A 144,179-nucleotide genomic window follows, 5' to 3' on the forward strand; every position below is an offset into this window, starting at 1 on the left:
CTGAAGGGGTTTAAATACGCACTTTTTAGCGTTCATAAACATTCTCTTAGCGATGGATTCTATACCTAAATGGATAGAGGCTGAGGCAACCATAACTAATGACCACAATGCAGTGGTCAAGTTCATTCAAACTAATATATTCAGTCGGTTTGGTACACATAGAGCACTTTTAAGTGACGGATGATCTCATTTCTGTAATTGTTATCTTCGATTTGTCCTCCTTAAGTACTTTGTCACTCACAAGATTGCCATGCCTTACCATCCTCAATTGAGTGGTCATGTGGAAGTCTCAAATCAGGAAATCAAAAATATCCTTGAAAAGACGGTTAGGCCGGACCGTAAAGATTGGTCATTATAACTAAACGACGTGCTTTGGGCTTACCGAACTGCGTTTAAGACGTCCGGACGCATATTTTTAAGTCCTCTCACATTTGGACGCCACTACATGCGTCTGAAAGCCAACATCTGGGCACTCCCATATCCGGATGCTAATACCCACGTCTAGACACCCTGTTCAAATTGGCCCACCAGCTACGCGTATGACTCCTTGCACGCCCCATATGGCATCCCATGTCCGGATGCCAGCTTTCGCGTCCGAACGCCACGGTCCAGCTAAGAACCTGAGCCCATTTACATTGCTATAACTTGCTCCTTTTTCTCTTTACTTTTTATTCTTTTCCTTCGATTTTTTCTCTCTACCCTTCCCACCTCCTCACCCTACCTTCCTCACCTTCTAAATCTTGCCTTTCACCCTTTCCATATCTGTTATCTCTTTTTTTTTTCACCACCCATCATCATTATTCCATCAAAGAGGGCAAAGTTTGGAATTCTAAATTGAGGTAAGTATCTTTTCTCTTCCATCCTTTCAATTCTTGGGTATTTCATGGAGGTTGGGGTAAGATATTATGGAGAATTTCTATATTGTTTAGGGGATTGTTGTGCTTCACTTACAGATTTATGAATATTTGGATTTCCTCATTCTAATATTCATAATTGTTCTTTACTTTTCATTTTTGCACACCACGTGTTTGACAAAAGTCCTAAACCAAATTTCTTCACTCAAATGGCTTCTACTATTGTTTCCAAGCATCCTTGTACTTCCAAATGGTATTCTAAGAAGGCTCTTACTACGGATTGGTCTGACTGGCCAATTGAATTTGAGTCCAAATTCATTATTGAGCATGCATTCCAAGACCACACGAAAATGGTTTGGTCGGTTATGGAGTTGAAAAATCATGGCCTCGAAGCTTTATTTAAGCCTTGTGCTCATGTTTTCCTTTCGCGTATCGTCCGGCAATTTTACTCCAACATGTCTTACTCATGCGTTGAGCCAAATATGATAAGGACAACAATTGATGGCATGCCTTTTACATTCACCATCAATAACATTGCCAGAGCTTGAAATTATCCTTTGACTTCCACTTTGAATGACAAAAATGAGCCTATCTATGGTGTTTTCCCGGACACTATTACCTTACTGGACATTGTTCATGAAATTTGTCATAACAATTTCATAATTCGTCGCACAACTAGCACTAACAAGTCCTACATTCTGTACTGGCTTTGGTTTTTGGACTCTATCCTTGCTAAGAATGTTTTTCTAGTTGCTAAACATTCTGAAAGAAAGGATGCTTTTCTGAATACCCTCTATGTAGCGGAAAGAGGTTATTGCTTTTGTGTCCCGCAACTTATTTAGGACCAGATTCTAAAGCTCTATCGTGATCATTGTTAGTCAATTGAATAATACCATGACATGGTCGTTCCGCTTTCCCTATTTGGTTACGAAGATGCTAAAGAACAAGGGGCACAAGGTGCACCGTAAGGAGGCTGAGCATGGTGACCTTGCACCCATTGGCCCACAGCTACCTGATGTGACTAGAGCAGAGTACGACTCTCTCAGCACTCAGCTTGACACTCTTCAGCAACAGGTTAGTACCATGGACGGTGATGAGCGTTGAATACATGCATATTCGAGCCCCTAACTACGTATATGTTAATGCTTAAAATGATACATCTATCCATAGTTAGACTAATTTATGTTTAATGTGTGTTTGTAGGTACTTTCCCAGAAAAATGGTTAAAACCGAGACTTTATGATGATATCGAAGCTTACAGAGTTGTTGCCGGTCATTCAGAGCAAGCCGAGAGCTTAAATGGTGAAGTTTGAAGCAATTAAAGCCTTAAAGCTCGAGCCTAAGTATTGAGGCTCGAGCATCACAACAAAGAAGAGAAGTAAAATCAACAAGGCCTAAATGCTCGAGCTTTGTACCTTGATACTTGAGCCTTTACACATGGTGCTCGAGCCTTATACCTTGACGCTCGAGCCTTGACCCTCAAGCTCGAGCATGAGGCGTCGAAAATTAAAGAGATGATTTTAATTGAAAGACAATGCTCCCAGGTCTCGTGCCTTATCTTTAAGATCGAGCATCATCCATTGATGCTCGAGCCTTAAGTCCCAAATGCTTGAGCATGGTACCTAATGCTCGAGCTTATAAAGCTTGGATCGAGCAATGTTAAAAGAGTTCAACCCCAAAAATATTCTAAGTGTTGAAGAAAAAGACGCTTCAGAAAATAGTTGAAAAAAATTGGCCTTCAGAAAATAGTTGAAAAAAATTGGCTAAGTGTCAAAGTGAAGATCGAGCATCATTTATTGAAGCTCGAGCATCCATCCAGAAATGCTCGAGCATTGTTCCTAAAGCTTGAGCCTGAATCTTAAGGCTCGAGCATCTGTTCCTGAAGCTCGAGCATTCCATGACATATCAGATTAAAGTTACGGGATTACTCTTTTTATCAGCCGTATATCTTCCCAGATGGGCCAGAAGACCTAAAAGCCCACCAATACTTATTTTCTTCTATAAAAAAAGGTGTAAGCCTTGATAGAGGAGGTCTGAAATTTCAATCTTTTTTACGGTGTTATTCAGAAAGCTGAAGGTGTGATGGCTTTTAGGGTTCTTACAATCTTGAAAGTGAAGATCCTGAGAAGAGAGGTGCCGTAAGTGACAATAGAGATGAACTCAGCACAGATGATATCGAACCTTGTCATGAGTAGCTAAGTCCTTTCTTAGGGCACTGATGTAACCCAATCTGATACTATAGTTTGATTGTTTTGACTCTGGAATTTATTTTAATATATGATGTTTTCTTGATTATATGATTATGAGCACTTGAGACAACTTAAGTGGTTTTTCATGCTTTAGTAGAATATAAATTGTTATTCCCTTGTCTTAGATATAATAGTTTATGTTTTATTCTCAACCTACCTTGTTGTACGGTATCTGGCGGAGCCCTGCCGGACATGAGAATAGAGGTCATATAATGGTATTTTAATGTTTTTTACCAAAGAATGTTTTCATAGTCTATGCTTAAGAAAGATGGCTTATTTGCAAAGTAGTTAAAGTAGGTAGACTAGGTAGGTGGACAGCCCATACAAACCACAGATAGGTTATAGTTAATTGAATTTGGTAAAACATCTTTCTTTAAACTCTGAATTGAACGAATGTTATTGAGTTCGGTTCATTTGAAAACAGAATTGATTAAAGTCCCAGAGTTGATTCAATTGACCATAGTATAACGATTATGGTGAAGTCAAAGCCCTAAGGTTTCCCTCTCTGATCATTTAAATTAGTTTAATTTATTCTAGTTAATTATTTTATTATAATTTTAGTTTGTTAAATTGTGACAACCAACAAACTTTCCAACCAAGTTACTTATAAACCATAGAACAAAGTTAAAAATTGAAATATAAATTTCTTCTCCCTGTGGGTTCGACATCCTCTGTGCATAGAGCTATCCAACACGATATCGTCCGATTGCGAGAGAAAAACAACATCAATTTTTGGTGCCGTTGCTAGGGAGATTAGTGTTTGTTTTAGCTTTTAATTAGTTATTTTAGTTTAGCAGTCTTCGGACTTTATGATATCTGGCCTAATTCTTTTTCTTTTCAGGTACAAATTAGCAGTGAGGATAAAGACACTTAAGGGAGAAAAGCTTCGGTTTATTAAACCTTTTGTGAGTTCTTATTGTTTTTCTGTTTCTTGGAATATTTTTCTTTTTACTACTATTAGGATTAGTGGAACCAGTGCATGTTAACTTGTCAAACTCAGTCAAATCCTTTAGTGCATGATCCTGAAATAGAGAGAACTTTGAGTCAGTTAAGAAAGCTTAAAAAGCATTTGAATTGTATAGATAGTTCCTCTGAAAACATGGCTGAACAACGTAATGCACCGGGTAATAATGGTAATGGAGAATAGGGTCCACCTATTCCTCCACAACAATAATTGAGGGACCATTTCATTCCTACCACATACACTTCCCCTTCGTGCTTTGTTTTTCCAGATGCTGATGTAACCCATTTTGAGATCAAGCCTGCTATGATCCAAATGCTTCCTACTTTCCATGAGTATGCAATAGAGGATCCTTATAAGCACTTGGATGTGTTTTTGGAATTGTGTTCAATTACCAAGTTGAATATTCTATCCAACAATTCATTCAGAATGCATCTTTTCCAATTCTCTCTTAAGGATAAAACAAGAACCTGGTTGCATTCCCTTCTTCCAAATTCCATATCTACATGGGACATGTTATAAGAGGAGTTCTTGAAAAAATACTACACTGTGGGTAAAACCACACAAATGAGAAGAGAAATCATGGCATTTTCCCAAATCCCGGGAGAACAGTTTCATGATACTTGGGAAAGATACAATGATCTTCTAAGAAAGTGTCAACACCATGATATTGCTCAATGGCACTTAATATAGATTTTCTATGATTGTGACGACCCTGGTTTTTAGGCCAGCGTGTCCTGTGATGAACCGAAGATTGACCCGATAACGGATCCGATACGAGGAAGCAAAAACAGAAAACAAGACTCTAAGAAGTCAAAGTGACCTTCCATGAGGTCGTAGAACTCAATGAGAACTGATGCGGGAGCAAAAGATCAAAAACATGACAAATAAGCCCCCAGGGGCAAAATAGTCATTTCTAAAAAATGTGGATTCAGGTGCCACTGAGCACACCGCTGGAAAGACAACAAAAAAATAATCAGGATGGACTCAAGAATCGCATGATTCGGAGTCCGGACGAAGGAGAAATGGCCTGACGAAGAAAAACGAGCATTTAAGGCTAAAGGGGTAAATTGGTAATTATCCAGGAAGATTCGGGTGCAACCGAGCACACTGTTGGAAAGACAGCAAAAAATTAGTCAAGTTAAAAAAAAAATTCACTCGATTTGGAGTCTGGACGAGGGAGAAACGAGGGTTTGAAGTTGAGACATCGCGGCGGCCCGACGAAGGCCATGGCGCACACGGCACCCATGCATGAGCCCACCGGCGCCCATGCCGGTGCCTAATGGCATGCACCAGCTAACAACAAGAAAAAAAAAGTGAGGTTCCAGAACTGAGGCTTGAAACGGAGGCCGAAATGAATTTTTCTGGAAAAACACGAAGAAGAAACCCCCCTTAAAATCGAGTTTTCTACCCGAGATCGCGAACAGAATCGAAAAAAACTCACTGTGAAATCCCCAAAATGCCCCTAGATCAGAATTGAACAAGAGGGTTAAAAGTTGCTACAGTGACTGTCTGCAACTGAGAGCAAAAACGGGCTAGAAGATGAATTTTTCTGGAAAAACACAACGAAGAAACCCCTCTCAAAATTGAATTTTCTACGTGACTTGTGAGAGAATTAAAAAAAAATGCAATGTAGAATGCCCAAAATGCCCCTCCATGAAATCTGGTCATGGAGGTCCAAAAAGCTGCAAAAAAGAAAACATAAAGCTGAACTTTTCGATCGATTTCCGGCACCAAGACGACATTTTCTGGAAAAACACAAAAAATAAACCCCCCCTAAAATCACGTTTTCTAAGTGACCATGAGGAGACCGGAATTTATTTCCCGAAGGAAAACCCCAAAGTGCCCCTAAACTAGATTATGCAAAAAAAAATGCATAATGAATCCCTCGGAGGCTCAAATTGCCAAGGAAGAGGTTTTTCCCGGAAACAATCATGCACGCAGACGTAAATGGTGATTTTGATCGTGCGAGAATGGTCCGCGGCTCCCGAAAATGGCCGAGTCAAAATCCGACCCCCCAACGGCCAAAAAGGCGAAAATGAACTTGAAATGGAAAATTTGGAAACCAAAATTAGGAAATTATTTTAAATGACCATTTGGCCCTTGGCCACACTTCATACAAGATAAATGAGACCTAGTGGAGGTGCAGGAACACACTTTGCACCACTCGATTTGAAAATAAACCCTTAAAGGCTCGGATTCTACTATTTTAGCCCAAAATGCAATATGTGAACTAAAATGCAAAAATGAACACTAAATGGTGTTTGGCCCTTGGCCACACCTCATGCATGATTATAGAATCCCTATGAAAAAGAGAGAGTGGAATTCCCATTCCCAATGCAAAAGTTATGAAGAAAAGACTTGTGAATTTTCAATGTTTTCATAATAACTTTGAAAGTAAAGTGTATAGAATACATAATATATGTTATTGGCCACCGGTCTCATCTTATACATGTTGAATATAATGAAAAGAGTGTACTTATGCACACTTTACATACATAGAATCAAAGAATACAAGTTCTGTCATGAGAAGCTACAAATCATCCAAGGCAATGAAGCCTTCAAGTCTTGAGTCCTGTACCTGAAATATGCCCCAGTAATGTAGGGGTGAGCAACATAAAGCTACTCGTAGGAGATGAGCATGCATTAACCTAGTATTTTACAATTTTATCACCTTATGGTAAAACATGTCAGAGGGGCTCATGCCACCTAACATCTATGTCACAATGAGACTCAGGGAGCATCCTAAGCTACCCTAGAGTAATGATCAACAAGAATCATGATACTTAAACACGTATAAAATGAATCAAGATTTGGATAATTCAAAGAATATGACAAGAAGGATGCTTGAATACAAGTTAACAAGAATTACATTATCAATGCAATTAGGCAAAGTTTGGAATAATCCATACAACACGACAAGGAGTTACTAGAATACAAGTTCACATTGTCAAGGCACTTTACATGATTGGAACATACTATTTAACACGACAAGAAGTATATTCGGATATAAGTTAGCAAGAATTACATTATAAATGCAATTGGCATGATTGGAGCATTTCACATACACGAAAAGTTTAAATCTTCAAAGAATAGCAACTTGAAATTTAAAGAGTGAAATCAAACAATGTGGAAACTTGGATATCGCCCAGATTAAAACCGTACTCTTGGGATCACTTTAGGGATTATCAACCCAAGGGTACCTTCTCCTATTCTTGGGATCACTTTAGGGATTATCAACCCAAGGGTACCTTCCCCTATTCTTGATTGATATCCCAAGTTCCAAAATTAACAAGTTGTGCAAGTCAAGATTGTATGAAATACAATAAATACATTAACCACGTTTCATGCACAACCAAGATTTTGGAACACGCAAGTCATGCCCCTAGTTCATCAACTATCATGGCATGTGAGATGACAAGAAATCATAGTATGCACTATATAGACAACATCTAAGATATATAGCACATGGAGTTCATTGAAGTAAATATACCATAAGTATAAGATACATAATTCAATTACTTTCTAAGCAACATATGAGTAATTAAATCATTCCAAGACAACTGTGCATGTTCATTAAGTACATTAATGAAACCTAGATACAAGGGGTCATGATTAAACTAATGGAAGCACAAAAAGCAAAATTTAATCAACCCATAGTTGTCAAAGGCGCCGGAGGCGCGCGCCTGAGGCGCAAGGCGCCTCCAGGCGCCATCTCAGCGCCTCTAGAACCTTAAGGCGCATGGGTTGCAGAAGGCGAGCACCTTTTCTCTACAGGCGCAAGGCTAAAGGCGATATAAAGGCGCGCCTGATGGAAGTTGTAATATTTTAACTATTTTCTTTTGTAACTTTTGTTTGTTTATTGACTATTTGACTTTATTGATTTGTTTTATTATTTTATTGTTTCTATTTTATTACTTTTGTAACACATTGTTACCACATTAAAAAAACAAAAGGAGAACAAACACCAAAACAAAGAAGAGTCGGAGACAGAGGTCACAGAGGCGACGACTTGGACAACAGTTACTCTCGGTCTCGGTCCTCACTCCTCTCGGATCTTTCATCTGTGTCGGATCTGCCGGATCTGCCGGATCTACGCAGTCGGCGACTCTGCCGGTACGTTCTCCAACTTCTCCTTCTCTCTCTTCTTCTTCTTCTCTCCTCTTCCTTCTCTTCTTCTTCTCTCCTTCTCTTCTCGGATCTGTGATCTGTCTGAGTTTTTTTTTTTTTTTTTTTTTTTTTTCTTTTCTTCTTCTTTTCTTCTCTCGGCCGACTGTCGAGTCAAGTTTGGCAGTTTTTTTTTATTATTATTCTTCTTTTTTTTCTCTATTTTTTTATTTTATTTTTTTTCTTGAGTCTGGACTCTGTTCAAAGAAACTTTTTACTTTTTGATGCTCTCCTCATTTTTATAGATTAATTCATATATTAAGTTTTCTTTTATTTAGGAATTGATGACCAATTAAGATCACATGTTTTTTTTTTTTTTTTTATGAAAAGAAATTGTTATATATGGATGGAATTGATGAAGGGGCCGGGGAGAGGAGAGTGGAGACTCTGGACTGTGACAAATTTATTATGTTGCTATTTTAATCTTAAAATAACAGTTACTAAACTTGCTATTTTATTTTTTTTTGGATTGTTGTAGCCTGTATGTGACAGATAGAATGTAATTCTTTTTCTTGGTTACGGGTTACCCAAAAAAAAAAAATTTATTGAAATCAGAAGGTATTTAATTGATTTTCTTGTAAATTTTGCAGAGGAATACAAAGCTTCTAATATATACAGAATTTACATAACACCAAAATACCAAATACAGAGAGATAGACTGATAGAGAGAAGAAGTTGTCCAGTTAACAACTAACACCAAATTGAAGTCAAATTTATTAACATCAAACTTAAGTTACTTAACACTGAAATACTGAATCCATAAAAATTAGCTCCAAACCGATCTATCAGCTCTCTCCACGTAGAGAGTGACTGTGAGTCTGTGACGGATCTATTTCCCAATTTGAGCCAACACATTCTGGCATTCTGCAGTTACTTTGCTTAATCACAATTGCAGCCAAATTGTATGCCTGTATTTGTTCCATTGAATCATTCTAACATGTTAAAATGAAATAATTAGTGAAGTGTACTCTAAAGTCTAAATTATAAAAGACAATCGCAAATTGTAAATAGCAACTGTTTACTGTTATATTATTTTCATATAATATAATTAGGTTCTATTATTGAAAGTATGTTTAGTTGTTATAGTTATAGAATGAATCATGGTGCTTATAGTTATAGAAAATTAGATTGATTTGCAGCTTACATAATTTCTATTGAACTTGATTGTAGTTTGAACTTTAAAAGATGCCTAGTGAAGGTTCAAGAAAGGATCCGGCATGGAATTACTCACATTTGGAGAATCCGAAAGATACAAATGCCGTCACTTGTAACTTCTGTGCAAAAGTTACAAAAGGAGGTATTTATCGGGCTAAGCAACACTTAGCTGGAGGATATAGAAATGTGAGTGCATGCACAAGATGCCCATCTAGTGTTAGAGAAGAAATCAAAGAGTACATGAGTAAGAAAAAGGAAGAAAAAGAACAAATGAATTTGTTACCTAGTGATGAGATTAATTTCATTGATGGAGAGGATGAGGATGATGTCATGGAAGTTAGCAATCGGGGAAAAAGGGTAGCTAGTGCAGGCAGTGCTAGTGTCAATTCCTCAAAGATGCAAAAGCAAAAGGGACCGATTGATTTATATTTCACTCCCAGACCGGAAATTGTGGTACAAAAAAGAAAGGAGGGGGGAAAACAAACAGCCATTGATGATGCATGCAAGAAAGAGTTGAGAGGAAGAGCGTGTGCTGCTTTTGCAAGGTGGATGTATGATGCAGGAATTGCATTCAATGCTGTTAAGTATGATAGCTTTGCCGAGGTTGTTGAAGCAATTGGACAATATGGTCCTGGCATGAAACCACCTAGTTATCATGAGGTGAGAGTTCCTTTGCTTAGGAAGGAATTGGATATTACCAATGCTTTGATGAATGACCATAGGGAGGAGTGGTCAAAATTTGGATGCTCATTAATGGCAAATGGGTGGACAGACAAGAGAGGGAGAACATTGCTTAATTTCCTAGTAAATAGTCCAAGGGGAACCATGTTTATTGAGTCGATAGATACATCTTCTTTTTCAAAGGATGGTGACAAGATGTTTGACTTACTTAATAAATTTGTGAACCGCATTGGAGTAGCAAATGTCGTCCAAGTCGTCACAGATAGTGAGTCAAGCAATAAGTATGCCGGTAAGAATGTTCAATGTTTATAACTTTTAGAGTTTACATTCTTTACAAATATATAATTTAAATCAATTTTGATTTAATCATTCTCTTTATATCATTTTTCTTTTTTCCGTTTGGTTTCAAATAGGGAGGATGTTAGAGAAAGAACACCCACATTTGTATTGGACCCCATGTGCTGCTCATTGCTTAGACTTGATGTTGGAAGACATTGGGAAAATACCGTCCATCTCTAGAACAATGCAGAGGGCAGTGGAGTTGAATAGTTATATTTATATGCAACCAAAGTTGTTGAACATTATGAGGAACTTTACTCACAAAAAGGAGTTGCTTAGGCCTGCTAAGACTCGATTTGCTACATGTTTCATCACATTATCAAGTATTCACAAGCAAAAGAATAACTTGAGAAAGATGTTTACTTCAGAAGAATGGAATCGTAGTAAATGGGCGAAAGAGGAAGCCGGTAAAAGAGTTGCTTCTTATGTTTTGATGCCTTCCTTTTGGAACAACATTGTCTTTAGCCTTAAGGTTTCCGGTCCTCTTATTCCGGTTTTGAGATTAGTTGATGGCGAGAGAATGCCTCCCATGGGATACATTTATGCGGCTATGGATAGGGCTAAAGAAGCCATTGCAAAATCATTTGGGGGAGTAGAAGATAAATACTTAGATATTTTTGAAATAATTGATAAGAGGTGGAATGTTCAACTTCATCGCCCTTTGCATGCAGCAGGTTATTATTTGAACCCAGAATACTTTTATTCAAATTCGAAAATTGAAGAAGATGAAGAGATTGCAAAGGGTTTGTATGCATGCATTGCAAGGTTAGTCCCGGATGTCAAAGACCAAGACAAAATTACTGAGGAGCTGTCCTTATATTCTAAAGCTGAGGGCCTCTTTGGTAATCCTTTTGCTATTAGACAAAGAAGTACACGAGGACCAGGTAAAGTGGTAAAGTATATTAAGTTAGTATAGCTAAGTGTTAAAATTATTTTGACAATAGAGTCGATAGAAAGATGAAGCTAAAGTTGCTAAACATCATTATTAATTTTTTTTTAATAGCTAATTGGTGGGAAGCTTATGGCAAGTCAACAAAACTTCTCCAAAAGTTTGCTATAAAGATTTTAAGCCTTACTTGCAGCTCTTCTGCTTGTGAACGAAATTGGAGCGTGTTTGAGCATGTAAGTATATACTATTTACTAACTAGGTTTGTAATTTAATTGTTGAAAATTAAAATTTTATTTTTTTATACTTACTAGTTAAAGTTAAATTTATTGCAGCTTCATAACAAGAAAAGAAATAGGCTCGCTCAAACAACGTTGAATGATTTAGTGTTCATCAAATATAATAGAGCATTGAGGCGTCGATATAATATGTGTGACACTCTTGATCCCATTTTACTCGATGACATTGATGAGAGCAACGAGTGGTTGACGGGGAGGATGGATGATTCTGATGTAGAACATGATTTAGTCTATGAAGATGATTCCCTGACATGGGGTGATGTTGCTAATTTTGCTGGTATTGGAGAGGCAAGCAGGCTGCAATGGTCTACTAGATCAAAATCTAGTTCTAGTTCACGGTTACCAACAAAGGGAGCAGGAAGTTCTTCAGTTCGACTTGTGGATGAGGATGAGGATGATTCAGATGAGATAGAAGAGGATCCTGAGAATTATGAATCATTTAGTGACGATCAAAATGATGTTATGCTTATTGATGACGAGGATGATATTTAGATTCATTGGTGTTGTCTTCTTAGGAAGAATGATGTTTATGTTTGTTTTAGTTTTATCTTATACTTCTCCTTAGTTGACTTTTGCATCTTTATGTTAATATGTTTGATTATTCACTGTTTTGAACTCAAGTACTTGATTTACTTGGTTTTGGCATCTTTATGTTGAATATTTAACTTAAGTAATTCATTTAGTTGACTTTTACATCTTTCTATATACTATTGCATGATTTGCATCTTTAATACTTTATTGGGTGGGTTTTGTTTTTTTTTTTTTTCCAACGTGCGCCTTGCTTCAGTCGGGCGCGCGCCTCGCCTTGCGCCTTGCGCCTCAGGCTCCAGGAGGCATTTGCGCTTTTGTGCGCCTTGAGCCTTTAACAACTATGAATCAACCTAAAGGATTAAATTATCACGATTACGAGGCAAGTCCAAATGTTCTATGAACAAGGTGTGTCAAGGATCATATCAAGGTCAAGTTCAATGTCAAGTTACAAGTCCATTTCATGCAAGACATAACCATGTGAATTAAGTTCCATACAAAGGAAGTAAATGAAAATAAGTTTCAAACTTATCCGATTATTCTCAATTTGATACATGTGAAGGAATTTGTCACGAAAAGCATGAATTCCAAGTTAGAAACTTAATCAAGACCAATGAGTTATTGAATGGATTTTAATTATTACACTTAATTAAAATCTCTAAGTTTTGAAATTCATCTAAATGATCTCAAATTTAAATATGTTATACAACATACCATGACATGATTTAAAAACACGATACAAATGAATTCCATGCAATGAATGGCCATGAGCATTAAACTTTAATACTAGAAAAATAATAAATGATAGATTTCAAAACCTAACCAAATATTCTAGATTTAATATATATGAAACCATATAGCATGCATATTAAGAATGTCAAGTCGGAATTCCAATGGGGTGAATAGTACACCTGGAATAAATAAATTAATCTAATTAATTAAATATTACTAGATTTCAAAACTTCTCCGATTACTCTCAATTTAATCTATGTTGAAGAGCATGCTAGGGCCTAATATAATATGCTAACACACATCGATTTCAAGCTAGTTAAGGCCACATGAATTAATATTTTATTCTAGTAAAATATTAAATAAAATCTTTGTTACTTGTCCAATTTCTCTCAATTTAATATATGTTAATCAACATATCAAGGGGTAATATTCTATCATGCCACATGATTAAACAAAGCTATGGGCAACCGGGAAAATTAAATCCTTCACAAGAAAATTAAATAATAAAATCTCTAGATTTCATATTTAAGCATGTAAACAAGTTGTATAAGAATCAATAGCATGTTATATAACAATAATTAAACCTATAACACCCCCTACCTCAATTTGAAATGAAAACCTCAAAGGCCCACCGAAAAAAAAGTTTTTCGAAATCGCCAAAACCGAAGGGTTTTGTCGGGGACAACACGATCTACATGAATCCGAAGGAAGCCCAATGAAAATCACAACTTGACCTCAAACCCAAACTCAAGAAATGGTCAAAAATGAATTCTAATAAGGGGGAATGGTAGAACACGTCGAGGGGAATAAAAACCGTGAAGGCCGAAGACTTTTTACTTAGGAAAAGTAAATCAAAGGAGGAGAGAGAAAGTGGCAGCTCCATGGGAATCCATGGCTGCTTCAGGTCGTGCAAGGACAGTGGGGAAGATGAAAAATAAAATATTTCACCCTCCTTTTATAGAAATCTCAAAAAGTGCCCCGAACGGACCCCGCCGGGTCAGGAAAAGTGGAATTTGAGCAAACGCACTCAAATGGCAAAAGTCCGTGAACGAAAAAGATTTAAAATGAGAAAATATGAATAAAGAAAGAAATGGCATCGAAAATCGAGTCCCGAGCATAAAGTTATGCCCCGAACAAGTTCGGCGGCAACCGGGTCCAAAAACTTTGAAACTGGAGAAAAACGACCAGAATGAAATTCTATGAATTTATGAGTCAACGAAAAGTGAAAATAAATCCTGTACGAGGATTCAGGCTCCAGACGAGATATTTTGTAATAACTTTCGTTAATTGCACAATGGCCCCTACAAAAAGAGTTAACTACTAAACTGCCCAGAATGAAAATATCTTCCAAAAGATATTTTCTTAGATACCCCTGAAATAAAATATCTTCAAAAGATATTTACGAAAAACACCCCAAGAAAAAGAAAAGATTCTGAAGAATTGTGCATCCACGCCCCTATGGACACCGGGAGCAACTAGAGTACTTTCTTGCAAAAGTGAAGATACGTATTCAAGGAAGCCACTCAAGATGAAGGCACGTGAAGTCAAGAACCAACTCTGAGCATGAGAAGTGAGGCTGTGCCAACAATGTGACAAACGGGGAAAAGACAGAATAGGGAAAAAGACAAAACAGGGAAAATGACGAAAGGCGCATAGTGTCTGAAAAGTGAAAATACGAAAATGACTGGGTCTTCAAAGGAAGTTGTCAATTCACATGAAAGAGTCTTAGAAACCAATTCTGAGCACTCGAGATGACACTAAGCGACACGAAACAGAGCTCAGAAAAGAAAATTAAACGAAAAAAATTCATTCGTAAAATTTCAAGAAAAAGGAAAGGAAGGCAAATGACCGGGTCGTTACAATGATGGTCTTTCTGATTCTCATAAGAACATGGCTGATGCATCCAGTAATGGAGCTTTTCTGCGTAAAAGTCCAGTTGATGCTTGGGAACTGTTTAAGGCCCTAAGTGAAAATTCATTGCAACATGTATCTTCCTCTAAGTCTAGGTCTACACCTGGAATCCATAAGGTCAAAAATCTTTAGGAAGTTGAGAAATTTAGAGAGCTGTCCACTCACAAAGAGGTGTTAAATCAAAAGTTTGACAAAGTCTTATCAGCTGTCAGTGCTCTTATTTCTATTCAGCACTCCTCTTTGCTAAAGGAAATGTGTTCAATCTATGCAAATCCATCACACCGTGCTAATACTTGTCCTTTCAGGGGACGACTTTCTAAAAATCACCAAGAGCAAGCCAACGCAGCATTATCTAATCAAGGGTACAATCCATATTTCAATACCTATAACCTTGGTTGGAGAGATAATCCCAATCTATCATGGTGGAATTAGAGCCAAGGCAATACTGCTCCACAATCTCAGGGACAGTACCAAAATTCATCCAACCTTTTGCCCCAAAATAATCTTTTCAATCAATCTTCTATATATCTTCCACCACAACTTCGGAATCAAGCTAATCCAGCTCCTTTTCCTACTCCTCCTAAGTATTCATTTGTTTTTGAAGAATAAGTAATTAGTACTCTTGCTAAAGTTAAAGCAAACACCCAACTTCTTCATACTCATTCTCAAGCCATAGCCAAGCTAGAGGCTCAAGTTGGGCAAATTGCGAGTACTCTATCTCGTAGAGAGGAAGGAAAACTTCCTAGTCATCTAGTGGTTAACCCGAAAGGGCAAACTTACATGATTAATGCTATTAATCCTTCAAGTAGTCAATATGAGCAAGTTCAGGCCATCACCACTTTGAGGAGTGGAAGAATCATTGATAATCAAGTTGAAAAAGAACAGGAAGAAAAAGAGAGACTTAGGGTCCCCATTATTCCCATCATTCCACATCCATATTCTACAAATGTTCCCCCAAATTCTATTCCGCAATCGAGTTCCAAAGGAGTTGAAGGTGGAGTCACTTCTTTATCTGCTCCTAACCTTGAGACCGCTTATAAGCCAAGAGCGCCTTATCCTGAACGTCTTAAGGAACCCTCCCACTTTGGTAAGTTAGGGGAGAAAATTCAAGAAATGATGGAAGTCTTTAAACAAGTCAAAGTTAATATTCCTCTCCTTGAAGCCATCAAACAAATCCCAGCCTATGCCAAATTTCTAAAAGATTTGTGCACCCAAAAGAGAAAATCAAAAAGCCAAGTCTCTAAAAAAATCTATCTCACTGAGCAAGTCAGTGCACTCATTCAGCACAGCACTCCTCCTAAGTTCAAAGATCCTGGTGCTCCTACCATTTCGTGCACCATTGGAAATAATGTGATAGATAGAACAGTTCTTGATCTTGGAGCGGGTGTTAATCTTCTTCTTTACTCTGTGCTTGAGCAATTAGGCTTGGGAGAGCTTAAACCCACGTCAATGGTGTTGCAACTTGCTGATCAATCTATAAAGCAACCACGTGGGTTCATTGAAGATGTTCTCATTAAAGTGGATAAGTTCTATTTTCCAGTTGACTTTCTTGTCCTGGATACAGAACCTATCCATGATACCAATCGATGTACTCCTGTGATCCTTGGTCATCCATTCTTAGCTACAACAAATGTCAACATTAACTGTAGGACTGGGGCTATGGATATTTCTTTTGGGAACATGAAGCTCAAATTAAACATCTTCAATGCCACTCCATATTCCTCAGAGAAAGATAAGTGTTTCTTTTTTGATGTCATTGATAATGATTTAGTCACCATCTTTCCAAAAAAAGATAAGTTCTCTCACATTCTTGATCCTAAGCCACCACCGGATAAGCTCGAGTATACTGTCTTGGGTCTGGATGGAACTACATTGGTTCCTCCTATTTCAAATTTTGTAATCACCCATAAGAATGGTTTTGGGATGAGGGAGACAATTGAGTTATTGGATACAAGCTAAGGTGTAATACCCCTAAGTTTAAAAGGATAGTCTTGGTATTTTTAATTTTTGTTTTAGTGCATTTTTACTTGATTATCTGATTATTTGCCTAAATTGCTTTAATTGGTTTTATTTAATTGTATTATTTATTTTAATGGTTTAATGATTTATATTAATTATTTGTTTTCTTTGGTATATGCTTATGTGGAATAATGAATTAATTGTTTGATATTCCCTCGGGTTTGGGTTTGGGCCTGATCAACCCATGTCTTGGAGTCAAAGGGTATCACAGCTGGTATCAGAGCACTCTAGGTTCAGTGTCTCTAGGATTCTATCATATAAGACTTCCGTGTTGCGTATTCTTTTGTTTAGAGCTTAAGTGTAGGATTCGTTGTATTCCTTTACAAAATGGTTAACGCTAGAAGAGGACAGAACATGCAAGGAACCAAAAAGGAAAGGAGAGCGGCATGTAGCCAACAATATCTCCTACGGTGTCAGCAAATGGAGGAAGAGCAGCAAGTGCCAGGGTTTCAGGATGATCATAGTCAATTATAAGAAGAGCAGGAGGAAGTTCAGTAGACTCAGGATCAAGTCAGGGATTCAGTAAGCACCTATACCAGCACCAGTGGTTCAGACTGATACATAGGAAAAGGCTAGGAGTTCTTTCACAAAGGGGAGCCCACCTGAGTTCTCAGGCTCCACCGATGTGAAAGTAGCTCACTAGTGGAAACAGGACATTGAGTTATATCTTCGCTTGGTTTAGTGCACGGAGGTTCAGAAACAGATGCTTGCTACTTTCAAGTTAGTTGGAGATGTACTACAGTGGTGGGAGTTAGTTACCACCGTAGAGAAGAGGATATCATTGACTTATGATCAGTTCAGTGCTCGTTTTGATGAGAAATACTTTCCTTATGCAGTCAGGGAAGCTATGAAGACAGAGTTTCTCAATCTAGATCAGGGGAACATGACCATGGCAGAGTATGAGCAGTAGTTCACGCGTTTATCTTTTTTTGCTCCAGAAGAGGTGGATAGAGAGGAGAAGAAGTGCAATAGTTTCATTAAGGGACTTATGTGGTCTATTAAGCGAGTTATTACAGGTAGTCCAGCCTACACTACTTATGCTCAGGTGGTAGATGCCACTTTGCAGTAGTATCAGTTGACCGTGGATTTCAGACAGGCTATGGGTGAGAAGCGGGGTAACAAAGACTCTGCTAATCAGTCAGCTGAGAAAGGGAATGGCAATGGACACCAACAGATGATAAGGGCAAATTCTAGGGACAACAGCCTTGGAAGAAGTACTAGGGTGGTTCAGATGCTCACAGGAATGGGGCACCTGTTCAGAGGCAGCAGAATGGGGGACCACAGGCAGGACAGGGTCAGCCATAAGCTAATCGACAGAGGAGGCCATTTGGTACTTTCCAGGGTAGTTGCTACACTTATGGAGAGTATGGTCATACTTCTAAGCAATGTCCTAAAGCAGGACAGGAACAAGGACAGTAGGGACAGAGGGCACCAATACCTTTACCCGCTCCGCAGATTCCACGGATTCAGGGACAAACATATCCAGCTTTACCAGCACCGCCACAGCCTCAGGGATAGGCACCACAATAGTTGCATTATGGCAGGGTGTACAACCCCATGCCACAGGATGTTCAGGCACCTTAAGTTGTTGAGGGTATGTTTCTTATTCATGGTTCACAGGTCGTGTTTTATTTGATATGAGTGCTACACACTCATTTGTGTCTCAGTCTTTTGTTGCATTATCTGGGATGATGACGTGAGTATGTAATAGACCTCAGGGTATTTCTACACCTTTAGGTGATACCGCCATTCTATATGAGAGTGATGGGCCTGTGACACTAGATATTGGTAGACTCAGATTTCTAACCAATCTATTGTACAGGAATTTTCAGATGTATTTCAAGAGATTCCAGGGTTGCTACCTAGTCGAGAGATAGATTTTGTGATTGATTTAGCTCCAGGCACTACGCCTATTGCTAGAGCACCATACAGGATGGCACAAGTGAAGATGCGAAAGCTGAGGGATTAGATTCAACAATTACTCAGCCAGGGTTTTATTCGTAGGAGTACTTCACCCTGGGGAGCACCAATTCTGTTTGTAAAGAAGAAGGATAGTTCACTTCACCTGTGTATAGATTACAGGGAGTTGAATAAGGTTACTATTCGCAATAAGTACCCTTTGCCCAGGATTGATGATCTTTCTGATCAATTGAAGGGAGCTACGTACTTCTCTAAGATTGATCTGTGTTCTGGATATCATCAACTTAGGGTTAAGGAGCAAGATGTTCCTAAGACAGCGTTTCTCACTAGATATGGTTCTTATGAGTTTTGTGTCATGCCTTCTGGATTGACTAATGCACCAGCAGTCTTTATGGACTTAATGAACAGAGTCTTCAGGGCTTACTTAGATCAATTTTTTATTGTCTTCATTGATGATATTTTGATTTATTCTAAGTTAGAGGATGATCATACAAGACATCTTTGCATAGTATTGCAAACACTTCATGAACACTAGTTATATGCCAAGTTCGAGAAGTGTGAATTTTGGCAACGGGAAGTGAAGTTTCTGGGACATGTAGTGTCAAAAAAGGAATAGTGATGTGTTTATTTCTCTCGCAATCGTACGATATCGTGTAAAATATAGTTTTTATGCAAGAGGATGTTGAACCCACAGGGAGAAAAGATTTGGATTTCAGTTTTTAACTTTGTTTATGGTTTACAAGTAACTTGATTGGAAAGTTTGTTGGTTGTTACGATTTAACAAACTTAAAATGAGACAAAATATTAAACTATTAAAATAAATAAAATAATCAGAAAGAGAGAAATCTTAGGGCTTTGACTTCACCATAATCGTTATACTATGGTCAATTGAATTAACGCTGGGCTTTTAACCAATTTTTGTTTTCAAATGAACTGAACTCAATAACATTCGTTCAGTTCGGAGTTTAAAGAAAGATGTTTTACAAGATTAGCTAACTATAACCTATTTACGGTTAGCGTGGACTATTCACCTACCTACTCTACCTACTTTAACTACTTTGTGAATGAACCACCTTTCCTAAGCATAGATTATGAAAACGTTCCTTTGTAAAATACGTTATAATACCATTATATGACCTCTATTTTTGTGTCCGGCAGGGCTCTGCCAAATACTGTACAACAAGGTAGGTTGAGAATAAAACATAAATTATTACATCTAAGACAAGGTAATAACAATTTATATTCTACTAAAACATGAAAAACCACTTGAGTTGTCTCAAGTGCTCATAGTCATATAATCAAGAAAACATAATATATATTAAAATAAACCCAGAGTTAAAACAATCAAACTGTAGTACAACGTTGGGTTACATCAGTGCCCTAAGAAAAGATTTAGCTACTCATGACAAGGTTGGATATCATCTGTGTTGAGTTCATCTCTCTTGTCATGGACGGCACCCTTCTTCTCAGGATCTTCACTTTCAAGGTTGTGGGAACCCTAAAAGCCACCACACCTTTAGCCTTCTGAATAACACTGCTAAAGAGATAAAAATATCGAACCCCTTCTATCAAGGCTTGCACCTTCTTTTATAGAAGAAAATAAGTAATTGGTGGGCTTTTAGGTCTTCGAGCCCAATTGGGATGAGATACCCTGATAAAAAGAGTAATCCCACAGCTTTTAATTTGACCTATCATGAAAGGCTTGAGCTTCAGGAACGGATGCTCGAGCTTCAAGATGTATGCTCAAGCATTTCTGCATGGATGCTCGAGCTTTAGTAGAAGGTGCTCAAGCATCATTTTGACACTTAGCCAATTTTCTTGAAATATTTTCTAAAGCGTCTTTTTCTTCCACACTTATAATATATTTGGGATTGAACTCTGTTAACATTGCTCGATCCAAGCTTCAAAGGCTCGAGCACTAGGTACCATGCTCGAGCATCTGGGAATTGAGACTCGAGCATCAAGACACCATGCTTGAGCATCTATTGTTAGTGCTCGATCCTCAGTGAATGCTGCTTGATCCTGGATGTAATGCACGAGGTCTGGGAGCATAGCCTTCTAATTAAATCAACTATACAAATTTCTGACGCCTCATGCTCGAGCCTGAGGGTCAATGCTCGAGCACCCTTGGTTAAAGCTCAAGCACCATGTGGTAATGCTCAAGCATCAAGGTGTAATGCTCGAGCATATGGGCCTTGTTAACTTTTCTTCACTTTATTGTTGTAATGCTCGAGCCTCAACACTTAGGCTCGAGATTTAAGGCTTGAATTGCTTCAAACATCACCATTTACACTCTCGGCTTGCTCTGAATGATCGACAACGGCTCTGTAAGCTTCGATATCAGCATAAAGTCCTGATTTTAACCATTTTTCTGGGAAGTACCTACAAACACACATTAAACATAAATTATTCTAATTATGGATAGAAGTATCACTTTAGACCTTAACATATACATAGTTTGGGGCTCAAATATGCATATATTCAGCGCTCATCACACCCCTAAACATACATATTGCTAGTCCCTTAACAATACAGAACTAAAAAGCCACTTTTGTAGGAATCACGGTTGCATTTAGCTTATACAACAAGCCTTTAAACCCCTAGGTTACCCTTAGTAGACGAGTTGTAGTCTTCGAAGGTTTCCAGTGAAGATACCCCCAAACTTCAAATCAATGCCTTAATTACACACCAAGCTTATTTAAGTCTATTTTCTTGTACCTAAAAAATGTCCCCACTACATGGGTGAGTAACATAAAGCTACTCGTAGGAAATGAGCATGCATCGACCTACGTTTTACAATTTTATCACCTTAAGGTGAAACATGTTAAAAGGGCTCATGCCACCTAACGTCTATGTCAAGATGAGACTCAGGGAGCATCCTAAGCTACCCTAGATCATTTCTAGCATAAATCACATTATTCATACAATTCAATAACATAAGGACATGTTATACAAAGCAACAAGATATAGATTCTCGAAGTTATCAACTTGAAATCTAAAATGCTAGAATAACTAAAGTGGGTCATGCCACCTAATGTCTTTGTTCCAAATGAATCTAAAGGATCATTCCTAAACCACATTTGAATATATAAGGCATAATGTACTTGACAATATCAAAGTTCACAATGATTCTCTAAAATCATAAAACATAGATGTCCTTAACAACATCAAAATCACCAATAGGCAAAACCACAAGTTACAATATAAACATAATTGTTAACTTGGATTGCATGCGAAAACAAATAGTGGAAGACTTGGAAATCACGCTCGGAATTCTGCCGAGACCGCAATGGTTATTCCGGGCACTAACCTGCAGGGAAGACCACCCTAAGTGCGCACTATCTCAATTCGGGAGAACTCATACCTCCCGCACTAGAGCCAAACTCTAGCCATGTCACATGTAACAACAATGTCCCAAGAGAATCCAAAATATACCAAATAAGTTAACAACTTATACTTAATTTATATAACGCACGAAATCATCTTCCATGCACAAGTAGGTTGAAACCACACAATCCATGTCTTAGGATTCAAATTCTAAAGTGGCATCATAATGTCAACACAAAGTGTACAATTCATTACACAAGTCAATCATATATTCAATATTGGAAACAAGTTCTCATGACTATAAATTTAACAACAATGTACTTAATGCTCAAACGGCCCCGCCGGGTCCGGAAAAGTCAAATTCACACAGACGCGCTCAAACGGCAAAACTCTATAAACAAAAAAGGTTTAAAATGAGAAAATAAGAACAACGGAAGAAACAATATCAAAAATTGAGTCCCGGGCAGAAAGTTATGTCCCAAACAAGTTTGGCGTTAACAAGGGTCAGAAACCCTGAAATTGGAAAACATCGACCAGAAGGGAATTCCAAGAGTACAAGACTCGACGAAAAGTGAAAATGGATCCCGTACAAGGATCCAAGCTCAAAACAAGACATTTAGCAATTACTTTTATTAATTGCACAATGGCCCCTCCAAAAAGTGAAAACTGCACTAATGGCCCAGAATGAAAATATCTTCCAAAAATATTTTCTTAAAAACTGCTGAAATAAAATATCTTTAAAAGATATTTACGAAAAACACACCAAGGAAAGAAAAAGTTCCCAAAGAACTTTTCATCCATGCCCCTATGGACACCGGGAGCAATTAGAGTACTTTCTCGCAAAAGTAGAGATACGTATTTCATGGAAACCACTGAGAATGAAGATACATGAAGTCAAAACCAACTCCAAACACAAGAAGTATGGTTATGCCAAAAAAGTGACAAACGGGGAAAAGACAAAATAGGGAAAAAGACAAAATGGGGAAAAGGACAAAAAGTGAATAATGTCGAAAAACGAAAAATGTGGAAATGACTCGGTCCTGAAAGCAAGTTGTCATTCCAAAGAAAAGAGTCTCGAAAATCACTCCAGAGCACTTGAGACGACACTAAGCAACGAGGAACTGAACTCAGAAAGGAAAAGATCAACAGAAAAAAAATATCCGTGAAAATCTGAGAAAGGAAAAGGAATGAAAATGATCGGGTCATTACAGGTGTTATGTGAAGGGTCTTACCCGTCGAAAATTGCTTCTATTTGTTTTGATAATTCTCAGGACTTGCGATGGTTTTCCTCTACTAAGTTGACTCATGTGTGCCGTCAGGGTAATCGGGTGGCTCATGCTTTGGCTGCTCTTTCACAGTCGGGCCTTGTGTCGGATCTGTGGTTGTCTTCTGTTCCTCCTTCTGTCATCCCTTTTGTGGTGGCAAATGGTGGGTCTTAGTGGTTTGTGGTTGTTTTGGTTCCTTGGGTTGTGGTTGTTTTTGCCATGAAAAAAAATAAAATAAAATAAAATAACAAACATGTAACTTAAATTTGTACATTCTATTTTTAGAAAAAAGTAATGTTTTAATGTATTTTAAATTGGAATGCAAATGAAGCAAACAACATAGAGATGGCTTGAATGTAAAGGACTGGGAGCATGAATGAAATTATGAAGCTAACTACACAGACATGACTGAAATTGAAGTGAAGTGCCAATAAATAGAGTTGGTCTGGTTAATTAATGATAGGAATGTCCAACTCCAACTCATTCTCATTCTCATTGTACGTCTAACAGGGATGAAATTTGGGAAATTCTCTCTTCGTGTCTCTCTAGGAAGAATAAAAATGGCTTAGAAAAGTTAAACCGCGGCATAAGAGGCTGGTTATTTTTATTTTTTTTTTTTCTACTGCTGCTAATGTGTAAAGTATTTTATTGAAAAATATTACTATTGGTTGGGACCATAAATTAGGTGGTGGGTATGGGACCTTCTAATGATTCCTCCATTAATTCGTACATGTAGCTACTTCGAGTTCTAACACGCTGATATTATCGACCTCATTAAAAATTAGATTAAGGTAGCTTTATTTGTAAAGTGTCATATTATAACTTGTATTGAGAACTCTCAAGTAAAATGGATCAGAATTATTATTATTTTTTATTTTTTGCGGATACACAAAGCATGTTTTGTGAATGAAACTTAGCAATATAATAAAGTAGTTCATGTGACTCTATTTCTAGATTGAAGAAAGTGTTAAGTGAAATAATAAATTCTTTTGTGAATGATTTGCATATACAATTACTTGTTATTTCTATATTTTATTATTGGACTTTGATGATATATTGGAGGAAATCAAATAGGTGAAATGGAAAGGTGGACATGTATAGAACTCTAATATATTTCGGCATTTATTTAGTAAAGAGATTTCTAGACGTATTGGGAGGGGGAAATGACACACGTCATAACTTAATTGGGTCATATCGCTTAGTAGCCAAAGGTGACGTAAGTCCATCATACATCATATTTGTTACCTTTTTTTCTTCGTAATTAAGAAAACAGCCAAAAGGCAAAAGATACAGCCCTTTTTTTTTTGGAATTTTAAACAAATATTATAAATATAAGAAATAATTACAGATATGGGCCAGTTGGCCAAACAGCCCCTTTGGGGAGAACAGGCCCAAATTAGGACTGAAACAAGGAAACAAAAAGGGCCAGGCCCATGTCTCGCTTATCCTAGCATTAAGCTAAAACAAATAACCATAATTAACCGTTATTAATTACCGTTAATGGTGGTTATTTGCCGCAACAATCCGGTGATTCTAGGGCAATGATTCCGACGACTGCGCCAGCAATTCCTTCAATCTGGTGGACGCGGCGGAGGATGACAGCATGGGGGGGATAGGTTCCATTCCGGAAGAATTCTTCTGGCTGCGGTACAATCTTAAAGAAAACCAAGCTTTATAATTGCAATGATGGTGGAACAAATCCAAGCAAGCACGGCCCTCTGAGAAGCTTTCTTCTTCTTAAAGATTATTTCATTCCTTTCTTCCTAAATATGGTACACAGTGGAAGAAAAGCATACCTTCCTAAACAGGTTTGCGACTGATTTTGCTTTCCATCTATCAAAAGATACAACTTTCATAACACAAACAGATGACTTCCACATATTCCACTTCCACACTTGGACAACCTAACCAAAACAAAACATCAGACATAACAATTTCACAAACACTGAAACAACCTAAACTATGTGTACCATAACTACAAGCAACAGAACTCCATGCACTATACAGACCATCACTAAATCCAGAAAAAAGGAGATAAGGAGACATTGAAGTCAAACATTCATGGATTACAACTTCCACCCCATTCACGGATGACCAAGAGATGATGATCAAACAGCGATGGACAACCATCAAGGATCGTTGCCGGATAAAGTGCTCTAGAAGGATCAACTGGAAAACATTAGCCCCAACTTGATAAACCTCAAATCTTTTTGGCGTGATTTCCATCTGACGCGCTTTAGGCCACAACTTAGTAAATAGTAATTTTCCAAAATATATTTAGCCCCGTGGTATGCATTTAGGAGTGATCAAAGGTCGTCACTCAGTTTATATTTAAGATATGGTTTTAGAGTTTGTAATCAATTTTAAATTTTAAAAACCACTACTACACAATATAAAGAAGTAGGGATCATCCACAAGGATCATCAGCTTGATCAATTCAAAGCTAATGAACAATTGATGCAATGTAGAGAGGTTGTTTTGGATCCTAATTATCAACTAACATTAATACTAATGATAATTTAAGTAAAGAAAGGTGATTAAGAGCAACATAAAGTAATGGAGAGAGAGACTTAAGGCATGGAATCCATTTTAAGCCCCATAATTATATCATTGCAATCAAAATGGGGAAATCAATGTGTATGTATGTGTTGACCTCAAGGACTTCACCTAAAGGAAATCTAAGACTTTTGATGATTACAATTCATTAATGATGTTCAATGCATACTAATGTCTACCTTAAGTTAAGTTATAGGTCTCAGTATTCATCAAGACGGACATTACATGGAAGCATGGATGAACAAAGGCATCATAACACAGAGAGATACATAAAGGAAAACCTGAGAAGCTAAAAAGGAATCAAATCTCAAACAGAAGCTATCAAGATCATCCTTGCGCTCAAACGATCATGCCAGTACAAATGTAAAATTGGTAGCTAAGGTGGTGAGTAATTAGGAACCTTTGTCAAAGTATTTATGAATCTCTTGATGTTCATATACTTAGGTTCATGCATATCAACACTTGTACTAAATGATCAAAGCACTTAAATTGAAATACTATATCATTTGTTAACTTAGAAAATTTCTGAAGCAGCAATTTCATTTCGACAGACTGAAATGCATAGGCAAATTAAACCAGATGACCGGTTACTAGTTAATTTTGGGCAATAGTGAACGTTGGAATATTCTATAAAACACGAAAAGGTTATTAAATCTTCAAGGAATAACACTTGAAATTTAAGGAGTGAAATTGAAGATAAAGCATAATATCTATGCAATTAAACAAGATTGGAACATTCTACATAACACGATAAGTTTTAAATCTTCAACGAATTGCAACTTAAAATTTAAAGAGTGAAATCAAGCAATGTGGACACTCGAATATCGCCCGGATTAAAACCGTACTCTGGGGATCACTTTAAGGCAACTAACCCATGGGTACCTTCCCCTAGTACACACTATAATGTAGGGAGCTCTCTATCTCTCGTACTATAACCAAGTCATAGCCATGTCAATTCTTGATTGATATCCAAAGTTCCAAAATCAACAAGTTGTGTAAGTCAAGATAGTATCAAGATACAAGTAATGCATTAAATCACATTCCATACACAACCAAGATTTTGGAACACACTAGTCATGCCCTAAGTCATCAACTATCATGGCATGTGAAATGTCAAGTAATCATAGTGTGCATCTATATAGACTACAAACTAGAATTAATCACACATAGAATTCAATTATGTAAATATACCACTAGTATAAGATTAATAATTTAATTATTTGTTTAACAACACTTGAACAATTAAATCATTCCAATGTAAGGGTGCAAGTTCATTAACTACATTAATGAAGCTAAGTTGTAACAAGTCATGATACATGATAAAAAGGTAAAAGCCCCATGAAATACAAGTCCAATTCATATGATTGACAAAGGTTCAATATCAAAGCATAATTAACTCGATGGAAGCCTAAAAAAGGATTTAATCAACTTAAAGGATTTAATTCTCAAGACTACAAGGCAACTCTAAATATTCTACGAACAAGATATGTTAAGAATCATATAAAGGACAAGTTTAATATCAAGTTACAAGTTCATTCCATGCAAGATGCAACCATATGAATTAAATTTCTATATAAAAGAAATAATTAAATATAAGTCTCAAAACTTATCTGATTATTCTCTATTTGATACACTTGAAAGAACTTGTCAAGGAAATCATGAATACTAAGTTAGAAACTTAATCAAGCCCATGAATCCATTGAATAGATTTTAATTAATTCATTTAATTAAAATCTCTAGATTTTAAAAGTCATCCAAATGCTCTCAAATTAAAGTATGTTATAAAATATGTCAAGACTTGATTTTATAGCATAATATAAGAAATTTCCATGCAAGATACAACCATAATGATTAAATCTTCATACAAGAAAATAATAAAATGAAAGGTATCAAAACCTAATCAAATATTCCTGATTTAATATATGTGAAAGTATATGGCATGCTCATCAACAATATGAAGTAGGAAATCCAATGTAATACACTTGGAATAAATTAATTAATCTAATTAATTAATTATCTCTAGATTTTAAAACATCTCCGAATACTCTCAAATTCACATATGTTAAAGAGTATGCTAAGACCTAATATAATATGACATCACATACTGATTTCAAGCTAGATACGGCCACATGAATTAAATTTTCATTCAAGAAAATAATTAAATAAAAGTTTCAATACTTGTCCAAATGCTCTCAATTTAATATATGTCAATGAACATATCAAGGTTTAATTTAATCACATATCATAAGTTTAAACCAAGCTATAACCAACTGGGAGAATTAAATCTCATACAAGAAAATAAATGAATAAAGTTTCTAGATTTAATACAAAGGCATGTGATTAAGTTGTGTAAGCATGGACTACACTCAATATAACCAAGATATAAACCTAAGACATCCCCTACCTCAATCTCAAATCCCCAGTGAAAGAAAAGTACTCCGAATCCGACGATACTCCTAGGTTATGTCAGGGACAACAAGAGGAACAACTTTAACCTTTGAGGTAGCATGAAAATCCAAACCCGAACTCAAAATTTGAACTCAAAAATGGCCAAAAATGGATTCTAATAAGGGGGAAAGGAAGAGAACGTCAAAGACAACGATAAACCTTAAGGCACAAGACAAATAACAAAGGAAATCAAGTGGAGAAGAAGAAAGAGTGGGGGTAGCCCAAGGGGCTGCCATTGCTGCCGGCCAAAGAGGGGAAGAAGATGGTGAAAATCTGATTTTTCAATTTAAGTCATTCTATTTATAGTAAAACCCTAAAAGTGCCCCGAACTGGCTCCGCCGGGTCTAGAAAAGTGGAATTTGCATAGACGCTCTCAAACGGTAAAACACCATGAACAAAAAAGAATCAAAATGAATAAAAATGAACAATAGAAGAAACGGCATCAAAAATTGAGTCCCGAACAGAAAGATATGCCCCGAACAAGTTCGGCGCTAACCGGGGCCGAAAACCCTAAAACGGGGGAAAACGACCGGAAAGAAATTCTAAGAGTACCCGACTCGACGAAATGTGAAAATGAATCCCATATGAGGATTCAGGCTCAAAATGAGACATTATGTAATAACTTTAATTAATTGCACAATGGCCCCTCCAAGAAATGATAACTGCAAAAATGACATAAAAAGAAAATATATTCTAGAAATATTTTCTTAAAAACCCCTGAAATAAAATATCTTCAAAAGATATTTACAAAAAACACTTCAAGAAAAGAAAATGTTTCCGAAGAAACTATGCATCTATGCCCTATGGACACGAGGAGCAACTAGAATATTTTTCTACAAAAAATAAAGATACGTATTTCATGGAAACCACTTAGAATGAAGGTAAGTGAAGTCAGAAATCAACTCCGAGCATGAAAAGTGAGGTTGCTCCAAAAAGTGACAAACGGGAAAAAAAAAAAAAAAAAAAAAAAAAAAAAAAAAAAGACGAAAAGTGAATAGTGTCCAAAAAGTGAAAATATGGAAATGACTCGGTCCTTAAAGGAATTTGTCAATCTAAAGGAAAGAGTCTCAGAAACTATTCCTGAGCACTTGAGATGGCACTAAGTGATGAGAAACCGAACTCGTAACAGAAAATTCAACGGAAAAAAAAAAAAAAAAATTATTTGTAAAATTTAAGAAAAAGGAAAGGAAGGAAAATGGCCGGGTCATTATAACCTACCCTCCTTAAAAGAATTTCGTCTCCGAAATTAAGAACATCCCGAGGGGAACCAAACTGAGACTAAACGCATGGTCAAACCAAAGGACAGATCATAAAGCACTAAAGGACAACTCTAAAAGTCTCTAGATCAAACAGAGGAACGCAAAACCACGAACCAAAAGACAACTCCTCAAATGTATGTCAACTCATTGTCAACCACCGAGAGAATCCCAAGATAATGAAACGTCAAAACACAACAAAAGAAGAGAGCGACAAGGCAGCACGAACAGCGACCAGAACTCGCCCACGATATACTCAAATGTGTGGTAGCAACGACAATGCCTAGTGCTCGCCCACACTTGCTCGTCAATAAGGTAGCATCGATCGCAACTAGCACCTACCTACAACACACAACTTGGTACGGTAGCATAACAGGAAAAGGCGCTAGTTCATAACCTAACCCCACCTAGGTCAGCCCGGAGAAACCTATCGATACGGATGACATCAATGTCGAAAATAATCATTACTAAAAACACTACGGAAACTAGGCATTTTGTGAGAGTGGGGTATGGTCCAATGATGTCCGGCCGAACCATCTTGGCAAATCCCAAAACTTTGACAAATATGTCATAGGCATCGCTACGCTTAAGGCCTTAAATCCTCGATGCAAGTAGAACTAGCAACTCCTACATTGCAAAACACCTTTGACACTCCCCGACCATGCTATGAAGCCGCGAAGGAAAAAGGAAATGAAACGGTGCCTTCCTGGCACGCGTCTCATTCCACCAGACAAAGACTACGATTCTACTCTCACATGAGCCTTACTCACATCAACCGTCAGATTAAGGTCTCGAAACACCTAACCAACAAAATAGACAAGAAGGTTCCCGACATGGGTCCTTACAGAATGAATTTCTCCTATCCAAGGAAGAAACTTCGTAAAACAAAAATGCATCCAATGTCAAAACCAGACATAAGAGTAAACAGTTAGCATACAACATAGCAACAGACTACCTACTCACATAAGTAGTAGGATCACATAAAACATGTTAGTGTATACAGGAGAAAAACGTAAAGCATTACGATATGCAACATATAATCATGTCAAGATGAACAAGCACATACAATGTACTCAAGTATACAAACATATACCACATGCTAAAATAACAACCAGGTACCATGTGCTAAGGTAAACAAGCATATATCATATGCTAAGACAGTCAGGGTAAGCTTTTAAACAAGTTACCACATAAGCAAACAGACATGTTATCAAATCAAAACATGTTATCAAGAAGCATTTAAACACATAGAGCATGGCAACACAAGCATAATATATACGAAAAACCCGTCGTCCAAGGTATTCGAACCCGGACGCTCTGATACCACCTGTGACGGCCCGGTTTTTCAAGTTAGTACATTCTGTGATGAACCAAAGGTTGACTCGATAACGGATCCAGATGCAAAAGTAAGAAACAAGACAACGGTCTCCCAAGGCACAACACACCTCTAAGACCCAAAGATGACCTTGCATGAGGTTATGGAACCCAAAAGAATAAAGTACGAAAGCAAGAGATCGAAAAAAATAACAATTAAGCCCCCAGGGACAAAATAGTCATTTCTAAAAATATAGATTCAGGTGCCACCGAGCACACCGCTAAAAAGACAACAAAAAACTAATCAAGATGGACTCAAGAATCACATGATTTGAAGTCCAGACGAAGGAAAAATGGTAAAACGAAAAAAAACGAGCACTTAAGGCTAAAAGGGTAAACTGGTAATTATCCAGGAATATCTGGGAGCAACCGAGTACACCGTTGGATATGACAAAAAATTAGTCAAGTTAAAAAAAAAAAAAAATTTCATCTCATTTGGAGTTCGGTCGAAAGAGAACGAGCGAAAACAAAAATCGACGTCAGGACGTCGAAACGTGACACCATGGGCGCCCACGAGTAACCCCATGAGCATCCTGACAAGCTCCCGGACATGCTAGAAAAAAAAAAAAAAAAAAAAAAAAAAAAAAAAAAAGGAAGGTTTTCTAGAACTAAGGCTTGAAACAGAGGCCAAAATGAAATTTTCTCGAAAAACATGAAGAAGAAACCCCCCCTAAAATCGAGTTTTCTTCTTGAATTTATAGAAGAAAATAAAAAAAAAATACGCTGTGAAATCCTCAAAATGCCCCTAGATCAGAATAGGTCAAGAGGATCAAAAAGTTGCTATATGGGCTATTTTGAAATATGTCAAAACAGAGAGCAAAAATGGGGCCCTTAACGACAATTTTTGGAAAAATACGAAGAAGAAAACCCCCCTAAAATCGAGATTTCTACCAGGCCATGTGGAAGAAAACAAAAAAAAAAAATATGTTGTGAAATCCCCAAAATGCCCCTTGATCAGAATAGGTCAAAAGGGTCAAAAAGCTGCTACATGGACTTTTCTGAAATATGCCAGAACAGAGAGAAAAAACGGGGCCCTTAGCGACATTTTCTAGAAAAATATGAAGAAGAAACCCCCCTTAAAATTGAGTTTTATATCCGGCCAAGTAGAAGAAAACAAAAAAAAAAAAACATACACTGTGAAATACCCAGAATGACCCTAGATCAGAAAAACGGCAAAAACTCAAAAAATACAACTTTGCACCAAGTATGTATTTGACCCTAAATACATTTCTAGGTTAAAACAATTGTACACGCCAGCATAATAAATGATGTCAAGTGCACAGGAATGGTCCGCGGCTCCCAATAAGACCCGATGCAAAATTCGACCTCCTGACGGCCAAAAAAGGCAAAAATGCACATGAAAAAGGGGATTTTGAAACTTAAAATTATAAAATGGATTCAAATTACCTTTTAGCCTTTGGCCACACTCCATTCATGATTAATGAGACCATATGGAAGAATAAAAATGGAATTCCCACACCCGATGTAAACATGGTGAAGCAATGACTTGGCATTTTTCAATATTTTCATAATATTTCATGAAGTCAAAAGTTACATAGGATACAAAATAATGGTTATTGGCATCTGGCCTCATCTCATACATGTCAATTACATTGTAAAAGATGTACTTACATACACGTTACATATATGGAATCAAAGATACAAGTTTTGACATATAAAGCTACAAAATGACATTTCATGCTAACATTTGCATGAAATGTAAACTTAAAAGCTACAAGCCATCCAAGGAATGATATGCATCTCAAACCAAGGTATCCGTTAACCCAAAAACTTCGGGGTAAGTAAACAAGTTACTCGTAAGGAATAAGCATGCATAGACCTAGCATTTTACAATATTATCACTTTAAGGTGAAACAATTCATAGAGGTCATGCCACCTAACGTCTATGTCAAGAATGAGACTCAGGGATCATCCTAAGTTACTTTAAAATATTTCTAACTTAAACCACAATATTTATGCAAGTAAACAACACAAGAGCATATAGTGTAACGCAATAGAACATAGGTATCCAAGATTGTCAAATTATAACGTAGAATACGTTAATAACCGAAACGGTTCGTACCACCTAGAATCTAAATCAAGATGCTTACATAGGATCATTCCTAAGTCATATCAACATGAAGCAACATGAATCAAGATATCTATGAAATTAAACAATGTTGTACATTCCACGCAACACGACAAGATTAAAATCCTCAAGAAACACTACTTGAAATTTAAAGAGTGAAATCAAGGATAAAGCATGATGTCTATGTAATTTAAATAAGGTTAGATCATTCTGTATAACACGAAAAAGTTTTAAATCTTCAAGAAATGCAACACTTGAAATTTAGAGAGTGAAATCAAGGCAAAACACAATATCTATGCAATTAAACAAGGTTGGAACATTTCATATAACACGAAAAGTTTTAAATCTTTAAGGAATACAATACTTGACATTTAAGGAGTAAAATCAAATATGAAGCATTAAATCTATGCAATGAAACTAGGTTGGAATACTCCATAAAACACGAAAAGGTTCTTAAATCTTTAAGGAATAACACTTGGAATTTAAGGAGTGAAATTGAAGATAAAACATAATATCTATGCAATCAAATAAGATTAGAACATTCCACAAAACACGACATGTTTTAAATCTTCAACGAATAGCAACTTGAAATTTAAAGAGTGAAATCAACCAATGTGGATACTCGGATATGGATACTGATGTGTCTAATTTTACCGCTCGCAATAGAATGATTCCGTATAGGATAGCTCTACATAAAGAGGATGTCGAACCCACAGATAAGATTTTGTGCTTAGCTTCAATTAATTCTTTTCGGTTCACAGGTAACTAGTTGAATTGTTGGATTTGTTGTCACGATTATAAACTACTGAGAGTAAACTAAATTAAGCTAAATTAAACTAGATCAGAGAAAGAGATCTTAGGGCTTTGACTTCACCACAATCATCGTACTATGGTCAATTGTATCAACTTTGAGAATTTAATCAATTATGTTTTTAAATGAATTGAACTCAATAACATTCGTTTAATTCAGGTTTTAAAGAAAGATATTTTTATAAAATAGTTAACTATAACCTATCTACGGTTAGCATGGATTATCCACCTACATACTTTAACTACTTTAACTAATCTAACTACTTTGCAAATAATCCATCTTTCCTAAGCATAGACTATGAAAACATTCTTTTATAAAAAAACGTTGGAACACCATTATATGACCTCTATTCTCATGTCTGGCAGGGTTCCGCCAGATATCGTACAGTAAGATAGGTTAACCTCTATTTTCTTTGTTGTAATGCTCGAGCCTCAACACTTGGGCTCGAGCTCTAGGGCTTGAATTTCTTTAAACTTTACCATTTAAGCTCTCACCTTGCTCTGAATGACCGATAACGACTCTGTAAGCTTCGATATCATCATAAAGTCCTAATTTTAACCATTTATCTAGGAAAGTACCTATAAACACATATTAAACATAAATCAGTTTAACTATGGATAGAAGTATCACTTTAGTCCTTAACATATGTATAATTAGAAGCTCGAATATGCATATATTCAGCGCTCATCACACCCACAAACTTACATATTGCTAGTCCCTTAGCAATACAGAACTAAAAAGCCACTTTCGTGGGAATCACGGTTGCATTTAGCCCATGCAACAAGCCTTTAAACCCTTAGGTTAACCCTAGGGGACGAGTTGCAGTCTCATGAGGGTTTCCAGTGAAGATACCCATAAACTTCTCAAATCAGTGCCTTAATTGCACGGTAAGCCTATTTAAGCATGTTTTCAATTCATATTATCCATGTAGTTCATTAATCAGTTAATACAGCAAGTATACCAATCATGTAATTAGAAAAACTTTCAACTTCCAATTTCAATTAAGCAACCATGGTCCCCACATATCAGTTTAATCATTCATTTAACAATCTTAATATCTAAAACACTTTTTGGAAGTGACCCTACAATTCAACGTGTGGCATACTGTCCATACTTGCATTCATTCCTTACTATTGCTCAATTCACAAACAAACTTTTCAAATTCCAACTCCCAAGGCATTATTATTTTTTTCTATAGGTATGCATTTTTTTCAAAAAGGATACTGTGCAATGTTTAGGTCTATTAAGCTTTCTAGATCACCCATGTAACAAACTTTCAGCCAATGACTCCCAGACTAGACGGTCTTAGGGCGTTAAGTGTTGAAGCACCCCTCAGGACTTAATTATTCAAGTAATCTAGGCAACGTAAACCCCTTATGTAACAAGCTTTCAGCCAATGACTCACAAACCAGATGATTTTAGGGCATAAGGTGTCAGAACACACCCCTAAAGACTTAATCACTCAAGCAATCTAAGTACAAACCACAACTTGATCCTTTTCTACTTCTTTTTCAAAAAAAATTTCATTCACTTTAGTGAAGAATTTTTTCTTTTATTGCATTGTATACATAACACATTTCTTTATATATATATATATATATATATATATATATATATATATATATGCCATGGTCATCAAAATTATCAACTTTATCTACTCATCTCAGTCTAACTCAAAACAAAACAAGACTTCTAATTTACCCTACAGAATTCATGCAAGTGTGAATATGTACAAGTGTAGCATCTCAGATATCAACATTCTTAAACAATAACTATCCTAACAATATGGACCACAGGTCACCAACTGATCTAAAAAAATTTCAAGGAATCCCTTTCACAATATTTTAGCATACAAACCATTTTTAGCTAACATCAGACTACAAAACAGATTACGCATGTCTTTGTGTGAGCAAAAATTTAAAAATTAAAAAAAATTATTCCCAACACCTTACCCCCAAACTTAAAGTTCACATTGTCCCCAATATGTGAGAATAAAAGAGAGTTAGAAAGATAATACCATACAAGCAGACCAGTAAAGATATGACAAAATAATGCACAGACAGGTAAAAATGAGTTTCCAGCATCGTCTCTTCAACATAGTGGTTCCTCTCAAGATCACCCAATGGTGTTGTCAGTCAAATCACCCCCAAACTTAATCTGTAGTATCTGGCAAAATCAATAAACTCCAACACACATCAGAGTATCAAGTATATAGAGTACTCATGAAAAAATATCAACACAAGGAGAAAATAAGCAAAAAAAATATATGTATATATATATATATATATATATATATCAGAAATATTATAACAATGCTTTTGAAAGAAAGACTTAGGGCAGATATACAGCATATGGAAATAAATACATCAAAAATACTGCCCTAGTCAACAAAAATACAGAAAAGCCCTAGAAAGCTAATCCATAGAAGGTGGTGGTAGATCGGAAGAAGTAGATGGAGCAGATGGAGTGCGGCGTAGTAACTCCTTTAATATGCTCTGCTGCGTAGTCAGCATCTGCCGCAACACCGTCTGGCCATCTTGCGGCTCGACCACCCTGGCCTGTAAAGCTCTAATCTCAGCCTGAGAAGAACTCTCAGGCTGGGCTACAGGAGCGGGCCTCCTCCTTAGTGAGTGCTGGCTACCGGAGAGATCCATCTTCTCCTCCGTAGCCTCATCATCAAACTCCTCATCATTGTCCGTCGCTACCAGCACTACATCAGTAGGGTCGGTAGACAGAATAGTAGGCGGGGGTGGTGTGAGGACTTGTATTTTTATCATTTTTCTGGACATGGTGGCATTTATTCATTTTATTTTCTTGTTGGCGATTATTTTGCAAAGGTGTGTTAATTTAATTTAATGTCATTATTTGTTTCTTAAATGGTGTTATAGTCTTTTGTGGTGAGCATGGCATAGTTGGAAATTAGTAAATAAGGAAGGGTGTTTTAGTCATTTCACTAGGTCTTGCTTTTTAACTTCATGAGAGCTTGACACCTAGATGCATGATGATGCTTTGTTTTACATCTGTAATATGTAATGTAATTAAAATGAATAAATCAAAAATAGCACAATCTGCTAAAATGATTTTCGTGCCTCTGTTTTCTCCTTTATATTCATTCTTTTTACATGCAAATTTGATGCCTTTTGGTTGGGATTTTGAGGAGGGTTTGTGAATGAAAAGTGTGGTTGATGTTATGGGTTTCATTTTGGTATCAAATTTGTGCTAAGTTCTTCATTTCTAGGGTTTAACAATCTGTTTGAAAGAAGGGAGTCTTTTGTTGCAAAAGAAGGATAGTGTTCTTCATTTCTTACAAGTTTTGGAGCTTTGATTTGATCTTTAGATTGCTTTTGGATTGTTCTTGCAAGGGATTTTATCTTCTTTGAGGTAGGATTACTTAACACTCACACCCTTTACCTTTAAGGAATCAATTCTATATGTTTTATGCTTAAAATAGTGCTGAAAAACGAATCTAGGCTCTTCATGCTCGAGCATTAAGCTTCAGGCTCAAGCCTTAATCTGCAGAATTTCTTGCACAGCGACCTGAACTTCAAATGACCATAACTTCCTCATTTTAAATCCAAATTGAGCGATTTTTGAGTCTAAATTAACTAGCTAGAAACAAGGTTTCCAATTATACTAATTTCACCCTTAGATTCCAACTGTACAAAAAGTTATGTTCCTTCAAACATAGGCTACTACTTGTGCTTCAACATTATGGAATTTCGCGTCCAGAGCTCGAGCCAGACTTTTGAGGGTCGAGCCTTATGCTCCGAGCTCGAGCTCAACTCCCAGATGCTTGAGCCTTCACTGTAGAAAACATAAATTTAACACTGTAATGGGTATAACATGAAATGGGAAGTTGGGTACTTGGTTTCTAAATGTTATTGGACACTATTTATGTTGTTATGTGGTAAATGTGGAACAGAAAGCATGTTTCCTGTATTATACAACCATGGATTAGTTAGCCTATTAATTTAACATGCTTGTACGTGGATTAAAATGCAATACCATGAAATTGTATATGAGTTGAGATTTTCATATTTATTTCATTACCTGTATGTCATGTTATATAAATGTACATGCATCTCACATGAGCATGGGGATGATGTTGGAATGAAAAGGAAAGTGAAACTATTACATTAAATGGTTTTGAAAATTGGATAATAAGGAGGTGCCTTGTATCCGTGAGTTTAGAAAAGAGAATTGAATCAATGATTTTAAAACCGGACAAGGAGTTACCTTGTTTGTGCAGTTAATGTGAATCTAGAGGAGACATAAGGAGTGGCTCTATGCGTAGTTATGTCACTAGAGCCCCAAATGATAACAAGGAGTGGCCTTGTATTAGGGATAGATGACCAACTCTCTTCTCGTGGTACTGGGGAGCAGCCCTGGACGGATTACATTAACTTTTTGTGATGGAAATAGGATTTTTGGGAACTGAGAAGTGTCAGTGGCATTAGCATTGGCATTGGCATTGCATAACACTTCATTTTATTATCTCATATGATATTCTATTTTCCCGAGCTTGTATGATCCCATTATCCTTTATTTGTTCTTTGTTTAGATTCACGGAGGTATTAAGGAGTGCGCTTTAAGTAATTCCCACTAAGTTGTGGTTGCCCATTCCTATTTTATACATATCTGTTCAGGTCATAGCATGGATGGTGTGGAAGGTATTCTTCCTCAGGTGTAGACAGAGTTGGGGCTGGTGTTGTCGTGTTTTTATTCCGCATATTAGATTATGTTTTGTATTATATTTCTTTAGAATATCCCAGGCATGTAATAAATGTTATTTCAGACTTTAAAACTTTAAAGTTGTAATATGTGCATCTTATCTATTTATTTTCGGTCTTGATTTTGTAAAGGGAAATAGATAGGTGGATGTGTGGTTGAGACAGGTTACAGGGTTATTTGGTGATTTTAAGACTGTGATTGTTTGTGTGTTGTGTTCACAATCCAAACTACAGTCTAGGGACGTGATAGAAATAGTATCAGAGCCTGGTTCCTATAACCTAGGGACGATGGGTAGAGGTCTGTCTACATCTGTGTGTGTAGGGGTTTGCATTGTCTTTTATGCTTCCATGGTTATCTATTATTTACCTTGCAAGCAGGCTTATGTGTATACGTAATTACGTGTTTATCTGATTACGGTAAAGCATGCTATATGTTTACAGGCTTTTATTCATATGAGTCAATTTTGGAACTGTGGATAGTGTCATTGTTATTAACTTGCATCTCATTATGTGTTATGAGTTGTATTTTGATTGGTATCTATCCATTTCCCAGTTTTATTATGTTGTGCACTATATGCATACATGGTTTCATGACTAGTGCATTGGTTTGTCTAGGAAGTGAATGTGACGACCCTGGATTTTTCAACCCAGTATCTCCTGTGATGACCCGAACTGGATCCATAATGTCGAAGCAAAAGATGAAACAGTGGTCTCAAGAGACACAATACGTCCCTAAGACACAAATGTGACCCTCAATGAGGTCACGGAACCCAAAGAAAACAAATGCGGAAGCGACATTTCAAAAAGGGACAAGAACGAACCTAGGGGTAAAATGGTAATTTCTAACCTAAAAGTGGGTTCTATTGACCACATCATTAGAAAGACAACGAAAAATCAAGTAAGATGGACTCAAGAATCGCATGATTCGGAGTCCAGATGAAGAAGATATGGTCAATGGAAGAAACAACGGTAAAATGGTCAAAATAGTCGACCCTAGAACATCTAACCGGTTAGGAGATCTTTCTAACCGATTAGAAAGCAAAAATCAGTGACCAACTCACTGCCCACACTCATCTAACCGGTTACGAGATTCATCACCCGTACACTTGTACTACAACTCAGCAAAAACCTGGCAGTATGGGTTTTTTCGGAAAAAATGGGATTTTGAGGCTCTAGATGACATTTTCTGGAAAAACACAAAGAAAAAACCCCCCTCAAAATTGAGTTTTCTACGTGAGTCGTGAGAGAAATAAATTTAAAAAAAAAAACGTCATGTAAAATGCCCCTCCATGAAATCTGGTCATGGAGATCCAAAAAGCTGCTAAATTAAAAAACTGAGAGCTGAACTTCGTAAGCGATTTCCGATACCAAGACGACATTTTCTGAAAAAAAACACGAAAAAAAAAAAATCCCCCTAAAATCATGTTTTCTATTCAACCATGTTGAAAGAAGAAAATAAAACTACAGTGAAAAGTCTAAAATGCCCATAGATCAGAATATGCAACAAAAGTGTAAAATGAGTTCGTAGAAGGCTCAAAACACAAACGATGAGGTTTTGCCTGGAAACGACCATGCACACAAACGTAACTTACCTATTTAGACGCGTTACAATGGTCTATGGCTTAAAAATACCGCCAATGCAAAATCCGACCCCCCAACGGCCGAAAAGGCAAAAATGGACTTGGAATGGAAAACATGGAATCCAAAAATATAAAATGGAGTCAAATGACCGTTTGGCCCTTGGCCACACTTCATACAAGATTAATAAGACCCTATGAAAGAATGAGAATGGAATTCCCACACCCGATGCAACCATGGTGAAGCAATGATTTGCGATTTTTCAAGATTTTCATAATATTTCATGAAGTTAAAAAGTACATAGAATACAATATAATGGTCATTGGCCTCCGGCCTCATCTCATACATGTCAAATACATTGTAAAGAGTGTACTTAAGTACACATTACATACATGGAATCAAAGAATACAAGTTTTACATGTAAGGCTAAAAAATGATATTTCATGCTAACATTTGTATGAAATGGAAACTTGAAAGCTACATGACATCCAAGGAATGCTAAGCATCACGAACCAAGTCTTCGTACCTGAAATATGCCCCAATAACTTTGGGGTGAGCAACATAAAGCTACTCGTAGGAAATGAGCATGCATCGACCTACCATTTTACAAATTTATCACCTTAAGGTGAAACATGTTAAAGGGGCTCATGCTACCTAACGTCTATGTCAAAGTGAAACTCAGGGAGCATCCTAAGCTACCTTAGAGTCTAAGCGACAAGAATCATGATATATATACGTATATGAGACGAATCATGGTTAGGATAATCCAAAGAACACGACAAAAAGAATGCTTGAACATAGATTAACATGAATTGCATTTTCAATACAATTAAGCAAGATTTGGAATAATCCATACAACACGACAAGAAGATACTAGAATACATGGATCACATAAAGCAATACAATTTACAGGATTGGAATATACCAATTAACACGATAGGGATAATACACGATATCAAGAACATAGCACAATATCTATGCAATTAACAAGATTAGTACATTCTGATTAACACAATAAGAGTTATACAAGGATTCAAGAACAAGGCATAATGTCTATGCAAGTTAAACACGGATTCAAGAACAAGGCATAATATCTATGCAAGTTAAACACAGATTCAAGTACAAGGCATAATATCTATGCAAGTTAAACACAGATTCAAGAACAAGGCATAATGTCTATGCAATTAACAAGGATGGGACATTCCATGAAACACGAAAAGAGTCATACATGAAATTAAGAATAAGGCGTAATATCTATGCAACTAAACAAGAATGGGACGTTACATGAAACACGAAAAGAGTTATACATGGAATCAAGAACAAGGCATAATATTTATGAAACTAAACAAGAATAGGATGTTACATGAAACACAAAAAGAGTCATACATGGAATCAAGAACAAGGCATAATATCTATGCAAATGAACAAGATTGGAACATTCTGATTGACACGATAAGAGTTATACATGGATTCAAGAACAAAGCATAATATCTATGCATTTAAACATGGGTAGAACCTACCACATAACACGAAAAGAGTCTTAAATCTTCAAGGAATACAACACTTGAAATTTAAAGAGTTAAATCACGAATGAAGCATAAAATCTATGCAATGAGACAAGATTGGTGCATTTCACATACACGACAAGTTTAAATCTTCAAGGAATAGCAACTTGAAATTTAAAGAGTGAAATCAACCAATGTGGAAACTTGGATATCCCCTGGATTAAAACCGTACTCTTGAGATCACTTTAGGGCTACTAACCCATGGGTACCTTTCCCCTAGTGCGCACTATAGTTGTAGAGGGACATTCCCCCGTACTAGAACCGAGTCCTAGCCATGTCAATTCTTGATTGATATCCCAAATTCCAAAATCAACAAGTTATGCAAGTCAAGATAGTATCAAGATACAAGAAATGCATTAAACCACATTCCATGCACAACCAAGATTTTGGAACATACAAGTCATGCCCTAGATTCTCAACTATGATGACATGTGAAATGTCAAGAAATCATCAAGTGCATCTATATAAACTACAAATTAGGATTTAAAACACAAGGAATCCATTGATGTGAATATACCTCAAGTATAAAATTAATGATTTAATTATTGGTTTAACAACTCTTGAACAATTAAATCATTCCAATGTAAGGGTGCAAGTTCATTAACCACATTAATAGAGCGAAGTTGTAACAAGTCATGATACATGATAATTAGGCAAAAGCCCCATGAAATACAAGTCTAACTCATTAGAATACTAAGTAGAAATTAATTAAGCTAATTAATTAATTTCTCTAGAAATCAAAGTTGTCTAAAAATTCTCAAAATAATATATGTGAATGTCCATTTCATGGTGGTTGCAAATATCACATCAATTTCACAAAATGAGCAAGATATCATCATGTATAATTTAATTAATTTAAAATTAACTAAATCTCTAGATTTCAAAGGTTGTCCAAATGATCCAAAATTAATATATAACAAGGACTAAGTCATGGCCATGAAATATATCAAGTCAAAATTGGAAAACAAGCATGGTACAATTAAGTAGAATTTAAATCACATTTAAATCAAGTTCTAAATCTTGAACCAAAAGTGAGCATATGAGTTGTATAAACATCAATAGCATGCAAAATAGCAAGAACATAACCTAAAACACCCCCTACCTCAATTTGAGATGAAGACCTCAAATCAAAAAGTGCTCTGAATCCGCCAAAATCAAAGGGTTATGTCGGGGACAACACGATCTACATGAATCCGAAGGAAGCCCCATGAAAATCACAACTTGACCTCAAACCCAAACTCAAGAAATGGTCGGAAATGAATTCTAATAAGGGGGAATGATAGAACACGTCGAAAGGAACAATAAATGTAAAGGTCGAAGGATTTCTACCAAGGCAATCAAGTGGAGGAGAAGGAGAAAGGGTGGCAGCCAAGGAACTCTCATGGCTGCAGGCCAAGAGGTGGAGAAGATGAGTGAAAATCTGATTTTTCACTTTAGGGCATCCTATTTATAGTAAGTCTCAAAAACTGCCCCGAAAGGGCCCCGCCGGGTCCGAAAAAGTGGATTTTGAGCAAACGCACTCAAACGGAAAAACTTCGTGAATGAAAAAGATTCAAAATGAGAAAATATGAACAACAGAAGAAACGGCATCAAAAACCGAGTTCTGAGCAGAGAGTTATGCTCCGAACAAGTTCAGCGGCAACCGGGTTCAGAAACTCTGAAACTGGAGAAAAATGACCAGAACGGAATTCCAAGAGTCCATGACTTGACAAAATGTGAAAATGAGTCCTGTACGATGATCTAGGCTCCAGACGAGGTATTTTGCAATAACTTTCGTTAATTGCACAATGGTCCCTACAAAAAGGGTTAACTGCGAAACTACCCCAGAATGAAAATATCTTCCAAAAGATATTTTCTTAGATGCCCCTGAAATAAAATATTTTTAAAAGATATTTATGAAAAACACCCCAAGAAAAGAAAAAGGTTCTGAAGAATTGTGCATCTATGCCCCTGTGGACACCGAGAGCAACCAGAGTACTTTCTTGCAAAAGTAAAGATACGTATTTCGAGAAAACCACTGAAGATGGAGGCACATGAAGTCAAAAACTAACTCTGAGCATGAAAAGTGAGGTTTTGCCAAACAAGTGACAAACGGGGAAAAGACTGAATAGGGAAAATGACGAAACAGGGAAAAGGACGAAATAGTGCATAATGTCCGAAAAATGAAAAGTGCGAAAATGACTCAGTCCTCAAAGGAAGTTGTCAATCCACATGAAAGAGTCTCAAAAACCATTTCTGAGCACTCGAGAAGACACTATGTGACAAGAAATAGAGCTCAGAAAAGAAAATTAAACGGAAAAAATTTATCCGTAAAATTCAGGAAAAAGGAAAGGGTGGTAAATGACCAGGTCGTTACAGTGAGTGGTAGGACTGATGCCAATAGTGTTGTCCTTTGTGGATGGCGTATCAGCATAAGCATGTGTGGGTATCATGGCATTTTGCATAATGCATTTTGCATCGTTGTCAGATGTCCTCATTGGACACGACTTGGTTGGTATTATGACGTTCTACCAATGGTTTAGATGTGCACTAATTAGTGTTTAGCATATGTGGGTGTTTTATGCATGTAACAGCGGAATGTTCAATTGTGATTAGTGGTAAGAAGTCCAGAGTTAGATCCTGATAATAGAAAAGTTTTGATAGCAGTTGATGCTAGAATTGAGTCTTAGTGACTTGTGATTTGATTAAAGTGGGCCAGTGAAAATGTAATTGTTGTTTGGGCATGGGATGGCCAAATGGACTGGCCGGACATTGTGGACCATACCCAGCTCTAAATGCAATATCAAGACACTGACAAGGATGGCAGTTTGTATGTCATAGGAGACACTTATGGTTTTAGGAGACGTCATAGTTGTCTCAGAAAAAGGATATGTTGTGGGATTGTATTAGGCATTGGTGATGTCACATTACGTATGAGGACGTTATGGGCGGGCTCTAGACGCCGATGAGGCTACCGTTCTTATGAGTATGTGTTGACACACACTAGTCGTTAGTTTAATTGGTAGATCATAGTAAGGCATATTCTTTAATGACTACGATGGTTGAGGATTGGCAGTTTTTCATTGGTATGATACTGGATTGGTGGATTATCACATTGGCATTCGTGGTAGTGGTTGTGTTATAGATTTCTTGATTTTATAAAATGTCATGATTAAGAAATTCCTGGGTTAGAATATGGATAGGGATTACGATGGTGATGGAGTTGAGGTGATATTGTTTTTCATTCAGTTGATTTAGAATTTAGTTTAAGTGTTGGTTATCAATAAAAACTATTTTACTTTGAGGTTGGTCTTGTTACGATAAATGCGTATTTTAACAATTACGATTTGAGCTAGCTCGGGTTTTGTGGGATTCAAATCCACTATTGCTTGAGGGCATAGACTTGTCAAGCTTTGGATTCACGGATTAGAGTTAGTTGGTAGTAGATGCATTTTATCATGCGATTTTGTGTCCACTTTTCCTCGTTAGTATCTGAAGAGTTGGAGGGGGATTGTTTTATGTTTGTGGGAGATCGGGGTGATTCCCTGGTTTCAGCTTGTTATGGTGTTCGTGGTCGGGACCGTTATAATTTCTTCTTAGCTAAAATTTTAGCTGAAGAAGATGGTGATATGGGGACAGTTTATCTGTCAGTTGTTTATGACTTCTTGGATGTGTTTCCGGATGACTTACTGGATTTACCTCCTAGAAGAGAGGTTAAGTTCGTGATTTATTTGATACTTGGTACTGCGCCAATTTCTATGGCTCCGTATCGTATGGCACCAGCAGAGCTGGAGGAATTAAAGAAATAGTTGGATGATTTGAGGTTGAAGGGTTTTATTCGGCTTAGTGTTTCACCATAGGGCGCGCCAATGTTGTTTGTAAAGAAAAAGGATGGTCCTATGAGGTTATGCATTGATTATCGAAAATTGAATCATGCAACCATTAAGAACAAGTATCCTTTACTACAGATTGATGATTTATTTGATCAGTTGAGGGAGCTATTTGCTTTTCCAAGATTAATATGATATCTGGTTACTACCAGTTACGAATTCGGGATGAGGATATTCCAAAGATAGCTTTTCGTACACGGTATGGTCATTATGAGTTATTGTGATGCCTTTAGGGTTGACTAATGCACCAGCGGCATTCATGGATATGATACACCCTTTATTTCATAGATATTTGGACCAATTTTTGGTAGTGTTTGTGGATGACATTTTTATGTATTCATGATCCCGGGAGGATCACGAGATCCATCCGAGTATAGTGTTATAGATACTGAGAGAGCACCATTTGTATGCCAAGTATTTAAAGTGTGAATTTTGGCTGCAAGAGGTGAAGTTTTTGGGACATGTTGTTTCGGGTAATGGTGTGTCAGTTGATCCTTCGAAGATAAAAGCAGTTCTGAATTGGGAATGTCCCAAGAATGTGTTTGAGATTCGAAGTTTTCTTGGCTTAGCGGGTTATGACTGTTGGTTTGTGAGGGACTTTTCTCTCTTAGCCGCTCCTATGATTCAGATGACTCGAAAGGGGATCAGATTTGATTAGACTGAAGCTTATGAGTCATCTTTTCAGGAGTTGAAAATGAGATTGACTACAGCTCCGGTATTAGTGATACCTGAGCGTGGCTTGGGTTATGTTGTCTTTTATGATGCTTCTCGGGATGGTTTGGGTTGTGTGTTGATGCAGGGTGGTAAGGAAGTGGCTTATGAATCTAGACAGTTAAAGATTCATGAGCTTAATTATCCCACTCATGACTTGGAGTTGGCAGTAGTTTTCTTTGTTTTGAAAAGCTAGAGGCATTATTTGTATGGTGAGAGATTCGGGGTGTTCTCGGATCACAAGAGTCTCAAGTACCTTTTCTTTCAGAAGGACTTGAACAATAGATCGAGGCGATGAGTTGAGTATTTAGAGGATTATGATTTTGATTTGCAGTATCATTCGGGTAAGACAAATGTGGTAGCAGATGCGTTAAGCCAGAAATCTCATTGAGTTTTGGTTGGGTTAGCCATTCGAAAATTGAAGATGTTAGAGGATCTAGCAGAGATGGGATTATAATGTTATGATGACAGTGTTCATTATGAGTCAGCTTTTCTATTTAGTCTTATGGCTCATCCTAATCTTATTGCAGCCATTGCCAGTAGCATAGTGGAAATGGGAGTGTATTGCTATGAAATTTGTAACAAGGCTTCCAAGGTCACGGAGGGGTAGTGAGTTTGTTTGGGTCATTATTGATAGATTGACTAAGATCACTCACTTTTTTCTTATTAAGGCGACAAATTCTGCTGAGACACTTGGCAGATTATATGTCAGGGAGATCATCAGATTACATGAGGTTCCATTGTCCATTATTTCGGACAGGGATGCCAAGTTCACATTGAAGTTCTGGGAAGGGCTTCATGCAGTGTTTAGTTCACCGTTGCATTTTAGTACAGTATTCCATCCGCAGACTGTCGGAGCGTACTATCCAAATCTTGGAAGATATGTTTCAGGCCTGTGTGCTTGATTTTGGTGGTAGTTGGGAGGATCACTTACCTCTTGTTGAGTTTGCCTATAACAATAGCTATCAGTTGAGCATTGAGATGACTCCTTTTGAGGCATTGTATGGTAGGCCTTGTCGTTCTCCTATTTGTTGGATTGAGGTGGGTGAGACAGCCGCCTTAGGGCCAGACATTGTTTTGCAAACTATAGAAAAGATTAAGTTAACTCGACAGCGGTTGTTAGCTACTCAAAGTCGACAAAAAAGTTATGCAGATAGGCGGAGACGGCCGTTTGAGATTTTGGATCAAGTAGGCGAGGTTGCTTATAGATTAGCATTACCGCCACAGATGGACAGGGTCCATAATGTATTTCATGTTTCGATGCTATGAAAGTATGAGTCGGATCCATCACACGTGTTTAGTTGGGCTGATGTTGACATTGATGAGGATGTTTCTTACGAGGAGGGACCCGTTCAGATCCTTGACACTCGGGACAAAGTGTTAAGGGGTAAAATGGTGACTCTCCTAAAGGTTTTGTGGTGACATCACAGTGTTGAGAAGGCTACGTGGGAACGGGAACAGGATGTTCATTCTGCGTATCCGGATTTATTTTCTTCCACGGGTATGACTTGATTTCGGGGACGAAATCCTTGTATATTGGGGAGACTGTGAGGACTTGCATTTTTATCATTTTTCTAGACATGGTGGCATTCATTCATTTTATTTTCTTGTTGGTGATTATTTTGCAAAGGTGTGTTAATTTAATTAAATGTCATTATTTGTTTCTTAAAGGGTGTTATAGTCTTTTGTGGTGAGCATGGCATAGATGGAAATTGGTAAATAAGGAAGGGTGTTTTAGTCATTTCACTAGGTCTTGCTTTTTGACTTCATGAGAGCTTGACACCTAGATGCATGATGAGGCTTTGTTTTACATCTATAATATGTAATGTAATTAAGATGAATAAATCAAAAATAGCACAATCTGCTAAAATGATTTTCATGCCTTTGTTTTCTCCTTTATAGTCATTCTCTTTACATGCAAATTTGATGCCTTTTGGTTGGGATTTTGAGGAGGATTTGTGAATGAAAAGTGTGGTTGATGTTATGGGCTTCATTTTGGTATAAAATTTATGCTAAGTTCTTCATTTCTAGGGTTTGAAAATCTATTTGAAAGAAGGGATTCGTTTGTTGCAAAAGAAAGAAAGTGTTCTTCATTTTTTACAAGTTTTGGAGCTTTGATTTGATCTTTGGATTGCTTTTTGTTTGTTCTTGCAAGGGATTTTATCTTCTTTGAGGTAGGTTTACTTAACACTCATACCCTTTACCTTTAAGGAATCAATTCTATGTATTTTGTGCTTAAAACAGTGCTGAAAAACGAATCTGGGCTTTCCATGCTCGATTATTAAGCTTCAGGCTTGAGCCTTAATCTGCAGAAGTTCCTGCACAGCGACCTAAACTTAAAATAACCATAACTTCGTCATTTTAAATCTAAATTGAGTGATTTTTTTAGTCTAAATTGACTATCTCAAAACAAGCTTTCCAATGATACCAATTTTAGCCTTAGATTCCTAGTGTGGAAAAAGTTATGACCCTTCAAACATAGGCTGCTACTTATACTTCAACATTCTGGAATTTCGCTTCCAGAGCTCAAGCCAGACTTTTGAGGCTCGAGCCTTACGCTCTGAGCTCGAGCTCAACTCCCAAATGCCCAAGCCTTCACTATAGAAAACATAAATTTAACACTGTAATGGGTATAGCATGAAATGGGAAGTTAGGTACTTGGTTTCTAAATGTTATTGGGCACTGTTTATGTTGTTATGTGGTAAATGTGGAATAGAAAACATGTTTCCTATGTTGTACAACCATAGATTAGTTAGCCTATTAATTTAACATGCTTGTATGTAGATTAAAATGTAATACCATGATATTGTATATGAGTTGAGATTTCCATATTTATTTCATTACCTGTATGTCATGTTATATAAATGTACATGCATCTTGGAGGTGTCAAGACCAAAGCATACAAAAACGTGTTAAGAGTGGCCAAGTTTTAAATTTATAGAATGTCACTATTACCTCTAACTACTAATGTAGCAAGGGTGAGTAGGGATCGTCCATAGGGATTGGGGGCAGTATTGATATGGAAAGAATGTAAGAATAGTAGGTCGAGTAATCAAAATGTTGTTTGATTGGTTGATTTAAACAATAACTAAACTAAACAAGTTCAATGTTAAACAAGCTAAGTAAATAAAGAATAAAGAAAATAAGAGAAAGAGGTCTTGGGACTTAGAGGTCACCACTAAACGTTACCTTTCTAGATACTCAATATGTAATGAATGAAGGGAAACATGTGTTACAATAATAGTGTGTATGATTGATTGTTTCAACAAGCATGGATGACTAATTAAGTATATATTGTCTAAGCAACATAGTGAATAGCACAATATATCAAACTAAGCCATTATTCCTTCCTTTAAGCTCATATCCAAACACATAAAAAAGCTAGAGAAATATACTACTTTCATTCATAAGCATGGAACATCAAACAAAAAGCATGGATTTTCCTCCCATCTAAGAAAGTAATGCAACTACACTACAACTAAGCTAGGGACATGAAAATTAAACTAATTAAACTAAAGAAGAGGCACAATCCATCAAGAAATGAGTATGAACCATCAAATAAATCACAAGAGTATTTTATTAAGCACCATGCCTTGAAAATCTCTATATTCATAGCATCAACATATATAGACATGCATCAATAACACAAAAACTAGAGATAAACACATGAACATCTATTCTAGCATACATAGACATATGGATAGAATGAAATGATCAATTAGAAATATTAAACGGCACAAATCATTGTATAAACAAGATTCATATATAAAACAAGTGTCAAAACAAGAATTACAACACAAATCCCCTCAAAATACAAAACATCAAGGTCTAGAAGACATGCTTAGGGCTAACTCTAACTCCAAGAAGATGTTTAGCCACTCATTGATGTAGTCCTCCAACCCTCAAGGGCCATCTCCATGGTGAGAATGATCGTCTTCTTGATGGAAACAATAGATGAATGGAAGAACTCCCAAATGATGTGTATATCTCTAATCTCTAGCCTCTCCTCTTCTCTATTGAATATGTGTCCAAGTATATATATAGAAATTACTCAAAATCCTTATATAGGTAGCTCAAGTGTCACACCCAATGGTCTGGACTCGTTCACTAAGGCCCCTTTCAATGATTGCAGCATGAGCCATCTTTTAAGAAAGATCTTTTTTGACCTCCAGAAGATGATGAGGAACTCCTTGGCTCAGAAGTACCATATCTTAGTACAATTGGTGCTCTTATGTATCTTGCAAATTGCACATGACTTGTCATTGCTTTTTCAGTCAACTTATTAGCAAAATACAGTTTTACATCAACCCGTAGACATTAGAATGGAATCAAACACATATTGCGATATCTTCGTGGACCAATTGATATGGGATTATTTTATTCAAAATAATCAAAATCCCAGTTAATTGGATATGTAGATGCCGGGTATTTCTCTGATCCACATCAAACTCGATCACAAACAGGGTATGTGTTTACTTGTGGTGGCACTGCTATCTCATAACACTCTATGAAACAGGCAATGATTGCCACTTCCTCAAATCATTCTGAAACACTCGCAATTCATGAGGCAAACAGGGAATGCATTGATTTGCGATCCATAATCTAACACATTAGAACAACATGTGGCCCCTCATCAATAACAGATAGCCCTATAATATTATATGAAGATAATGTCGCATGTATTGCACAGATGAAAGAGGGTTATATCAAAAGTGATAGGACCAAACACACCAATATTCTTTTTCGCACATAAACTCCAAAAGAATGGTGAAATTGATATTCAGCAAACACATTAATATAAAAATGTAGCAGACCTGTTCACTAAGGCACTACCAACCACGGCGTTCAAGAAATTGGTACACAACATTGGGATGCGGTAACTTAAAGATCTTTGGCATTGATGAGAAGGAGAACTTAAACAGGTATTGACATTTACTGTACTCTTTTTTTCTTTGCTCAAGTTTTGTCCCAATGGAATTTCCTGGCAAAATTTTAATGAGACAGTTTTAAACCATGCAATACTTTTTTCAGACACACAACAAATATTGTACTCTTTTTCCTTCGTTCAGGTTTTGTCCTAATGTGTTTTCCTGATAAGGTTTTAACAAGGCATGTTCTCAGTGTAGTATTGTGAACCCCAAGTGGGAGTGTTATATATATGGGCCCACAACTATATTCCTTTATATGCAAGTTGTAAATGATAGCACACAATTTAAGGAATATTACAAATGCACAATCAGTACGCAGACATTGGGAATATGAATACTGCAAATTGCATTTGTGATTTCTATGTTAGTTGAATTGTAATGATTACCATTGCAATCTTAGCTTCCTTTACAAGCACATTGTATTACTATAAATATCAGCTCATTCTGGTATTCTAAGTGTACGAAAAGCATAAGAGAAATAAAGAAAGTTTTTTTCTCTCTCTCTCTTAATTTATTGAGTTCTATTATTATATTTATAACATTAATGAATTTTTGTCTAGGTTGAAAATAACTAGTGCATCTATTTATTAATCCAAAAACCATTAAGCAAGTGTTCAATGTGGGACAAAATACGAGAAGTTTTTACATAAATTAAGTAAATATTCAATGATCATTGATAGAAACTATTTAAAAATTTCTCATAAAATACCAAATTAGAAAAGGAGAAATATGCCAAACTTCACCTACTTTAAGCCAAACTTCACCAAATTTTAACAATGTAATTGCTCACATTATATTATTCAATTTCATTTTTGGTAAGTGACTCCCTCCTGTTATAATTAACATATTTTTTCTTGTCTATATATATATATATATATATATATATATATAATCCAGGGCGTAAGAGAACTACAAATAAGGAAAAGAGATAAATCTACTATAATTCAATTTTTTTCATTCAAGTGTATCCATACAATACAACATTACTACTTTTTATAAGGGATGATGCCAACTAAGGCAGTTATATGCACCAATCATATTAGGTTTCTTCGTCACTTCAACTTTAGGCACCATCAATACCTTTTTCAAGTTGCCTTCCAATTCACAATCCAAATGCATGTACTGATAATGCATTAAAAATGTGGAGCCCACATATTATAACACTCCCCCTTGGGGTCCACAATGCTATACTAAGAATATGCCTCATCAAAACCTTGTGAGGAAAACTTATTGGGACAAAACCTGAGCGAAGGAAAAATAGTACAATATTCTTCTGTGTCTAAAAAAAGTATTGCATGGGTTAGAACTGCCTCATTAAAACCTTGCCAGGAAAACCCATTGAGACAGTAAATGTTAATACCTTTTTAAGTACTCCCCCTCATTAGTGCCAAAGATCTTTAAGTTGTCGCATTCCAATATTGTGTACCAATTTCTTGAATGCAGTGGTTGGCAGTGCCTTAGTGAACAGGTCTGCTAAATTTTTACATGAACGTATTTGATGATATCAATTTCACCATTCTTTTGGTGTTCATATGCGTAAAAGAATTTTGGTGAGATGTGTTTGATCCTATCACTTTTGATATAACCCTTTTTCATTTATGTAATGCATGCGACATTATCTTCATATAATATTGTGGTGGTATCTGTTATTGATGAGAGGCCACATGTTGATATAATGTGTTGGATTATGGATCATAACCAAATGCATCCCTTGCTGGCCTCATGAATTGTGAGTATCTTAGAATGATTTGAAGTGGTAATCATTGTCTATTTCATAGAGCGCCTTGAGATATCAGTGCCACCACAAGTAAACACATACCCTGTTTGTGATCAAGCTTGATGTGGATCAGAGAGATAACCAGCATTTGCATATCCAATTAATTGGGGTTTTGATTTTTTTGAATAAAACAATCCCATATCAATTGTACCATAAAGATATCGCAATATGTGTTTGACTCCATTCCAATGTTTACGGGTTGGTGTAGAACTATATCTTGCTAATAAGTTGACTGAAAAAGCAATGTTAGGTCGTGTGCAATTTACAACATACATAAGAGCACCAATTGTACTAAGATATGGTACTTCCGGACCAAAAAGTTCCTCATCATCTTCTGGAGGTCGAAAGAGATCTTTCTTAACATCAAGTGATTGAACAACCATTGGTGAGCTCAAAGGATGAGCTTTATCCATATAAAAACACTTTAGAACTTTCTTTGTATATGTTGACTGGTGGATATGTATTCTTTTTAATAAATGTTCTATTTTTCATCCCAGACAAAAAGTTGTCTTTCTGAAATCTTTCATCTTGAATTCTTTCTTTAAATAAATGGCAGTCTTTTAGAGTTCTTCAGAGGTTCCCACCAGATTCAAATCATCAACATATACTGTAATAATAACAAAACCCGATTCTGTTTTGTTAATATAAATGCATTGACAAAGATGACTATTTCTTTTATTAAGTACTCGCTGAGGCAATTGTACCACATGCGCCCAGATTGCTTCAATCCATACAAGGATCGTTGTAATTTTATTGAGTACATACTATGTGGTTTTGTTTCTGACATTGTAAAACCGTCAGGAATCTTCATGTAAATATCATTATCTAGTGATCCATATAAGTATGTTGTTACCACGTCCATTAGATGCATATGCAATATTTCTATGACTGCCAAATGTATTATGAATCTAAAAGTGTTTGTATCCATTACTGGAGAGTATGTTTCATCATAATCAATACCAGGTCTTTATGAGAAACCTTGAGTTACCAGTCGAGTTTTGTATATCACAATTTTATTTTTCTCATTACGTTTGCGTACAAATACCTACTTGTATCCAACAGGCTCAACACCCTCGGGTGTTTGGATGACTGGTCCAAATACTTCTCGTTTAGCTAATGAACTTAGCTCTGCCTATATTGCTTTTTTCCATTTCGGCCAATCATTTCTTCGTCGACATTCTTCGATGTTTTGAGATTCCAGATCCTCATTTTCAATATCAAGAGCAACGAAATATGAGAACATGTTGTCAACAATAATTTCATTTCTATTCCATCTTTTTTCATAATTTAGTGAGATCTCATCATTTTCAAGTACCATTGTTTCATCAAGGGCATGTGCCTCAAGGGCCACATTATCATCATTTACTGTCTTTGCCTCTTTAAGACTTATCATTTCATTAGTTTTAGGTACCTGGGCCTCATCAAGGTTTATAATTCCAGATTTATCAATAATTTCTATTACTCTTTTTGTGGCCTTTTCAAGAGCACCAATTTTTCTTTGTGTTTTCCTCTTGCGAGGAACAACATCTTTTGCACTAACTGGTTTTCCACGTTTCAGGTGTATTCTAGATGCATTTGCTCCAACAATGACAGATTGTCCCACTGGGACATCAATTTTTGCTGGAACATTTGCAGCTAGTACATGTGATTTTATTACTTTCTTTGTACCAGTAAATGCATCAGGTAATTGATTTACAATATTTTACAAATGAATAATCCTCTGATCTTCTTTTTCACATTGATTAGTGCGAAGATAAAAATGAGATAATGTTAAGGCATTCTAAGTGATCTCATTATACTTTTCATAAATTTTCTTTTCTCCCTCTAATGGTGGGAAAACAACCTCATCAAAATGACAGTCGGCAAATCGTGTTTTAAGTACATCACCTATCAAGAGCTCAAGATATCTAATGATAGAAGGAGAATCAAAACCAATATATATTCCAAGTTTACGTTGAGGACACATGTTAGTACTTTGTGGTGGTGTAATAGGAACATATACGGCACAACCAAAAACTTGTATGTGAGAGATATTTGGCTGTTGTCCAAACATAAGTTATAATGGTGAAAATTTATAGTAAGCAGTTAGTCGTATGCAAACTAATGATGCAACATGTAATATGGCATGTCCCTAAGCAGAAACGGGTAATTTTGTTTGCATAAGTAAAGGTCGACCAATTAACTAAAGTCTTTTAATAAAATATCCTGCCAAACTATTTTGAGTATGAGTGTATGCAACAAGATGTTCAACACTAATTCCAACTGACATGCAATAGTTATCAAAAGTTTGAGAAGAAAATTTAGCCGCATTATCAAGACGGATTGTCTTAATTAGACAATTAGGAAAGTGTGCCCGCAATTTGATAATTTGAGTAAGGAGTCTAGTAAATGCAACATTATGAGTATAAAACAAACAAACATGTGACCACCGTGTTGAAACATCAATTAAGACCATAAAATAACGAAAATGGTTTGCAGGGTGGATAAATTGGCCCACATATATCCTCGTGAATTCGTTGTAAAAAGGTGGGGGATTTAACAATAACTTTTGAAAGGAATGGTCTAATAATCAGCTTGCCTTGTGAGTAGGTGGTACATAGATAATTATTTGGTAAGACAATTTTTTTATCCTTTAATGGGTGGCCATATGAATTTTCAATAATTTGACACATCAGTGTAGTCCCTAGGTGACCAAGTCGATCATGCCAAAGTATAAAAAGTTTTGGGTCACAAGATTTTTGGTGTATCACAACATTTGACTCAATTATCCTGATGGTTGTATAGTACAACCCAGAAGAGAAAACATAAAGTTTTTCAAGTATATGTTTTTTAGAAATAATGCAGAGATATTCCACATTTCTTTCATTCGTGGTCTCAATGTGATACCTATTATGAAGTAAGTCTTTAAAGCTCAACAAATTTCTTCGAGATCTAGTAGAATATAAGGCATTATCAATGTATATTATTGTCCCACGTAATAATACAGTATCGGCTTTTTTGGAGCATTCAATCAAACTTGTGGGACCTAAAATTATACTAACACTAGCCTTAGTCAATGTTAAGTGGGAAAAATATTTTTTATTTCGAAGAATTGTGTGTGTTGTTCCACTGTCTGCAAGGTATATATCATCGCCATTAACTAATGCATTTGATAGATCCATGCCTATATATATATCATGCAAACTTCATATTTAGACTTTATGACAATAGAAACTTTAATATGAGGATAACAAACAAAACTTTTAATTCAAATGTAACTAAATAAAATTTCAGTATAAGCACAACAATAAAAACAAACAACAACAACAATAACAACAAAACATAGATTAATGATGACATGATAAAAGAAAGTAGAATTTAATTAGTGTGGACATTTCCATCACCAATCAAGTGGTCAATTTTTCCGTCACTATCCTCAAAGAAATCTGATATGTCCAGATTTGTGATATTCACTGGCTCATTGAAATCAGTGAAATTCATTTTTATCTTTTTCCTTTTTTTCTTCAGTGAGGCTTGGTATAGATCGGCCAAGTGTTTAGGCGTACGACATATACTTTGTCAATGCCCTGTCATTCCACACCGATAACAAACAGTTGCATATGTCTTTAAAGTTTAGGCCATACCATTCATCTTTTCATTATAATCCCTTTTTATGGGGATATGGTGTGAATCTCTGATTGTTAGAATTTGAGGATTGATAATCTTCACGGTAATATGAATGATTTCTTCTACAATCATATTCGCCATTATGACCATTTCGATTACCACGACCATATTCATTGTCATTTCGACCACCACGGCCATATTCACTACCACGCCCACGTCCACGTCTACGTCCATGTCCTCGTCCTCGAAGCGAGGCAACGTATGTTTTAAGGATCGGTGTTGATCTAGTTGGACGGGACTGGTGGTTTTTTAACAAAATCTCACAAGTAAACATGATATTAGCTCTGAATATTTTTCAAATCGACGCTTTCGATATTGTTGCTATAAAAGCACATTCGAGGCGTGAAATGTGGTATATGTTTTTTCCAATAGGAGCTCATCAGTGACAATATCACCACATGATTTTAGCGTAGAGCTGATGTTAAATAGAGTAGAGTTGTATTCAGCGACAGTTTTGAAATCTTGCAACCGCAGTTCCTGCCAATCGGCTTGAGCTTTTGAGAGGATAACAGTTTTCTGATGATCATATCTTTATTTCAAAATTTTCCACAAATACAGTGGATCTCTTTCAGTGAGGTATTATGTTTTTAACTCTTCACTAATATGGCGACGACGAAAAATCATTGCCTTTGCCTTATCTTGTGACGATGCATCATTTTATTCTTAAATTGTAATTCCAAGACCGATGGCATCTAAATAGATCTAAGCATCTACAATCCAAGATAAATAATTGTTGCCAGAAATGTCCAGGGCCACGAATTCCAGAATAATCAGATGTAATAACAATATAAGAACACAATTTTAGCATAGTATAAAAATAAGCGTATATCTTAATAATAAAATGACATTAAGTGAAATAACAAGATAATATGAGCTATTATAATTTAAGCAATAAAGACGGTAAAACCGACCATTAAATCATTAAATGATAAAGGCGGTTAAACCGACCATTAAATAATAAAGGTAATTAAACCAACCATTAAATTATTAAATAATAAAGGCGGTAAAATCAACCATAAATTATTAAATAATAAAGGCAGTAAAACCGACCATTAAATAATAAATATGGTAAAACCAATCATATTGTAAGCACATATATCACATAAGCAGACAAATTAATTAATGAACAATAATAAATAAATAAAATTTTCTTACCCTTTGGAGTGAGAAATGCAATATTCTTCAGTAAAGCAAGCAAATCCAACAATCTATCAAAACTAATATCACAAGATGATATAATGAGTTGAGATAGAAAGAGAGAAATAGAGATTCTTTTTCAAGTCTCAGATGGTTAGAGCTCGGACTGATAACGTGTTATAAAAGTAAAAGAAATATAATCTAGGGCGAAATAGAACTGCAATCTACAAACAAGGAAGAGAGAGAACTCTACTATGATTCAAGTTTTTTCATTTAAGTGTATCCATACAATACAACATTACTACTGTTTATAGGGGATGATGCGACTAAGGCAGTCATATGCACCAATCATATTAGCTTCCTTCGTCACTTCAGCTTTAGGCGCCATCATTACCTTTTTCAAGTTGCCTTCCAATCCACAATCCAAATGCATGTACTGACACTGCATTAAAAATGTAGAGCTCACATATTATAATAATACATATGTACTTATATCCTATAAAAAAGAGAAAATGGCAAAATCCGCTAAGCTATTTCTTGTCGTTGCTAAAAATAGCCGGCCGTGTAACTTATGAGTGGCAATATTTGATACGATAGGCTAACACGACTTGATATAAGAGGGTTTGGGTTTGGGCTAATCGTGTTGACACGAATTGACCCGTTAACTAAGTGTATCGTGTATCTGTTTGACCATGCTAACACGATTAAACAGGATTAACCCGATTAACTAAACGTGTCAAATCAACATATTGTATTCGTGCAAAAATGATCTATTTAACTAAACGTGTAAAATAAATATATTATTTTTTATCAAAAATAATTTAAACATGTCTTTTTGTGTCGTGTCAAATCTGAATTCATTTATTAAACGGGTTAGACATGACGTATCGTATAACCGGTATTGTATTATATTTGTGTCAAGAGATTTTAACATGATTAACAATGGTGTCCTTTTTGTGTCAACTCCAATGACATCCCTGTCATAATCGTATTGACACCAAATGGCCACCACAACTATAACTGGTTCATGTATTAAAATTTAAAACTGGAAACATTACTGAGACTGGAGAGTGGTGGTGGAGACTAGAGTGAGAAACTGAGGAGAGAGAGAGAGGAAATGTCGGGTAAAGAAGGGGAGGTGGTGTGCGTAACAGGAGGTAGTGGGTATATCGGTTCGTGGCTGGTCCGTCTCCTCCTCGAACGCGGCTACACCGTTCACGCCACCGTCAAAGATCTCAGTTACACTCTCTCTTTACCCTTTCCCATTTCCACATATCAATTCAATTGTATTTCCTAATTCCATTTTCCTCTCTCTCTCTCTCTCTCTCTCTCTCTTTTTTCTGTTTTTTCTTTTTTTTTCTTCTCTTAGAGGATGAAAAAGAAACTAAGCATATCGAAGCCCTGGAAGGTGCACAATCGCGTCTCCATCTCTTCCAGATCGATCTCCTCCACTACGACTCTATTGTCGCCGCCGTCGCTGGCGCCAACGGCGTCTTCCACCTCGCATCTCCCTGTATTGTCGATCAAGTTCATGATCCTGAGGTTCGTGCCCAATTCAATGTACACACGTCTGATATATATATATTCAGTTTTTTGCTATGACTGGCAGAAGGAGCTATTGGACCCGGCGATTAAGGAGACCAACAATGTACTCAATGCGGCAAAAGAGCTGGGGGTCCGGCGAGTGGTGGTGACCTCATCCGTATCCGCGATCACTCCGAGCTGGTACTGGCCAGCCGATGTAGTCAAGGATGAAAATTGCTGGACAGATATTGATTACTGCAAGACAAAAGGAGTGAGTCTCTTGCGTTTTCTTAGATGTTCACCTTTTTTTTTTCTTCTCCCAAATTTGTTTGAGTATTTGCTTATTTGGTATTAATGACTTCGATCTCCTCTAGAGGGAGGATTATTCATAACCCATAACCAACTGTATTATGATAAGTAATTAAATGATCATATTTCACCACAAGTTATTGTACTTAACACTAACATTACTATTTGGTTTGCCATCAAAATCATTCACAGTGCTCCTCATGGCAATCACCCAAATTCAGAGAAGCAATAATTTCCAATAGTTACTGATAAAATTTTGTAATAGATTACCATGACGTCTATAATTTTCCTTTTAAGCTATGTATCGTGTATGGAGAAATTATTGCATGGTCCGAGACTACATGGTTCCGGTGAATCACAACTCGGTACTTAAGCAAAAATCTAATTAAAAATTGACACATTTGCTTGCTTGTCGAGTTGTGATTAACGAAGCTACTTTGACTTTTGAATTCGCCCGGTCAGCACCTAAAGAAAGAAGAGAGTTCAGATTAAGGTGAGTTGGATCTTGACTGATCCTTGATGCCTTATGCATCACAGGTGGGCGTCGCTTCGGTGAACTGTTATGGGACCTATCCTGCCTCCAGCACTTAATGCAAGCATGTTAATGATTCTTCGCCTTCTTCAGGGTATTGCACAAATTTGAATAAGCTATTGTAGTTTATATTGAAGCATGCTGCACTTTAAGACGTGCGTAAATATATCTTTGTAGTATTCTTTTGCTTGAGTCCATTACAACAGAACTCGTGCATTACAACAGATTATTATCTGTTCAATTGATATTTGTGAATTTTCAGCTTTAGACCAATATATGTTTCTTCATGTTGAACTGGGGATCTTAAAGGAGTATTTGGCATTTAAAGTAATAGGGCTGTTGCAAAGTGCACCCCTCGCCACTCCCCAAGGAAATTGCTTTTATATTTTATTTTGCCTCACAAGGGAAATAAAGTGAAAATCTTGTTTGTTTCAAGCTAATTTATTAATTCTGTCATTGTTCACTTTGTAATTGAACTTCAAGCAGACATTAAACTTACCCTGTATACTATTCTGGATGCATTTGAGACTTTGAGTGGCGGTAAATTGAGTATTTCCATTCCATTGAACTATTTCATTAAACTCTTTCCGGGCTATGCTTAAGGTTTTACACACTATTAGTCCTAAGCCTGGAAATTTGAAAAGAGTTACTTAAGTTGACAACTGGCATGATAGCATGTGTGCATGTCACTTCCATAAATTCTCGTGTTCCTCATTTTTTGTAATTAGTGGCATAAGATTGCATTTTGAGGATTTATTTTCCTTTCTCCTGGCTCAAACTTCTTAATGAACTGTGTAGTTTCCTTAGAATAGATTTGCCTCTCTGTCTTGCCAGTTTCCTCTCAACTCTTGATCATCTAGTGTAGTAAGTATTAAACATTGTAGTCCTGAAGCTTGTCCAGTGCTTCACATTCATTTTTAGATGCTGACAGTTTTCAATCTCTACCAAAAACATTACTCAGACATTTTGGAATTCCAAACTTATAATTTTTAGAACTAACCCAAGAATTCAAATTGCATTTTGGCCAGGCTGCACACAAATATATGAGGATGTTTTTATGGGGTCTGACCATGTTAAACATGTGGCCCTAGCACACATATTAGTGTATGAAAACACGTCAGCAACTGCAAGCCACTTGTGTGTGGAAGCTATATCTCATTATGGCGACTTTGCTGCAAAAGTTGCAGAACTTTGCCCTGAATATAAAGTGCCCAGGTAATGTGTTTTAACTCTCCATGCTTGCTTTTTAAAATTTTTTTTATTGTGTTTTTGATTGCTTATTTATTCATTTTTATAGTTAGAACTATTTACGTATCTTGCGGCTGTGGAACTAATGATAATTATATGCTGGCATGTGATACCCCCGGATTTTCGAATGCGGGTTGGCAAGGCCCACGCCCGAATACCCGAGGAGATCAAAACAAATTAATAATAAACGAACATAGAGTACAAAAGAATAAAGAAGAATAAATAAAATCCTGATAAGAAACTAAAATGATAATTTAATAATAAATCTCATAATATATTTCCATTAATTAATAAACTCTTCTGGTAAAACTGATCCTCCAAAATACAACTCGGGAATCCATACTGTGTGGACCCCAAGAAAATCCAAACTAAACAAATGACAGTAATCTAAAACAGGAAATTGAATCATAAAGGAACTCCTATGTAGCATCGGAAGAATGAAGTAGACTGATCCCCACTCAGCACAAACAACCTCTACTCGTGACGAACACCTGAAAAATAATGGTGGGTCAGGCTCACAAACAAATTCTACTCTACTACAGTCCAAGCAGAGATCCGATACACGTATACATCCTAGTCAATCCAACAGTAACTAGTAGTCCGTATATATATATATACACATACTAAAGGGACCCCACTAGACTATAGGGTTGTCTCAACCTGAATAGTAGGCAACATGCAAAACGCACATATAGTGGGCATGAGTACCTAAACCTACCAGGGTACACAACTACACTATATCTAGCTACACATCCCTGGCGATGTACACGCCCTAACCATTGATCCTGAGACTCAAGCTCATATCATGGCACCATACTTATATATATATAATCTAGTAACCATCCTATCCAGTATAAATTAATCCTCTATAAGTCATTCAACTTGTTCAGCTGACCTGACTTGAATATAAGTAGGATTTAACATTTTAGTTAATCCATTCTCTTATATAATAAATTAATCCTCCATAAGTCATTCAACTTGTTCAGCTAACCTGACTTAAATATAAGTAGGACTTAATATTTTAGTTAATCCATTCCCTTATATAAAATAGATAGGACTTAATTGATCAGTTAATCCATCCCTAGAATGCCACCGTCTCATACCGGTGCATTAAACCACACAATCCAACAATTGATGTAACAATTAAGGAAATACATCAAACATTTCATAAATAATTATGATAAATATGATATCAAGTTATAACATAATAGGAATGACTTATTATTTCTTTAAACTTCCTATTTCATATGTCCTAGACAAACTGAATCTTATACATGATGATATTTTATTATACCGTTAAATAAGGATTCTCTATATCCAATTCATCCTACACATTTAATCTCAATTGCTAAAACATTTTAAAAGATTAAATCCATTCGTTTGTTTAAAACATTCAAATAGCAAGCATCATTATGATTGAGTCTATTTAAATTTATTAAAACCCAAACCTAGTCCCTATTTAATGTTCAGGAATCCTAAGCATGTTTCTACATTCCATCATTCCACAGATATGAAAAATACATAATTTAAACATGTAAAAATTCACATAAGAAATCAAATCAAAATCATGCATTTTATCAATTCATAACACAAGAACAGATATGAACCAATTTCATAAAACTTATGTTCTAACCCAATTAAACATGCATAATTATTTAATTTTATGTGTTTAATAAATCCTAGAATTTCCTAGGCATGTACAGAAACACGAATCAAAGGGAAAGAGATAGAAGAAGAACTTGCTTTAACACTATCTCTCTCTCTCTAACACTATCTCTCTAATATATATCACGTGAATATTTTTAACCCCCTTTTACAACCTATAGCTATATATTTATAGGCTAAATAAAATAACCCTAACCTTTTTCCCAATCTAAGTTAACTAAAAAAAATGAAAATAAAAATATTAAAAAGATAAATAAAATATGTTCCGTATGTAATTTATGTATATGTTTATTAAATAAATAAATTATACACATTCCATTATTTATTAATGGATTATCCAATAATATTTAAGTTAGCATAATATTATAAAGTAACTTAAAACATAACACGTATCAAATCTATGTATATTTTTATTATTTAAATTAACATATACATCAGATTAAATATTACTACCCAAATTACCATAAAAGTAATTAATAAATTACTTTCTCTTTTATATATATATTAAAAAGGTAAGTAAAATATGTTACGTATATAATTTAAGTATATGTTTATTAAATAAATAAATTATACACATTTCATTATTTATTAATGGATTATCCAATAATACTTAAGTTACCATAATATTATAAAGTAACTTAAAACATAACACGTATCAAATTTATGTATATTTTTATTATTTAAATATAAAACATATACATCAGATTAAATATTACTACCCAAATTACCATAAAAATAATTAATAAATTACTTTCCTTTTTATATATGTATATAATATATATCTATATATATAGATACATTATCCATGGGTAATAATCCATACACATCCATCCTCCTATCCAAGTAGTCCATGGGACCCAATTGGTTGGCCCATTACTACTAACCATAACTATAAAAGAAAAATAAAATAAAATAATAAAAGAAAAGAAAATATTTAATTTACAATTAATCAAAACACCATTTAAGCACATAATCTAATTAAACAATTAACACATAGACAAATACAAATAATACATAGACACATAATCAAATAATCAAGTAATACCTAATTCAATTAAACACATAAGTAATTAGTCAAATAATAAATTAAATAATTAAAAAATACAATTAAAACAAATAAATAAATACCGAGACTATCTTTTTAAAATTAGGGATATTACATGGCATCTAAAACTCATAACTCTTCCATATGGTTTAATAGAAGGATAATCTTTATAAGGGTGCATAATGATTAATTTCTAGCTGTTTTTATGGCATTTTGAAAAAGTAAAAGGAAGTAATGTTCACAGTCCATAAAATTTTTTCCTCCCTTCACTATCTTATACGGTAATAGTAAGGTACAATGGGGAGTGGAGTACAGGATGATTTATTTGGGGTGTGAGTATTGTGTCCAAAAAAAAAAAAATGAAAAGAGATGCTAGTTATGGATTAGGAATATGTATTTTCTGTTATGTCTAAAGAGCATTGGCCCATATTATTAGGATGTAAGAAAAATAATCAAGTCAATAAATGGGTCACATATTGTAATATCATGCCAAAAAATCATATAGTCCAAAAGATCACATACCTCCAGCCATGAAATTAGTTCTGCAAAACAAAATGAGAAAATCTTGATACTTTCACGTGTATACAAGTCCTTATGCATATACTGATGGAGACAACATAGACATTTCTTTTCTTCACTTGCCACGCATGGGAGTACAATCCATCATGCATCCCCCATTTATTCGGATTAGATTATCGGTTATGAAACTACTCTATTAACATCCCAAAACCACCATTCTATATCTTTCCAATATAACTGAAGGGGCATGTCAGAATGTGTGTCAAAATGCCAACTTAAAAACAACTATAAAAGGATAGAATGTGTGTGGCAATATAGGCCACATCACACTTGACAAACAAACGTGTACAGTAACCAGTTCTGGTGGTTCCTACTTTTATTTCTTCTTATTAGACAAATATTTGGCGGTAGAGACTCTTAGGAGAAGACTGGTAAAAGTCGTCTTAATGTTTCTCTTGGTAAAGCTTAAAGCTGAGGATTTTAATCATTTCAATCGCTGCTTTATGCTGCAAGTGTTGGTATATTACAATTCTATCTGGGCCTGCATACGTTCTCAAATTTCCTTACACTACTGTGCTTGATGGCTGGCTTAACTTCAATATGGTATTGTCGGATTTAAATATTCCTCAAATCTTATTGAGTGTTTTTCTATGGGTTGCCAAAGGATACCCACCCTGGACTGCTGAGGACCAAGGACGGATCTAAGAAGCTAATGGACTTGGGTCTGCAATTCATCCCCATGGAGCAAATAATCAAGGACTCTGTCGAGAGTTTAAAGAGCAAAGGGTTTATTTCTTGAATGAAACCTTCAAGCCTCCGCACACCTGGAATTGGTAAAGGCCAAGAACTTTGTGGGATAAAAGTATAACAATAAAAGATATTGGGTACATATTGATCAATGAGATATCCTTGTAATTTTGGGCTGGGGTTGTAACTGAACTAACCTGAGTTCGAAATTGTGTGTATTTTGTTATGTTTAATTAAGTTTATTATTGGTTTTGTGTAAATTTTTCTTTTCAAGTAGAGGTTGTGTTGAGCAGCTTTTAGAGATATTATAATGGAAAAGTTGTAAGCTAGTTGACTCTCTACCACTGTATTACATATTCTCGGGATGGTAATATTTGGTACCCCTTAATCGCCGGGCCCTTAATCATTAACCTGTCTTGTTGCAGAAAATTACAAATATTTCACCAAAGCAACTTATTTAATATTAAGATCGTGTAGAGTTTAGACATCAACTTGGTCCGGAGTGAATTAAATGGCCAAATGACGATTCAAGTCTAGTGGTTTGCATGTGTTTTCTTGCCAAGGAAATAAAAAAAACCCCAAATATTACCGTCCAAATGAGGTGTCAAAAGCTCGAGCTTAAACTTACATTTACTTATATTTTCCTTGGCTAATGAGTTTAAAGTTTGGAAACAAAATACACTAGTTGCTGGAGGTGCCTTATCGGCAAGGGGTAATCTCTTCTCTATGTATATTGATTTATTTTCTTTCTAGAAAGTGCATCTAAGCCTGGAACATGTGGTTAGTCACTGAATGTGCATATAAGAACACAACATCCTTGTAAAATTTTAGGATCTTTATATTATATCGATCGTACATGGTCCAAAGTTTAGGTATTGCCTACGCTTACTTGGGATGATGGTCAGGAAGTTTCTCGGAAAAACTATAGCACCTATGACGGCTTTTTTGTGTGGTTTAATATCAAGATTTTTAGTTTCACTTGACAGTCTTGTCAATTGTAATTTATGTTCTCTGATCCTCTTGAAGGTGATTCTAATTGTAATTTTTACCATCGAGTCTGCATATCAGCTATCTCCTCATATCATTGAACTAAATAGAAATCTTAATGACATATTGATAGTGACCTTTGAAATAATGACACCACTCTTCCTCGGACATTTGTTTGCGTGAGCATGATGCTTCTCTAAATAAACAAAGTCTCTTGGCTGTATTTTTTTTGTACTATTTCCATTTTCCTTCTACTCTCAGCAGAGGAAATTAAGGAAGTTCTTTGTTTTTATGATTTTGGGTAAAGTACAGCTATACCCCCTGAGATTTGGAAAAAGGACATTCAGAGGAAACTTATCTGTTTTTTGGACAAAGACACCCCTGAAGGTTTAAAAATGGACAAAGACACCCTTTTATATGAAAAATTAACCAAATTACCGTTTGACAGTTTAGGAGACTTTTTTAACTTTACAATTTAATAAATTGGACCAATCTACCCTCATGAATAATTTATGCATAAAGAAAATAAAAATAAAAACTTTATATTGTTCACTTTTTTTTTTTTTTTTTTTGTTATTTACTTTATAAATGTCCCAACTTCTTAAAAATGTAGACATCTAAAATGATTTTTTGATTCAATGCATATATTTCAAATAAATTATATTTTGTTATTACTTCTTTTCTTTTTCTTTTTTATTTTTAAATTAAGATGCTTAATTCTTTCATCTAAAAAAATTAAACCAATCTCTTTTCCTTAAAAAAAAAAAAATATGGTACCAGTATAACTTTATGCATTTTAAATTATATATCAAATATTATGCATTTCCTAATATAAAAGAAAATAGGTACTACTATAACTTTATGCATGCCTTTGTTTTTTTTTTTTTTTCTTTCCCCCTTTGTTTTATTATTTTTTTTCCCTTTTATGTTGGGAAATGCATAATATTTGAAATATAATTTAATATGCATAAAGTTATACTAGTACCATATTTTATATTTTTAAGGATTAGAGATTGGTTTAATTTTTTTAGATGAAAGAATTAAACATCTTAATTTAAAAATAAAAAAGGAAAAGAAAAGAAGTAATAACAAAATAAAATTTATTTGAAATATATGTATTGGATTAAAAAATCATTCTAGACATCCACATTTTTAAGAAGTTGGGACATTTATAAAGTAAATAGCAAAAAAAAAAAAAAAAAAAAGCGATTAATATAATTTTTTTTTTTTTTGTTACTTTTTTTTTTTTACGCATAAATTGTTTTTGAGGTTGATTTGTCCAATTTATTAAATTGTAAAGTTAAAAAAGTCTCATAAACCGTCAAAGGGTAATTTGGTCAATTCTCATGTAAAGGGGTGCTCTGTCCATTTTTAAACTTTCTAGGGGTATCTTTGTCCAAAAAAGAGGTAAGTTTTATTTGAATGTCTTTTTGTCAAACCTCAAGGGGTGTGACTGTACTTTACCCTATTATTATATATATGATGTATGCAACATTCAAATCACTGTTAAATTTTCAGTGGATTCGGTTGTTGATTCAATTATCTTGTTTATGCAACTGAAAGATTGCCAAATCTTTTGAAAAGAGTTTCTTGTAGTAATTTGATGGCTTCTTAACAAGTGTGGATGATTTTCTTAATGATGAAGACACTTCTGTACGTTCCTTCCTTATATTTTAGATTATTTGTAATGTTTATGTTTGGAACGACCCATAGGCAGCTTATCATCACCATCTAGTTAAAAAGGAAGCTTGCTTTGTCCCCCGGACACCCCAAGGAAGCTTGCTTGAGCAATTCAAAGTAAGTTATGTTGTGGAACCAGGAATGGAGAAATTAACCCAATTTAGGTTGGGATGGGATCAACGTATCAACTAACCTGAAACCGTGGATATAGATAATTATCAATTAAAAAGAAGATAGAGTTCATCAAATTCGATTTGTTTGGCTTATTGATAAAAATTACCTTGTATTACTTTTAAATAGTTTTCAATATTCTGTTATTTTTTTAGACAAACAGTGTGTGGACTGTTATTACCCAAGAATCCTCTCAACATGAGCTGAATTCGAGTATAGGTTGAGATATCGTTAGGAGATAGTACTGCTCGATTACATGTTTTCGTAATCAAAGATATGGAGTAGTTGAATCCCGAGGACTCGAATCCGGACACACTGTTAGGCCACTACATAATGCCCTAGTTAGATTTTGAGGATTTGTGTTTTAGTCGAATATAAACCACTTACCCAAGCTGGAGAAGGATGTAGGAATATTCTTATTGGATGAATATGTAACATGTACTTAGATGAACAGTTTCTGGGCATCACCTTAATCACTATATATTTGAGTGAAAAAGATGATCTCTACCAAAGTCTAAATCAATACCTATTTTTATTATTAAAAAAAAAATATTTTAATGCTGTGTTTGGAATGCTGGATTTGATGGGATTTGGATTTGGAAATATGATTTGTCTTGTTTGCAACCACAAAATTACAAATAGGATTTGATAATTATAGGATTTCAAATCCCTTTTACATTGCGTTTCAAATCCGGTCTAAAACGTCAAGATTTCACGGGATTTGACTGGATAAATATTTATTAATTATATGCTTCCTTAATTAACCCTCCACCCCTCCTTCTTATTAAACCCTATCGTTGTTTTAATGTGTGTGTGTATATATATATATACACATTAAAACAACGATAGGGTTTAATAAAAAAGTGTATATATATATATATATATACATAGATTTGTATACTTCAATATCTTATATTGCGTTTAACCGATTGATCCACTACCACTTTTGTATTCTTATACTGAAAAATTTACAATACAAAATTTTATAACCAAAACTCATAAATAAGTCATTTATATATATATATATATATATAAGCTAATATTGCCAATATTATCTTTAATAATTTTTTTTTTCTTTTAAAATAAATTTCATGGTTCAGAGTTTCATCACGTTGTCTTCTTCTTCTGTAACTTCGGAGTATATTTTGCAATAAAATAAATATTTCATTTATTATTTAAATGAGGACAAAAATGATATTATATTATTTTTATTCAAAATTCTATTTTAAATTTAATTTGTTCCAAACATATAAATAGAATTTGATTTTAATTCCAATTCTTATTCCTTTTCCAAATCCTAAAATAATTGATTGCCCATGTTACCTGTGGTGGACCTTCAACGTTATCCCTTTCATATGTATCTGGGAAAGCGGGTTGCGTTGAGCTGGGCATGAGCCTGCCCCTTTTGACGTAATGTCGAGGCAAGTTACATAGCATAGCAGCATAGAGTAAGCTGGCAGCCAATCAGTTGAATGCTTGGGACACATGGAATTGTGGTTATCTTCGTCTATGTTGATGACATCATTGCCATTGGTGAATTGATCATGCAACCATTGACCGGCTCAAGAAGCAGCTCCATCGGAGAGTCCCACGTCAAAGAAATGGAACCCTATTAATAATTTCTTGTAGAAGAAGTAGCCAGATCTCGTAAAAGCATTTTGATATCTTAGAGGAAGGGGCTCAAGCGAGTTAGGCCGTCGCCTAAGGTACCAGTCAATAAAAAGACTCCAAAATATTATAATTCTCTTGAATATGATAATATTGTAATTGTTTTCTTATTGAACACTCATTTTTAAAAAATTATTTCCTAAAATAACTTTTCTTTTTTTGTTTTTTTCGCTCTTTATCACCATTCACGTTTTTTTATTAAATTTTTACCAAGAAAAAAATTATTTATCTCCTAAAATATCTCATTTTTTAAATTTATCTCCTAAAATATTTCATTAATATTATATTTCTTTGTCTATCTTATACACACCAGTACTACATATATTTAATATTTTTTTGGTAAATTTGCTTATTGTTCTTTTCTTAAAAATAATTTTTAAGTTTTACTAACTTTTGTTATTATAAATTTGTATATATCTATATTTTTCAAAGATATTTGTATATTTGTTTGTTGCAACTAATAATTAAAACCTAACAAAAAATTTAGGTGAAAGTTCAGCAAATGAACAATTAAATCATCTAAATAAATTAGAAGATTATACAATAGTGAAAGAAAAAAATACTAGTGACTTGATTCACAATAATAATCAAGAACAACAAAAAGAATTGGAAGAAAGTGAAACAAGTAATCCAAAATCATATTCTAAGACTATTCCTACAAATATACATGATCCTGGGAAAATATTAATACAAAAGTAAGAGATTTATTAGTAGAAAATGGCCCAATTAGATTTAACCACACTTGAATATAAGAATTTAATTAGTAAGTTTGCATTTCAAAAAGAAAGAAGGATGATTTTTAATTAATTATTATTGAATAATTAATATATTATATATTATGATATGAAAAGGCCAATTTTTATTTTTCGCTTAAGGCCTTGAGTTACATCGAGCCGCCCCTGCTCAGAGATTCCCTTGATCTCCTTCAAGAAACTCAAGTAATAGAGTTTTATTGAAAATAAAATAGGTAATTTGTGGTTGAGTTTTATATAAACTATTTTATTTTATTTAAATATATTTTTGTCTAATTAGATTTTCTTCTATTAAAAAACTCATAATAATTGGTAATTTGTGGTAGAGTTTTAGAGAAATTATTTTATTTTTTATATCAGATAATAAATATTTTTTATATTAATAATTCTAGTCTAATTAGATTTTTCTTTATTAAAAAATTCATAATAAATAGATAAATAGGTAATTTGTGTTAAAGTTTGATTGAAACTCTTTTAAAAACTCTTTTTATATCAATTAATAAATATTTTTTTATATTAATAATTCTTTTCTAATTACATTTTTTTTCTTAAAAAACTCATAATAAATTGATAAATAGGTAATATGTGTTAGAGTTTTATAGAAATTATTTAAATATATCATTGTATAATGTGATAGAGTTTTATTGAAAATAAAATAGGTAATTTGTGATAGAGTTTTAAAAAAAAATTTTTATTTTCTTTAAATACATCATTGTCTAATTATATTTTCTTTTATTGAAAAATATATAATAAATGGTAATTTGTGGTAGAGTTTTAGAGAAATTATTTTATTTTTTATATCAATTAATTAAAAATTTTATATTAATAATTATTGTGTAATTAGAGTTTCTTTATTAAAAGACTCATAATAAATAGATAAATAGGTAATTCAAACTCCATTCAAAATTAAGTCAAACCGAAAATCAATAAACATTGAAACCCTACTCAAAATAATATATTAAGAATGAACCAAAAATAAAAAATAATAAAAAATGAAAAAAATAACGTATAAAAAATCAAGTACAACCGAAAATCAAAAAGCATTAAAACACGACTCAAAATAATATATAAAGAATGAACAAAAAATAAAAAGTAAAAATTGAAGAAAAAAATTACAATCCAAATTAAACCTACAAAGAGTAAAATAAAAATAAAAACTAAAGAAAAAAGAATAATGATAGTTTTGAAAAATAAAAAAAGTAAAGAAAAATAAATAACAATAATGACTCAAAATAATAATAAATTATGAATGAACCAAAAAAAAAAAAATTAAAAAAAAAAGAAAAAAAAAATCACAATCCAAAGTAAACTTACCAAATCAACTACTTCTAAACATCAATTAGAAAGAGAAAAATAAAAATAAAACAAGAGAAAAAAAATACTAATAATGCTTCTAAAAAGGAAAAAGTAAAAAAATAAAAAAATAAAAAATAACAATTCAACCTTCTCAATAAATCAAATTAAGGATAACAAATTTTGAACCTTCCAAATTAAACTTAGAAGTAGTAAAATAAAAATAAAAATTAAAGAAATAAGAAGAATGATACTTCTTTAAAAGAAAAAAAAAATAACAATAATGACTCAAAATAATAATAAATTAAGAATGAACAAAAAATAATAAAAAAAAAATGAAGAAAAAAAAATCAACCACTTTTAAACATTTATTAGAAACATCAATTAGAAAGAGAAAATAAAAATAAAACAAATCAACTACTTCTAAACATTCGATTAGAAAGAAAAAAAAAATAAAACAAAAGTAAAATAACATAATAATGCTTATAAAAAGAAAAAGTAAACAAAAAATTTAGATTATTATTATTATACTATTATTAAATGTGCAAAGAGTTTCAGTGTTTCAGTATTTCAGTATTTATTTATTAATATAAAAAAATATTTATTAATTGATAAAAAAAGTTTCTAATAGACAAGAATATATTTAAAGAAAATAAAATAATTTCTATAAAACTCTACCACAAATTACCTATTTTATTTTCTATAAACTTTATCACATATAACCTATATATATATATATATATATATATATATATTAGATCAGACTTGTGGTATGTATATATATTTTTTTTCTCTTTATAAGCGCAAAAAAGAAAACAATATTAACAAACATATTTCTTTTCAAAATTTGTTTATATATAAATAATAAATTATAAATAAAAATAGTTATCAAACTGGACTGTAAATTATTATATTTACATTTAAATATTAATGTGAAGTGACTAATGCAATTTTAGTAAAATAATTAACTGTTAAAAAAATAGTAAAATAATTGTATATATATATATATATGCCAAGCAAGAGCCGCTGATAGAGACGGACCCAGCCACCCTGGCCTTGGGGTACACATGTTTCCCTACAATTATCATCTAGAAATCTCTCCTATTCTTTCTTTATTTATATTTTCTTATTTTTACTCTTTATTTAATATATTAGTAAAAGACACGTGCAATGCACGTGTTGAATATTTTGTAACTTATCGATATAAATTTTCTTTCATTAGAAAACTCATAATAATAAATAGATAAGTAGGTAATTTGTTATAGAGTTTCATAGAAATTATTTTATTTTCTTTAAACGTATTATTGTCTAATTAGATTTTTTTTATTAAAAAACTAATAATAAAAGGTAATTTGTGTAGTATAGTTTTAGAGAAATTATTTTATTTTTTCTATCAATTAATAAATATTTTTTATATTAATAATTTTGTTCTAATTAGATTTTCTTTTATTAAAAAACTCATAATAATAAATAGATAAATAGGTAATTTATGTTAGAGTTTTATAGAAACTCTTTAAATATATCCTTATCTAATGTGATAGAGTTTTATTGAAAATAAAATGGGTAATTTATGATAGAGTTTTATAGAAATTATTTTATTTTCTTTAAATATATGCTTATCTAATTAGATTTCCTTTTATTTAAAAACTCATAATAAAAGGTAATTTGTGGTAGAGTTGTAAAGAAATTATTTTATTTTTTATATCAATTATTAAATATTTTTTATATTAATAAATCCTGTCTAATTAGATTTTCTTTTATTAAAAAACTCATAATAAATAATAGATAAATAGGTAATTTGTGATAGAGTTTTATAGAAACTGTTTAAGTATATCCTTATCTAATTATATTTCCTTTTATTAAAAAACTAATTTGTGGTAGAGTTTTAGAGAAATTATTTTATTTTTATATCAATTAATAAAGATTTTTTATATTAATATATAAATAATGAAATACTTATTTTATTATTTGATAAATTATTTTATTACTTTATCTGTAAATGATTTGAAACATCTTGATTTAATTTTAATTAAACAAGTACCTGATTTATTTTATTTCGAAACATCTTGATTGAATTTCAATTAATTAATTATCTAATTAATTTTAATTGTTAATTTATTTAATGATTTTAAATATATCAATTGAATATCAATTATACAATTACATATTAAATTTTAATTGATATTTTATTTTATTAAATAATTACCTATTTTATTTTAATAGGTAACTTGTTTATTTTAATTCATAACTTATATGATTTATTTTAATTGGTAACTTATTTTATTATTTGGTGAATTTTTTTATTATTTTATCTATAAATGATTTCAAACACCTTGTTTTATTTTAATTAAAGAATTACCTATTTAATTTTAATTGTTAATTTATTTAATGATTTGAAATATCTTGATTGAATTTTAATTATACAATTACTTGATTTGTTTTAAATGGTAACTTATTTTATTATTTGGTAAATTATTTGATTGAATTTCAATTAAACAATTACCTATTTAATTTTAATTGGTAATTTATTTAATGAATTGAAATTTTTTGATTTAATTTCAATTAAATAATTACCTAATTTATTTTATTTGTTAAATTATTTTATTATTTTATTTATAAATGATTCGAAACATTTTAATTGAATTTCAATTAAATAATTACCTATTTAATTTTAATTCGTAATTTATTTATTTAATGATTTGAAACATCTTGATTGAATTTCAATTAAATAATTACCTATTTAATTTTAATTGATAATTTATTTTATTTATTTGGTATCTTATGTTATTGAATAATTACGTATTTTATTTTAGTAGATAACTTGTTTATTTTAATTGGTAACTTATATGATTTATTTTAATTGGTAACTTATTTTATTATTTGAAAAATTATTTTATTTATAAATGATTTGAAACATGTTGATTGAATTTCAATAAATGATTTGAAACATGTTGACTGAATTTCAATTAAATAATTACCTATTTTGATTGAATTTCAATGAAACAATTACCTATTTAATTTTAATTGATAAAACATCTTGATTGAATTTCAATGAAAGAATTACCTTATATTTTTTTATATTTTGTGTTACATTTTATAGAAACTCTTTTAATAATAATATATTTTTTGAATTAGGTATTTTTTTGAGTTTTATAGAAACTATTTTTATATTAATTAATAAATATTCTTTTATATTTTTTTGTTAGAGTTTTGTAGAAATTCTTATAATAATAGTAAAGATTTTTTTAGAAACATATAAATAAATATGTAATTTGAATTTTATTAGGTAATTTTAAGAGTTTTAAAGAAACTCTTTTTATATCAATTAATAAATATTTTATATTTTTACATTTTGTGATAGAGTTTTATAGAAATTTTTTTAATAATAGTATAGATTTTTTTAGAATCAAATAGATAAATAGGTAATTTGAATTTTATTAGGTAAGTTTTAGAGTTTTAGAAAAATGATGTGATTAGAGTAAGGCAAAAAAAAGGCGGCTTTGAGTAATTGTTTAATTAAAAATAGTTACATACTTATTTTTACTTTTTACCAACATGCTTGTGACCTAGTGGTACAAGACTCTTACTTTTCAAAGGAAAGTCAGGGGTTCGAACCTCAGTGAAAGCAGTGTGTGTGAGTCCCAACTAAGAAAAAAAAAAAAAAAAAAGAGTATTTTTTTCCAACACAACATAAATAATGGAAGGATTTTTCTTTTATAATGTTTGCCTTGTCTGCATCAACTCATATATAATGAGGCATTATAATTTCCCAGCATGTCTATGAGACTATGATTCATATAAAATAAACTTTAAACATCATTATTTTATAATTTGCCAAAGAGATTTATGAATCTATGTTATTTGTTAACGATATTGGCCCCCCCTCCCTCTCTCCAGGCTTATGTGACCAATATTAAATAAAGTTTTTAGATTTTTGCTATGCATAGTGGCAACTGGCAACTCCAGTTTTATTGAGAATGATATGTTAGTGGCGTGATAGGCGGATAACTGGTAATCTGTGTGTCTTTAATCAAATTATAAATGTTAAGATTTAATTAAAAGCAGAAGGAATAAAATGGATCTTTAGTCACATTCTATATGCAAATTGTTGACATGTAATTAAATATGTATGTGTTTATATATTACATCTAGGAAATTAATTCTACTTTGAATACGCTGAGATGCCTAGTGATGACTTGGAGGGATCATTTTTTGTCTGCGATGACATCATGTGCCATGTCTTTGCATTTCTAATTTGTGTATTGTTTGATAAAATTAAAAATTAATTTTAAAATTATACTAAATAGTAAAAATTAAATCAAACATGATTAATGCAATTCAAAGAATAATATACCTGTAATTTTGAACCATGTTGTGGATTGTGAATTATTATGTGAAAAAAATATGAAAAAAAATAATAAAACAATGCATGATGAAAACATGGCTAATGAGTTACTCTACGGGGTAGCTTATATATAGAGACAATATAGATTTAATTAATAAATATTTTTTTTTATATTTTGTGTTAGAGTTTTATAGTATAGATTAGATTAGATTTATTATTTAATTTGTAATTTGAAATTTATTAGGTAATTTAAAAGTGGTGATTGAGTTTGAGTTGAATTTTATTAGCTAAAGTGATGATTTTAATTTTATTAGATAATTTGTAATTTGAATTTTATTACGTAATTTGAGAGTGGTGATTGAGTTTTATTAGGTAATTTGTAATTTGAATTAAATTATTTTTATATTAATTAATAAATATTTTTTTTATTAAAATAAATAGATAAATAGATAATTTGAAAGTGGTGATTGATTTTATTAGGTAATTTTTACATTTTTATAGAGTATATATATATATAAGTATAGTATAGATATAGATATATAATCCTAGAATATTAGAGAATTTATAAGAATATTATAGAATTTATAAGAAATGATAGACTAGATATTTAGATAAATAATTCTAAAAAGTATATCGTAACGCATCCATTGAGAAGGAGAGGTATATATATACAAGAAGAGACTCCTAAAACACACACTAGACATTCTTTTCGTGCCTCAAACGAGCTCTCTAAAAGGCACTTCAACGCAGGGCCGGCCCTGGCCCAAGGCGACCAGCGGTCTCCTTGGGCCTCAAATTTTAGAGGGCCTTATGAGGCCCATAGAGGATGGAAAAAATTGGTCGCCTTGGGCCTCAAATTTTGAGGCCTATAGGGAATGGAAAAAATAAAGTTAGGGCAAGTTTCAGACGACACAATGTCACAATCTGCTTCGACACTCCGCAGGGCGCAGCCTCCGCTATCGCCTCAGGTGACAAGGTATGTTCATCCTCTTTCTCTCTTCTCTCTCCTTTTGCATGAATCGATCTTTTATATATGTTTCTCTTTCTTTCATCTCATCATTTGATTTGTTCTAACTTTGGTTCGTTTGATTCGGGCCTTCACCTTTGTTCCAATAGTGAAAAGTAGCTTCCAAACTAGGGTTTTTGTGTGTGTGTGTGTGTGTCTCACTGTGTGTGATGGCTATCAAAAGCTTAATGAATATATTATGGTTCTCTTAGTAGTTTAATAAATGTGTGCCTTTCTCCATGTGTCTTTCATGGCGATCGAGTCCATAATCTATGGCGGTACTTTTTTTTTTCCCCTCTCCCTAAGTCCACTCCAATCTCACAAAAGCAGCAACCATACCCCTTTTCCTCATAATTTTTTGCATTTTCACATTCAATCCCGCGAAAATTAAGGATCCCATCTAGTGGGTTGAGGTAATAATTATGCTCATACTTAAAAGTGCCAAATTAAGGGTTTTTTATTTTTATTTTATTTTTATATGAAGATACATACCACCATTATTGATGTTATTTGAAGTTGGCTCAGCTATAATTTCAGTTAATAATACTGTCAAAGCACTTGCCATCAGAATGTACAAACACATGGAAATCAAGAGCAGGCTTTAACAAAACAAAAGTTAATGGTTTTTTCTATTAATTTGCACAGGTCTTCTGTAGCAATGATCAATCAATCACTGCTACTAAAGTTGATTCCTCATCCTGAAATCAAGAAAGGGGTAATTGGATCCCAAAAAACACACACACAAAGTGTAGTTAATATAAAGAGTGAAAGACAAAACTATATATGATAGTGGATGCCACATATAACCTAAAAGTCCCACTTCTTCAGCACTACAAGTTCAGCCTCCTATATATATATATACACCTCATCTCCACATATTTTTGTCATCTGTAATCATCAAATTTTAGCAGCTATATAAACAATGAATGTAAAAAAGAAGCTGCAGTTTTCTGTTCCTCATTTCCACTTTTGGACTGTATTTTGGATACTCTGTTTTGTCTTCTCTCCTCTCCTCTCCTCCAGATTCCAGTGAAAACTCCAGCCAGGAGATCATTCGACCAAAGTGCTTGATTTTAGATTTTTTTAATTATATTTATTGTATGATCGGCAATGCTTAGTTATTATTGTTTCTGTTTGATTCTCCATCCGTTTTATGTTAATTGTGATCTTCTTTCACATGCTAGCAGGACACTCTTCTTAGGATCTCGTGAGGTTATTTGCCTTGGACTTGAATCAAATCATTGCATATTGAGGTAATATATATTTTCTTTAAACAAAGCAAATTATTATTATTATTTTTTTGAAGTCTAGTTTTATGCTGATTATGGTTCTTGTTATTTAGATTTCAATAGATATCATTATGTATACAAGAAAATTTGAATCTGGGCATGAAAAAAGGGGGGGAAAAAAAAAAAAAAGAAGAAGAGAGAAGAAGAATTGATTCAATCCCAAAAAGGAGATATTCTTAAGTTTTTTAGGAGCAATACAGAAATAGAGAGTTTAGTTGAAGATTTGGTGAATGAAGAACATATGAATGCGAAAGCAAATGAAGAAAGTCTCAATAAACATGAAGATTTAATGAATGAAGATGATAGGAAGTTAGTTAATGAACATGAAGATTTAATGAATGAAGATTATAGTTATTAGTTAGTTGTCTTATGCACTATGCACATGCGTACAATTATATTAGCTATAGAATTTGAAAACATCGTGTGAGAATTCTGCACTCCTATAATTTTTTTTTGCGTGTGTGAAACTCAAGGGTCTCACATTTGAAAGTTCGCTCAAAATATTTGGAATCTCAGGGCCGGCCCTACTTCAACGGCGGCGATTCATGACACTTGCTCACTGTCAGCAAAGCTTCAATAAATAATTCATCCACCATGAGGGCCAACGGAACTGAATCCACCAACGGTTCTTCAAATCCCTATGAATCACAAAATCCTCCGATTCAGCCTCTCCGATTGCCCACTGTTGAGGAAATTCGGGGACAAGACATTTGGAACAACTGTGCTGTTCGTAGCGTCGTGAGCGGTGCAATGGGTATGTGCAAAAACAAAGTTTTACAGTTTTTTAATTCTAGGGTTGCAATTGATCTTGTTTCGAAGTTAAGTTGCTTAGTTGTTGTTGTAAAAAACTCAGATTAAATAAGCAGTGAAAATATCAAAAACTAAACCAATTGGTTGGATTAGGCCTAGTTTGTTTGCGAATCCCAATTTGTGGATTCTAAGTCTTCAATTTTCTTACATTTTATAAGCGGAGCTGTAATATTGCACACGTGATTTTATTATTGAACAATTGATTTTGGAGTACAGCAATTCATGGGTTTGCTATTGTTGTGGGCATGTTTTTTCAGGAGGTGGGCTTGGATTGTTCATGGGTCTCTTCCTAGGGGCACTAGACAATCCATTAATGCAAGCGGAAATGACTGGCAGACAGCAGTTTATTTATACTGCAAAGCAGATGGGTAGTAGGAGCTGGAGTTCTTGCAAGACGTTTGCCGTTATGGGCTTCATTTTCTCAGCTACTGAATGTGTTGTTGAGAAGGTATAACAAATGATCTAAATGATAATTTATATTATCTCACATTTTTTTCATTCTTTCTTTGATTGCAAAGAAATTATGCAAAAATAAAACTTCAATTTTTACAAGTACTATAGTAGTATTTATTTATTTGTTACTGACACTTTGCTTAAAGGCCCGGGCAAAACATGACATCACAAATACACTTGTGGCTGGATGTGTAACTGGAGGTGCCTTATCGGCAAGGGGTAATCTCTTAACTATGTATATTGATTTATTTTCTTTCTAGTAAGTGCATCTAAGCCTTCCATAAATTTTGGTTTTGGTAACATTTGATATATATATATATATATATTTGCACAAGGATGACCTTCCATAAATTTTGGTTTTGGTAACATTTGATATATATATATATATATATATTTGCACATGGATGATTTAATATGTATAATAAATTTTGCATTGAATTTAAAGTTGTTTTCAACGATAAAGGCTTATAAAATTTTCTCTCTACTTATGACCTCAATAATCTCTTTAATGACAACAATAATCTCTCCAAATAACATCAAATAGAAAATGAAAATGATTTAAGATGTAATCTAAATGAAGTGAGAAACGACTTTAGATTTGTGACTTTAGATTTGTGGGAGAAATGACTTTAGATTTGTGGATTAAATGAAGTGTCTCAAACTCTTGATTCAAGTTCTGACCTTAGGTTTCACGTATTATAAGTTTTGGAGTCTCTATCTACTTATATTTCAAAGAGAATAGGAACTAATTTTGTTGGAAAAATCATTGCCCTTCTCATTATATCAGGTCCCCTTGTGGTCATGTTATTCGGACCAAAGGTAATATTCAACTTCTTTGCCATACTATTTATCACATTAAAACTTTTGGTATGAAGAGTTGGATTCTCCTCACTTTTGTTGTTGTCATCCTTATCCCTAGCCTAGTGCTGAAGTTAGCTAAACAAATCTGCAAATTAGGTTACTGATTAGGAGTTGTTACAAAGGGCTGAAATTGTTTTCTACTGCTTTGCTGCTCTGCTAGAAGTCCATATGTTTTCTACTGCTCTACTAGAAATCCATATGTTTTCTACTGCTCTACTAGAAGTCCGTATGTTTTCTACCATTTCAAAGTCCATATGTTTTCTACCATTTCATGTATAAGTTTTAGAATTTTGGTCATTGCTCATGTTACATTGTGCCACGATTGCGGCCTCTCTGTTTTTTCTGCCAATAATATTATTCTTAAATCAATCTACTTTGTTTTTTAGGTGGTCCTAAAGCAGCATGCTTTGGCTGTGCTGGTTTTGCTGCATTTTCAGTTCTGATAGAGAAGTTTTTAGAGAGACACGATTGAGCAAACATATACCTGATTCAGTATATGCGCCTAGTGGCTAATTTGGGAAGTTTTTTGTTTTTATTATTTTATATGTGATGTATACAACATTGAAATCACCATCCAGTTAAAAAGGAAGCTTGCTTTGTCCCATGGATTAATCCGGGCTTTCCCGGACACCCCAAGGAAAGCTTACTTGAGCGATTCAAAGTAAACTATGGTTGTGGAATCTTAACCTACCTACTCTAAGAAGATACATCAAATTCGATTTGTTTGGCTTATTGATAAAAAAATTATTTCTTTTAAATAGTTTTCAATATTATTTTATTTTTGAGACAAAATAGGGACTGTTATTACCCAGGAATCCTCTCAACCTGAGCTGAATTCGAGTATAAGGAGATAGTGCTGCCGGATTATGAAAACGATTACATGTTTTTGTAATTCGAACACTACTAGGCTACTGGATAATGTCCTAGTTGGATTTTTTGAATTTGTGTTTTGATTGAATATCAATCACTCTCCCAAGTTGGAGAAAGGATGAAGGAATATTCTTACCCTTTATTGGATGAATGTGTAACGTGTATTTAGATGAACAGTTTCTTGGGCAATCTTCACTATAGATCTGAGTGAAAAAGATGCTACCAAAGTCTAATCAATACCTATTTTTATTATTGAAAAATGATATTTTAGGTGAGTTTGGTTCTTATTGGAACCGAAAGTTACATGACCAAAAAAGAAAAAAATGACATCAAGTGGATCCACTGTTAGTTAATTTCTGAGCCCATTCTAGACTAAAAAGAACTAGTGCATTTATTTATTAATGATTTTTTGTCTAAGCTGAAAATATAGTTCAATGGGGGACAAAATCCGAGAAGTAAATATTCAATTACCATTGACAGAAGCTATTTAAAAAATTCTGAAAAACCAAATCAGAAAAGGAGAAATATGCCAAAATTCTAAAAAAACCAAATCAGAAAAGGAGAAATATGCCAAACTTCACCAACTTTTAATAATGTTCATTTCAAAAATTTTAATTAAAATTATCAGAATAGACATCTAATATAAAATATAAATAATACATAAATATAAAAAAAAATATATGATTAAAAATAACTTTAAAAATAAAAGATATATTAGACCGGAGGTATTGTCATAATTAACATGTTCTTTCTTGTCTAAATATATAGAGAAAATGGCAAAATCCGCATTCTCGCCGTCGCTAAGAACAGCCAGCTGAGACTGGAGAGGTGGTGGAGACTAGAGTGAGAAACTGAGGGGAGGGAGAGAGAGAGAGGAGGAAATGTCGGGTAAAGAAACTGTGTTTTATGTATTCTTGCCGCTCACGCCACCGTCAAAGATCTCAGTTACACTCTCTCTTTACCCTTTCTCCTTTCTACATATCAATTCAATTGTATTTCCTAATTCCATTTTCCTCTCTCTTTTTTTTTTCCCCTTCTCTTAGAGGATGAAAAAGAAGCTAAGCATCTCGAAGCCCTAGAAGGCGCACAATCGCGTCTCCATCTCTTCCAGATCGATCTCCTCCACTACGACTCCATTGTCGCCGCCGTCACTGGCGCCAACGGCGTCTTCCACCTCGCATCTCCCTGTATTGTCGATCAAGTTCATGATCCTGAGGTTCGTGCCCAATTCAATGTACACACGTCTGTTTATATATATATATATATATTCAGTTTTTTGCTATGACTGGCAGAAGGAGCTATTGGACCTGGCGATTAAAGGGACCAACAATGGCAAAGAGCTGGGGTCCGGCGAGTGGTGGTGACCTCATCCATATCTGCGATCACTCCGAGCTGGTACTGGCCAGCCGATGTAGTCAAGGATGAAAATTGCTGGACGGATATTGATTACTGCAGGACAAAAGGAGTGAGTCTTTTGCGTTTTCTTACATGTTCTCCCTTTTTTTATTTTTATTTTTTTAATTTTTATTTTTTGGTTCTCCCAAATTCGTTTGAGTATTTGCTTATTTGGTATTAATGACTTCGATCTTCGCCAGAGGGAGGATTATTCATAACCCATAACCAACTGCATTATGAGAAGTAATTAAATGATCATACTTCAATCACAAGTTATTGTACTTAACACTAACATTTATTTGGTTTGCCATCAAAATCATTCACAGTGCTCCTCATGGCAATCGCCCAAATACAGAGAAGCAATAATTTTCAATAGTTACTGATAAAATTTTGTAATAGATTACCATAACATCTATAATTTTCCTTTGAAGTTATGTATCATTGTATGGAGAAATTATTCCATGGTCCAGGACTACATGGTCCTGGCCAATCACAACTTGGCACTTAAGCAAAAATCTGATTAAAAATTGACACATTTGCTTGCGTGTCGAGTTGTGATTAGTCGGGATCATGTAGTCTCGAACCATGTAAAATTTCTCATCATGTATGCTCAAAATACCTTTTGGGAAATAGCTTTGTTGAGTTGAGTTGATGCTAACTTATACCCTTTGTGTAAAGTAAGCAAAATGTACTAAGAAAGTAAAAACAACATATCTTGCTCTTTCTACAGCTGTGTGGTTTAGTTGAGAATGAAGCAATTGAGTGTTCGCCTCTAGAGTGCCTAAAGCAGTCAAAACTTTCTCCTCAAAAGCGGGACTCCTAGAATTTCCTTGAGAATATGATTGATTTGGAAAATGAGAATTAGAGAATTGGTTTCCTTGTGATTGATATGATCTAAATCCTTGGGATCCTTGGCCTTGCATTGGAGGTGGAATATAATTCCCTTGAAAACCACCTTGGGGAGGGTTTGAGCCTTCCCCTTGGCTTTTCCAAGAGAAGTTCGTGTGATTCCTCCAACTAGAATTATAGTGATTGCCATAAGGATTGTTCCCTTGATTAACAAATGCTGCATTGACTTGTTTATGATGCTCACTTTGCACATGTCCATGGGGACAATTGGAAGTAGAATGTAAAACACTAGAACAAGTCATACATGTCTCATTGGATGAAAGATGAGAATGGTTAGGGAAGGAAGACACTTGATTTGCCGAATTTTGGTTGATCAAGAATTGGTCAAACCTTTGAGATAAGGATTTCATCTCAGCGGCTATTTCATTGGAGTGGTCGACTTGATGTAAGCCAACACTCTTCCTTCCACTTGAATTTCTACCATTCTTGGAAGATAAAGATCGATGCAAAGAATTCTCACTCATACTTTCACAAAGACGCCACACATCATCCTCATGCCTATCAATATAAGAGCCACCCATGGAAGCATCAACCATGCCTTTATAGTTGTCAGATAAACTCTTAAAGAAGTATTGAACCAATTGCCACTTAGGCATGTCATGATGTGGACATTTCCTAAGCAATTCATTGAATCTTTCCTATGCCTCATGAAACATTTCCCCATCCCCGTGTGAAAACTCTCTAATTGAAGTTCTCATGGCATTGGTCTTAGAAACTGGATAATACTTTTTTAAGAACTCTTGTTGCATTTCCGCCCAAGAAGTTATTGAAAAAGGCCTAAGATTGTTGAACCAATATTTTGACTTGTCTTTGAGGGCGAATGGAAAAAGTATAAGCCTTAAGACCTTTTCCGGCATGTCCGTGTATTTCACGGTGGAACATACTTCAAAAAATTCATCCAAATGCTTGTAAGGTTCTTCACTTGGAAGTCCATGATAATTAGGAAGCATTTGAATGGTTTGTGGTTTGATCTTATAGTGATGTGCTCTAAATGGTGGCAATTGAATGCATATGGGTGCATTATATTCATTAGGCACATAGTGATCTCTCTCTTAAAGTAAGGGGAGGATTAACAATTGGTGGTGCAACATGGGCACCTTGATTTCCTTGAATTATGGGAGGTTGTGGAGCAAACATTGGCCTAGGCATTCCCAATGGAACTTGGCCTTGTTGTTGTGGTGGTAGGTGAATGAGTGGCCTTAGCATGCCTAATGGAACTTGCATATTGTCATGATGCACATTGGGGTGAATGATACTTTGTTGGTCTATGTGACCAAGGTCCTCCACATGGTTTTCATGATGGTCTTCTATTGATGAAATGGATTGAATAGAACTTCCTCTTCCCTTAGGATTACGAACAACGGATTCAAGATTAAAATCAAATGGGACAAGAGTAGGTTTCAATGATCTACAACCATGCATGCACAAGCAAAACACAAACAAGCAACAAACAATGAACAATCACTTCACCTTCGCAACAAATCAATTATCAACAAACTTCCTCCACATATGATGATCCCATACTCCCATGTTTTCAACAATATGCAAAGAAAAATAAAATGCCTCCACGCGGGCCGACGATTTAACTAGAGATTGAGTTTATGAAGAGCTCACAAAGGGTCTTTAGGCACTTCAAATTATTTTTCAACTTTTAGCTTTGCAATTTTTTTTTTTTTTTTTGCTTAGCTTCTTTGCTTGGAATGCTCCTTTGCTCACTTCCCTAGCCCAATGTACCTAGTCAAACAAGAACCAACACAATAAGTAACCAAAATGAAAATGAAAATAATGTAAAGACACGATCAAAAGAGTACTAATTCCTAATTGTTTCCACAAATACGACGTTGCCTTCAATCAATTCCCGGCAACGGTGCCAAAAACTATGGTCGTCGTCTACCACATAGCTTGCAAAGTGTGCTAAGGTGAGAGTGGCTAAGTTTTAAATTTATGAAGTGCCACTACTACCTCTTACTACTACTAATGTAGCAAGGGCAAGTAGGGATCGTCCCAAGGGATTGTTGGGTCGTATTGATTGTGGAATCAAGATTAGGGTTAGTAGGTCGAGTGATCAAAGATTGGTTGGTGATTGAATTATACTAAGGTGCAATGTAAATTAAAACAAACAATTAAATGCAATATAGAGAAAATAAGAGAGAGATATCTTGGGATTTAGAGGTCACCACTAAGCATAGTTTTTCTACACACTTAATGAACAATTAATGAGGGGGAAACATGTGTTACAATATTTGTGTGTGTGTGTTTAGTTGTTTCAATTAGCATGGATGACCAATTAAGTATATATTGTCTAAGCAACATAGTGAAAAGCACAATATATCAAACTAAGCCATTATTCCTTCCATTAAACTCACAATCCAAACACATCACAAGGTTAGAGACATGTGCTACTTGCATTCAAAAGCATAGAACATCAAACAACAAGCATGGATTGTCCTCCTATCTAAGAAACTAAGGCAACTACATTACAACTACACTACAACTAAGCTAATAACATGAATTTAAACTAATTAAACTAAGGGATAGGTACAATCCATCAAGAAATGAGTATGAACCATCAAATAAATCACAAGAGCATTCCATTAAGCACTATGCCTTGACAATCTCTAGATTCATAGCATCAATACACATAGACATGCATCAACAACACAAAACCTAGAGATAAACACATGAACATCTATTCTAGCATACATAGACATATGGATAGAATGAAATGCTCAATTGGAAGAATTAAACTACATAAATCATTAAATAAACAAGATCTATATATATATAAATGTCAAAACATGTATTACAACACAAATCCCTCAAAAATACATAAATCAAGATGCAGAAAGCATGCTTAGGGCTAACTCTAGTCCCAAGAGGATGTTTAGCCACTCATGGATGGTGTCCTCCAACCCTCAAGGGCTATCTCCATGGTAGAAATTGCTCCTCTTCTTGGTGGATGGAAGAACTCCCAAGAATGTGTCTCTAGCCTCCTCTCCTCTTTTCTTCCTCACTAAGAATATGAAAAATATCTGTGTAGAGTCTTCCTTGTAAAAGTGACTCATAATCCTTATATAGGTAGGTCAACTGTCACACTCAATGGTCTAGGCTCGTACACCAAGGCTCCTCCAATGATTGGACTATGAGATAACTTTTAATGAGCTGGAAATTGAATTAATTCGCACTTGAGGAAGTTCAATCGATCGAACCATTGTGGTAATCGATCGAATATGGCTGAGATCTATCAAACTTTGGCTGGATCGATCCTTCTTAGCGGCGCCTTTTTGGATAAAGACAAATCTGAGATATTTTCGAGATATTTTGGGAAATATACAAAAGTGGTAGGTGGGGTGGTACAATTGGATAAGATGGAATCTTTTCGATCGATTTGAAAAATGTTGGATCGATTGAACATTGTGGGATCTTTGGATAAGGAAAAAATAGCTTGGATCCATCTTAAAGTGCTGAGATCAATCAAAGTTGGATTGATCGAAGAAATTCCATGATCGATCGAACTTGCTGAATTTCCACCACTTGCTTCATTTTGCTTCCACTTTGCTCATTTCTTTGATTTATCTCAAGACTGCTTCAATTATGCTCTTATTTGGCTGAGTTAGCTTATTTTAGGGATAAGTGCCTGAAAATGGAAATAATACGTAATCAATCTAAACCGAGAAAATAAGATAGATAAAGGTCTTAGAATACTTAAGCTTAACGGGTTTAAATGCACACTTTTCGGCGCTCATCATCTAGCATGATAGGCATACGAAAAATCAACACTTATGCATGCTCTTAACATAAATCAATTAATACACATAGTTACACATCAACATATATACAACAATCAAACAATTAGTTAGATTATATACAAATTTATCATGCTAAGCAACATTTTATGAAAGATTAACTCACAAAAGAACAAGATTGCATGGATTAGGAACCCCTACCTCAAAATTATGCAAAACCCCCAAAATGGGTCAAGATTTTCGAACTCCCTAGGTTGCACAAAATCTGAAATTGCTGGTACTCACGCGTAGAGCTCGCCGTGCACTCCGTTTTGCCGCAAACGACACTAAAAAATTCCAAGTATTGAAGATGGAATCAAGATTTAAAGTTTGAATGAAAAAGAAAAGAAAAAGCAAGGTAAAGGGAATGAGAGAGAGAACCAGCGGGGACAGAGAAAGTGAGGGAGCAAGTGTGGTCTCTAGACCACTAATTGGTAGTGGTGGGTCCCACCACTTTGAAATATCTTTTCCCTTTTTCTCTTATTTTCATTTTACACCACATATATATATACATAAATGCACCACCATACAATTACCACATAAAATAAAATGCATGAAATGCAATGAACCCAACCAAAATCCCCATACGCGACAATATCGGTTGCAGGTCCCACACGGCACCGTCTGGCCCGAAAATGAAAAATGCAAGGATTACAAACCTTGCATTTTTAAGAGCCCCTTACTTAATGGAATGCCCCAACTGACTATTCGACACATCCGGCACACTCCACAGTGTCCGGTACGAAAAATGTGAAATGACGAAAATACCCTTGCAATGACAAAATTCCGGAAATAAGAAAAATGGCGAAAAACTGAAACATCACAATCTCCTCAACTTTAAAAAATTTCGTCCCCGAAATCAAGACATACCTGGGAAAGAGAACAACGCCGGGTACTTGGAGCGAACCTCCTGCTCAAGCTCCTAAGTAGTCTCCTCGACTCCGTGGTGCCTCCAAAGAACTTTCACTAACAGTATCGTTTTGCCCCTTAACACCTTTTGCTGTGTGTCAAGGATTCGCACTGGTCCCTCTTCATAGGAGACATCCTCATTAATGTCCACATCAATTCAATCCAAAACGTGAGAGGGATCTGGTTCATACTTCCGTAGCATCGACACATGAAAAACATTGTGAACCCTGTCCATCTGTGGTGGCAAAACAAGTCTGTAGGCAACCTTTCCTACACGATCCAAAATCTCAAACGGTCCAATGAATCGTGGCGACAACTTGCCACTCTTCCTGAACCTCAATAACCCTTTCTAAGGAGAAACCCGAAGAAAGATGTGGTCTCCTACCTCAAAAGATAGCGGTTGTCTCCGTCTATCCGTATAGCTCTTCTATCGATTCTGAGCTGTAAGCAACCTCTGTCTGATCAACTTAATCTTTTCAGTAGTCTCGAGTACAATGTTGGGTCCTAAGGCGGCTGTTTCGCCGACCTCAATCCAACAGACAGGAGACTTATAAGGTCTACCATACAACGCCTCAAATGGAGCCATCTCAATACTCGCTTAATAACTGTTGTTGTAGGTTAACTCAATGAGTGGTAGGTGATCCTCCCAACTACCTCCAAAATTAAGCACACAAGCCCGAAACATATCCTCCAATATCTGGATAGTACGCCTGGCTGTCAGTCTGAGGATGGAATGCCGTACTAAGGAGCAACGCTGAGCCAAACGCTGCCTGGAGTCCTTCCCAGAACTTCGAAGTGAACTTGGCATCCCTATTAGAAACAATGGTTACAGGGACTCCATGTAACCTTACAATCTCCTTCACATAAAGAACACCAAGTGCCTCTGCATCATCTGTTGCCTTAATAGGCAAAAAGTGAGCCGTCTTGGTCAATCTATCAATGATGACCCATACAGCCTCGTTGCCTCTCCGTGACCTTGGAAGACCTATCACAAAATTCATAGTAATCTGCTCTCATTTCCACTGCGCTACAGGCATTGGCTGCAACAAACCAGTCGGTCTCTGATGCTCTGCCTTCACCTACTAACAGGTAAGACACTTAGCTACAAGCTGTGCAACATCTTTCTTCATCCCGTTCCACCAATACTGACGTCTTAAATTGTGATACATCTTGATACCACCTGGGTGAATTGCAAAGTGGGAAGTGTGAAACTCCCGTAGAACGTCCTCACGACAAACTATGGAAACCACCAACAAACCCTTGAACCGTAGACCTCCATCTGCATGCAAGGTCCAGTCCTTTACTGTCTCACCATTGGAGATCAAGGTGTGAATGGCATCCAAATCTAAATCTTGTCTCTGTGACTCAATCACTCGTCCGACAAGAGTAGGCTGAGCCACAAGACTAAACAAGAATGCCGACTCACTACAAACATCACCATCAAAACATTGCAATCCCATCTCTGCTAGATCCTTAAGTATCTTCCACTTCCGAATGGCCAAACTAGCCAAAGTTCCATGAGATTTCTGTCTTAAGGCATCTGCTGCCATATTTGCCTTGCCCGGATGATACTGCAAGTCGAAATTGTAGTCTTCTAAGAACTCAACCTATCACCTCTGTCTGTTATTCAAGTCCTTTTGGGAGAAAAGGTACTTGAAACTCTTGTGATCCGAGAACACCTCGAATCTCTCACCATACAAGTAATGTCTCCAACATTTCAAAGTAAACACGGTTGCCGCTAACTCTAAATCATGAGTAGGGTAGTTAAGCTCGTGAGTCTTTAATTATCGAAACCCATAAGCCACTACTTTACCATCCTGCATCAATACACATCCCAAACCATCACGTAAAGTGTCACAAAAGATCACATAACCCAAACCACGCTCAGGTATCACCAACACTGGGGCTGTAGTCAATCTTATCTTCAACTCCTAAAAATATGACTCACAGGCTTCATTCCACACAAACTTGATTCCTTTCCGGGTTAAACGGGTCATAGGCGCTACCAAACGGGAAAAATCTTTCACAAATCTCCGATAGTAACCTGCTAGGCCAAGAAAACTGCAGATCTCAAATACATTCTTGGGTTACTCCCTATTCAAAACAGCTTCAAACTTCGATGGATCAACCGATACTCCACCTTCTGAAACAACATGCTCCAAAAACTTCACCTCTTGTAGCCAAAATTCACACCTCTCATATTTGGCATACAATCGGTGTTCCCGCAATATCTGCAATACAATACTCAAATGGATCTCGTGCTCCTCCCGAGTCCGTGAATACACAAGAATATCATCCACGAAAACTACCACAAACTGGTCCAAGTAATCGTGAAAGACGCAGTTCATCAAGTCCATGAATGCCGCTGGCACATTACTCAAGCCAAAAGGCATAACAAGGAGCTCATAGTGCCCATACCGTGTACGGAACGCTGTCTTTGGGATTTCATCATCCCTAACCCGCAACTGATAATAGCAAGACCTCAAGTCAATCTTCGAAAAGCAACTGGCTCCCCTCAACTGATCAAACAAATCATCTATCCTTGGCAAATGATACTTGTTCTTGATGGTGACATGATTCAACTTCTGGTAATCAATGCACAACCTCAAACAACCATCTTTCTTCTTGGCAAACAAGACCGGTGCGCCCCACGGTGACACACTTGGTCGGATAAAACCTTTCATCCTCAAATCATCAAGCTGCCTCTTCAATTCTTCCAATTCAATTGGTGCTATACGATACGGTGCCCTAGAAATCGGCACAGTACCGGGCCTCAAATCAATAGTGAACTCCACTTCTTGATGCGGAGGCAACTCTATCAAATCCTTCGGAAACACATCCAGAAAATCATGAACAACTGCCGGATAAACTTTTTCCACAACATCATCTTCTTCGGCTAAAAGACTAGCCAAGAAGTAATTACCACGACTCCGTCCACGAATTCTATAAAACGATGAAGTGTGGGAATCACTCCGATCTCCCACGAAAAAGAAACAGTCTCCCTCAGGAGTGAAAACTGTAACCCTTCCTCTGTAACAATCAATCGTAGCATGAAATGAAGCTAACCAATCTATCCCAAGAATGACGTCAAAGCTAGTCATCTCTAAGAGGATAAGGTCAAATACAAAAGTCCGCCCAGCTATCACAATGGAATAGTCCCTCATAACTCGGCTCAAGGACACTGAAACCCCAACTGGTGTATCAACACATAACGCCCGATCCATGAAACTAACCTCTAACCCTGATGCAAGTGCAAATGATGATAAAAAGGAATGAGATGCATCAGAGTCAAAGAGAATACGAGCCCAAGAACCAAACACTGGAAAGATACCTCGGAGAATTGATAGACCAGAAGATGCATCAGCCAGTGCAAGTGCAAAGACACCTCCCTGCGGTGCCTGTGCCTGAGAACTGCCAATCTGAACACCAGACTGCTGCACTGACACAGTAGGAGTATCCTTCCTAACTGGTCGTGAACCCTGAGAAGACATGGCAGGCTGTGGTGGTGGCGGTGGTCTGAAACTTGACTGACCTGTAGCCGACTGTGACGGCCTCTGCCGTGACCCTCTGCCACTAGTGGTGCCTGCTCCCTGACTCGGACAGTCTCGAATCAAGTGACCTTACTGGCCACACCCATAACAAGCCCTCGGAGCTGAAGAAACTGAAGACGATCTCATAGGACAACTGGACTTGTAATGTCCAGGCTGCTAACATTGAAAACAAATGACTCCACTCCTATCAGACCCAGCTGGCAAAGGAGTGGTAGGAGCGGATTGTGCAGACTGCTGCCCCTGAAACTGAAACGAACCACCCCTGTTCCTCTTCCCTGAAAAGCCTTCTAAAGATGATCATGCGTTCCTCTTTTGCTTCCACTGTTCCCTTCTTACGTCTTTATCTTTGGCCTCCGCCTCTAGCATTAATGTCCTTTCCACTGCTTCCAGGTAAACTTTGAGGTACTGTGCCATTATCAACGGCCTCATTCGGTCATGAAGACCGGAAACAAACTTCTTAGTCTTCTCAACCTCATTGCTCACTATCTCTGGAGCAAAGCGAAAAAGAAAGGTGAACTTGTTCTCGTACTCTGTTATCGACATATTGCCTTGGATAAGGCCAACGAACTGGTCTTTGAACTCCCATCTCTTGGTGATCGAAAAATATTTCTCGTAGAACAACTCCTTGAACATATCCCAACTCATCTCTTCAACCTTATACTGATTTGTAACCGACTTCCACCAAAGCTTGGCATCCTTAGAAAACTTGTAGGTGGCTAGCATGATTTTCAAGTGATCATCCGTCACATCCATAGAGATTAATTGAGTTTCCACTTGATCCATGTAGTCATCTGCTACCATTGGATCCGCACCACCCTCAAACATCACTGGCATCAACTGAGAAAACCCTTTAATAATCTTGAGACGGTTCTGTGCTGGTGTTTCCTCAACCTGAACTACCGGTTGTGGTACCGGCTACGGTATCGAATGCGGATGAGAAACAATTGTGGCCATCAAGGCCTTCTGTGATGACCCTGGATTTTTCAATCCAGTGTGTCCTGTGATGACCTGAAGCGGATCCAAAATGCGGAAGCAAAAGATAAAATAAAGGTCTCTAGAGATTCAACACGTCTCTAGGACACCAATGTGATCCTCAATGAGGTCACGAAACCCAAGAAATACAAATGCGGAAGCGATGTTTCAAAAACGGACAAGAATGAACCTAGGGGGAAAATGGTCATTTCATAAAGAAATGGATGCTACCGAGCCTACCATTGGAAAGAAAACGAAAAATGAACAAAGTTAGACTCAAGAATCGCCTGATTTTGAGTCCGGACGGAAAAGATATGAAATTAAAACCAAGTAGCCTTCTCCGCTTAAGAGTTACCACGAACCTATCTTACAAAAGCTGGAATAACTCTCATTACAGATGGAGTTTTGATGAATGGTTGACACCATTGGAAAGCTAACAAAAAAAATAATCAAGATGGACTCAAGAATCACTTGATTCGGAGTCCGGACGAAGAAGATATCAAGTCTTGAAGTCAAGGAAAGAAAAACCCCCTTCCGGTTCAGACCAAATCCTAACACTACCTCCTTGAATAACTTGAGTTACAATTGGAATCTGAAGCTCTAATTAGTACAATTGGAAAGCTTATTTCGACACGGTCAGTTTAGACTCAAGAACGGACCAATTTGGAGTTAAAACGAGTGAGATATGGCCCTCTGAAGGAAGGTGACTGGAGCAGGAATAGATCACCGCGGGCGCCCGCCCAAAAGCTGCGGGGGCCCGCCAAATGTGGTAGAACCCCACGGGCGCTCGCTAGAATGCTGCGGGGGCCCGCCAAATGCAGCAATGGCGCGGACTAGTACCTTCAAAATGCGGAAATAAGGCAAGGAAACCAAGTATCATGAACCTAGACAACATGAATGATTATTTTCAAATGTTTGGAACATGCTTAAGGGTGATTTTTTTTAATCAATCAAGGAAAATAAACAAAAGATGGCCTTAAGGCCTCATGGCATGTCATTACAAATGATGTTCAATCCTTGAAATTCCATATATTCCATAGACAAACTATTAAGTTAAACCAACATACATGTCATATACATAGCAAAGAGTATACTCATGTACACATTACATGTTTGGAATCAAATATACACATTTTGAAAACTAAGGCTACAAGTGGCATTTCAAGCCAACCTGTACAAAAATTAAAGCCTTCGAGTCCACAATCATCCAAGCAATGATGATCATCACGAACCAAGTCTTCGTACCTGAATAAAACCCCCAGTAACTTCGGGGTGAATAAACAAGTTTACTCGTAGAGAATGAGCATGCATCGACTCGATTTCTTTAAAGATTTTTACAATAACTTGAAACAATTCAAAAGGGGTCTCATGCCACCTAACGTTTATGTCAAATGTTAAACTCATGGAGCATCCTAAGCTACTTTAGAACATTTCTAACATAAATCACATCATGTACAAAATTTCAAACGACATAAGAAGCATGTCAAACAAGGCTACAAGACGTAGATTCTCAAAGTCCTCAACTTGAAATCTAAAACACGAAAACAACTTAAGTGGATCATGCCACCTAACGTCTATGTTCCAGATGAATCTATAGGTTCATTCCTAAGCTACATTTGAACCTTTAAAACACAAATCACCATATCGATGCAACTTAACCAACATTGGAACTTCCAATACAACGCATAAAGCACAAATTCTCAAGTTAACATTTTGAAACTTAAAATAGGAAATCAAATAAGGAACAACAAGTTACAACGTCATATAGCTATCAACTTGAAATTAAATGCGAAATCAAATAAAGTGGATACTTGGACGTCACACCGGATCAGACCGACAACATAGTTACTTTAGGGTTACTAGTCCACGGGTTACCGCCTTATGTGCGCACTAGACTGTAGAGGGACAATCCCCCGTACTAGAACCAAGCCCTAGCCGTAGTCAAACAACGACATCCCCAAGTTTCCAAAATCAACAAGTTATGCAACAACGTATATATATATCATGTATATACAAGATAATCAACTATCCACCATGCACAACCGAATTTGGAAACATAATACATGCTCTAGTTCACAACTACAATGGCATGCTAATTGTTGAATAATCATTATGCAACTTATCATACTTCATAACAATATTATTCGATAATAGGGACATAACCTCACAAGTATTACATAAGTTTAAAATCAAGACTTAGACATGTAATCAACATGAAATTCATACTCAACTCATTAACACAACAAGGATAGAAATTAATTTAATAAAACTAATTTCTCTAGATTTCATTTCTCATCTAAACATGCTTAATTTAATATATGTTGTAGTACCTATCATGATCATAACATAAATCACTTCAAAACTTGATTTAAATCATAAGAACATAATAATGAAAATTAGCTAATTTAATTAACTAATTCCATCTAGATTTCAAATCAATATCTAATAATCTCAGATTTTTATATGTTAAACAACATATCATGCTCATTACATATATCAAATCAAAAGAGCAAAATGAGCAAGATATCATCATATAGAATTTAATTAATTTAAATTAATTAAATCTCAAATTTTTAAAAGTTGTTCAAATCATCCCTAATAAATATATATCAAGGACTAAGTCATGGCAATGCCATATATCAAGTCAAAATTGGAATACAAGCAAGGTATAATTAAGTAGAATTTAAACCAAATTAAATTCATCTAATCTTTAGATTTGAAAACTCATTTAAATCATCCCAAATTAATATATATCAAAGATCAAGTTATGGCCATGCCATAAACCAAGTCTAAAATGAGTTATAAGCAACTATGATACATCATTTATTTCTCAAATTGACGAAAGAACATGCTTACAACTTATATATTCATACAAAAGCAAATAAAACCACTTAGAAAATAAATTATAACTCCCCCTACCTCACTAGAGAAGTGTCTCTCTAGAATCCAAGGCAAATCAACACAAAATGGTAAACCCTTCAAGGGTTATAAAGAGGAGGATGAGGGGAACAAAAAGTATTCCAAGCTTTATGGTCTAAGGTAAGTGGAAGGGTCTCAAAGATCAAGGTCAAGGCCTAAGGCTTCAAGCTCCACCCATGGAGGTTAGGGTTTTTTTGTAAGGAAGATAATGAAATAATGTGGTTAAGTGTGAGTGGAGGAAATAGAAATCCTCCACTCACTATGTGCTCTTACACCATGGTCAACACACATATCTACGGTCAATTGCACAAAAACCCTTCTTTAAAACCATAATCCCAAAGTGGCCCAAAAATAATTGCAAGACTTAATTTGGAGTGTACACTTGTCACTCATCCAAGCATCCATTGTAGGCTTCATCCTAAGCCTACACTTGTCAACCATCCAAGCCAACAAGTGGTCCAATCCTAGGCCAACAAGTGGTTCAATCTCCACCCTCCACATGTCATCATCCAAGGCATCAAAGTGTTTCCACACAAATGTCAAAAAGTGGACCAATGAGAGTGTGACACTTGTCACACTTTCCGAAAATTACAAAAAGGTCTTTTTTCAAAATATCTTCCAAATTAAATTGCAAAATGGTCCCTAAGACGAAAAATAATTACTTTATTTAATTACACAAAAACCCCAAAAGTTTAGAATATTACAAAAAAGTTATGCATCTATACCATTTATAAGAAAAGTAAACACTTAGTATGCTTTTCTACAAAAATGAAAATACACATAGTATAGAATTTAAATATCGTGGATGCATGTAAAACCGGAATCAAATCCGAACACGAAAAGTGAGGTTATGCCAATAAAGTGACAACCGAGAAAAAGACGAAAGGTGAATAGTGTCACAAAAGTGAAAATGTGAAAATGACTCGGTCCTCAAAGGAAGTCGTCAATCCAGGGAAAAGAGTCTCGGAAACCATCTCCGAGTATTCAAGATGACACTAAATGACAAGAAACTGAACTCGGAAAGGAAAAGATCAACGGAAAAAAAATATCCGTGAAAATCTGAGAAAAAGAAAAGGAAGGAAAATGATCGGGTCATTACACCTTCTACAACAAGCGATTCAATGCAAGTTCCGCCGAGCTTTCACCCTCTTCAACGGGTGTTTTAACATTATTCCTCCTTGTAGGAACAACCCTTGGGGCAATCAAATCCCTAAAAAGTGTATCCTCATCAACTGGCTCAGCCGGAGTGGAGCTAGAGCTCTTGCCAACATCACCCCTTGTTAGCCTATGGCCAACTTCCTTGGGTTCCTCACGCCGTGACATCGTGCTATAAAACGAGAAAACAATTTAATGAAATGATACCAAGGTCCACCGTGGACGACTCAACATAAAATGATGCCGTACAAATACTTAGCATGCAAAACCATGCAAGAAACACTTTAGCATAAACATGTAAGCATGTAAACACATAGACAGTTAAGCATGCTTATTTAAGTAATAAAACACGTAGCAAGTAGTCACGTAAACAATGCAAACAGCATCCTATGTAATGCTCTAATACCATTTTGTCGCACCCCGAATTTTCTAATAAAATGCTCTGATACCATTTTGTCGCGCCTCGAATTTTCAAATAAAATGCTCTGATACCAAACCTGTAATGACCCGGACCCGGAGGACTGAACCGTTAGCCGAGTCCTTACTCGAACCCGAGGTCACCTAGGTCAAACTTGGCATTTTTAACGTCAAACTTGTCATTTTTAGCGTCAAAACATCACCTTTATGATCATCACTAGGCTTTCACAAAGGCTCAAAACAAATCTCAAAGGTCGAGAATAGGATACCCTGAAGAAAAGAGCAAAATGAACAAAACAGGTGCACTTCGATCGACCGAAGTGGAGCTTCGGTCGGCCGAAGCAAACCCTCCCGAACCGGTTAACCGAAACCCCATTTTGGTCGACCAAAAAGAGAGATCCTGAGAGCATGAAAGAGGTTCGGTCGACCAAAACCCCGTTTCGGTCGGCCAAAAAGGGAGATCCTGAGAGCATGCAAATGGTTCGGTAGACCGATGTGCCATTTCGGTTGATTGAAATGGCTCTGATGAGCCCTAGGCCTGATGCTGAAAAGCTGCACTTGAGGAGATACTGAAAATTTGAAATAGTAGCTATGGAATGATTTAAACTTATCCCAACATCCAGAAATGATTCATGCTACAATCATAGATAAGAGTACCAACACAATATCACATTATAACATCGTTTGATTCAATTACATAAGCTTCTACAAAGTCTTTACATTAATCCCATTTACATCAAATAAAAGCTAATTCTCATACTTAGGTTACAAGGCCATGTATGTTAGCTTAGATACAATCCCAAAATAGTGGATATACAAAGAATAGCCTAAATACAAAAATAGCAAAATAATGGACTTCAAGTACTCCGTCAAACTTGTGGTGGATTGTCATCCGCCACCTCCTTCCCATGACCTGAAAAAATGTTAAATATAATGGGGTGAGCAATTTGCTCAGTAGGTGGCACCTAAGACACACCTCTTGTATCCCCGTGAATCCAAACAAGGAATAGGACAATAGGAAATGGGGTCATACTATGTCGGGAAAGTACCACGTAACAACCAATCTCAACATAAACAATATGGTGCTATGGAATGCAATGCATGCCGATGTCGCTCCCTAATTTTCAACATTCAAATCCATCATTTTCAAACTGTTAATATAACCCGCTCTTTGGTGACCCCGCAGCGACACGAGAGAAGGATTGGCTAGTGTCCCTGATCCTTGGTACCCCCGCGACGTCATTTGGGGCCCAGCTAGCTTAACCACTCTAGGGCAATCTCCCTAGTTCCCTCTAGGCTATATTAACACACCGGCCTTTTGGTGACCCCGCGGCGACCGGGTTTTCTTAAAACTACTTTATCAAAACTTCACACAGAAAATGTCCCTTTTTCATTTCAAAACAAGTTTCCCCATTTTCATACCCAATGCTAGTGCATGGATGCATCATGCCATGTCCACGTTCATCATCCAACAACTAACTCAAATTTAATTAACATAGCATAGTTCACAAGTAATTCCAAGGAAGCTTTAACATGCTTTCATACAATCAAAATCTAGCATGATAGGCATACGAAAAATCAACACTTACGCATGCTTTTCACATAGATCAATTAATACACATAGTTACAAATCAACATATATACAATAATCAAACAATTAGTTAGATTCTATACAAATTTATCATGCTAAGCAACATTTCATGAAAGATTAACTCACAAAAGAACAAGATTACATGGATTAGGAACCCCTACCTCGAAATTATGCAAAACCCCCAAAATGGGTCAAGATTTTCGGACTCCCTAGGTTGCACAAAATCTGAAATTGCTGGTACTCACGCGTAGAGCTCGCAGTGCACTCCGTTTTGCCGTAAACGGCACTCAAAAATTCCAAGTATTGAAGATGGAATCAAGATTTGAAGTTTGAATGAAAAAGAAAAGAAAAAGCAAGGTAAAGGGAATCAGAGAGAGAACCAGCAGGGAGAGAGAAAGTGAGGGAGAAAGTGTGGTCTTTAGACCACTAATTGGTAGTGGTGGGTCCCACCACTTTGAAATATCTTTTCCTTTTTTCTCGTATTTTCATTTTACACCACATATATAGATATATATATATATATATATATATATATATATATATATATATATATATAAATGCACCACCATACAATTACCACATAAATCACATAAAATAAAATGCATGAAATGCAATGAACCCAACCAAAATCCCCATATGCAACAATACTGGTTGCGGGTCCCACACGGCACTGTCCGGCCCGAAACGAAAAATGCAAGGATTACAAACCTTGCGTTTCTAAGGGCTCCTTACTTAATGGAATGCCCCAACCGACTATTCGACACATCCGGCACTCTCCACAGTGTCCAGTACAAAAAACGTAAAATGACGAAAATACCTTTGCAACGACAAAATTTTGGAAAAAAGAAAAATGGCGAAAAACGGAAACATCACATGCACATAACTCCTAAATAGAAAGTAAGACTCACGATAAACGACATCCTTGCCAGTACTAGAACAAACTAAAAGGGTAACAAAGCCCGCTTTCATAAGAGACTGACGACTCACACCTGAATGCACCCGACACCTTATCACATGCTACACACCATTTGTCCAACCATGGACACCCAATCTCACCTGAGATGAACTAAACTCCTTACACACAAAGAGAAGAACCAAATGGATACCCGTATGGAACTACGAACTCAATTCTAGGCGACCTCGCCACTAATGGACCATTATACCCTATCAACACAGAAACCTCGCACACGATACTCCGCAACACCCATGCTAACCAAAGCCAATCAGATCCATACCACCCATTCGTTGAGTACTAAGATACAATCCACAACACAACCATCAGACAAGAGCATTAATGTTCACAACATACCAACACTAGAAACCATCGCAACCCATCGGACACCATATCCCATTCTACCTAGATACAGTCACTCCTAAATGACAACTTCTATGCTATAAAACGACATTTTACCACCCATTCCATCTCTACCTTCCCAGGCGACACTACCTCGAACACCATGCACAAGATTCGTGACGTCAATCACATCAACCCACTACTCGTCAAAACAAAAAGGTGCTTATTTGGCAACATCGTCCTCACTAACTCTAAAAACTAATCAATCCCCAATCGCCTCAACCGATGCACAATCTCATCAACTACCTGACAACACACAACAAATAATCCCCAAACTATATTCGGATCATACCTTAAACCATTTTGCTCATCGGCGCTAAACATTACACTATAACACCTCTATTACCATTCTTCCCAAAGGACAATTCGAACCTCTATTATCATCAAGCCACTACCAAGTGATTCTTCCTCAAACATTCTTAAAATAATACCATCATAACAAAAGAATAAGCATTACTCTCGATACTCCCCCACAACAACCACTTTTATCATTAGAAAAGAACCTCCACACGACAATATCATGCCGACAAACCCTCAAAACAAAATGAGCACAAATATCAAAACGATCAACACCCAATTTTCACCTCAATACCATCAACGATGCCATCAATCATTAACGCTTAACCGACAACATCAAACCACTCTTTCTAAGCGATCTATGCATCCAAACAAGGAAACTTCATACCCTAAGTTCAATATCGTTACTTTTCCTTATTCCCGTTCCTTAAAACATTCTTGGCCCGACAAAAATCAAATGGGGCTACCAACTAACCTACAAGATCAACCTCATCCCAATCACCCAATCATTAGTCTATCTCTTCGAATCCTCAAACAACAAGCACTATCTCCTGGTACTGCAGACGCAATATGAAATATAACCCTAATCCACAGCTTTGAAATTCTAAAACACAATTCATTTGATAACATAATGCTCACCAACTATCACTTCATCCGCAAACAACCAAACACTCCAATGACCCCATACTACCTTGCCTTATTGTGCAATCCTGCACCACACAGCTAAAACTAACCACTATACACCACCTCAAGACTCTCTAGACAACCGCGCCAACCCAAAACCCCGCTCATCGATCGAGCCATGCAACCGACTAACTGAGAGTCGATTACCCATAGCACACCCCACAACTTTTCGAAATGAAAAATCACCTCTCAACCAACCGTAACCAACACACTTTCTTAGACTGCACTAGAATCCCCGCAATACACATCTATAACCCATATGCTATATTCGTGACTCAAACAACTTCTGTCACACCTACCACGATCGGTTCGAAAAGAACCTCCGCACCAAACTGTGACGCAAGTCACAAACACTAACCTCCTAAGGTCATATACTTTTCTCCCTCAAAACCTTCACTCGCACACCTAACCTCCACGGTCACAGGAACCCATCCACCGATGCATGAAACTCACACATAACAAAGACACCATGCCATGAAATATAAACTCGTTCTAAAGTTGTGCCCTAAGCACCGCACAAAATGTAACAAGATAATCACAATGACTACACACTGAATAGCTCAATCCACGAGCTAGAAGCCAACGCCATTTGTTTGATAAGAACTGGCACCCCAAACAACCCTGGAGCAACCGAGCTCCTCACCTACTCAGGTCAAAACCCACACAACCATCCATGCTCAACCGCTTACTCCTATACATGTATACATATATATATAATAACCGTATTCCATACCATGATACAATCATGTCCCATCATTTAAATTTATTTATTTATTTATTATTATTTTTTTTACATCCCGTCTTTCATTTTTAAAAAAATACTTGCATAATCATGTCTAATAACCATCACAATACTATATGAGACATGCTTGCACCTACCATGCTCACTACTTGCCACATTATCATTTAAAATAAAATTGCACACACCGTGCCTACCACTTGCCGTTATCACTTGAATCACACTTGTCATTATATCATAATTAATATGTTTTCAATTATTTATATATTTCATCGTCATTATCGTATAACACACATTTTAATAATTAAACATTTAAGCATGTGAACACTTAGCAAATAAGCATGCCTTTTAAAACCGTAAACACATAAGCAATTAAACATGTTTCTTATGTAACAAACACTTTAATACATAAGCACATAAACAATGCAATCCACTTTCCACACAACCCTAGGTAGGTCTCTACCTGTCGTCCTAATGGTTTTCGAACCATTGCTCTGATACCAAATTTGTAACGACCTGAATCCGAGGGTCCGAATCGCTAACCAGGTCTTTACCCAAACACGAGGTCAACTAAAGACGTTACCGTCCTTTCCTATATTAATACATAATATATGTGTCATTCAAGGGTTTATAAATAATAATAATAATAATAATAATATGAGATCATAGCTACAAAATATGTCAAACAGTTCACTAACCCATCAAAACCTGTGGAGGAACGTCGTCCGCCACTTCCTTCTCGTGACCTGAAAAATGTTAAAATGATGGGGTGAGCATAAACTCAGTAGGAAGTGTCTAAGACACATCTCTTATAATCCCGTGAATCCACGTATATAATATAAAACAAGAGAATGGGATCATACTATATCGGGGATGTAAGCCATAACCACAACATCCAATATAAACACGAATGTCATCCAAGTCACAAATACACCATCTATGCCAATGAAGTGCAATGCCATGCTCATGTCGCTCCCCATTTCTGAAACATTTCCGTTTCAACTTCTAAACCGTTAGTGTAATCCGACCCAAGACACCTCCAAGGCGTCACAAAAGGAGAATTGGCCAACTATCAACGACCACAAGGCACCTCCAAAGCGTCGCATCCGGCCTAATTAGCTCAACCATACTCCCCTCTAGACTACACTAACACCACGGACCACTAGGCACCTCCTAGGCGTCCGATTTTCACAAACACTTTCAAAAATGTTTCCCCAAAACAATTTCATTGGTTTTTTAAAAAAATATTTTTTCTTTTTTTTTCTTTCCCAATGGATGCATGAATGCTTCATGCTTCACAATTTACCATAATTTTTACATCATCAAAGCTTAACAACATTTCATACTAAAGAAGAATTTTCTCATGAATTTATAGCATACTTTAAGTCAACAAAATTTCTACAATTACACATATTAAATAGGAACATTATCACAAAAGCATGCTTTCCATATCCAATCAACAAATCATACAGACATATATTATTTACACATAACACACATTGAGGTGCACATCATATATCTAGCATCATGGCAGTTTCTCAAGAAAAATTTACAATAAATCCCATACATTCCATCTACATCATGATCACATTATTAAGGGAAATCCTAACATTTATTTTCACAATTTCAGTATCACTTTTCTTAACAATTAAAAATCATGGGGCATCTAAAATGTCAATACTAAGCATGTATCTTCACCACCAAGTATATAATCATAATCATTGGTTCAATTAACACATATAATACATCCATCACCTTAATTACATACAACCACAACAACGTAGGCAAAATTGCTAAAATCAACCATGCTTATAATCAAATTAAAGGGGAAAATTCACAAAAGATCAAAGAAAACATGAATTAGAGCACCCCTACCTCTTAATTGTAGAAAACCCTCAAATGGGTCCAAATTTTCAGAATTCTTAATTGTTTGTACTCACACGTAGATCTCGTCCGTTTTGCCGCAAACGGCACCCAAAAACTCCAAGATATGAGGAAGTAATTGAAACTTGAATTTTTTGTAGCAAAAAAGAAAAAGAAAAATGAAGAACAAGATAGAGAGAGAGAGACTTACAGGAAGAGAGAAGGACGATAAGACCAAATGGTCTCTTGGCCACAATTTCCTTTAAGTGCAAGGTGGGCTCCACCACCAAATTTTAAAACCCCATTTTCTTCGAATTTTCTTTTGCACCACAAATATGTATACATGTGCAAATAAATTACAAACATTACAATTTCATGGACCCTGTTTCTCGGTTTGAGCAAAATCAAACTAGCAGTGTTGAGATCTACATAGACGACAACAAAATGGCTGTTACCGATATCCCTAATATTGATGGTTATATTTATGACCAATTCCATGCTGTGACGCTGTTTTCTGTGCCAGTCAATGGTTCGGCCAATGTGACTATTTCTCCGGCAGAAGGCTCGACTTTGGCCCCACTCATAAATGCCATGGAAGTGTTTTCTGCAATTGATGTGTCTGAGGGTGGACATTTGTTTAACTTCTCATCAGTACTGTTTATCATTTTTCTTCATGTGATTATTATTCTTGTGACATAATAAATGTTTTAGGCATTACTGGCGATTACAGTAGTCCTTGAAGGGACTACAGATACTTACAAAGTTAATTTAAAGCATTTTGGCAAGTTATTACATGCTTAAAGTATTTAAAAATTTATATGAATGTCAGATATGTGCAGATTAGATACTTGAAGTTACTATCTTAATTGTTACTTCAAAATTCTCTGAAATTCCTCTCCTGCCAAATATAATACACTGTGATAGCAAAGAGAAGCTCAAAGGGTAGGAATTTAGGGTTGCTAGAGGAAGCACAGTGGAAGGAAATTAGGGTTGTAGGGAAGTGAAGAAAGTGGAAGGCCAGTCAAGAGTTGAGAATTTGATCTTGAGGGCCATTTGGCCCATCCATAACACGAAATTATGTTCCCCTTGAACCAGACTAGGCCACACAAAATTCTCATTGTGTGAGAGAAGGAAAATGAGGATAAAAATGAAGGGATCCAAAAACTTTTGTCCAGGTTTTGAGTGAGGAGAGGGAGAGAGGACGGGTTAGAAATATCAAGAATAATTTCAGATTAGAAGTGAGGAATGTTCCATTGCCTATTTTGAATATTAATTGAGCTAATTGTGGCAAGTTTGTCTATCCTTGAATTAGTACGATTTCTACACCCAAGTCTGTTGATTAAGGCTTCGTTTGAGAACCAAGGGTCAAGCCAGAGATTGGCGTTTCTGCCATCTCCAACTATGTATCTGATGAGAGACTGAATTGTATCCCAGAGCTTCAGTATGTGTCTCCAGGTCCATGAGTGATATGTATGAGGTTTAAGCTCCCAAAAACTGTTGTTTTTATGAGATATATATAAGTATAATCCACTTTGTCAATATACTTGGATTATTTTTGGAAGAGAATATGCCAAATGTGCTTCCAATTGGCCACTTTACACCAAGTAGGTATTGGCGACTCAAGAATAAACAAAAGAAATCCTATTGGAGTGTTCTTTATGGCAAATACCAAATGTTATGTGTTACAGTCACCGTTGCAGGCAAATATGATGTAATACCCAAATACATAGGAATTAACTTCAACATCCAAAGGCCGGCCAACATAATAAATCAAATGTAATATCACATGTGCCAACTTCAATACATAGTATCAAAAGTCTATGGTGACATTGATGTGAACTGTATATATATATATCTATGGCTACCACATAAACGGCGTAATTGGTCCATCACACTTTACTTCATTTTTTATGTCCTTTGCCAATTGCCTACTTATGTTTGAACATTTTCCAAAACTCCAATGTATGAGTCCCTCTCTTTCTCTCTCTCCATGGATCGATGGAAAACAATGGCGGTGCTCTTGCTGGTGCTTTTTGCACCAAAGGCTTCTTCATATGGTAAGGCTCAATCAGTAGTTGGCTTAATCATGTTTATCAAATCATCTCTATATATAACCTAATAATCTATATAGTATATGATCACAGGTAGGTTCCAGGACTTGTGCATAGACTGTGGAGCATACAGTGAAACCCCCGACACCAATAAAAGCTACATACTGTGGCAAACCGATGAAAAGTTCATTAAAACTGGAGACAACAAATTCCTCTCCTCCAGCCACACTCAATTTCAGATGAATACCTTACGTTTCTTCCCCAAAGGCCGCAAGAACTGCTATACATTACCCTTCTATGACGTAGATGCCAAGTATTTTTTTCGAGCAGGTTTTTACTATGGCAATTACGATGGTCTCTCAAATCCACCAAGCTTTTATTTAGAGATAGATGGGAACTTATGGGCAAATGTAACGACTTCCATGAGCGAAGAGATGATCTACTATGAACTGCTTTACGTAACAAAGAAGTCGCGAGTTAGGGTGTGCTTGATTCGTACTATGGACAGTGATGTTCCCATCATTACATCTCTTGAAGCTTATTACATTATTGATGCTTATGAATGGATGGACAACACCACAACTTTGTACCTTCATAGCAGGATTAACTACGGTGCAGATACAAGTGTTGAGTAAGTAAATTTGACTTCTAATTCTCTTCTCTGTGATATGCATTTAATTTGCAGCCCTGATAAACTTAAAGGTAACCATTGGGCCATTAGCCTAGCTAGTATAACCTCCCCTTCCTCAAAGGAGAGGTGAGGGAGCATTCCTGTGTGTGCATGAGAGTATTTACCTCACACCCAAAAAACACACTTAAGGTAAATATATTTATACATTACCAGAGAGCTCATTTTTTTACCATATTCAAAACAACAAACTACTACTTTTTTCCTGTGTCATTTTTTTAAGTGCATTTCCAAATTACACAATCCTACGGAACCCCGTGCTAATGGTAACTAACTGCTGGGATGTACGGGTATGGAATTTACAGGCAAAGTATAGATCCCAGTGCAGAACGCTACAACCGGATTTGGAAATCCAAAGAATTGTCAAATTATGTCAACATCCATGCCAACTACATATCTCATTATTTCTTGTTGGGAGAAAACAGACCACCATGGCCAGTAATGGGATATGCTATCCAATCACAAAATCTAACAGACTCTATATATTTGTCCATCGATTTTTCCCCCAGAACAGCAGTACAAGCCTACTTTGTGCTCTATTTCATGGACCCAGTTTCTCGGTTGGCACAAAATCAAACTAGCAGCGTTGAAATCTACATAGACAACAACAAAATGGTTGTTACAGATATCCCTAATATTAACAGTTCGTCGTATAATCAATTCCATGTGGTAACACTGTTTTTTGTGCCAGTCAATGGTTCATCCAATGTGATTATTTCTCCGGCAGAGGGCATAACTTTGGCGCCGCTCCTAAATGCCATTGAAGTGTTTTCTGCAATTGATGTATCTGAGGGTGGACATTTGTTCAAATTCTCATCCGTATTGTTTATCATTTCTTTTCATTTCCTTCTTATACTCGTGACATAACTGTTTTAGGCATTATCAGATGCCTATATGCTATATCAAAGAGTAATGGATTTTTCAGTTGGCTTGGTTCCTTTTTTGATTTGGTTGTCTGGTACTGTTTTATCAGTTGTAGCCTCTTACCTTTCTTGTGTTGAGGTGGTTGCTCTCCTTCCTTTCTTCTTGGGGATTTCCTATTTGCTCTTGCACAGTTGTTTCATCTATAATGTTTTTATTTACAGAAAACAAATAAAATGTAAACATATGGATATTACATTAGATTGTCGATTACTGTATTAAATAAAAGTAAGAAATTTCTTTTCATGTAATGTAATCTTAATATCAAATGCAAGAATTCTTCTAGTCCTTTAAGATACTGGTATTACTTATAAAGTCAATTTAAAGAATTTTGGCAAGTTATTTCAACTTAAAGTATTTGAAAATTTATATGCAATGTCATATAATATGCAGATTAAATACTAGTAGTTACTGTCTTAATTTGTATTTCTAAATGCTCAGAAATTCATCTCCTGCCAAATAACATTACATTGTGATGGCAAAGAGGAGCGTAAAGGGTAGGAATTTAGGGTTGTTAGAGGAAGAACATTGGAAGGAAATTGAATCTACAAAGGAATACCAGCTGGTTGGGGCAAAGTGCAGACCACACTGAACTAAAATAAAATGTTAGACCAAAAAGGGAGGAGAAGGACAGGAAAATAGAATGTGAGGATAGACTCGGGAGGAAGCAAAAATTGGGGAAGTGAAGAAAGGACATGGAAGGGCTGTTAAGAGTTGAGAATTTGTTCTTGAGGGCCATCCATAACGCAAACCTGTGTTGGGAATGTTGCTCTTGAACCAGACTAGGCTACTCCAATTGACTGATGGGGAAGGGTTGCCAAAATTCTCATTGTGTGAGAGAAGCAAGAGGAGGATGATATAACGCCCAAAAGATACCAAAATAATAATAATAATAATAAAATATATAAAATTTTAGCATGACTTCCGTAGAAAAAGTCCCTCTACAACATATTGAAATATATAAAAATGCAATAGCCTCACTGGGCCTTAAAACTAATCTATCCTGTCCCAACGCACAATACAAATATTATACCACATTCCCAAAATGATTACATACATATAAAAAGTCTTGTTCTTTCATCTCATCCAAATAAGGAACACACCTTAGTTACATCAAGTTACAGTCCATAAAATGTAGTTAAAATTTAAAACTTCATAACTTACAACATTATGAACTAAAGTTTCACAAAATAGTTAAGATTACATTTACAAAATATTTGAGTTCTAATACAAAAGATAGCAAAATAGAATAGATCTCCAAACTCGTCTAAAATTGTGGTAGATCTGTGACAACCCGGACTTTTAAGATTTAAAATTTTATTTCATGATTTTTAGTTTTTAATATTGATAATCTAGATTTAAATTGAAGATTTATCCGATTAAGATATTTTTATGGGTTTTGATTATTGTTGCATATATATATATATATATATATATATATATATATATATATATATATATTAGGAAAAGGCACGTGCGATTCACGTGGTGAATATTTTTTAACTTATAAAATTTCTGTCTTCATATTGATTAATAAAAATTTATTTTATATTAATAAATAAATACTAAAATATTTAGAAATTGGTGATAGAGTTTAAGTTTCGTAAATTAATAAATTCTTTTATGTTTTTATATTAATATTGAAATATGCATATTTTATTTTTTATTAAATAATAATAATTTTTTTTTAATAGTGAAATATTTGAGTTTTGCAAAGTAACAAATTTTTTTAGGTAATTTGAATTTTATTAGGTAATTGGAAATTTAGTATAATTTTTAATTTACAATAGAAATACAATTATATTAATTTTAATTAAATTTTAAAATAGAAATTCAATTATACTAATTATACATTAGATTGAAATTGATATAAAAATTTATTATATAGAGTTTGTTGTTTTTGGAAGACCTTAGGTTATATTTTATTTTCTTTAAATATGTAATTTGTGGTAGAATTTTATAGAAATTATTTTATTTTATTAAGATATATCTTTGTAAAATTAGATTTTCTTTTATTAAAAAACTCATAAAAAATAGATAAATACAAGGGTTATATACTTATATGTGATAGAGTTCTCTTTTTGTATTAATTAATAAATATTTTTTATATTAAAAAATAAACACTGAAATGTTCAAATTCTTTAACATTTATATTTTATTTATATGTATTATTATATTATTATATATTTTCTTTAAATATATCCTTGTCTAATGTGATAGAGTTATAGAAATTGTTTTATTTTCTTTAAATATATCCTTATTTAATTAGATTTTATTTTATTTGAAAACTTATAATAAATAGATAAATACATGTTATATGTGATAGAGTTTTAAAGAAAATAAAATACTTAATTTGTGGTAAAGTTTTGGTAATTTGTGTTAGAGTTTTATAAAAATTATTTAAATATATCTTTATCTAATGTGATAGAGTTTCATTGCAAATAAAATAGGTAATTTGTGATAGAATTTTATATAAATTATTTATTTTCTTTAAATATATATATCCTTGTCTAATTATATTTTTTTATATTAAAAAACTCATAATAAAAGATAATTTGTGGTAGAGTTTTAGAAAAATTATTTTATTTTTTATACCAATTATTAAATATTTTTTATATTAATAATTCTTGTCTAGTTATATTATATTTTATTAAAAAATTCATAATAAATACTTAAATAGGTAATTTTTATTAGAATTTTATATAAACTCTTTTAAAAAAATATTTTATTTTCTTTAAATATATTGTTGTCTAATTAGATTTCCTTCATAAAAAAACTCACCATAAATAGATAAAAACAAGTTATATGTGATAGAGTTTTAAAGAAAATAAAATAGATAATTTGTGGTAGAGTTTTATAGAAATTATTATATTTTCTGGAAATCTATTTATAATAAATAAATAAATAGATAATTTGTGTTACAGTTTAATAAAAATTCTTTAAAAAACACTTTTTATATCAATTAATAAATATTTATAATAAATAAATAAATAGGTAATTTGTGTTACAGTTTAATAAAAATTCTTTAAAAAACACTTTTTATATCAATTAATAAATATTTTTTTATATTAATAATTATTGTCTAATTAGATTTATTTTTATTAAAAACTCATAATAAATTGATAAATAAGTAATTTTTGTTAGAGTTTTTTATAAACTCTTTTCAAACCTCTTTGTATATTAATTAATAAATATTTTTTAATCTTAATAATGCTTGTCTAATTAGATTTTCTTTTATTAAAAAAACTCATAATAAATAGATAAATAGGTAATTTGTGATATAGTTTTATAGAAACTCTTTTAAAAACTCTTTTTAGATCAATTAATAAATAATTATTTATATTAATAATACTTGTCTAATTAGATCTCCTTTTATTAAAAAAAACACTTAATAAATATATAAATAAAAAATTTGAGTTAAAATTTTAGAGAAACTCTTTAAATATTATATCTTTGTCTATTTTGATAGAGTTTTATAGAACATAAAATTTGTGATTTGTGATATAGTTTTATAAAAATTATTTTATTTTCTTTAAATATATCCTTGTTTAATTAGATTTAATTTTATTAAGAAACTCATAATATAAGTTAATTTATGGTTGACTTTTAGAAAAATTATTTTATTTTATACATCAATTAATAAATATTTTTTATATTAATAATTCTCGTCTAATTAGATTTTTTTTTATTAAAAATTTAATAATAATAAATAGATAAATAGATTTACTTAAATTTTATTAGATAGATTTTAGAGTTTGATTGACATTTTTTTATTTTTATTTTTTATAAAAACTCTTTGCATATCAATTAATAAATATATATATATTTTTTAAAAATAGATAGTTAAATACTGAAACTCTTTGCACATGTAATAATACTATAGATAAAAAAATAATTTATATCAATTAATAAATATTTTTTTATATAAAAAAATAAATACTTAAACACCTTGGCTAACTTCTTTATTTTACTCAGAAAATTAGCTTTTCTTTTATTAAAAAATTCATAATAATAAATAAGTTAATTTGAATTTTATTAGGTAGATTTTAGAATTTTATAGAAGTTTTTTTTCTATAAAAACTCTTTTCTTATCAATTAATAAATATTTTTTTATATACTGAAACTCATTCCACATTTAATAAGTATTTTTTAAATAAATACATAAATACTGAAACTTTAGATTTACTTTTATTAAAAAATTTATTATAATAAATAGATAAATAGGTTAATTTAAATTTTATTAGGTAGATTTTAGAGTTTTATAGATTTATTTTTTCTTTTATTTATTTTTTTTTTATAAAAACTTTTTTCATATCAATTAATAAATATCTTTTATATAAATAAATAAATACTGAAATATTGAAACTCTTTGCACATTTAATATTTTATTTTATTTAAATATATACTTGTCTAATTAAATTTAATTTTATTAAGAAACTCATAATAAAAGTTAATTTGTGGTAGAGTTTTAGAAAAATTATTTTATTTTATATATCAATTAATAAGTATTTTTTATATTAACAATTCTTGTCTAATTCAATTTTCTTTTATTAAAAAATTCATAATAATAAATAGATAAAAAGGTTAATTTAAATTTTATTAGATAGATTTTGGAGTTTGATAGAGTTTTTTTTTTTTTTCAAAAAAATACTTTTCATATAAATTAATAAATATATTTTTTTATAAATGGATACTTAAATACTGAAACTCTTTACACATTTAATAGTAGTATAGATAAAATCTTTTTTTATATTAATAAATAAATATTTTTTTATATAATTAAATAAATACTGAAACACTTTGGTAGAACTTCTGTATTTTACTATGAAAATTAGATTTTCTTTTATTAAAAAATTGTAATTTGTAATACGTGTTAGAGTATTATAGAAAATATTTTAAAACTCTTTTTACATGAATTAATAAATATTTTTATATTTGAATAATTCCTATCTAATTAGATTAGCTTTTATTAAAAGAAACTCATGATAAAAGGTAATTTGTGGTAGAATTTTAGAAAAATTATTTTATTTTTTATATCAATTAAAAATATTTTTTATATTAATAATTCTTGTCTACTTAGAGTTTTTTTTATTAAAAAACTTATAATAAATAAATAGGTAATTTGTGTTAGAGTTTAATATAAACTCTTTTTATATCCATTAATAAATATTTTTTATTTTAATAATTATTGTCTAATTACATTTAGTTTGATTAAAAAACTAATAATAAATAGATTAATAGATAATTTGTGTTAGAATTTTTTAAAACCTCTTTTTGTATTAGTTAATAAATAATTTTTTATATTAATAATACTTGTTTAATTAGGTTTCTTTTTATTAAAAAACTCATAATATATAGATAAACAGGTAATTTGTGTTATAATTTTATAGAAACTCTGTTGATAGAGTTTTATGGAAAATAAAATAGGTAATTTGATAGAGTTTTATAGAAATTATTTTATTTTCTTTAAATATATACTTGTCTAATTAGATTTAATTTTATTAATAAACTCATAGTAGAGTTATATAAAAATTATTTTCTTTTATATATTAATTAATAAATATTTTTTATATTAATAATTCTTGTCCAATTAGATTTATTTTATTAAAAAATTGATAGTAATAAATAGATAAATAGGTTAATTTAAATTTTATTATGTAGATTTTAATGTTTTATCAAATTATTTAATAAATATTTTTTTACATAAATAAATAAATACTGAAACTCTTTACACATCTAATAATAGTATAGATAAAAACTCTTTTTATATCAATTAATAAATATTTTTTTATATAAATAAATAAATATCGAAATAGTCAAACTCTTCGACGGAGCTTCTGTATTTTACTCTGCAATTCAACTCTTTTTATATCAATTAATAAATATTTTTTTACATAAATAAATAAATACTGAAACTCTTTGGCAGAACTTCTGTATTTTACTCTGGAATTCTAAATTTCTGTACCCCTTCCTCCTTCCTCCATGCCTCTATTTATAGGCTTCTTGGATGAATAGGATAATGACATGTGATAATGACACAATCATAACTGGGCTGAGCCGGTTATATTGTGATAATTATTCATAAAAACTAACTAAAAATAAGAGTTTTATATAGAATATGATTGATTTTATTAGTTAATTTTTAGATTTTTATAAAAACTATAATTATCCATTAAAAAAAATAAAAAATAAGAGTTTTATATAGAATGTGATTGGTTTTATTAGGTAAATTTGATTTTCTTTTATTAAAAAACTTGTAATAAATAAATAAATAGGTAATTTGTGTTAGAGTTTAATGTAAACTCTTTTAAAAACTCTTTTTATATCAATTAATAAATATTTTTTATTTTAATAATTCTTGTCCAATTAGATTTACTTTTAGTAAAAAAAAACTCAAAATAAATAGATAAATAGGTAATTTGTGTTTTAAAAACTCTTTAAAAACCTCCTTTTGTATCAGTTAATAATTAATTTTTTATATTAATAATACTTGTCTAATTAGGTTTCTTTTTATTAAAAACTCATCATAAATTGGTAATTTGTGTTAGAGTTTTATACAAACTCTTTAAATATATCTTTGTTGATAGAGTTTTATTGATAATAAAATAGGTAATTTGTAATAGAGTTTTATTGAAATTATTTTATTTTCTTTAAATATATACTTGTCTAATTAGTTTTAATTTTATTAAGATACTTATAATAAAAGCTAATTTTTTTTTTTAGTAAAAACTCTTTTCATATCATTTAATAAATAATTTTTTATATAAATAAATAATGAAACTCTTTACACATCTAATAATAATATAGATAAAAACTCTTTTTATATCAATTAATAAATATTTTTTTATATAAATAAATAATTACTGAAAACTCTTGATAGAGTTTTTGTATTTTACTCTGAAATATAACTCAATTAATAAATATATTTTTTATATATATTTATTTATTTTGTGTCCGAAGGAAAGTGTGGCAGCCAACAAGGAGAGAGAAAGGAGTTGAAATTTGTTTTCTTTTCTGATGGAAAGATAAGGGAGCTGCCAGCCATGGGGAAAAGAGAAAAATGAAAGATTGGATTGTAATTTTGGGTCCCACCTGAATGATATTTGATGGGTCTTTGATTTTATTTATTTATTTATTTATTTTTTCTCTAGATATATATATATACATATATATATATATATATATATAAATGTTGTATGGTGTGGATGAGGTGCTGCCAGGCAAATTAGTGAAAAAAAAGAAGGTAAAGAGATAAGATAATTCATGGGACCCACTAGGTGAATTACTTGGGCAAGATTCATTTGGCTTTAAATTAACACGTGGGATACAGAAGAAGTAATGTTTATTTTTGACTTTTGATATTTGATATTTGATATTTGTGAAAGTGTCGGTGTAATGGCCTTTATGTACTTGTATCAATTTTGTAACTTTGAAAGATGATATAAATAAAGGAAAGTTGAGATGAGAGAGTGAGCGGAGTATAGAGAGAATTTTGAGAACACAGAGAGAGGACCGAGAGTTTTCAGGAGGTATAGAGAGGAACCGAGTTTGTAGAGGAGGCTAAGAGTTTGAGGTTTTGATGATCTAGTGAGGAAATTTTTTTTTCAGGGTAGGAATTTCTAATTCATAATTTCTTATTCCCTTGTGAATTTTCTTTCAATATTTGTTGTCAAACATATTTAATTTGAGTTGATTGCTTTAGAAATGATATTAATGTTGTGGATGAGATACATGATTATGTGTAGTAATTAAATTGTATGAAAAGTATGCCTAAATGTTAATTTTCATGCCATAGTGTTTATTATTTTACTAAAAATTGGCTATGTGGAAGCATGTTAAATTATGTAGTAGAAATTCTTTTATTTTCATAGTGATGTCAAAGTATATGACATGCATTCATAGCATTAGGCATGGAAAAAGAGGTAGAATGACTTGAACTAAATGAAAAAGGAATTTTGGGGCAAAGTTTTGATTAAAGTGATTTTATGAAAAACTCGATTGCCGCAGAGTCACCAAAAGGCCGTGGTGTTCATATAACCTAGAGGGAATTAGGGAGATTGCCCTAACTTGGTTGAGCTAGCTGGGTCCCAAATGATGCCGCGGAGGTACTAAGGGTCAGGGATAGTAGCCAATCCTTCTCTCGTGTCGCTGCAGAGTCACCAACGGACGGGTTATATTAACAGTTTGTGAAGTGATGGATGATTTTGAAATGGAGAGTGACATACATGGCATTGCATATCATGGCACGGCATTGTTTATTTTGAATGTGAAATTGGTGTTGTATTTTCCCCCGGCTTAACATGATCTTATTTTCTATTGTCCTATTCATTGTTTGGATTTATGGAGTCACAAGAGGTGTGTCTTAGGCACCGTTTACTGAGCTTTATGCTCACCCCATTCTTTTAGCATTTTTTTCAGGATACGGAAAGGAAGTGGTAGACAACGCTCCTCTACAAATTTTGATGTGTTAGTAGACTATTTTGACATATTTTGTAGCTATATAATCTCATATTATTATTATTATTATTATTATTTTAAAACCCTGGGATGACACGAATATTATGGATTGACATAAGAAAAGACGGTAGTGGAAGCATGTTAAATTGTTTATTATTTCCATGCCCAATGTTTATTATTTTGCTAGAAATTTGCTATGTGGAAGCATGTTAAATTGTGTAGTAGAAATTCTTTTATTTTCATAGTGATGTCAAAGTATATGACATGCATTCATAGCATTGGGCATGGAAAAAAGGGCAGAATGACTTAAACTAAATGAAAAAGGGATTTTGGGGCAAAGTTTTGATTAAAGTGATTTTATGAAAAACTCGGACGCCGTTTAGTTACCAAAGGGCTGTGGTGTTAATATAACCTAGAGGGAATTAGGGAGATCGCCCTAGCGTGGTTGAGCTAGCTGGGCCCAAATGACGCCATGGAGGTGCCAAGGGTCAGAGACAGTAGCCAATCCTTCTCTCGTGTCACTGCAGAGTCACCAACGGACATGTTATATTAACAGTTTGTGAAGTGATGGATGATCTTGAAATGGGGAGTGACATACATGGCATTGCATATCATGGCACGGCATTGTTTATTTTGAATGTGAAAGTGGTGTTGTATTTTCCCCCGGCTTAACATGATTTCGTTTCCTATTATTCTATTCATTGTTTGGATTTACGGGGTCACAAGAGGTGTGTCTTAGACACCGTCTACTGAGCTTTATGCTCACCCCATTCTTTTAACATTTTTTTTAGGATACAGAAAGGAAGTGGTGAACGACGCTTTTCCATAGATTTTGATGGGTTAGTGGACTATTTTGACATATTTTGTAACTATATAATCTCATTTTATTATTATTATTATTATTTTAAAAATAACCCTAGGATGACACGAATATTATGGATTGACATAAGAAAAGACGATAGTGTCCTTAGTTGACCTCAGGTTCGGGTAAGGACTCGGTTAGCGATTTGGACTCTCGAGTTCGGGTCATTACAAATTTGGTATCAGAGCGATGGTTCGAAAACCATTAGGACGACAAGTAGAGGCCTACCTAGGGTTTTGTGGAAGGGGGATTGAATTGTTTATGTGCTTATGTGTTAAAGTGTTTGTTTGAGAAACCTGCTTATTTGATTAAGTGCTTATGTGTTTACGGTTTAAAAAAAAGAAAAAAGAAAAAAAGAAAAAAGAAAAAGGGCATGCTTATTTGCTAAGTATTCACATGCTTATGTGTTTAATTGCTAAAATGTGTGTTATATGGCCATGACGATGTAATGTATAAATAGTTGAAAATATATTAATTATGATACGATGACAAATGTGATTTAGGTGGTAACGGCAAATGGTAGGCATGGTGTGTGCAGTTTTATTTTAAATGATAATGTGGCAAGTAGTGAGCACGGTAGGGGCAAGCATGTTTTGTACGGTATTGTGACGGTTATTTAAGCACGGTTTATGAAAGTATTTTTTTAAAAAAGAAAGATGGGATATTTAAATTTTAAATGAAGGGACACGATTGTATTATGGTATGGGATATGGTAGAGTACTTGTTGCGGCATAGGTGGTTGTGTGAGTTTTGACCTGAGTAGGCAAGGAGCTTGGTTGCTTTAGGGTTGTTTAGGGTATCAGTTTTTATCGAACGAATGGCGTGGACTTCTAGCTCTTGGATTGAGCTATTTGGTGTGCAATCATTCTGATCTCCTTGTTACATTTTGCGCAGTACTTAGAATTCGACTTTAAAGCAGTTTCGTATTTCAAGGCACGGTGTCTATGTGGTATATGAGTTTCATGTGTTAGTACATGGGTTTTGGTGATCGGAAAGGTCAGGTGTACAGAGTGAGGGTTTCGTGGGAAAAAGGTATGACCTTAGGAGATTAGTGTTTGTGACTTGGGTCACGGTTTGGTGCAGAGGTTCTTTTTGAACCGATTTGTGGTGGGTGTGACAGGGATTGCTTAAGTCACGGGTGTAGTCTATGGGTTGTAGACATACATTTTTGCTATTCTAGTATAGTCCGAGGAAGCGTGTTGGTTTTGACTGTCGTGGGAACTTGTTGGATTTTGTAGGTCTATGGTGATTTAAGACCAGTTGCGGAATGTAAATCATTTCATGGTCTTGCAGGATTCTGTTTTAGAGGTTGGTTTGTCAAGGAGTGATTCTCATTTTGGATAACTACAAAAGTGTGCTACGAGTAATCAACTCTTAGAGAGTTGATTGCATGGCTTGGGTGATGAGCAGGGTCATGAGTTGGCACAGTTATTGAGAGTCTCGAGGTGTGTATAATGGTCAGTTTTAGCTGTGTAGTGCAAGGTTGCACGATTAGCAGGTAGTATGGGGTCGTTGGAGTACTGGGTCAATTATGGGCAAAGTGAAAAAGGGTAGGTACCGTATATCAGATGGATTGTGTTTTTGAAATTTAAATCTGTGGACTAGAGTTGAATTTTATGTTGTGTCTGGGAAATGAGGAGATTGTGCTGGTTGTTTGAGGATCCAAAGAGATGGAATGTCAATTGGAATGATTGGGACGAGGATAATCCCATAAGTTTAGTTAGTAGCCCCATTTGACTTTTGTCGGGGCCAAGGGTGTTCTGAGGAATAGTGCGGAGTAGAGATAATGATGTTGAACCTATAGTGTGAAGTTTTATTGTTTAGGTATATAGATTATCTTAGGAAGAATGGTTTGAGTTGTCGGTTAAACATTAATGATTGATGGCATCATTGATGGTTTTAAGGAGACGGTTGGGTGTTGAACATTCTGGGTTTTATGCTCATTTTTGTTTTGAGGATCTGTTGGCATGGCATTGTCGTATGGAGGTTATTTTCTAGTGGTAAATAGTGGCTGTTGTGGGGGAGTATTGAGAGTGACGCTTATTCTCTTGTTGTGATGGTGTTATCTTAAGGACGTTGGAGGAAGAATCGCTTAGTAGTGGCTTGATGATCCGGTGAGATGACAGTTTTGAACTGTTGTTTGAAATGAGTGACAATAAAGGTTTTATGATGTGTTGATTAGTACTGATGAGCGAAACAGTTTAAGGTATGGTCCGAGTAGGGATTGGGAATTGAGAGTTATTTGTTATGTGTTGTCAGATATGTGATGTGATTGTGCGCCAGTTGAGGCGATTGTGAATGGCTTAGTCTTTAGAGCTAGTGAAAGCGGTGTTGCCATATAGGCATCTTTTTCTTTGAAAGGTTAGTAGATTGCTGTGACTGAGGTCACGGGTCTTGTGTGCAAGGTGTTCGAGGGAGTGTTGCCTTAAAAGGTAAGGGTGGAATGGGTGATCTAATGTTATCATTTAGCATTTAGGTTGTCATTTGGAAGTGACGGGTTTTTGATAGAATGGGACGCAGTGTTCGAAGAGCTGTGATCGTTTTTAGTGTTGGTATGTTGTGGGCATTGACACTCTTATATGATGGTTGTGTTGTGAGTTGTACCTTAGTACTCGACGAATGAGTATTATGGATCGATTGGTTTTGGTTAGCATACGTATTGCGGTGTATCGTATGCGAGGTTTCTGTGTTGATAGTGTACGACAGTTTGTTGGTGGCGAGGTCGCCTAGAATTGAGGTCATAGTCTCGTATGTATTTCCAGTTGGTTCTTCTCTTTACGTGTGGAGAGTTTAGTTCATCTCGGGTGAGATTAGGTGTCCATGGTTAAACGATTGGTGTGTAACGAGTGGTACGGTGTCAGATGCATTCAGGTTTGAGTCATCAGTCTCTTGTGAGAATGGGGTTCGTTACCCTTTCTGTTTATTCTAATCCTAGCAAGGACGTCGTTCGTCGTGAGTCTTGTTCTCTATTTAGGAGTTGTGTGTGTCCATGGGTGGATAGACCTATGTATGTGGTTTGTCGTGTTGTTAGAGATCATCAGTAAAGGTTTGGTTGATTTGGTCGACTCACTTCCACTGAGGGAGATAAAGTCATTAGTTTTTAGTGGTGCTTGACGAGTTGCCGAATAGGGATTGTGTTTCCAGTGTTTGGTGTTATCGGTGATGGCTAGGGGATGTGTCATGAATGGCAGTTTAAGGATGATTAGGTGATGTGATGTGAGTCATGTACTGGGGTGTTTTTATTGATGTTTGATTTGACCAGTGTCTTGAGGACAAGTGTTGGTATTGTTTGAGTGCTATCTAGCTAGAGAGTGAATGCGTGATTCCATTGAGGAATAATAAAAGTGATTGACTTTGGTTTTGAGGTTTTAGGCATGAGAAGGTCGTATTGTGTGTTTTGAAGAAGTAAGAATTGAATCGAAGGATGTTATGAAGTTGTTTACCTAGTATGGGTGCTATGAAATCATTAGAGAGCTTTTATGCTGATTGATGATTGTGACGTTTGGTGTTGTGTTATTTTTAGCTTGTTGGGGGATTGTGTAACTAAAGTATGATTGGATTTTTTTTTTTAGTAGGTATGTGACTGTATAGTCGTTGTGGTTATGTAAAGCGGTGGATCGATAGTGAGAGAATCTCATGGTTGTTTTGTGGACTGTGTGTGATTGTGTTTGAGGTTTAGACTTGATGACAGGAACGACGTCTGTACTGAGATCGAATCGAGGATGAGGATGGCCTGGCCAACCATTTCTCTTGAATCAGTCCCTCTTTAGCGCGATGTCGGGTCAAAGGTCAATGATTGTTTTGACTTGTTAGAGATAGTGAGAGCATGGTACTGTGTGTCATGTCGGTGTGACAGTGTAATTCAGATGGTTTGTCTCGGGTGACGAGGTGTGTTAGGTAGGACCATGTGTCTGATAAAGGCTTTACGGTACGATCATTGATTATTGAAATTCTTGTTATGGTTTTTCCCACTGGGACTTTTCGTCTCACCACCTTCCAGTTTTAGGTACCGAAGATGAACGTGGATTGCTAGTTTCGGGCATAGTTGGATGAGTTGGAGTTGTTGAATTTAATTTATTTATTTGGAGAATTTTGTATATATTTGAGGAAATTGATTTTGTATAAAAAAAGACATTTTCCTTATGATAACGGGATTATAGTGATGTATTTGTATTTGAATGAATTAAGGATTTTATTAGCCTGTACTCAGCCGAAAGTGTGAATGAAGTGATGATGTAAACTGGTGTGAGTGGGCGAGTGTGTAGTACTGGTTAGCTACCACTCGTAGCCGGGTGTGTGTGGGCGAATGGCGTTCACTGGCAGCTACTGGGATGGTTGGTTAGTGTGATTGGGCAGGTAGCCCGGGTTTGTTATTGTTTTTTTTAGTGGATGGGTGACGCATCAACTAGCTACCACAACGGTTACGGAGTGTGTGGACGAGTGATTAGCACTGGAAGCTACTACAACGTTCTACAAATCACGGTATCTCACATCACCTGGGGTAAGGATTTGGATTTTGTTTTGTAGTTATTGGTGTTTTTGAGTATACGAAGACTGTTGGATCTGAATTTAGGGGACGAAATTCATTTTAAGTGGTGGAGAATGTGACAGCCCGGACTTTTAAGATTTAAAATTTTATTTCATGATTTTTAGTTTTTAAGATTGATAATCTAGTTTTAAATTGAAGATTTACCCGATTAAGATATTTTTATGGGTTTTGATTATTGTTGCATATATATATATATATATATATATATATATATATATATATATGTTTGTTTTTTTGGTGCGTCAGTTGAGATAAAAGGTCCGGCTGAAGTGAAGAGAGAAAGAGTCATTTAATGACTTTGATTTGGTTACTTGATATTTAATGGGGTGGGTTTGATTTTGTTGTATTTATATATATATATTTATTTATTTTGTGTCTGAAGGAAAGTGTGGCAGCCGACAAGGAGAGAGAAAGGAGTTGAGATTTGTTTTCTTTTCTGATGGAAAAATAAGGGAGCTGCCAGCCGTGGGGAAAAGAGAAAAAGGAAAGATTGGATTGTAATTTCGGGTCCTACCTGAATGATATTTGATGGGTCTTTGATTTTTTTTTTTTTTCTTGATATATATATATATATATATATATATATATATATATATATAAATGTTGTATGGTGTGGATGAGGTGCTGCCAGGCAAATTAGTGAAAAAAAAAAAGAAAAAGAAAAAGGTAAAGAGATAAGGTAATTCGTGGGACCCACTAGGTGAATTACTTGGGCAAGATTCATTTGGCTTTAAATTAGCACGTGGGATAAAGAAGAAGTAATGTTTACTTTTGACTTTTGATATTTGATATTTGTTAAAGTATCGGTGGAATGGCCTTTATGTACTTGTATCAATTTTGTAACTTTGAAAGATGATATAAATAAAGGAAAGTTGAGATGAGAGAGTGAGCGGAGTATAGAGAGAAGGCCGAGAGTTTTGAGGAGGTACAGAGAGGAGCCAAGTTTGTAGAGGAAGCTAAGAGCTTAAGGCTTTGATGATCTAGTGAGAAAAATTTCTTTTCAGGGTAGGGGTTTCTAATTCCCAATTTCTTGTTTCCTTGTGAATTTTCTTTTAATATTTGTTGGCAGGCATATTTAATTTGAGTTGATTGCTTTAGAAATGATATTAATGTTGTCGATAAAATATATGATTATGTGTAGTAATTAAATTGTATGAAAAGCATGCCTAAATGTTAATTTTTATGCCATGGTGTTTATTATTTTGCTAGAAATTTGTTATGTGGAAGCATGTTAAATTGTGTAGTAGAAATTCTTTTATTTTCATAGTGATGTCAAAGTATGTGACATGCATTCATAGCATTGGGCATGAAAAAAGGGGCAAAATGACTTGAACTAAATGAAAATGGGATTTTGGGGCAAAGTTTTGATTAAAGTGATTTTATGAAAAACTCGGTCACCATGGAGTCGCCAAAGGGCAGTTATGTTAATATAACCTAGAGGGAATTAGGGAGATCGCCCTAGCGTAGTTGACCTAGCTGGGCCCTAAATGACGCCGCGGAGGTACCAAGGGTCAGGGACAGTAGCCAATCCTTCTCTCGTATCACTGCGGAGTCACCAACGGACGGGTTATATTAACAGTTTGTGAAGTGATGGATGATTTTGAAATGGGGAGTGACATACATGGCATTGCATATCAAGGCACGACATTGTTTATTTTGAATGTGAAATTGGTGTTGTATTTTCCCCCTGCTTAATATGATCCCGTTTCCTATTGTCCTATTCATTGTTTGGATTTACGGGGTCACAACAGGTGTATCTTATGCACCGTCTACTGAGCTTTATGCTCACTCCGTTCTTTTAATGTAATACCCCTAATTTAAAAGGATAGTCTCGGTAGTTTATTATATGGTTTTATTGTAATTTTTGCATTTTGTGTGTTGATTTGGCTATTTGCTTGGTTGTTTTAATTATCTGCTTTAATTGATTAATGGCTTTATTTTAATTGATTAATTGTTTTTATTTTAATTGGTTAACTATTTTAGTTAATTGTTATTTGATTAATTATTTTAATTGCATGGGTTATTTTAATTGGATTAAGTTAATATTAAGTGTTTTATTTATTAAATTAGGTTTTTATATATTTTTTTTAAGAAGTCACGTATTTAGCCGACATAGTTTATAAAATTAGGTTTGTGTTTTATGGGCCGATTGAGTTTTAGTTTAGGGTTTAGTTGGACTTAAGTTTAGGGTGGCCTATAAATATATGTATTAAGTTCTGCCTAGGGTTTTAAAACCCTATTCATGACAGTGGAGGCAGAGAAAGAATAGAGGAGGATTACAGTAGTTCGCCGGAGTGTTTAGGAAGACAACGGTGCAAGGTTTCAAACTGAAACCTAAAGCCAAGTTCTAATCCTAACTCTTTTCCTTTGGCTCGTGTTATTTGCATGTCTAATACAACTCCAGGAAAACATTAAAGATTAAAATTAAACTAGATTTTTATGTCTATGTTGTTTTAAAACTGATTGTAGTCTTAAGAGTGTGTATTGCTTGTTTTGATGCTTTCTTGAGTAGCTTCTGTTTTAAATTCATGTAAAATTGATGTATGAAGAGTTTAATTAGTCTGTAATTGAGGATACGGAAGATAGAGTGGGCCGGATCTGACCCGAGAGGAGAACATCGAGTTAGACAGCAGGTTCTAGCCCAAGCTTGGAGAGTAATACCATAGGCCCAACACTGGAGATCCACCGGATTGGGTCAAGCCCAAAAGGAAGAAGGCCCGAAGACTGAGAGCCCAGCATAAGAAATTGGTTATAACACTTATAATTGCCTATAAATAGGCATAGAAGAGAAAGAGAAAAGAGGATATAGAAAAAATGTAATGAAACTCTAAAGAAATTTGGAGAGATATTTTCTTGCATTTACAATTGGCACCGTCTGTGGGAACGTTGAAGATTGATTCTTGTTTGATCAACATCATGTTGATTCAGACTGATTGGTGAGGACGAAGCTTGATTTCTGGAAGTTGAATCCAGATCTGAGAGATTGCGGTTTGCTATTGAAAAGTTCTTGATTCATGATTGATTTTGAGAAATTGGCGCCGGATTTACGTAGCGGTGATTCATTCTATCGTGGCTCGATCTGAAAAGTTTAAAGCTAGGAAAGTTCAGATCTAGCAAATGGTGAATGAAATTTATAAAATTTGAGTCCAGATCTGACGCGATTCGCGTTAGTGAAACTCAGATCTGATTTAGAATTTGTAATTCATGCCTTTGCTCCATTCCAAAATGATGACTGAGGGTGAGAACTCCAATCCGGTAGAGAATGTCCAGCAGATGAAACTTGATGAGTTGATGAGCATGATCGAAGCTCTCAGGAGAGAGAACGCAGAGCTAAGGACTGAAATACAGCGTCAAGAAGCCCCGGTGATTCCGCGTCCATTCCCGGTAGGAGAAGAGCACATCATGGTGAGGAGGTAGGGAACAACCAGACAGATCTTCACCGCGAGGAGGTCCGACCAAATGATTTGTCACCAAATCCTCATCGTGTTGATGATTGTGAAGGATCAACTCATGTGGATCCACGGCGTGAACAGATCTGGCAAAACAAAGCCACGACTTTTGATCTATATCAAGAAATGCTCGGCCGAGAAGAAACAATGGAGTTTGATCGCACAAAGCTATACCACCGTGGGACAAGGAGTTTATGGAGGAGAGATCATTCGATCCGTCTTATCGGCCTTCCATGGCAACGTTTGATTATCGAAGCTCAGAAAGGAGATCTATAGATCATAGAGCTACCGCAGGGTTCCAGAAGGAGAATGAAGCCCTCCGCTCAGCGGCTCAAACGGTTGACTCGCCATTTACCGATGAAATTCTGAATGCTTCGAGTCTGAGGAAATTCTCCATGCCTGTTTTTATTTTGTTTGATGGGACGACCGATCCGATTGATCATGTATATCACATTCAGTTGAAAATGGCCTTGAACACTAAGAACGATTCCTTGTTGTGCAAATGCTTTCCTACAAGTCTAGTTGGACCAGCGCTCAATTGGTTCAAAAACTTGCCGAGGGGCTCAGTGGATAGTTTTCGAAGCTTATGCGATCGGTTCATAAGCCAATACTATGGGAATGAATATCCAGCAAAGGACATTTCGAGCCTATTCACAATGAAGCAGCATGAGGACGAGCGTCTCTAAGCTTTTCTTACCAGGTTTAACCTTACTAAGAGCATGGTGATTGAATGTCATCCTTCTACGGCGGTTCAAGCGTTTAAATTGGCCATAACTCGTGGCACTCCATTCCACACAAGCTTGGTAGTGAATACGCCGAAGACTATGGATGAACTCAACGAAAGAGCTGATGGTTTTGTGCGCTTAGAAGAAGAAGAGGCAGCTAACGCTCGGAAGACATCTATCATAGCAACAGAAGAGAAAACCAAAGCAAAGATTAGGCAAAAGCAGGTTCAGCCACAGCGTCAGACCTCCTGGAAATTTGAGAAGAGGCCCAGAGAGGAAGAGCTAGTTACTCCATTAAAAGTCACTTTAGCAAGGCTGTACCAAGAAAATGAAGATAAGTTCCGATCTCCTTTACCAATTAGACAGCCCTTCGAACAGAGGGACCAGTTTAAGCATTGTGCATTCCATTCTGACTTTGGCCATCAGACTAATAAATGCAGAAACTTAAGGAGACAGGTAGAGATGCTAATAGCTAGAGGGGAGTTCGCAATTTATATTCAAGGCTTGACGGTAGAACAGAACCGACCGATGGAGCACGTGAAGGGGAATTAGAAGCCGAGCTCCCACAACTCACAACCAGTTCTAATAATCAATGCAATTTATGGTCGGCCAGAACCCACTAAGGAGTCAAATGAACTGCTTCGAACACGCCTCCGCCAGGCACAGATGAAGATGAGGATAGGCAGTGTAAACACTCTGCACCAGCAGAGCGCATCAACACAGATAAAGTTTGACAGAATCGACCTATTACGTGTTCAAATTCCTCATAAGGATCTGCTAGTCGTCAGTCTGACAGTAGCGGAGTGCCTGGTACGACGAGTCCTGATTGATCCTGGAAGTAGCGCGAATGTTATGCCGAGGGACATGTTCGATCGGCTCAAAATAAAACCCGAGAGGCTCAAGCCCACTGCAAATCCCTTGCTAGGGTTCGATGGAAAACGGGTGGAACCCGTCGGTATGGTCATCAACACAAATAAAGTTTGACAGAACCGACCTGTTACGTGTTTAAATTCCTTATGAGGATCCGTTAGTCGTCAGTCTGACAGTAGCGGAGTGCCTGGTACGACGAGTCCTGATTGATCCTGGAAGTAGCGCGAATGTTATGCCAAGTGACACGTTCGATTGGCTCGAAATAAAACCCGAGAGGCTCAAGCCCACTGTAAATCCCTTGCTAGGGTTCGATGGAAAATGGGTGGAACTCGTCGGTATGGTGGAAGTCGCAGTGCAGGCTGCAGAAAGGGTTCTGATAGAAAGCTTTGTGGTTGTTGAGATCCATCCATCTTACAACCTTCTGATGGGCAGAGGGTGGATTCACAGAGTTCAGGGTGTTCCCTCAACTCTGCACTAAGTGATGAGATGCCTGGGGCCTGACGGAAATAAGGTGATTGACATTCATGGGGACCAGGTTGCAACTAAGGAATGTTATTCTGTGACGCTGAAATCTGCTGCAAAGGGAAAAGCTCCCATCCGTTCTGTAAGCCCCAGATAGCAATTACAGGAGCCTTCACCCAGCCAAAGTAGGGAGGAGGAGTTGGGGAACTTGACCGAGGAACCCCTTGTCGATCATAACAAACCGGAACGAACAACCAGAGTGGGAATAAGACTTGCCGAGGAAGAGAAACAGGAGTTAATTGATTTCTTGTCTCAGAATGTTGATGTGTTCGCTTGGAGCCACTTGGACAAGCCCGGAATAAGCCCTTTGGCATCCTGCCACTCCCTCAACGTCAATTCGAGCATGAAGCCTATAAGACAGAGGCAGAGAAGATTCGCTCCAGAGCGTAATCGGATCATAGCCGAGGAGGTTGATAGGTTGCTTGATGCAGGATTCATTAGAGAAGTATATTACCCAGACTGGCTTTCGAATGTTGTAGTTGTGCGAAAGAAGAATGGGAAGTGGCGAATATGTATTGATTTCACTAATTTAAACAAAGCTCGTCTGAAGGATAGTTTCCCGTTGCCAAAGATTGATCAAATGGTGGACGCCACTACTGGATACGAACGTTTAACTTTCTTGGATGCTTATTCAGGATACAATCAAATCCCCATGAACCCGGCTAATGAGGAGAAAACTTCTTTTGTAACCGAACGAGGGACCTATTGCTAAAAGTTATGCCATTCGGATTAAAGAATGCTGGGGCAACTTATCAGAGGCTGATCAACAAGATTTTCAAAGATCAGATGGGGAAGACTGTAGAGGCTTATATTGACAACATGGTAGTGAAAAACAAGAGAAGAGTTAACCATTTGAAGCATCTGCAGGACGTGTTTGAGGTATTGAGAAGATATGGAATGAAGCTTAATCCAACCAAATGCTCATTAGGCGTAAGTCAATTCCTAGGACATGTGGTTAATCATAGAGGAATCGAGGCTGGCCTAGCCCAAGCAGAGGCTCTGACCAAGAATGCCGAACCAAAGACAATTAAAGAAGTACAAGCCCTCACAGGTCGGATAGCTGCATTGAGCCGGTTTATTTCAAAGTTCTTAGATCGCTGCAAGCCATTCTTTGATACCATACGAAGCCATGGGAGACAGGCCTGGGGGGATGAACAGCGACAAGCACTAACTAGTTTGAAAGAATATATGCAGAGCCCTACGATCCTGTTTGCTTCCAAACCAGGAGAAAAGTTATTTTTGTACCTCGAGGTATTTGGTATTGCGACGAGTGTTGTTCTGATCCGCTGCAAGGAAGGAGCTCCGTACCCAGTGTTTTATGTCAGCAAAACAATGACTGATGCCGAACGGAGATATTCAAAGGGTGAACGAGTGATACTCTCACTCGTAAATGCAAAAAGGAAGCTAAGGCATTATTTTGAATCCCATCCTATTGTCGTTATGACTGTTTTTCCAATCAGAGTGATCCTGCATAAGCCAGACCTCTCGGGGAGAATGACGAAGTGGGCCATAAAGTTAAGTTCGTTTGACATAACGTATGAACCCAGAACGGCTATCAAAGGACAAGCAGTGGCTGATTTCTTGCTAGAATGTGATTCAGAAGATGTGGAGGAAGACCTTCGCAGTTGTCCATGGAAACTCTTCGTAGATGGATCCTCAAATCAGCTGGGGGTAGGCATTGGGATCAAACTACAGATGCCAGAAGGCACATTCCTAAGTCAAGCGCTCAGACTTGAATTCCGATCCACTAATAATGAAGCAGAGTATGAAGCGTTGCTGATGGGACTTAAGTTAGCCAACAAGCTGAAAGTCAGGAACTTAACCACTTTTAGTGACTCACAGTTGGTTATTCGGCAAGTGAATAGCGAATATGAAGCTAAGGATGAAACAATAGAGGCATACCGTTCTGCCGTCATGCGCGAGGCTAAAAACTTTGATAATGTCAAATTTATCCAGTTACCGAGGGAGCAAAATAAAGACGCCGATCGGTTGGCATGCAGTGCTTCGAGTTCTGGGGAGACATTGGCGAGGGTGATCCCAGTAGGTATATTGAACCAGCCATCCATCTTCGAAGAACCTTTAGGCTCAAATCCTTGGTAGGTGAATGTCATTCCATATGAACCGAGTTGGATTGATCCAATCATAACTTATGTACGGGATGGCGTTCTGCCTGAACAAAGGGATGAAACTCGGAAAATCAAGTCAAATGCAGCAAAATATGCCATAGTGCATAACCAGTTGTACCGAAGATCTTTTTCTGGGCCATACTTAAAATGTGTCACTCCCACAGAGGCTCGGCAGATATTGCGAACCATTCATGAAGGTGTATGTGGGAATCATTCAGGGGGGAGGTCTTTAGCACACAAAACAATGATACAGGGGTATTTTTGGCCGAACATGTCACGAGATGTAGAAGAATTCTCTAGAAGATGCGATAAATGCCAAAGGTTCGGACCACTGATTCACCAACCACCTGAAGATTTGCACGTAATGGCCACGCCCTGGCCTTTCGCGCAATGGGGGATGGATGTTGTTGGCCCTCTGCCGACCGCAAGATCACAAAATAAGTACGTTCTGTTAGCAACGGATTATTTTACCAAGTGGGTGGAAGCAGAGCCATATCCCAGTGTAACCCAAACTTATGTGAGGCGCTTCATTTGGAATAATATTATTTGCCGCTTTGGTGTTCCAAAGTCGATTGTCATGGATAATGGAACTAATCTCGATAGTAAGCAAGTAAAAGAGTTGCTGGAAGAGTATAGAATCAACCAGAAGTTAGTAGCAATAAGTCATTCGCAGGAAAATGGCCAAGTAGAAATCACAAATAGAATAATCTGTGCTTGCATCAAGAAGAAGCTTGAGGATTAGAAAGGAAAATGGTTAGATGAACTGCCGAACGTCTTATGGGCTTATAGAATGACCCCAAGACGGCCAACCGGAGAGAGCCCATTCGCCATGGCATATTGTACTGAGGCAGTTATACCGGTCGAGCACTTGGTTCCGACTGTCCGAAGCTTAGCATGGAGCCGAGAGCAAAACGACAGTATGTTGAGGTTTAGCCTCGATATGTTAGAGGAAAAGAGAGATGCAGCGGCAGTAAGGCTCGCATCCTACCAGCAAACCCTTATGAATAGCCATAACAAAAATGTGAAGCATAAAAACTTTGCACCAGGTGATCTGGTTCTGAAGAGGAAGGTAGGAATAGTTAAAAAAATGGTGTCACCTTGAGAAGGCCCATATAGAATTGCAGAAGTCATAGGAAGGGAGCTTACACCTTAGAGACCATGGCTGGAAGGTTGGTCAACAAGCCATGGATTGCTACATCTCTGAAAAGGTATTATCAATAGAAAGTCGAGTTCCAATTTTATCATTTTTCATTTTCAAATTGTGTACGTATGAATGTACGAAATTTTGAAATTTATAAAGAGCTATCTTCTTTTGAAAAATTGAGTGTTTGAAAAACAGCAAAGTAAGTGGCAGCTGGCACTATGAGCCAAACGCCAAAACTTGCCGAAGTTGAATATGAGGTTAATTATTATTACTGATGAATAGGTGTAATCAATGAGAAAATGTAAAAAAAAATTTGGAGCAAAGTTCAACCAAAAAATCTGTCATCTCATTTATAATAAGAATTTTGAGGTTACAATCCATGAAGTATACAGATGACATGAATACAAAAAGGAAGAAATTGTGGCAACAGGAGAACCTTAACTGGCTGCCTCTACTCCATCACCTTCTTGGTTGAGTTCTCTTCGCTACCGTTGGTCACCCCATCTCCATGAGGAGGAGAATCAAGCTGAATAACAGAGTCGTTCTGCTGAGTCTCAACCTAGATAGTGGTCGCAGAAGGGACCAGGGTGGACAGAGGAGGCACGTCCAAAGGCTGATCAGTGGTAGGAGTAGGAATGACCCTGGAAAAAGCAATCTCCTGACACTCATCAAAAATATGCTCAGCGGGAGTGGAATCTGGATCAACATAGGTTCCTGGGGGATCAATTTCTAACTCCTTGTCAACCTCATCCGGAGTAGAACTGGTCTGGCCTTCAGCACGAACGCGGTCCGTATAACCCTCTCGAAAGCCCTGTGCATACCTGAGGGCACGTACCTTGGAAAAGTGTGCATGAAGAGCCACCATACCGCCATTTACTTTACCAATAATGTTAAGCAGGGCATCGCGTTCTTCCAAGGCCCTTCTCTCGAAAGCCATTCGAGCGGTCCGCTAATCACTAAGTTGGCGCTGAAGTTCTCCCTTCTCAGCCCTAAGTGATTCACGCTCAGTATGCCGAACACTCTTCTCAATTTGCAGAGCGTCCTTTTCATCCTGGTGAGAATCTGCCTCCTTTTTTAGAGCATTTCTCTCTTTTTCAACTTTGTCAAGCTGAACCATCAGCTCGGCATTTTTGGCGCTGATGATATTATTCTTTTTTTTAGCCACATCAAGGCCATCAGAAAACTTACAAGCCTTGGCATTCCCCAATTCCACTTGCTTCTGCATGGCCATCATACCGAACAAGGTCTGCAGAGATATGCATGAATACTGGTTAAATCAAGCGCATGGTCAGAAGAGGTCAAGTGTCAAGACTATGAAAAGATCTGGTGATTAAAGGGGAAAAAGATAGCTCCATGGCAGATAAGGGGAAGCGGCTGAAAACTTCCTTTTGAGACAAGCCTTTGCCTACCTCAATGTTTTTGAGAGTCCACATATTCCTATAATATGCCATGGCGGTAGGACCATCCCTGATCATGGTCTCGCTTGGCTTCACGGTTGTCTCATCCGCTCAAACGAACAGAGGACTCCATAGCACCATTACGGAGGCAGAAACAGTGGCTGTGACAGATCCAGAGGGTGCAGGGGGCCTAGTTGGTGGAGACACGGGCACATTCGGCCCAGAGGTGTGAACCCTTCTGGTCGAAGGGATACCAATTGGGCTAGATGTACCCTCAGGCAGGGGCCTCTTCCCTCTCTTTTTTTCACGAGCAGCAATAGTGGTAGCGTTCAGAGGGTTGCTGACTGAAGAAGTTGTGCTCGGATTGGCAGGTAGAACATTAATGACCGCGCTGGCAGTTACCACGGTCGGATTGATAGAAGGGGAGGTGCCAGAGATAGTGGCAGAAGAAGATGCCAAGGCTGGAAAAGAGGTTGCAGCAGAAGCGGCCGTGGTCCTTGGAGGGTCCTTCTTCCTACCAAAAGATGGGATCTTGAGCTGACTCATTGTATTGCTGAGGACTGAAAGGGCAGAAAGGTTATCTGAAGTAAGGAGATCTGAGCAGGAAGGAATATTATTCAGAACATACTTCTTCAGGTAATTAACCCTATCCCTGCAAACATCATAACTCAAGTCATTACAAGGAATGCCCAGGGAACGGCATAAGAAAGTGCAAAAGCGAGGAATACAAGTTTCACAGGGACAATCGTTCTTGTGTGTTTTGTATTTCTTATACGAAGAAACAGAGCACACGCCAAAGCCGCTCGGGATTGGATAATCCTTTACAGCTGTAGAAGACCAGGCCCCCTGAACCCCTATTAGGTTCTTTCTCTAACCCTTCTCAGATTTGATTATGTCCTTACATATGGATTTCTTTTCAAATGGGTAGAAGTGGTAGAACGGTTCATCAGTTCGGATTTTGCTAACCTTGTAACAGAGGAGAAGATCTATGAGATCAAGATCCAGACCTCTGTCACGAGTCAGGAGCAGCAAAACGGATAAGATTCTAAAGAAATTTGGATTTACTTGCAGAGGGGAAATCCCTAATCTATTAAAAACATAGTTAAAGAAGGGGTGCAGAGGGAACCTAATGATGTTAAGATGAAGATGGGAAAATAGAACTTCGCCAAGAAGAAGACCCGTACCAGTTTTGACATCTACATCTCTAGGACATACCCTAATTTAAATGTCACTGGGGAGATTAAGTTTCATATGAAGGATATCCAGGTCGATTGTCATGATGAAAGCGAATAAGAACTCTGCGAAAGTAAAGCAAATCCCCAGAAAGAAGAAATAGAAGCAAAACTAACATTAAAGATTGGAGACTGTAAAGAGCACTGCGAGATCGTTGGAAAAGAAGCTTTCGCAAGAGTTCACCGGAAGAGATTTGATTTGATTCGAAAGGGACAAGTAAGGATTTGACTAACAGCAAGGCAGGATGGAGACTGTAAAGAGGGTTGTGGGGGCATCTTTGAGACTTATAAAGACAAAGTGGGCTCGAAGGCCGAAGCGTCAGGAAAACGAGAAGTTTTTTGAATCTCGAAGCGTCGTTTCTAGGTCCAACCGTCCTTTTCCCATAAGATCTCCTTGAGCCATCAAAATTATGATTCGCAGCCATTAATAATTACCCCCTAATTTATTAGGGTGTAATTATGGGGGCAGTTGAGGATACGGAAGATAGAGTGGGCCGGATCTGACCCGAGAGGAGAGCATCGGGTTAGACAGCAGGTTCTAGCCCAAGCTTGGAGAATAATACCACAGGCCCAACACCGGAGATCCACCGGATTGGGTCAAGCCTAAAAGGAAGAAGGCTCGAAGACTGAGAGCCCAGCATAAGAAATTAGTTATAACACTTGTAATTGCCTATCAATAGGCATAGAAGAGAAAAAGAAAAGGGGATATAGAAAAAATGTAATGAAACTCTAAAGAAATTTGGAGAGATATTTTCTTGCATTTACAGTAATACATTAGGAAAAACTAAAATTAACCTAGTTGCATGGTTGAGTTGCTTTAAATAGTAGGTGATCATGAATGGTAAATTACTCGGTTTAAATTCTTTGAGTAGAATTCATGTTTTAACTGATGTCGGTAATTGAACAAAGAATTTAATGGATTCTAGAATATGTTGGAACCTAATTTAAACATCTAAGTACCTTAGGAATTGAAGTTAGTTCATCAGAAACACGCCGGAAGTGAAGGAAATGAAGGAACAAGAGGAGAGCATGCTCTTCGGAACAAAGAGCAGGCTCCATGGAGTCATGGAGCCGGCTCTTGGGGCCATGGAGCTGGCTCCAAGCTTGTGAGAGCCGGCTCCAAGCTTGTAAGAGCAGTCTCCCTCTTTGAGGGAGCAGGCTCTTTCGTTTGGTTTTGGGTTTTTCGTTTTTCGGAAACTGTTTTGGCTACGATGCTTGGATTTTGGGGTTTTCAAGTTCAGGAAGAAGCTGTATTGGGGTGTTTAGAGATGTTCTAAGCCTTGTTAAAACTTCAGAGAGCAAGTTAAAGCAAGATAAACCAACTGATGTTTATACTTGATCAAGAAGATAAATTGTAAATAAATTAATTTACGATTTTCGGATGAAAAGGATTTTAAATGTCTAAATCTTAGGATGGAAATTCACAGGGATAATATTATAGTTATTGTGTCAATAATCCCATATAACCATGAAAATTTGCAGATCCCTATTTTGCTTGTTGTGGAGAAATTGACAGTTGCATATACTGGATGTTTTGTCAATTAGGGGAGTGTGTTGGAGTGGACTTAAATCAGCATGTTAGTATATATATCTGTGCTCTAACATGCCTGGTAGGAATTAAATGATGGATTCATGTATGATACGAATCATCAAGTAGTTGACTTTGGGAAGTAGTTTCAATAAGCCTGTTAAATTGTAAATTTCAGCATGCTTAGTATGGATCAATTGATGCTTATGTATGTTATTTTATTATCAATTGTGGAAGTTATGGAACTGTTGATATTTACATGTATAGTCTGTATTCTATCAACTGTTGGATGGATTGGATTGCATGCACCGGTATGGGACGGTGGCATACTAGGTTTGGATTAGCTCAAATTGCTAAGTCGTAAGTATTTTGGAATAAGGGTATGGATTATAAAAACAGAATCCTCCTTATATATAAGTTTGTGCGGCTGAATAAGTTGAATGACTTACTGGATTTCTTATGGATGGATATAAACGGATTTTAGATATATTTTTATGGTACCGTGACATGAGTTTGAGTCTCAGAGTCGACGGTTAGGGAGTGTATATGTAGTAGGACGCGTAGCTGGCTGTGTTGGTTGAGGTATACCCTGTTAGGCTTAGGTAGTCATACCCACTCAGGTGCGTTTTGCATGTTACCTTCTACTCAGGTTGAGACCTGCATTATAGTCCAGTTAGAGTCCATAGTATGGATATATATATATATATACATATGTAAGGATTATATAGTTATTGTTGAGTTGGTTAGAATGTATATGCGTATCGAGTTTCTGCTTGAATTGTAGTAGGATAGAACTTGTTCGTGGGCCTGACCCATTCCTATTTTTCAGGTGTACGTCAGTTCCAGGCTTGAGCTTGTTCGTGCTGAGCAGAGACGGTCACTCATTCTTCCGACGACGTATGATCTCTCTTCATGACTTAGTTATAGATTTCTGTTAGTTTTGCAGTTCAGTTGGGATTTTCTTATTTAGGGGTCCATTGGATGGAAACCTGAGTTGTTAAACTATTGGAGGTTTTAGATTTTAAGTATTTAACTTTTAAAGGATTATATTTTAGATTTCTTTCAGCTTTAAACTTTTATTTCTTAATTTCATTTTGTAATTCGTGTTCGTTAAATATTAATTGTCTTATACTCTCTCGGGTTTGGGCTTGAGCCTGATCAACCTGTGTCTCGGATTCGAGGGGTATCACATTTAACATTTTTTTCAGGATACGGAAAAGAAGTGGTGGACGACGCTTCTTCACAGATTTTGATGGGTTAGTGGACTATTTTGACATATTTTGTAGCTATATAATCTCATTTTATTATTATTATTATTATTATTATTTTTAAAAAAAAAAACCCTGGGATGACACGAATATTATGGATTGACATAAGAAAAGACGGTAGTGTCCTTAGTTGACCTCGGGTTCGGGTAAAGACCCGGTTAGCGATTTGGACCCTCGGGTTCGGGTCGTTACAGGATCGACGTCCGCCGCCTCTTTTCCGTGTCCTGAAAAATGTTAAAAATAATGGAGTGAGCACAAGCTCAGTTGGAAGTGTCTAAGATACACTTCTTATATCCCCGTAAATCCATACAATGAATAGATAAAAAGTGAATGGGATCATGCCATAGGGAAACGCACATTCTCAACCACAACAAAAAGTATGTAGCAAATATCAACTAATCACAAGTTTACCATAATGTCATGAAGTGCAATATTATGCAAATGTCACTCCCCATTTTCTGAAATATTTCCGTTTCAACTTCCAAACCGTTAGTATAATCCAACCCAAGGCACCTCTAAGGCGTCACAAATGGAGGGTTGACTAACTATCCACGACAATAAGGCACCTCCAAGGCATCGCATCTGGCCTAGTTAGCTCAACCATACTCCCTTTTAGACTACACTAACAACACAGACCGCTAGGCGCCTCCTAGGCGTTCGGTTTTCGCAAACTCCTTTGAAAAATGTTTCTCTCAAGAACAAATTTCATTTATTTTAAAACATTTTCCCCCCTATTTCTTTCCCAATTGATGCATGAATGCTTCATGCTTCATTTCATCATTTCAACCATAAAGTTCCCACATACATTTTCAAATAAATTAATAAATTACTAAAAATACATAACTCATATTCTCATTCCACATTTTGCTAGCAATTTAAATATACAATTCACAAATTTATTTCACATAGGCATGTTTAAACACAATATAATCAATTAACACCTTGTTATAACTTCATATATGGCATTTAAATAATTTTCAGGAACTTTTGCTAATTAAGCATGTAATTGAACAATTTATAATAAATAGATTCACAAAAGTACAAGAAGACCATGAATTAGAGACCCCTACCTCAAGTATTGAAGAAAACCCCAATTTCAGCCCAATTTTCGGAATTCAATGGGTGGCCAATTGAAAATCAGCTCCGATCAAAATGAAGCCCATGACGAGCTTGACAACTTTGCTTTAGTGGCAAAATCAAATTCTCAAAGGCTTGATCTAGATTTAAGGTTGAATTGGTGGAAAAATGGAAAAAAAAAAAAAAAAAATGAACACTGATATGGGAGGTGAGAAGCTGTGTGAATGGAAGTGTTAAAATGGTCACCTGATGACCTTTAGATCATTACATAATACTAAAGGTAAGTGGTGGGTCCCTTGGCTTTAAAAATCAATTTATTATATATATATATAATAAACATTACAGATGAAGATGAAGGGATCCAAAAAATTTTGTCTGGGTTTTAAGTGAGGGGAGGGAGAGAGGATGGGTTAGAAATATCAGGGATAATATCAGATAAGAAGCGAGGAATGTTCCTTTGCCTATTTTGAATATTAAGTGAGTTGATTGTGGCAAGTTTGTCTATCCTTGGATCAATAGAAATGCTAGGCTCAAGTCTGTTGATGAATGCTTCATTTAAGAACCAAGGGTCGAGCCAGAGATTGAGGTGTCTGCCATTTCCATCACTGTATCTAATGAGAGATTCAGCTGTATCTGTGAGCTTCATTATGTGTCTCCAGCTCTGTCTGTGATATGGGTGAGGTTTAAGCTCCCAAAAACTGTTCTGTTTGATGAGAGATATAGGAGTATACCCACTTTGCCGATATGCTTCAATTATTTTTGGAGAGAATATGCCAAATGTGCTACAGATTGGCCACTTTACACCAAAGTATCTAGATTTGGGAAACCAAAACCTCCTTGCCACTTAGGCTTGCATATGGAGAACCATGCAATTTTTGCTTTGCATTCTTGAGGTCTGGACTAAAAGAATTTCCTGAGGGTTACATTGATCTGTTGAGTGACCTTCTTGGAGAGAATGTATGATTGTGCCCCATAGCTCTGAATACTAATCAAAACTGATTTAATTAGTTGGATTCTTCCAGCAGAAGATATTTGGAAGTCCAGATTCTAATTCTCTTGACAATTTTCTCAACCAAGCCTATACATTCTAATTCTGATTCTGCTGCATTAGTTCTGAAAGGTGCATGGCAGAGCTGCAGAGGGGCAAAAAATGAAACTTGTGGAATAATTATGTTGGAGACCCGAGAATGAACAAAAGAGCTCCTATTGGAGTGTTTTTTTTATGGCAAATCCCAAATGTTATTTATATTCACCGTTGCAGCAAGTGTGATGTCCATTGCAAGAAATATTGAGTGGAGACTTTGGGGGAAGTAATATTTTAGGCATGAGAAGTTTACATAACGTCTAACTTGTTATCTAAAGTGCTTTTAACTGCTATTACTAGAGTTGTTGCTAAATCTCTCCACTAAATTAAGCATTTAGGTGAAAAGGATGCAAACAAAAAGGTGGTTTTATGGTGGTAGCCGATTCAATATAGACAATAATCAACTATGGGGGCAGGATTCAGCTGATCAAGTCTATCCTAGTTAGTATTCAACTTAGCCGGGCAAGCATGTTCATTCTCCCCAAATCCGTTATTACAGACATCAACAGTATCCTAAGAAAGTTTCTATGGACTGGGGCAGAACTCAAAAGCACAAGTGCCAAAGTCAGTGGGGACAAGGTTTGTAGACCTAAGCAACAAGAAGGTCTTGGGTTGCCTAACCTGGAAGCCCTCAACAGAGCAGCAATTCTAAGGCACTAGTGTAACATTCTAACAAGAAAGGATCATAGCATATGAGCTAGTTGGGTTTTAGTTCATCTAATCAAACAAAGGAATATTTGTGATCTGAACATACCTCAGCAGTGAAGTTGAACTTGGAGAAAGCTGCTGCAGCTCAGAGCCGTTGCTAGACCACTAATCAGGCATAGGATTAGTCCTCACAGTGTCCCTCGCCAATCTTTCATTCTTTGGTTGGCTGTTCCAACAAAAAATTTCCCCGTCTTGACCGAAAATCCATATCTTACTTCCATCCAATCCACTTTAGCCTCTATCTCTCGTATTCTGAATCCTATTCACATATTTTTTAATTACCCATTCTCATCCCCCATTTGGTCATTTATACAAACACATTGTGGGTTTCATGTTGACCTCCCAAACAGGAACTCCCTAATCCACAGGTGCTCTTTCCACTGGAAGGAAAAGACATGCTCCAACTGGATCAACAAGCTAGCTGTCTCTTCTGCTGCCTATCACATATGGATCGAGCGAGCGCAATTAGAGAGTATTCGAGGGACAATCTTCATCACAGTGTGACTGTTCTAAGGAATTTATTCGAGACGATCACAGGAAGACTTCATTCCATCAGAGTGTGAGAGTCTAATGAAGCTAGTTGGGCTATGTCGAGGTGGAACCTGTGAGAGTCCAATGAAGCTAGTTGGGCTATGTCGAGGTGGAACCTCCCCTCCTTCTTCTGCAGGCCACCTGATGAACTCTCTCTCCGTGAACTGCAAATATCCGTTAAAAGCCTAACGGTTAGTATCTAATTTGCGTTGTTTGGGCCATAAATTGGCATGATTTGTCTACGTTGCAAATGGCCTAATGCCCAAAAGCCCATGTATAATGGGCTCTGTATTTTAACTTCCGGGGAGATGACATGAGTTTGGCAATTATTCACACCACAAATTAACATCTCAATTTGGATTTCGCTTAATCACGTCAATTTGAATTAACAAGATAATTAAATGTGTTTGTGTTTGATATTTCAACTTGTTCGTAATTCAATTAACTCATTTAACTAGACGTATCAAATAAACTTGCCGAATTCAAATGACTAATTAAACGTATTGTGTACGTATCGAAATGATTCAAATATATGTTATTGTGTCAAGTCAAACCTTAATTATATTAAAAAGTTACACGTGCCACAGTATAAGTTTTTATCATCTTGGAACGGTTTATGTCTCACACAAATACAAAAATATTGACACTCTTTTCTGTTTTTTTTTTTTCTTTTTTCCCTAAATATTGACAATCATTTTTACTTGCACCAAATCGCAGTTGTGATGATCCAGAAATCAAAAACCCAAAGATGAAATTTCTGGTAAACCTTCCCAAATCGCTAGATAATTTACTTGGAATGTGGCTGATGTGGGCATGGACAAATTGAAACTCTATTCATTTTATTCAAGCGTCCAAATTATCTTCACTATTTCAATGACCATCGATAAAAAATGAACTAAATATTGATCATCGGTCATCAAAATGGTCTGCATAACAAATGATACATGTGGCACAAAAAGTAATACCTCTGTGAACAAAAATGGTACCTACATACACAAAAATATTCTTATGATTTTAGTGATGTAAAAGTGGTTTTACTTGTCGGCCGAGATTCTACCTTTTTTGGCACTATCACTTTACGTGAAGACTATTTTGACGAGTAGTGATCAAAATTTAGTTTTTTTATTTTATTTTATTACTGATAGTCGAAATAGTAAAAATAATATGGACACTTGAATAACTTAAACAATAATTTTTCATACCCACATCAGTTTTTTAATCAAATTCATTTTTTTGAAACCTCATGCCATAGAGCTGGTTGGTGTATGACAGGCCGATTCGAACCTTAGGCGACTTAGGCAGTCACCTAAGGCCCCAGCCAATAGGAAGGGCTTAAAATTTTAAAATTTTCTTATATTAAGTTATATTGTAATTTTTCCTAATATTGTTAAACTTTAATAAATATAAAAAATTTATGGATAAAGTACATCTACACTCCCTAAAGTTTGACAAAAGGACACTCAGAGGAAACTTATCTGTTTTTTGGACAAAGACACCCCCCGAAGGTTAAAAAATGGACAAAGACACCCCTTTATATGAGAAATTGACCAAATTACCCTTTGATCGTTTATGACACTTTTTTAATTTTACAATTTAATAAATTGAACCAATCTACCCTCATGAATAATTTATGCAAAAAAAAAAAGTTTTTTTTTCTTTTTTTTTTTTCTTTTTTTTTTTTTTTTTTTTTTTTTTTTTTTTTACTTAATAAATGTCCCAACTCCTTAAAAATGTTAACGTCTAACATGATTTTTTTGATCCAATACATATATTTCAAATAAATTATATTTTGTTATTACTTTTTTTCTTTTTCTTTTTTATTTTTAAATTAAGATACTTAATTCTTTCATCTAAAAAAATTAAACCAATCTATTTTCCTTAAAAATAAAATATATGGTACCAGTATAACTTTATGCATCTTAAATTATATATCAAATATTATGCATTTCTCAACATAAAAGAAAATAGGTATCAGTATAACTTTATGCATCTTAACTTTATGCATTCATTTGTTTTATTTTTTTTTTCCCTTTGTTTTTTTATTATTATTTTTTTTCCCTTTTATGTTAGGAAATACATAATATTTGATATATAATTTAAGATGCATAAAGTTATACTGGTACCAAATTTTTTTATTTTTAAGGAAAAGAGATTGGTTTAATTTTTTTAGATGAAAGAATTAAACATCTTAATTTAAAAAAGAAAAGAAAAGAAGTAATAATAAAATATAATTTATTTGAAATATATGTATTGGATAAAAAAATCATTTTAGACATTTACATTTTTAAGAATTGGGACATTTATAAAGTAAATAACCAAAAAAAAAAAAAAAAAAAGTGAACAATATAAATGTTTTTTTTTTTATACTTTTTTTTATGCATAAATTGTTCACGAGGGTAGATTGGTTCAATTTATTAAATTGTAAAGTTAAAAAAGTCTCATAAACGGTCAAAGGGTAATTTGGTCAATTTCTCATGTAAAGGGGCGTCTTTGTCCATTTTTGAACCTTCAGGGGGTGGCTTTGTCTAAAAAAACAGGTAAGTTTCTTCTGAGTGTCCTTTTACCAAACCTTAGGGGGTGTTACTGTACTTTATCCAGAACTTATATTAGGCGTCAAAGATTTATATCTTAAAATAACTTCTTCTTCTTCTTCTTTTTCTTTTTTTGTCTCTCCCACTCGTTCCTCAAATATTTATTTATATCTTAAAATATTGTTTTTTCTCTTTTCTCACTCTCCTCATTCATTCCGATTTTATATTAGGCCTCAAATATTTATATCCTAAAATAATAAAAAAAATTCTCTCTTTTCTCTCTCCTCCCTAGTTCCGTTGAACTTTAATTGATACATAAATTTAATATTGGCCCCAAAATATTTACATCTTTATATGACTTTTTTCCCCTCCCCTTTTCTACTCTCATTCACCTATTACAATAAATCCTAATCAATATAGAAATTTAATATTAGGCCCAAAAATTTGTATCATTAATTTTTTATTTTTTCCCTCTTTCGTTGTTGTTTGGGAAAATGAGCAAAACTTTTCATATTCTTTATTTTTTTTATGTTTTATCTTCTTTTTTTTTCAAGAATTCTTCTCCACCTCATCTCATAATCTCATTACGAGTTTACAGTTGTTATGAACACATTTTTATTCTATTAAAAAATTTGTAAAAGTATTGAATTTGGGTTTTCTAAATCAAGTTCAATCATTCTTTTTCTTTAATTATTTTTTAATTTTATTAACTTTTGTTATTATAAATTTGTGTGTATATATATTTATATATTTTGTTTTTAAGTTGTAACTAATTTTATTTCTATTGTTAAAAAAATCACCTTTTTTTTTTTTTTTTTTTTTTTTTTTGGAGCCAATTCCTAGAAATGTGTTTTCTTAGTTGGGTTGATCTTCTTGTGATCTCTGTCTGTCGGGAACCTGGAAACAAAAGTATAACTAATTAAAGACAATGCTAGAAGGTATTTAATTAACACGTTACCGGAAAAAAAATATATATCAATAATTATTATAATAACAGGTAGTACAAGTGAATCAAAATTGTACCAATATAGTGCTAATCCACTATATAAGATCCATTAATCTTGACAATGCCAAGTCAAAAGTAAACCTCTACTTGTGTTAGGGTGGAGAGATGTGTTATGATTGGGCAGGTTTGATAATTTGATTCTAATCCGCCATATCAAATATTAAATCCAAATCCAACTCTAACTCTATCCTTAAACTCAACTCAAGTCTAATTCATCATTTTACTTTTAAATTTGGACTTGCAATTTGGGCTTAGATTTTGGATAAAAACTTCTAATTAATTCGAGTCACTCATATGATTAATCCTTACACCGAAAATTTAGTATGATATTGAATTAATTTTAGATTAAATTACTCTCAAGTTGAAAAAGTTTAAAGATTTTTTTGTAAATTTTTAATAAATTACAAACAATTTTTAAAAAAATTAATTTTCTTAAATGTTAACATACAGTAAGTTAAAATTTAACAAAAGAAGTTGAAAAGAAAAAAAGAAATTATAGTTTAAATATTATATATAATGTATTTAAAAATAAATATATATATAAAAATAATATTAGAATTCGGGTTCGGGTTAGTTCGGGTTGCTAGCACTTCAACCCAATTTCTACCCTAATTAAATTCAGGTTGAGATTTTTCATCCAAAACCCAACCCTAATTGTAAAAATGATTGTCCAAGTCTGTGAAAAATCGGATTGGACTCGGGTTGAATTCGGGTTATCCAACCCAAGTTGCACCCCTAATTATGATGTTATTAGTTTTGTTGTTAATTTTATTTCAAAAATCTTATTCCAAATGTATTTTAGGGCTAGTTTGGTGTGGTGAAATGAATTAGAATGGAATGAGAATGGAGGTGGGAATGGAATAGCCATTCCTTTTGTTGGAATGTGGAATGATTTTAGTGGAATGACTATTCTCCAAGAATAGTGGAGAATGATGATTCCAACTTTAAAATTGGCACCAAACACAAGAATGCAAAAAAAACCATTCCATTCTACTTTCTTTTATTTCATTCTACCACACCAAACTAGCCCTTAGTTGTTACTTTCATTTGAGAACACTCGCATGCTTTGTATTTAAAATAAAATTACTTTTTGTGCACAGTTTTAGGTCAATATTACCAAACTAGTACGGTTCAAATATTTAATTATACAATATTTATGAAAATTGTCCTTAACCCTAAATCTGACTATACCCTTAATTTGTGCACTATGGTGGTAGATTTATGCACTAGAATGCATAACCCATGCATGAACACATCTCATATACTTAACGAGCTGAAAAATATTGCTTGAATTCAACTCGTTTACTTTAAATATGAAGTCATCTCAATTATTTATCACGATTGAAAATAT

The 144,179-nt window shown here is 35.1% G+C and overlaps 5 protein-coding genes and 1 pseudogene across 7 annotated transcripts; 5 read left to right on the plus strand and 1 right to left on the minus strand.

Annotated features, from left to right (window-relative positions):
• Positions 1-9,416: 9,416 nt before the first annotated feature.
• LOC132304904 (uncharacterized) lies at positions 9,417-11,237 on the plus strand. The gene is made up of 3 exons (XM_059802605.1): positions 9,417-10,356; positions 10,481-11,171; positions 11,234-11,237. Exons 1-3 carry the CDS (start codon positions 9,417-9,419, stop codon positions 11,235-11,237), a joined length of 1,635 nt encoding a protein of 544 aa, XP_059658588.1.
• A 47,633-nt stretch (positions 11,238-58,870) lies between these two features.
• On the plus strand, positions 58,871-61,454 carry LOC132304905 (cinnamoyl-CoA reductase 1-like). The gene is made up of 5 exons (XM_059802606.1): positions 58,871-59,026; positions 59,158-59,330; positions 59,398-59,608; positions 61,182-61,368; positions 61,451-61,454. The coding sequence occupies exons 1-5, from the start codon at positions 58,906-58,908 to the stop codon at positions 61,452-61,454; spliced, it is 696 nt and encodes a 231-aa protein (XP_059658589.1). The 5' UTR covers positions 58,871-58,905.
• Positions 61,455-77,168: 15,714 nt separating this feature from the next.
• Positions 77,169-81,450, plus strand: LOC132303155 (mitochondrial import inner membrane translocase subunit TIM22-4-like). Of its 2 annotated transcripts, none has more exons than XM_059800297.1 (6): positions 77,169-77,249; positions 78,467-78,532; positions 79,085-79,322; positions 79,636-79,826; positions 79,978-80,050; positions 81,079-81,450. In XM_059800297.1, the coding sequence occupies exons 3-6, from the start codon at positions 79,163-79,165 to the stop codon at positions 81,162-81,164; spliced, it is 510 nt and encodes a 169-aa protein (XP_059656280.1). In that variant the 5' UTR covers positions 77,169-77,249; positions 78,467-78,532; positions 79,085-79,162; the 3' UTR covers positions 81,165-81,450. The 2 variants fall into 2 exon arrangements, with proteins under 2 accessions (XP_059656280.1, XP_059656281.1); XM_059800298.1 differs by having other exon boundaries at positions 77,180-77,249; positions 78,464-78,532.
• Positions 81,451-81,584: 134 nt separating this feature from the next.
• LOC132303154 (uncharacterized protein At1g24485-like) lies at positions 81,585-107,964 on the plus strand. Of its 2 annotated transcripts, none has more exons than XM_059800294.1 (6): positions 81,585-82,506; positions 82,606-82,778; positions 82,855-83,027; positions 104,264-106,159; positions 106,234-106,784; positions 107,147-107,964. In XM_059800294.1, exons 4-6 carry the CDS (start codon positions 106,013-106,015, stop codon positions 107,706-107,708), a joined length of 1,260 nt encoding a protein of 419 aa, XP_059656277.1. In that variant the 5' UTR covers positions 81,585-82,506; positions 82,606-82,778; positions 82,855-83,027; positions 104,264-106,012; the 3' UTR covers positions 107,709-107,964. The 2 variants fall into 2 exon arrangements, with proteins under 2 accessions (XP_059656277.1, XP_059656278.1); XM_059800295.1 differs by having other exon boundaries at positions 106,247-106,784.
• Positions 84,461-84,559, plus strand: LOC132305748 (small nucleolar RNA R71; annotated as a pseudogene).
• On the minus strand, positions 92,409-92,936 carry LOC132304906 (uncharacterized). Its single transcript, XM_059802607.1, has one exon. The coding sequence runs from the start codon at positions 92,934-92,936 to the stop codon at positions 92,409-92,411; it is 528 nt and encodes a 175-aa protein (XP_059658590.1).
• Positions 107,965-144,179: the final 36,215 nt, after the last annotated feature.

The sequence above is a fragment of the Cornus florida genome, unplaced genomic scaffold, assembly GCF_030987335.1.
Source record: "Cornus florida cultivar Cherokee Brave unplaced genomic scaffold, ASM3098733v1 CherokeeBrave_3.0.0_Hap2_Chr04, whole genome shotgun sequence".
Taxonomy (NCBI): domain Eukaryota; kingdom Viridiplantae; phylum Streptophyta; class Magnoliopsida; order Cornales; family Cornaceae; genus Cornus; species Cornus florida.

Coding starts and splice junctions, on each gene's coding strand:
- LOC132303154 (XM_059800294.1), top strand. CDS start 106,013: ATGTCCTTTGCCAATTGCCTACTTATGTTTGAACATTTTCCAAAACTC. Junction 106,160..106,233: donor ACCAAAGGCTTCTTCATATG/GTAAGGCTCAAT, acceptor TAATCTATATAG/TATATGATCACAGGTAGGTT. Junction 106,785..107,146: donor GGTGCAGATACAAGTGTTGA/GTAAGTAAATTT, acceptor TGGAATTTACAG/GCAAAGTATAGATCCCAGTG.
- LOC132304906 (XM_059802607.1), bottom strand. CDS start 92,936: ATGTTTGAGGGTGGTGCGGATCCAATGGTAGCAGATGACTACATGGAT.
- LOC132303155 (XM_059800297.1), top strand. CDS start 79,163: ATGAGGGCCAACGGAACTGAATCCACCAACGGTTCTTCAAATCCCTAT. Junction 79,323..79,635: donor CGTCGTGAGCGGTGCAATGG/GTATGTGCAAAA, acceptor ATGTTTTTTCAG/GAGGTGGGCTTGGATTGTTC. Junction 79,827..79,977: donor CTGAATGTGTTGTTGAGAAG/GTATAACAAATG, acceptor CTTTGCTTAAAG/GCCCGGGCAAAACATGACAT.
- LOC132304905 (XM_059802606.1), top strand. CDS start 58,906: ATGTCGGGTAAAGAAGGGGAGGTGGTGTGCGTAACAGGAGGTAGTGGG. Junction 59,027..59,157: donor CGCCACCGTCAAAGATCTCA/GTTACACTCTCT, acceptor TTCTTCTCTTAG/AGGATGAAAAAGAAACTAAG. Junction 59,609..61,181: donor TCTCTTGCGTTTTCTTAGAT/GTTCACCTTTTT, acceptor CATTTTGGCCAG/GCTGCACACAAATATATGAG.
- LOC132304904 (XM_059802605.1), top strand. CDS start 9,417: ATGCCTAGTGAAGGTTCAAGAAAGGATCCGGCATGGAATTACTCACAT. Junction 10,357..10,480: donor GTCAAGCAATAAGTATGCCG/GTAAGAATGTTC, acceptor GGTTTCAAATAG/GGAGGATGTTAGAGAAAGAA.